At 38.9% G+C, this 144,179-nt stretch overlaps 4 protein-coding genes across 4 annotated transcripts; 2 read left to right on the top strand and 2 right to left on the bottom strand.

The window, feature by feature from the left end:
• The first annotated feature begins 47,527 nt into the window (after positions 1-47,527).
• On the top strand, positions 47,528-68,448 carry tmc3 (transmembrane channel like 3). Its single transcript, XM_088640741.1, has 22 exons — positions 47,528-47,791; positions 48,550-48,696; positions 51,046-51,121; positions 52,348-52,429; positions 53,072-53,178; positions 53,668-53,766; positions 53,887-54,029; positions 54,678-54,825; positions 55,336-55,379; positions 56,655-56,802; positions 57,378-57,487; positions 58,019-58,097; positions 59,720-59,968; positions 60,698-60,826; positions 60,942-61,009; positions 61,340-61,468; positions 62,996-63,106; positions 64,485-64,610; positions 64,858-64,936; positions 65,715-65,757; positions 65,873-66,134; positions 67,209-68,448. The coding sequence occupies exons 1-22, from the start codon at positions 47,673-47,675 to the stop codon at positions 68,107-68,109; spliced, it is 3,399 nt and encodes a 1,132-aa protein (XP_088496867.1). The 5' UTR covers positions 47,528-47,672; the 3' UTR covers positions 68,110-68,448.
• A 4,265-nt stretch (positions 68,449-72,713) lies between these two features.
• stard5 (StAR related lipid transfer domain containing 5) lies at positions 72,714-79,467 on the top strand. The gene is made up of 7 exons (XM_088640739.1): positions 72,714-72,935; positions 73,070-73,211; positions 73,684-73,733; positions 74,408-74,540; positions 75,720-75,837; positions 76,968-77,061; positions 77,967-79,467. Exons 1-7 carry the CDS (start codon positions 72,925-72,927, stop codon positions 78,115-78,117), a joined length of 699 nt encoding a protein of 232 aa, XP_088496865.1. The 5' UTR covers positions 72,714-72,924; the 3' UTR covers positions 78,118-79,467.
• Positions 79,468-79,939: 472 nt separating this feature from the next.
• On the bottom strand, positions 79,940-114,423 carry il16 (interleukin 16). The gene is made up of 22 exons (XM_088640729.1): positions 114,281-114,423; positions 106,494-106,904; positions 104,626-104,750; positions 102,883-103,015; positions 99,273-99,416; positions 98,047-98,158; positions 97,690-97,847; positions 96,803-96,913; positions 95,945-96,059; positions 95,781-95,854; positions 95,453-95,669; positions 94,446-94,563; positions 94,230-94,362; positions 93,965-94,052; positions 93,081-93,748; positions 91,702-91,840; positions 90,069-91,239; positions 89,221-89,401; positions 87,234-87,335; positions 86,719-86,971; positions 85,965-86,090; positions 79,940-81,729 (listed from the first exon to the last, which is right to left on the bottom strand). Exons 2-22 carry the CDS (start codon positions 106,851-106,853, stop codon positions 81,563-81,565), a joined length of 4,695 nt encoding a protein of 1,564 aa, XP_088496855.1. The 5' UTR covers positions 106,854-106,904; positions 114,281-114,423; the 3' UTR covers positions 79,940-81,562.
• A 10,843-nt stretch (positions 114,424-125,266) lies between these two features.
• On the bottom strand, positions 125,267-129,220 carry cfap161 (cilia and flagella associated protein 161). Its single transcript, XM_088640728.1, has 7 exons — positions 129,061-129,220; positions 128,283-128,372; positions 127,471-127,694; positions 127,295-127,376; positions 126,906-127,064; positions 126,072-126,145; positions 125,267-125,604 (listed from the first exon to the last, which is right to left on the bottom strand). Exons 1-7 carry the CDS (start codon positions 129,127-129,129, stop codon positions 125,412-125,414), a joined length of 891 nt encoding a protein of 296 aa, XP_088496854.1. The 5' UTR covers positions 129,130-129,220; the 3' UTR covers positions 125,267-125,411.
• Between the last annotated feature and the right edge of the window lie 14,959 nt (positions 129,221-144,179).

Below are 144,179 nucleotides of genomic sequence, written 5' to 3'. Positions count from 1 at the left end.
ATGTAGGACATGAACCTCTGAAACATGAATGATAATGTAATGGAGTAAATAAATTATTACAGGATAAAGGCCTGCCCACTAATAAAAAGAATAATCTAATAAACACACTCAGTGTAACATCAGGTCGGCAAAGTAGTTAATATCATAAAGAATTTAACAAAGACAGCAGATTTTGAAAACCCGTACTAAATAACATTTGCACCTTTGAGCACTAGTGTAAAAAAATATTTATCTGGAACATTCTCCAGCCTAGGGAAGCAGGGTGGCTCAGTGGTTAGCATTACTGCCTCGCAGTGCTGGGGCCCTGGTTTCAATGCTGGACCTGGGTGCAATCCACGTGAAGTTTGTAATGTATGTTCTTCCCATGTTTGGGTGGGATTCCTCTGGGGGCACTGGGTTCTTCCCACAGTCCAAGGAAATAATCATTGGTTAACTGGCTTTGGGAAAAATTGGCCCTGGTGTGAATTAATGTGTGCTTATCTGTGTCTGTGCGGGGTGTACACCACTTTTCGCCCAATATCAATACTTTTCGCCAAGATAGACTAGGACTTCCTGCAATCTTGAATTGGATGAAGCAGTTAGAAAATGGATGGATGTATTCCCCAGTCTGCTATTAAAACTTTTAGAAGTGTAAGAAAGTTCTTCTTCTGCTAATTTTCTATGCGATTGATTTTCACTTTACATTGTAAACAAGGCCTCACAATACTCGTACGGCAAAATCTTAGGAGCCCCTCCGAATTCAGTGCTTGGTCCTTGTGAGCCGAAAGGACAGTATGAGTGCATGTTTCTTTGCTATAGACTTTTTTTTAGGAACAATTCCTACCAGATTTACATTTTCATTACATTTATGGTGAGTAGAAGAGAGTAGAGTAGAACAGTGTAGAATATGACTATTTTCCATAGGGTTTCAAGATAGTTTGAGTTCCCTGCTTCATTCCATTTTTCTAACAGGATCGTGTTAGCTTGAGGGTGTGGGTCTGCAGGAATTCCATTGCCTTCCACCAGTTTTCCAGAGGAATGACTTCTGGAGAATATTCTGGCCAGTATTTGTGTCTTGCTTTCCACGCTGTTTGCCACTAAAAGAGTCTATTCATTTGAATGGAAGTTACCAGTATTATGGCCAGTGAATGTAAATCCAAGTATTAAGTGAAAATCAGACAGGGGTTGGTGGAGGAAATATGCCAGTAGCTATCGACTTTTTCATATTTTCTTGTGTTACAATATGGAATCATAATGTGTTTATTTGGGATTTTATGCCACTGATCACCAAAATAAAACAATGTTTAAAGTCAAAGTGGAAACCAAATTTTACAGATCCACCTAAATTAATTAGAAATAAAGAATAGAAAATAATCAATGTCATAATTATTCATCCCCCCTGAATCAATATTTGATTTGTCAACAGCAATATTCAACTCACCAGCCACTCCCTCCAACTTTTTAATGATTTCCAGTTTCAGGACGCAGAATATTACATTTTTACCATGGACATCACATCCTTATACATCGTCATTCCCCACAATGATGGTCTTACACCCCTCAAGCACATGCTGGATAAACGCACAGTGCTTGATCCACCCACCCACACTCTTGTATGTCTTGTGGAATTGGTCCTGACACTGAATGCTTTCTCATTCAATAACCTTTTTCATCAGCAGGTTAGTGGAGTCGCCATGGGCACCAGGATGAGACTCAGCTATGCTAATATTTTTGTCAGCTGGGTAAAAGAATGCTTCTACGCTTCCTGATGCAGTTTTTCTTGGGAGTTGTACTAATCAACTGTGGGACCCCCCAGAGATAGAGTAGTTGTATTTAACCTGAACTCATTTGAAACATCTTAATTGCATACAGGAGGACTCCCTTCAAATGATGTGACTTCAAAGGACAACTGGTTGCACCTGACTAGAGTCTATTTGTGAATACTTATGCAATCAGTTATTTTTATATTTTCTATTTATAATTAGGAGGATCTGTAGAATTTTGTTTTCACTTTGACATTATGTAGTTTTTTGTGTCAATCAATGGCAAACAATCCCAATTAAATACATTACGATTCCATCACAAGAAAATGTGAAAAAGTCCAAAGGGGTGAATAATTTTGATAACCACAGGAATAAGATCCCGGACTGGAATTTTGGATTGTGTAAATCGCAGTCAGATGAGCTGATTGTGCAGAACAGGCTTTTTCTTATGTTTGAGAAGTAGGAGGGTTAAAAAGAACGCGTCTATATTTGAAACAGAAGGAGTAAACCAGATGTATCATGATGAATTTGGTTTTATAGCTTTTAAAGAAGCACAAGGTGTGTTGGGGAGTTACACCATTTCCTTGGAGTATAAATGGGCTGTAAGTGTTTGAAACCAAAGACGGCCTTTGACAATGAGCTTGTAAATCCTCAGTTTGCTTCGGGGGCCTCGGCTGGATAGATATTACTTTCTTCTCTGTCTGCAGTTGAACTGCTCCACATCCTTCCACCTGTTTCTCTCTGTTTGTCAGCAGTGATTGCTGGAGCTGTGGGAGACAGAAGGAAAACCCGATCCTGGTGGGGCCCAGTAAGCCGTGACCTGAGAAGGCCGGTAGTCGAGCTGCAGGAGGCAACTCTCTCTGTTGGCCTCTGCTAGAAAATCCCAGTCAGCCCGAGGGAAAAATTGGAATCTGTGAAGCCTTTGCGTTTTTTTTCTAACACAGATAAAAGAGTTTTTTTTTTCCTGTTTCAGTTTTTCACTTTTAAATGAACTCGCTTTCCGAAGTTCCGAAAGACCTAATATACCTATTTTGACTGTTCCCAGTTTTGTCTTCTTTCCAGTTTTGACTGCTTGACTGAGAAACAGCTTTTGCTGAGGGATTATTTATGAAGTTGCTTGTTACAATTACATATATGACCACTGGCTGTTTTTCTTGGTCCCTCCTTGCTCTGCAGTAAACATCGGACAGAATTCTAATAATATCCGTTGAAATGACGTGCTTTTTAAACTATCTTTCCACTGTAGGATTTAAGTAAAAGTAATCAGAGATTCGGGCTATGACTGCTCAAGCAGTTAATTAAGATTTTCTACCAGCACCATTCTAGATTCCTAGTGTCTAAAAATAAGAGAGTATTAGAGAAATATTATTTAATAATGTGGTACAGGAAAACAGCATCCTAAGCTGCACTACTTCAGAATACAAATTGTCTTGGTCTGCAAATATTTAATAAACTGCAGGCTCAGTAGACAGACCATTATTGATTTTGCCTGAGAATTGCAGGGTTTATGCTGGATAACGATGCAGCTAATGTTGTTACTTACAGGCAGAAAATGACTTGAAAAACCTTGGGCCCTTTGATCTCAGTGCTGTCCAGCAGCTCTCTGTAATGTATTCTATTGATGTTTACTGTCTGATCAGTAAGAGTTTTCAATGTTATATTCAGCTCACTAATTTTCATTTAATGCTTGCCATTAGACCGCAAACCTGTTAGGATCTCAAAAAACCATTCAGTCCGCTACAATTAAGGTCAGAAGAGGAGTTTAAGGGACCTTGTGTTCTAACGGTTTAGAGTGATTTGTTTTCAGGGCTTTAGTGGCATGTCAAATTATAGGCAGCCCTGCCTCTTCTTTCTGAGAGGGCAGTCGTGGTTATAACAACAGTGTTTCTGCAGGACGGAGTCTCAAGAAAAACAATTTGTAAAGCAGAATGATTTGGTCAGATTGGAATCAGAAATGCTTTTACAGTAAATAAGGGGTGTAGATTGAAATTTATGCAGTGGGTGTTTCACTGGAATTTGTCGTTTTTTTATAATCTGGAATATCTATGTAGAAATCACTCCACATGTGTGGGAACTAGGTTTCAGCTTTGCAGTAGTGTGTACAGGGTTCCCTAACTCGTCCTCAATTACTGTACATTCCCATTCTTAGACACATTGCTACATTCAGGATTTTAATTTTTGTATTGCATGTGTGCTTGTCCTACCTGCACTGTGATTTATGACACAAAAAGAAACTACATGACTGTGGTGTTTAGCACCTAAACAGCAGTTCAGGGATATGAAGGGCTCTTGACCTGTAATTGGAAGATCCTGGGTGTGCTACTGCTGTTGGACCCCTGAAAAAGGTACATTTAAAAGAATGCTCAGCGGTATAAATGTGTCCAAATATAAGTCACTCGGGTTAAAGATGAAACAGAAATTCCACATTTGCCCTGAAGTTTACAGTACAGACTAACAACAATTAGAAATTCCAAAGAGGATGAAGAAGACGGAAACAGAGATGTCTGGGCTCCTCTCTAAATTGCATGCAAACCACAAAATGAATGGCAGGTGCTTGGCTTTGTTTCCCATTCACTCCTCTTTCCTTGCTATTGTCTACTGCTAACGAACAGATGGTCCATAGGAAAATAAATTAATATGCAGTCCAATTTCTCAAGCTTCCTTGGAAAACCATTGTGCAAATTTCACTAATGTGTGTTGAACATGTGATGGTGATAATTTTTAGATTTTTTTGTTTCAATTCTTTCAAAACCTTTTGTTGAAAACTTCTATTTTGTAGTATGCTTTGTGTAAATAGCATTCTGAATTGTCCAGTGTCTTCTATGAACATCTGTTTCTGTGAATAAACAATCATTTAGAAAAAAAACGAGCAGGCTCTTTAATTTATACAGTAGAACATCCGTATCTGAATGTTGCCCTGAAATTTCACTATTCTGCTGTTGAGTAAAAGGTCAGTTTGTTCTCAGTGCTCATCAGTGGAGTGCTTAAGACTCCCGCTGTTTACAGGGCAACTTGCTGTCAGCTGAAATGACTTTCATCATGGGTAACATGAGCCACAAGGGCTTGGTGTTATAACCACACACTCGTATGTCCCAGGGCTGTGTTGTACAGTAGTAGTAAAGGTGAAAGAGCTTGTTCCCCTGCTGTCTAATCAGACAGTATACCTGAATTGATTCCAGAAGTCTTTCATTTTCCTTTTTTCTGTGTTTGGCTCCTAGCTACTGTTATTTTATCATTCCTCCATGATCTCATTACAAAAATGTGCTGATCTATTTTCATACACCCATCAAACACTAACTCCTGAACTATACAGTAGTAGCCTAAAAATAAAGCTACATGAATTGGTCTGAAGGTGCCATAGCTGCTTTTAATATAGTTTTCCTACACAAGATGAAGCTTTAGTATAAAGTTAAATATTTAAATACAGAACAAATCATATATTTTGTCATGAAACAACCATTTCTGTCTTAAAGAATGATCCAAAGACACAAATCATAATGGAAAAAAGTATTAGTCAGGTAGTCAGGTTAAAGCAGTAGGAGAGTCCACTTTTTACATAGTAAATGTTAATTTGAATTGCAGTATCTAAAATTACATTAAATTTCAATGCAACCTGGAAGAACAGTCAAATATACTGAAATGAAGGAGTTTCTGTACTACACAACCCCTTTTTGAAACAGACCACCCCATGCTAATAAAGGTGTAGTTTCAGAGAATCTTGAGAGTGGGGAAACAATCTATAACAGCAGACATCCCCAACAATTAGATCATACATTTAGGTAACCCCACAACCAGTCCTCATTTCAGCTCCCGAGATGACTCTGCCCTGATTTAAAGGATACGTTTCTACTGTTGAAATCATAAGAAATAAAACAGAGCATTAAACATTATCCCATTTATTCTGAATCCAGATATTTTGGGATAGATTTGAACTTGTCTGGGAACCCTTGTGTGGATACACAGGACAGCCAAAAACGTACACTCACATACCATGTACACCAACCCCTGTCCTTTCTCCCCAAGTCACAGGAGTTAACAATGTCCCTCATAGTTCCCAATTATCCCATGTTTGCATCTATCTCAGCATGCTCTACTGGTGCTGACATTACAAGCCCAACTGTGTGTCTGCATCACTGCCTGAAGATAGCAATACACTATTCATATTGTTACTACTTTAGGTACTGAGATGTGTACCTAAGACACTTGGCAGAGTACACTTCTAGCTTCAAAGCAGAGAGGATGTTGGTTGTGATAATGGTGTCCCTTGATCAGAAACCATTGTAAAGTTTACCTTGATATAACTACAGTAGGGTGTGGGTTAATGATCGTTAATGAGCAGTACAAAAAATAGGTTAACTTAAAAACATTAGAAGACACCACCTGACAATATAAGATCACATTAAACAGAAGGAAGAAAGAGACAAGAGAGGAGAGAGGAGTTTGCACCAGGCAAGAGCCCCTACTAATAATCATCCAAACAAAACCTGACTGGAGCTAAGTATTTAAACCTGGTTAGAGAGAGCTTGTTTTTTCTGTGTTCTTAGGGAGCTTGTGTTTCCTGGGTAAAAAAGAAATCCCAGTTAGAAATGTCTTTCCTACTTAGGGTGCACTTAGAGAGACAGATTTAACTGCAGATTGTATTGCATTTATTTAGAAGGCAGCTTCTCTCTTATTTGGTCTTTGTAGGCATTAAAGAGTTTTATACATAGTAGAGGTCTGTTGTTTTTTCTGGGTGATTAGAATGTAAGGTTTTTTTGTAAATACTGTACATAGAGTAACTTGTGTGTTGTATATTTTGTTGTGTGTAGTTTGTGTCTCATCATTGTAATAAACATTTGTTTAGCCAAGTGTGCCTAGATTATTACTCCTTTCACCAAAGCTGTGCCAGAGAATAAAGAACTCATGTCCCTCTAATTATAACAACCACTCGGGTATATTCTGGAAAACATACTTACAAGTTGGGGGTTATGAATAATTATTTCACTTATTGACTAAACCACTAGATGAATTCCTGATTTTTACCATTTTCATAACCCAAAAACAATATTTTAAGGCATCCATGCCCTCCAGAAGAAGACTTAGCTCTGAGGAACTACATTTTATTAATAAATGATATTTATTTGTAAGTGGATTTATAGCATAATATATTTTATCTCAGCAGCATTGCATATGAGCCTTAAATAATAAAATGAATAAATAGCATTAAAAGTATAAGTGTATATTTGCAGTTTTAGTACTTTACCAAGGAAAAAGAAAAAGAGAAAAGAGAGCAAAAAAAAAAGGAATTGATAAACCTTCTCAGCTTATCCTGAACAATTTGAAAGGAAATTGTTGTAATCTTTTCAAGCTGAAAATTGGCAGTCCTCTAACTGTGTCCAACCTTGAAAACATTTTTCAAAGGAGATTCCTTGTGCAGCACTCCAACCTTACAGTAGACTCTTTAAATAGCACAAAATGAACTTAAGCTCTGTGCTTATCAAGGCCACACAACCATTCTCATCTCACGACTTCAAGAGGTTGCCTTTCAGAACTCAGTGGTCCCAGTGCACATTGCTATACACAGATGGCCTGACTACCACTCTTTGTTCTTCAACTAGCTCTGATTTTCCTACTTTCCAAAACAGCTTGCAGTTTTATTTTTCCTGGCACTAACCGTCTCCTGTAATGTCCTTCAGTCAGTGGAAAGCACAATACACTCCAGGAGAGAGAGAGCGCTTAATTTGCTGCTTTGGAATCTAATACTAAAGGAATACAGTCTTGCCTGGCTCTGGCTCTGCTCAGGGCAGGATTCTGAGGACATGAGATTCTAATCAGAAACAGATGCCCTCCTCTCTTAAACATAACCATCACCTCCTGCATGGACTGAAAGAGGGCTGGTATGACTTTGGATCTCAACATTTCTTTCTGCCTGCTCCCCCTCATTTTCTTTGTCTATTTTCACTCTGTCTCTATTTCCAGACTTTTTGTCCTTGATATTTGCCCAAGGAAATAAAGTGAACAGGAAAAGTATCTCTTGGCAGTGAGATTCGCACTAGATCACTCTCAGCAGAGTAAAATTAAATACATCTGACACATGGAAGCAAGGCTCATGGATTAATAACTGATACCTTCCAGTAAACGTATGTATCCTATTTACCTTCTTGTTTTGCATTTTCTACAGCATATGAGAACTAGCATAGATTTTACATATTATATGTGGTGCCTTGTAAAAGTATTCAAATCCTTGAATGGGTTGTTGCTTCAAAGCTTGCAGCCTTGACACTTTGAAGTACCAATAAACATTTTTATATACACAACCTACTCCACACATTCAAAGCAAGAAACAAAAAGAAGTTAATAGATAAGTATTAAATAGGTATGCAATGCCTTTGCTGTGGCAAACCTAAACCAAAATACTGGTGCACAACATTTCCTTAACAAGCAACACAATTAACTGGTGAAATTCATTAATTATGCTTGGTCTGACCACAAAATATGGAATTCAGTTCCATACAAGTCCCCTTTTTGGAACAACTGATATTGTCCATAGTCCATTGTCCACTGAACTGTAATTCTTTCAAAGTCACCAATGATCTCTTAGTGACATTGCTAACCAGCTTCCGCCTTGTTTGACTTTTCATAAACACGTTATGTTTTTCACAGCAAATAATGACTTTTCCTTCTTGTTTTCCTATTTGATATCTGCTACTTGGTAATATAACTTGCTTCCTGTACCACAGACACGATACCAGGACACATGCATATTCAATTATGCATGTTTGTGAATACATAGATGAGTCCTGCGATGGACTGGCATCCTACTCTCACTGGTCGCACATCGTGCTCTGTCTGCCAGGTTAGATTCCAGTTAACTATGCAAGGATGGGAAAATGCAAATTAGATACACTGTACACATAAATCCAGCTCTTGATATTTAAGACATCCATTAAGAGTTTCGGGTTCCAATATCCTTCTCAGTGGCCTTTGGTTAAGTATTCTAAGTTATAAAACGGATAGTTCCGGTCCTGAAATCTGATTGGCTGACACGCTTTCGAGGTCGTGTTATTTAGGAATTCTGACTTTTTACTATGTGATAAAGAAATATCAATGTGCTGACCGATAAAGTACGGTCAATCAAATCAATCGCATAGGCTTTAAAGATTACTTCTTAGCGTAGATAAGAAAGCTTGGGCTTGGATTCTCAGATATTTGATACATGTATCTTCTTCTGCTGTGTTTGTTGCGCTGTTGAGGATCCTTGTGATTTTTTATGCTCTCGTTGAATTCTGGTGTCGCGTAGTTTAAATCATTTTCACTCTTAGAAATTATCAAACGCTCGGTTAAAAATAAAAGCAAGGGAGATTATGTCTATTACAGTTATAGCGAGAGTTCGCTACGGCGTTATTGGAAACGCAATTTTAATGACAAAGCGCTGGAGTGATATCCTGGCAGGCACCGAGACCAGCACCAGTAGAAGCTCTCCCGCAGCGAAAAAGAAAATGCCCGACGAACAAGGGACTGGACAGTTTTTCAGTGCTTGTACGATCAATGGAAATGTTCAAATAAATGTACTAAATAAATAAACAAAAAACAAGTCATTTATCCCTTTATCATATTGCATAGCTAATGTCCTCTCTTTGCTAGTAAATGATGCTTATGGCTGTGTTTCTACATTGCATAGCAACGAGGGACTATATTCTCAAACGGAGGAACATAAACGGCTTAATTTTCGTGTTAAATATTTTTAAAATTAAAATTCATTCTATACAGCAGTTGCATATTTGGGGATCATTTTATAAAAGCAATAAGGCACTCGAGGCCTGTGCTATATCGTGAATATAAACACAGTTAAAAGGGTGGCCGGCCCTGCGCTTTGCGTCGGGCCTAACAACGTCTTTTAACTGCAACAATATTCACGATTCACAGTCTCTCGTGCCTTATTGCTTAAGTAACAGGTTGTGTCCTCCTTCCCCGCCGGAACATCGCAAGCACATATTCCAGTCACATGTGTGCACAAGGAGTGTACAGTAGGTGGAAGTTGGGACTGAAGACCATCTAAACCTGAAGTAAATTCCACTGCGTTAAAACAACAGGTGGCAGGGAAGGACTAGACTTTAATCTTTGTTAAAGGTGCATAATGTGCAACTAGAAATTCAAGGTTTTTTTTTTAAATCTGTTTAAAATATTTTTTTCATTCGCCTGTGTGACTGGAGACTCCGCTTCCAGATCACCTGGCACTCGTGAGGTAGCCACATGAACACATACACACACATACGTAAACATTTCACTATCTAAACAAAGGCAATAACGCTGGTTTCCAATGTAAACACACTAGTCTGGAATTACAGGGATGGTTTTGCTTGCTCTGTGGGTGCACACACAGAGTAAAGTAAGCTTGTTCCCGTATTATCAAATGTAATCATTAATTTAAACCAGACACCTGTTTTCCTTTGTTTTAGAAGTGAAATGAACTGAATTGGTAATCAACTCACATATCTCAAATAAATAAGCTGTTTGGATTTCTCACCGGCAAAATGGTTTCTCCCGCAAATCTGTAGGACCCAAACTTTGCCATGGCAACAGGGGCTGGTTTAGTAGTGCCTGTTTCAGGATTGCGCATGCGTAGATTGATTTGTACGAAGATACCATTAAAAGGGGGGTAGTATTTGCCTAGATAACAGTTATGTACATAAAAGGAGTGTGATGTTTTATTGTTGGTAATAATATGTGCATTGTTTAATTGTATAGTCACTGAAGTGAATGTTTATTTTGTCAAATTATTTTTTGTGCTTTATAGTGGAATATTCTAGGGGGAGGAGTTTAAGATGGGGGGGGGTAGATAGGAGAAGGTGGATTGTGGGGGTAGAATTGGAGCTGCCTACAACAATCTAGAATTTTTTTTGTATCATAATTAATGTATATATTTCATACTATAGCTTTGTGTTTTTTTCTGGTTTGTGGTTTTCAATTTGTTTTTTTTGCGTGTGGACTTTGAGAACATAGTTCCTCATAATAAACACCATTGCACATCTTTGCAATTGTGGCTGGGCCATGGTTATTGTTATCTTCTATCTACGCCTCTAAACTATGCAAGGAAGAGACTGACAGCCTGTAACAGTTTTTCTGGCTTTTATCAACAGAGTAAATTACTCATATTTCCAGCTTAGGGGTGTGCATACATTATATCAATAGAGGGGGGATGGGGGGGGGGTGACATTAAAGTCTTGCAAACACACAAAAATGTAATGTTTTTTTAAAAGTTTTCCTGTCCTCATTTTAACATTGAGACAACACTTGCACTTGCATAAACCAAGCTAAAGCAGCTGATCCCTGCGTTCAGTACCATAGGATGATAATCATTTTTTGTTTTGATTCAGAATATATTTTAATCTGTTAAAACTTTCTTTAATATAAGAGTCATCCTGGCTGCTTTTATACAATGAATCACCCACAAGTGCATGAGTACACATGAGGTCAGGTTGGTGCATTGCCCGATTTGATTATTTGCATTTATTTAAATTCTACTCTTTTTACCATGTACTGTAAGTAAACTCCCTTTTGTGCATATTACTTAGTATTATCAATGATGATTTATTGTTAAAAGATGTGCTTAGTCTCTTGATCTCGTTCGGACTGAAAATGTCTAATGAGCTATATTTCAGTCTATTAAACTTATTTTTAATACAGTGCTCTTTACAGCCTGTGCTTTTATCATAAATGAAATGTTGTGACAACACCAGCCCACATACCACAATAATCAGAACACTGCTGGCACGACACCTTAGTTGTTACATTGTAAGCAGTCTTTCTTTCAGACCCCAAACAGGATCCTAGCTGTTTCACGGTGTTCCTGTCATGCTCAACCCTGCTAGAGCAGTGCAGAGCGAGTTAGCATTGACATGGCAGTAAGCCATTCTCTTCCGTCTTCAGTGCCAGTTGCCATGGATATGCACTCAGACAGTCATAGAAAGCTTGATTCACCTGTGTACAATCTCATCTGTCTCAGGTGAACCAGGATATTTTAAGGGCTGCTTTAACAGTGCTCTGGACTCTGAGCCTCTCACAGCTCTAGCTTCTGTGTTTTCGATGACAGTTTGGATACTTGATCTAGATAACCTTGGCCTCATTTGGTGATCACTCCTGTGCTTGTTACTTCCTTTGCTTACCCAGCTTGGACCTAGCTTGTTTATTTCCGACTACTTCGAATTCCCTCTGGGCGTCGCCACAGTGTCTTCTGTAGTTTGAACCCTTGCTACTCCCTGACCACATCTCTCTGTTTGTCCTTGGGCGCTGTACTGTCTACACATTTACAAATAAAAGTTCTGAGCCAATGTCAGGGTCAACTGTTAGCCCGTTTCCCTTGCCTACACTTGTCTGTGTGCAGCTTTCACCACACTGTTTCCCTAGCCAGCTGGCTTTCTACACACACACAAGGGTTCACATCAGAACCCACACACTGCTTCTTCATTCCACCTTAAGCAACCCTTCCCCGCCACATTACATTTCCCCTCTGAGAAGAGAGCACAGTCATTTTCCTTTTCATTTTTGAAAGTGCTGGTTGGTGCTAACTGGTCTCACTTAATCAGTAGGAGAATTCTACTCTAATATTCACAGTATTTCCTAAACTTATTTTTTAACTCAGCCACCTAAGTATAGATTCAGCATTACCCTTAATGTCAAGTTTTTAGTCTTCACTACTCATTATTCACACAATGAGACACTGTAGCTTTGAGTTCAGCTTGATCTCCCCCAAATCCAGTTCTCAACTTTCACTCACTTTTCAAGAACCAGATCTTCATTAGCAGCCACTAATTCCACCCCCCCCCCATTACTAACACTTCTAGCTGATCCTGTTTGGCCAGGGACATAGCTCTTTCATCACTGGTTGGGGCCCCAATACCCTAGCAGTGAATGTTGTCTCATCACACAGACTCTCCCCCAACCCATTTATCCGGTGATATCAAGACAGCATTCAACCTGTGTCATCTAGATCTTTTCACACATGAGAAGGTATGCTGCTAAACTGACAAGTGACGCCAAGCTCAACTCCTAAATGTCTACCTGTAACACTTCAGTACAAAGCTGTATTTTGTTGAGATTCACTATCTCACCAGGTCTCACAGGCCTATAGCCAGCTCAATCTATTAATGTCCCCACAACAACAAAGATCTCATTCACCCTTTCCTAAAAATCTGAAGCCTAGCCATAACTTCAAGCACCTTTCCATCTGGCTGGTTTTATAAGCATCTCAAGTAGCTCAGATAAGTGACTAATTCCACACAGAGCCTATCCCAGCAACTCTTTTCCTCATGTGGAATTTCATTCTCACTGAGTGTGAATTCAATCAGAACAGGTGTTACTCATTCCACTTTTTTTGTGGTGGTGGCCTTTTCTCTAAACCTCTTCTCACTACCTCACAAAATGTACAGTTACGAATCCTCATTTTTGAGAGAATTGGAGCAAATATATTGGTTAATCTTGAAATACATGGGCCCTTGAACAGAACTTTTTTAATGGATATATCAGTACCAGCAGAAAATTAATGTCTGGCCTTTGCTTGTTCTTGTCAGGTATAACAAGTTTACTCTTCTCTACAACAGAGCCATGTTAATCTTCAAAAAAGTTACTTCAGGCTTGTGTGTGTGTTAATTTAACAGAGCAGCATTTTTTAAAAAAACTTTAAAATTGGCGATTACTGAATTTGGCAAATTAATTCAGAAAACATATTAATTATCCTACTGATATTGATTGGTATCTTTCACAATCTTTTATTCTATTAATACTTAGTATTATACACAGACAACTCCTGCAGATGAGAGAGTGCTCTAAATAAGAGTGCAAATGTGGTGATCTACTGTATGTTGCCTTGTAGTTCTCCTTCTAGTGTTGGTTTCAAATACTGTACATAGAGTCTGAGAGTCTTCTCAGTCTTCAACTCAAGAACTGTACTTACCCTGTGATAACTTATTCTACTTACAGTATATGTTATCAGAAAGATGGGAAATAATGTTTGGTTTCTTAACAATCTTAAATGGTACTTTAAGCTCTTGGTTTTTTAAACTTTGTAAAACCTTAGCACACTATCAAACAATAACTAGGCAGCAAACATCTTTGTAATTCTGAACACGTTTTCACAGCCTCTAATATCAGCAACAATAAGGCAAGGTTAAAATGAAGAGCTTGTGTGACAGACAAAATATATTAGATGAATATACAGTAGTTTTGGTTTGCTTGTTTACTGATGGTTTATAACAAAAAAATATTACTTATATGAAAAAGCTGACAATTTCTAAAATAAATAAGCCATTAATAAATGCTAAGTTACAAGAAACAATTGTTGAAAAATGTGGTTATAGATATCACCTTGCTTTGTTCCTTTGCCCTGTATTAAACTGATCATATGATATTATTAATAATACTAATCATATATTGCATTAATTACAACTCTTTTAGCAATTCAACGAACATAACAACACTTTTGGAACACAGTACTTGTAAGAGGCAACCCACTTCATCCACCACTGAAGTGCAGCATTCGCCTGCACCAGCAGCCTGAATACACAGTAGATCAGGTTAGGATGTGGGTGTAATTTCACTGCTCATACCTGACTGAGAACAGAGATATTAGGCAGTGAGGTGAGCCCAAGTGTAGGAAAGACAGGTGGGCAGGCTGATGAAAACCTACAAGCAGACAGAAAGACAGAGTTCGAAGCCGTAGTCAATAATAAAGTGAAGTCCAGAACCAGGAAGACACAAGGCAAAAGCACAAATGGGAGATCCCTAGGCATAGTCATAATAAATAACCCACAATCATAGCTGGGAATAAGCACAAAGAAGAGGCCAGAGCAAGGTCAAGACAAGCAGAATCAAAACACCTGAGAAAACAGATAAAGCACAATAGTGATTCAAATATATGGTCAAAAGCTAATCACAGTAGTAGCCATGAGAAACAAGTAAAGCTCAAGAGGAAACTGAATTCTGAGACTAGAGAATGAACTCTAAGACTAGTAGGGAAGTGATGACAACAGGTTTGATCTTACATATCCTGCAGGTAGAAGTAAATGATGAATAAATAAGGCTCAGGTGGATCTTCTTCCAGATCACGTCATCACAGCAACCAGCTGATTGACAAATTGAGAAGAAACTACCAGTTGCCATGGTATTTCTGGTACAGTACATTGTCCAACATTGTCCTTTGGGACCTTTGTGACAGTGGAAATACTATTTCAGCAGCTGAAATGTTGGGGCAATATTGGTGGGTGAGCCTGGTTACTTGCAAAGCTATGGAATCTATAATTAAAACAAATCTATAAGGTTGTTGTAAGGACAATACCTATTATCTGATTTAGAATGAAGTGTTATTAAAGATTCTTAATAATCTTTGTGTTGCCTTGACCAAGAGGCCAGGTGTTTGTCTGTGTGATGGCACAGGAATGTAGCTACAGTAAAGAGGCCCCTCTGATAAGAGACATCATAGAACTGGATCAGTGCTGTACATTTAATGATATATAGCACAGATGCAACACATTTTTCGCTGGCTGACCATTGACATAAAATCTCTCTCCATCTAAATTGACTTACTGACTTTTAAAACCACATGACTGCAAACAGTCCTAGTCAGAACTTAAACTTTTCTCCAAGACGCCAAGCCAAGACAGTGAAGCACAGAATTCTGCTCAAGATATTTTTCAGGAAATAGAAAATATCTTGTGTTCATGAACCCATGAAATTAGACAGCTGGGCTTTTTCTTTCTGTCAAAATCCAGAATATCCAAACAGATTCTGAACATGGCTATTGCTGGAATGAACTGAGTTCCTAACTTTGTGTACCCTGCAACCAGACTGCATGAAGACTAACTGTGCACAGACTGTTGTAAAGATCCAATTCAGCAAGACACTACTTTGGCAGAGCTGCCTGAAGCCAATGCAAGATGTTAGCTCTTTCTCTCTCTCTTCTGTCGGCATCAGGACTGTCCCAGCACAGAGGACCATGGACCAAACCAGCCCAGTTCTGTCTTACCAGCATGAAGTATAATCTCATCAAAGATGCTTAGCCAATGGGTCTTTTGAGTATAAAACTTATATTCAAAGTTATTTACATTATACTTCACATTATTCACTTGAGAGTTGAACTTGAACTTCAGAGTTGAACAAGTATTCCAAACGCATGTTTGATGTTAAGTTTGAAATTCAATTCAATTTATTTTTATAAAGCGCCTTTCACAACAAGGTTGCCCCAAGGCGCTTAACAAAGGAAGTGACCATATATGTTTTGAATACAGAACAAAAAGACCAGAAGACAATGGAGGAGAGGAACCAAAAACCCCTTAGTAAGGAGAAAAAAAACTCTAGGGGCCCAAGGTCAACTGGCTGCCCAACCCCTAACATCACACAATGAAACAATATCAGTATTGTTGCCTCAAAACAACAGAACTTCATTCTTATCAGAGTTGAGTAACAAAAAGTTTTCACACATCCAAGTCTTTACTATATTAATGCAATTAACTAAAGTGATATAGACGAGTTGTCATTAGGTGTAAACGAAATGTATATTTGAGTGTCATCAGCATATAAATGAAAGTTAATATTATTTTTTTGTAGTATCCTAGCTAGCGGCAGCATACACAGAGAGAACAATATTGGTCCCAACACCGATCCTTGTGGTACCCCAAATTGAACTGGTGACATTGACGAAGGAGTACAATTATTAGATATTTGAAGATAATGAAAATGATTAGATAAACGTGAAGTAAACCACTGAAGGGAGGTTCCACATAAGCCAACCTCAAGCTCAATCCTGTGTAACAAAACAGAGTGGTCAACTGTGTCAAAGGCAGCACTAAGATCTAGAAGCACAAGCACTGTTGCATTCCCCGCATCAGTAGCTAACAGAATATAATTTACAACTCTTGTTAATGCAGTTTCAGTGGTGTGGCCTGGGTGGAAACCCAGATACGAAAGTCCAGATAGGATTGAAGTTGGGCCACAACTATTCTCTCAAGAACTTTAGATAGAAATGGGACATTTGAAACAGGCCTGTAGTTGTTAAGATCAGTATATCCCATATCATCTCAGATTGTTTCACAGATCTACAGTATGTGACATGGCAAACCCATATAAGTTCAGGTGCACAAAAGTACTTTGACACGTCACACACTTACTTGAATGTACAATAATAATGATTCACGTGATTTCAGAATAAATACTTTTGGCTATGTACTGTAACATATGTAACATAATTTAAATATCCAAATTCAAGCAAAGAGTCGACCGTTAAGACAAAGAAGCTTTCAAAACAACACAGGGATGTTGTAGAAGACACAGGAATATAAAAAAAATGTTAAGGACGCTGAATTTCCCTTTGAGTTATGATGATGTCGATAATTAAGAAATGGAAGGTGTATTGTGCCACCTATACACTGCTTAGAGCAGGTTGTCCCTCCTACCTGAGCTGACTGGCAAAGAGGAAACTGGTGAAGGATGCCACTGAGAGGCAAATCATGATTTTGAAAGTGATAAAGAGTTCAATGGATGATCTTGGAGAAAACATCCATGAGTCAATAAATCTCAGTCACTCTACATAACTGGCCTTCATAGCTGAGTGGAAAAAAGGAAGTCATTATAAAAAAAACCACTTCAAATCACACATGAAGTTTACTGTACAACAAAGGATTTAAGTGATCATCCAAACTTGTTACCAAAGGTTTTGTGGTCAGACAAGACAAAACTGGAGCTTTTTGGTCTAAATGCATAACACCACTGTACACCCGATGCATACTGTACGCAAGTCATCACCCAGTCATCGCCATCCCTCCTGATAAGCAGGTGTGGCAGCATTTTGTTACGGGGCTGCTTCTCATTAGTGGGGAAATTTCAGTTCAAAATTGAAAAACGGACAGAGCAAAATACAGGCAAATCTTCGAAGAAAATCTGCTTCAGCCAGCAAAATAACTAAAATTGAGACTAAAGTTTACCTTCAGCATGGCAGAGACTCAAAGCACAAGCTACACCAGATCTGCTCTTGAGAGGACCAGGCAAAGTCCTGAGCTGAATCTGATAAAAATCTGTGGCAAGACTTGAAAACTGCTGTTCATTAATGATCCCCAACTAATGTGACTAATAAATTCATAGAAAAGAGTGGCTGAAAAATATACCACCCTGGTATGTATAGTTGGTAGAGACTTATCCAGAAACACCTGTGGCTAAAATTGCTGCCAAAAGTACTTCCACCAAGTATTAACCCAGGAAGCAAATACTCTAAAATCAACATATTTTAATCTTAGACTTTTCCTTGCAGTGTTTTCTGTAATTTATCTTTTCTCACCCAAAAAGGCATAAAAATAAAAGTGTTCGGTTTGAGCATTCCAGTGTAGAGTAGAAATATTAACTTTAAAAGTTGCTAACATTATCTGTAATCCAACAAATGTGGCATCACTGGAAGGGGGTGAATACTTTTGTAAGGCCCTGTACATGCTGCACATGTGAGAACTTTGAAAGTGCTTTTATTTAATAAAAACTGAACACCTGCTCTTAGCTCTTTGCAAAGGCAATAAAACAGTACTCGGCTACATTCCAGTTTATGTTCTCTCTTCATTTTCTTTAGCATGGTGCTATCAAGCCACAAATGTTCCCTAAGTGCTTGGCAAGGCTGTTGTGCCATCTATTTCTGACAGAATGGGAATGAAACATACCCATCCAGCCCTACCAGCATTATCATCTCCCTGAGCCTCTTGTTCACACATTCTCTCTCATTACAAATTCAAATGGAATGTAAGAATAGAACATTTGCATCAGTGCGAATAAATTTTGTATGAAGACAGACTGTCTATTCTAAAATAATGTACAGCAAGTCAAATTTCAAATACATAAAAAAGCAAAAAAAAATCTGACCTACAGTCTCTTTCATAAGAAAAATAAATCCTATCTTCCCATTTCAGGTAACGCAACCATAATTCCAACCAATTAAATTGAAGAATAACGCCCCAGGCAGCCCATTACCTCACTTCATCTTTCTGAACCTCATTCCAATTAAATGTTTGGTTTCCAGACTGGAAATATATTATGCACATAATCAGTTTCACATTTACATTAGATCTAATAAATCTCAAATTGATCCTAGACTCTATCGGGTACTGATCCTTACATTTTTTCAGAAGTAATAGCATGTATTTTCACTGTGAGTCCCTTAATCTCTGAGATGTTCTGTTTCTGCAAACTATACTCTCTGACTGCAGATGCTGTTGATGAATTCCCCCCAGACATTACAACATCAATCTCGGCGACTGTCTGCAACCTTAATCCTACACCCTCAGTTCTGCCTATTGACAGTCAGTGCAGTAAACGAAAGGCTTACATTGAATAAAAAGTTATTGTTCTTACAATTAAAGAGGTTCTATTGCTGCTTCTTAATGAATGTAGTAACAGTGACTCTCTGTTCAGTTGCAATTACACTTAGAATTATGCAGGAGTATTCAAAATCAAACAAAAAATGTGCACCAATGCACACCAAATCAAAAATACAGAAACCTGCTGTATAACTTGTATTTGTTCTATAAAGTCATGAACAATTGTATGAACAAAACATTACTTTTCTTAATGAAAGCTTTTTCTAAGCATAGCGCTCCTACACTTTTGTTTTTCAGGCCCTTGCTAAATTGCTCACATGTTTACTCAAAGCTTCCCCCTAATTCTAATTCCAACCTTTTCACATCTGAAGGATAATTCATACATTATTTCTGAGAACATCTTGACATGAAACATATTTACGTTCACCAACACTGTGTTTAATAATTAATATACTAAAAGATGCACCGAGAAGAAATTATCTCATTTGTAAATAGATTTAAATTAAGAATAAAGTCTCTGCATTCTCACAGGTCTACCAATCATGTATCTTGTAGAATGAAACGAGTCAAGAAGCCTATTAATACAGTAACAGGCAATAGGTTTCCTCCCACAGTCTAAAGACACACAGGTACTGTAGGTCAACTGGCTTCTGGGAAAACTGGCCCTGGTGTGAATGTGTGCCCTGCGATGGACGGGATGGATGGATGGACATGGTGCTAATTAAAGTCTTATTTCTCTAATGATTGAAAAGAAGAACTTTACAGTACTGTTTATGATGAAACTCATTCAAGTACAGTAATTTAAAACCTAACCAAATATGTTTTTCATTGAATAAAACCTCTGAGTAGTATCATTGTAAAAAATTCATGGAAAGTTTTACTTAGTAGACAATCTGATAAAATCACATTGCAGTGACTGGGACAGAGCGTTCTCCACAAGAAACTATGAATATTCTGGCATCTAAAACTCAGATTTGTGCCATAAATTATGATAGGAAACTGTGAAAAAAGAAAATCTACTCATAATTTCTTAGAGCTGTAGAATGCATCACAATTGAAATTTATCTAAAATTATTTTTCCTTTGAGCATAGTACTAGTATTAAGATCTGTATTAATCCAGTCAGCACTACAAAACCATTAAATCCTGAACAATCGGTAAACACACAGTAAAAACACATCTGTGCAGATAATGAGCAACAATTAACAGCAGTTTTTATGCTAATCTTATCTGACAGTATTACAGGCAACAGATTTGTAGCTTTAAATTAATGACAGGGATATAAATACCCTGTGTGAACCGATTCTTTTTGCACCATTCAAACACCACCATGCGTGAGAATTGTCTCGCTCTCTCCACACAAGTGTGAGGACCATTACAGACACCACCCTCTGAGCCTGCTGCGCTTTCACTCAGAGTGCTGTCTGAAGACCCTAATTTGAAGAGGAACACAGAGTGGGGAGTGGAGTGCAACATTTTTTCTGCCTCTATTTAGAAGTGTAGAGCATCTTGAATTGTATATCCAATGTTTTCTTTAAATTTAGTTTGAAGGAAGCTCTTAAGTTTCTAAGCTGAAAGTCATTGAATCAAATGGTTTATTAGCCTTCTAAAAACAAGATAAAGTTAAACAAAAGTAAACCATCGTGAATGTCAGAACAGTGTTTGTGACACTGCTGTACCAGTCCATTACTGGCATTGTTTCTGCTTTTCCTACTGAGCAGGAGAATGTTCTCACTGTGCCTCATACAGCAGCAGTTACAATAGCTGGAGACAGTATGCTCCTTCCTCACAGAAAATTTCCAAAATGCCAATGGCGAAATGCCAATCACGTTTAAATAACCCTGAAGCATTTTTCTATATGTACAGTAAGCACTTCTTGCCTCACGGGAGTCTATGGGCAGTTTTTATCCGATGTTCATGTGGGTTTCCTCCAGGTGCTCAGTTTTCCTCCTACAGTCCAGACTACTGGCAAGTGGTATCGCACTATTAAAGCGCAGACCACTGGACTTTAGAACAGCTTCTATCCTATTGCAGTGCGCATCCTTAACAGCTAACTGCAATGCCTCAGACTCAATGCACATCTGTGCAATGCACTTTTTTGCTTGGTCTACCATGTTTTTTTCACTATTCCATATTTATTGTCTTCCACAACATATTTATTGTTCTGTTGTTATTATTTATTATGTTTGTAATGTACTGTCTACATTGTGTGCTGTTGTCTGTTGTCTGCTGTACTGTGCCTTCTGTATGGAAGCTCTTCTTGTGGTCCTTTTTGCTTTCACCTTGAACCGCAGTTTCCTTGCATTTTCCAGAGACATGTTGAATTGGTCAGTTGGTGCTCTGTATTATACCTATTATCTGTGTTGTGCCATGTTATGAACTGGTCATCTGTCCATGAACTGGGACCCCTACCAAGAGCAAGTAGGCAGTTTTCTGACAATAGAAGGATCTTTTAGTGATTCTTTTTGTTTTCTTTTTTTTTCTTTTCGTTGTTTCAGATTTTACAATAAGAGAGCTTGAAACTTTTAAAAGAGTTTTAAACACAATGTGACCTTACACAGTTCTAGATCTTCTGCCCTTTTTCAGTAATAAAAAGAGTATTTTTTCCCTAAACTATTCTTCTTTCTACATTTTATTTTACATGGTAAATTATCAGTGAAAGGATTAGTAAAGATATAAAAACTAAAAACTGTTATACTTATACGTTCAGGATAAAAAATACTACATTTTTTCAGCATTGGGTCAATCCCACAGAGATACAGCAAGCAGTAAAATTGTTCTTTGTGAAACTGGAGGCATGATTTGTAAAGCAATACATTTGAAAATGTTTGTTAATCTGGCATTAATCTCCAAAAGAAAAATAACAAAAGGGTTTATTATCCAGACTTAACCAGCTCTAACCAGAGCTTTAACCAGGGCAGAGAGCTAAAAAAGTGGCTGCGTGTTTCAAAACATATACAGGTTTGTTTTAGGGCTGAAAATTTTCAGGTCTTATAAAATCAAGGGATTAACAAGGGAAGGCTTAAACAAGGGGTCAATGGATGAAAAGAAGTTAAGCGCAGTTTCATACTTTATTTCACAAAAAGGCACAGTCCAGAGACCGGTGCACACTGTACACAAGATTGTCCTGTTCTGTTATATATTAGACGTCACCTCCATTCGATTAGAATGTGCACTATGTTTAAAACATTATATGTTTTATAATAGTAAATATATTATATTTACAATTGTTCATAAAATTGATTATGCTTAATTACAGATATGTCAGACATTTAATAGTTCTTATTTTATTTATTGAGACCACAAACAGTAGACACTCTCATGCTCTTGAAACTGAAAGATGTTAAAAGGTCTGATGCTGGATACAAAAGGTAAGCAGACACAAATCTGATCTGTCTCACACAGTAAGCCTACTCATACTTCCCAGGAAAGCGATTGTGAGCTTCCACTTCTTGCTGTAGCTTATCACTTTCTCACAGGAAATAGAAGAGGTTGGCCAATTTAGTGCTGAGCTGTACAATGAAGAACACTTGTCATGAAAGATACAGATGTTGGTGGTGTATTAGTCGGAACAGATCATTTAAACACCATTTCCTTGTACTTAAGCCCATGAAATTCTTAAAGATAAAAGTGTGGGTTTCCAATGTTCTGTGGAGACATTGTTCATAGACAATGTTCTTTTCAATTCTGTTTATTCCTTCACTCCTGAGTTTAACGGAAGAAAATACTGCATGTTGGGAATGCAGAATTAAGGTATGGTTTTAATATATTTTCTATCCTTAGCAGAGTCCACCTAAAAAAAAGTGAGGAGCTTTGCATGTAAGTGCAACCAGCCTAGACTATGTTTTAGGAGGTAAGCTAGAAAGTGCTAAAGTCTTCCAAACTAAGACAAAAGTAACAGTTAATGCAAAACCATTCAAAATATACAGGAGGCTTAAAACATTCATCCCTTTTTAAAATAACCAATGTGTTGAGAAAGATCGGTTCTTTCATCTTGACTTGAGAAAATCTCATCCTTCAACAAAATGTGTAGAAAATTGATAAAATTCACAATTTCTGGTAGGCATCTAATACGATTACCAAATGTTAATCAGTGGTATGATACCATACTTGGGAATCTAATTTGTTAATATAGTCTGTTAAAAGGATGAACTTTCTGCTTGTAGAGATAGATTTGCGTTTCAGGATTGACTTTAAGCTTGTAATGTTTAAACAGTAACTGGCTTTGGTAACTGGCACGGCCTCAGAGTTCCTAATCCGTATTAAAGTCTTCTCAAATTCCCATGGTATCTGGATGTATTTTCTGTGCCATATGATCTGATTTCTCAGAATTATAAGCTGCACATTTCTTTAAAGGGCAGACTCTTGATTTCACATGTTCATGGACAGTTGTCGGGATTTGAGTTGAAAGAACAACTTCAATATATGTAAAGCACTTCATAAAGTCCACAGATTGCACAATAAAGTGCCAGATGACAAAGCATTAGTTCTGAAAGATAGGCTTGAGTTGTTTTGTATAGAGTAGTACTGGTCGATGAACAGACAAGGAAAAAAATGTTGTCCTAAATTTGAGGCAGATGAAAGCTTATAATTGCATAAGTGGAAGGATCTCTGATGAAATACAAACTTGACCAGGGAGTTTCAGTAGGTTATACAGTAAGTGCTGACTGCAATGAAGACAAAGGACAAAAAACGTATTATGAAAAATCACAGATGTCATTTGCTAACATTAAACTTAAATATTATTTTCCATACTGTAGTCTTTACTTCAGTATCCATTACCTTGTTATAGAAAATGATTGATTGCTGCTTAAGCAGCTCAGTAGAAAGGTGGCACACTTGTCAGAATAGCTGTATTACAGAACATAAGAAGCTCTATAATACTGTACATCATAAACTCAGAACACGCTATTTCAGCCCCTAACTTCAGATTACACCCAGTAACCTGGAAGCCATGACTGTAAGTGTCAATACTGGTGTCTGCAGTTTGAGCAAAATAACTCACTGTTTAGTCATGTTGTTGATTTCGAACTCTGAGCTGGTGAAAGACATTACTTTTTCTCCTTTTTTTTTCAGTTTCAATCACAGCAACCCAGCCCACAAAATATGGAGACCATTCACATTAATTATAATACTTAGAAGACCTATTAGTTGTGACATATTGCAGAGCGCAATTATTGCAACTCAAGGAGTTCCTAAATAATGAGGACTGGAGAAGAAAAAATAAATATTGCAGCCAGAATGCTACAGGAGCAATAGTGCTGTTTCTGAGGGCTTTTGTTCTTGGATTTAGCTTCTAAATGAGAATAGGTTCACATAAAGTTCACCAGAGACAAATAAAAAATAAGCTTAAAGCAAAATTAACTGAATAAAACAGTTAATTGCCAATGTGATATTACTCAGTTTATACTTCCAGCAGTAGGGTTTTTTGTCATGGTAGATCAATTATTTTTATTTCAATGTATTCATTTAAGTTGACCAACGACACATGGCAGGTATCGTATACCCTGTAAGAGAATTCACATACTGATGAACTCATACTCAGTATGAAGAATGAACTCATACTTCACAATCATTAATGCGCCAGGCGTTTTGACCACTTACCGCGCGTTTCTGACTCCAGTCAAATCACAGTCGTTGCAATACTACAATCTGACTATCCAGTACCATAGTGTATAACACATCGCGATAACCTAAAATTTATAGTATTTTTATAAATAATGATTGTCACAGAATATGCATATAAAGCAAAGAAACTTGTTTCAAGGTACCTATAAGCAATTTTGTACCGAATTGTATGTTATGCCGTGTAGCTTTGGCTATATTTTTCATCTGTTACCTACCCTGCTACTGTATTTAACAACTATAACAGTAACCTGGTTACTAACTTACCTAAAGTGGAGTATTGGATTGTAATTTTAGATTGTTTATGTTTATAATGTATTTATTGACAGCAACAGTTTTATTACCTGAAATATCATGCACAGAACAACGCTGCCATTAATTTACAACGGTTTTACATGCAACTTCGAAAATGTTTTATATAATACTAACCAAGCCAGTGCTTCTGGAAGCATAACTTAAAAGGTCGCCCTGAATCATCACAAACATAACGGCTTCTCTGTTTCCCGTTCATTACTTTGCTAAGGAAAGCTACTTCCATTCACTGCGTTTTTGTGAGGGAATACTGATATGAGGCACGTGAAATGCTGTTTCTTTGGTCACTCAGTGCTCTTATGTGAATTTGTCTGCAAACTGCTCCATCAGTATTAGGAAGAGCACTGATAGGATAAACGGTAAGACGTCATGTTGAAGTCTCCAAGTTTCCTGTAGAAGTTGTACTTGTGTCAACTGGACATAGTTTGTAACTTTTGCTACCGATCTTATGCTCTTTTGACTGATGAAACACTGAGTTAATCATGACTGTACTGCTTAACAAAAGCATGTCTTCCTTTAACCTGTGATTCAGACACTCAACAGAGCAAACTCACAAAGAAAAAGATAAATTATTTCAAGTGTTGCAAGATACCATGGTATCTTGTCAAAGTGTGACCTCATACTGTTGGGAATACCCAGTTCCCTGATGCTCATGTGTTTATGGAATATTGGTTTGGAAATTCTGGCTCTGAAGGAAGAGCACCTCCAAATCCACTCCCAAAAGCAAATTCATTTCTGGAGGTCTCCTAGCTTGGGATAGACCAGGCCCAACTAGCACTCTCCCTTTATTGCAGAAATCTTGACATAAAATATGATAAGTTTCATTTGCATTACGATCATTATTACTCAGATTTCTGCACAGATCAAGTTCTTTTACAAAACTCTTCCATATGAAGCTCTCTGCTGCCACCTTGTGCCATCTTCTAGAACTTACACTGTAACCTCAGTTCTCCATTCATAAACACTATGCATTATCATAAAACCACAAACTCCTGGTAGGTATTGCTCCAGCCTAGAGCCTATCTCAAAATCATAGAACATTAGGCAGGACTCCATCATGGAAGGAATGCCAGTCAACTGCAGGGCACATTAACACACAGACTAGTTAGACTAGTAAGAAACTTCAGTTAAACTTGCTAGGAATGAAAACCAGAACCAAAGAGCTGTGAGGCAGTTGCACTAATAAACAGTTCACCGTTCTTCCTTCACAATTGCCACCTTAAATAAAATGCAAGAATATGATAACTTTATTCAAAATTTTTTTTGCATTGTTAGGGAAGGTGTGTATGTGTATGGTGTGTATGGGATTGGTGTGTATGAATCAGAAAGCAAGTTTCAGAAAACATAAAGCACCGCTCTGCTACATAATAGTTTGCAAGGACCGTGTTCTTATTCTTAACTGGACACATTTCTTTTCTTTGCTGTAAGATCTACCATGATGTACAGTCCGCTGTTCAAAAACAAGCCTGAATGAATGAACAAATGAAAACTATAAGGAAGACGAATCAAGGAGTTATCTGCAAAATTAATATAATGAAAGGGCTTGTTTTTCTATTGACAGTACACATACACTAGAGTTTCTATTATTGATTTTAAAATAAATCAATAAAAAAATGAAAGAGACCTTTTAGCATAGATCCTTTAATGGCTTTTGAAAATTAGATTTGAATTACACTACTACTATAGTCTCCTTGCCTTATGTCATGGTACATTATATTTTTTTAAAGGTACTGTGTAGATTGTTTAAGAGATCAGCTGACAGGAGCTGAAATACAAATCTTGCCTGAACATCTTTCAAGATGTGGAGAGCTTGACTCTAAAGTGTTAGGCAGCCTAACTCAGACAGAGACAGGGACTGAGCAACCCAAGTCTGTTTGGGTGCATATTCTGTTTTTCATTTTTTCTAAAACCATCTGAGCCACTTAGCTAATTCCAAGTTCAGAGCCAATTTAGCTGGCTTTCCGTTTAACCCTCATATAGACCTGTTCTATGCAGTTCTATGAGGACTAATGTTTCTGCAGATGAGAGACGTACATGTACATACAGTAGGTGTGGGTGTCAGTTGTAATTGGGAGTATGAATCTGTGTGTTGTTCTGTGTATTCACTTCATGGATGTGTACAGAGGAAGGAAGGAAACAGAAACCAGCACAAAACACATTTGGAACATATGGATGATGATATAAACTATAGCAAAAACACTGGTTTATTTACCCTGTGCACAGGCAGCCTCAAGGTATGTGCAGTATGCAGTTGCAGACATACAGGAAGTACTGTGTATGTATCACCTGCCCAAACCTCAGTTTATACATATGAATCTGTCCTGCTAGTTGTAAGTATGGATCAGTGTGAAATAAACTTTGGAAAGATTGTTCATTATTAAAGGTAGTAGATTAAATCAAATTGGTTTATGACAAAAACTGTTTCATCTGTAAGGTTTCAATAGTGTTGGTCATCACTGTTGTATATTATGGTAACTTGCATCAGATAGTAGGAAATTCAGCCCCCCATGTGTAGGATATACTGTAATGTCAATCAGATGACCGTTAGAGGGACACCCAGGCATAAAAGTGGAGACCTGGATTTAATTCCTTACATTATTATAGCACCTTTTGTTTTTGGCACATTACATAAGTGTCCCCCCAATAAGTGGGGGCCACTTCTTCCACCACTAAAATGTAGCACCTACCTTGATGACATATAGTTGCTGGTATGCAACGACAGCTCTAATGCAGTTGCTAAAGGCAGGGAAGTAAGAAATTCCTTCACCAATTGAATTAAGAGAAACATTTAAGGTAAGGCAGACTAGACTGCAAGTTAACCAGGACACAAGTGGTAACACCATACTCTTTTAACAAATGCCATGGGATCTTTAATTGCCAAATAATCAGGAATTGCATTAATGTCTCACCATTACCCATAAACAGAGTTCCTGGTAACCCACGGTATAATAAAGCTTGAAAAGCTCGGGAATGACAAGATCAAGCTACAAGGTGGTAACATTGCAGTCAGTTTGAGAAATGCCTGGAGCACTGATTAGCTCAGTTCAATGTCAGCAGACACACTGGAATGCACATCTGAAGGGGCTCACTAAGGTTCCTATTAGTTTGTAATGAGCAAAAAGGCAGGGAAAATGCCAAACCCTTTAAAAGATCAGAGGTCTTGTGAGTCTCTGCACTCATTGTCAGTAGCTTTGATTGGTAAAGCAAACGTAGTTTAATGTTAAATAACATCAAAATACTGGGGTAAACAGGGTTCATATTGTGTTTGTCAGGTTTAATACAAAGATAGTGAGGTTCTAGAATCGATGATATAGAAAGAAACACTAGAGTGCTAGGTTTAACAGGACTTTAACAGGTATTTAGACAGAAATAATAATAATAATAATAATAATAATTGCTTACACTTATATAGCACTTTTCTGGACACTCCACTCAAAGTGCTTTACAGGTAATGGGGACTCCCCTTCACCACCACCAATGTGTAGCTCCACATTGATGATAATGATAATAAAAGTGTTTTTGCATTGACCGCCTCCTTGGGAAGACTGCATAGTTCTTTTTTCTTCTGCTGTTCTCCCCTTGGCTCATGTTCTTCACACATACCCATGAGAATGAGTAGATCTTCTCACTAACCCCATGCTTTCTGTCTTAATTAATCAACAGGCACTGGAATATTCCAATGAATTAAATATGTGTCACCCAATTCTCAATCTTCACATTAACATAAACCCTTACTTACTTTACTTTCACTCTTCACCAAGCAACAGATTTTCACTAATAATCATAATGTTTCTCTTTTCTATCATCAACACCTGTACCCCTGACGTGGCAGCAGACAGGTTTGCTGTTTCTTCTCCATTTTCGCTATCTGAGACTGGAGTACAGCACTGGAGACTCAGGCTGTGCCATCGACACTCCTCTCTCAGCTCTGGGGAGAAGATATGTTGCTGCCTTGCCAAGCCGCACTCCTCCAGGCGCCAACACCTCCAGTCAGCTGGCCAGTCTTGTTCTTCTGCAGCACACTTCAAACTTCATCGAGTCTGGCAAATGAATGACCACATCGCCTGCCTGCCAGCACCTGTGACAGCCTTCTGTAAATCCTCAGCTATATTTTCTCAAGTCTTACTAGTTCACTGATTCCTAGAGGTCTGTAAGCCAGCCCAGTCCATTATTGACATTCTCCCTCATTCTAGGCTGAAGCCTAAGACCTAGGCTGAAACTCTTTACTTCCCAACTGGTATCATTGGTATCATAAGACTCTTAATTTGCACAGAGAAGTGGCTAATTCCATAGAGAGCCTATGCTAACAGCTCCTTTTTCCTTGTATGTAATCTCACACCCTTTGAGTATCAATCACTCATTTTCAGACCAGCTGTGCTTCCTTCTTCAGGTTTTCCTAATTAACAGGCGGCCATCTTGGCTCAAGGCCACACCACTTGAGGAAGTGTAGAGATAGAGAAACTGCTGTAGTTTGCTGTAGATAGACCTGGTGGTTGTGCTAACCCAGCCATTGGTGTACAGTTCCACTTGTAGAGCTCATGGATAAAGCCAGTCTTGAAGAAGAAGAAACTTGGCATGACATATGTTAGCACAGCTCAGTCTTGGTACCATTGGCAACACCTCTGATATGGAAGTAGAAATAATTGTGAAAGAAAATGCATTCAGGGTTAGAATCAGTTCAGGGTGCAAGATGGAAAAGGCTGCACTGCATGTCTGTTGGGTTTGAAAGCTGTGTGACCGTTGTGAAAACAATGGGATACAGGCAATGATGGTGTACAGAGATATGATGTTGAGGATGAAGCTTTCAGGGCCCTGAAAGTGAAAGCTGTCAAACAGCTGGAGAGTCTGGTTAGTGTGATTTTTTTTATTAAGCAAGATCATTAACAAGCAGACCCATTAAGCATTCAGACTTCTTCAAGTTTTCATTGAGCAGCTCGGCAGTTACAAGCTGACATGACTGAGAGTGCTGAGTTGCCATGTTTGTAGATCTTGGGAAGGAGATGCGAGATGCCTATGAACATAAGAATGTAAGAAAGGTTAAAAGTGAAATGAAGACATTTGGTCCATCTAGCCTGTTTGTTTACTCATAGGTAACTGATCCAAAGATCTTATCCAGACATTTCAGGAAAGAAACCAGAGTATTAGCTTTAACAGATTGGCTGGGAAGCTTGTTCCATAGTCCTACAAACCTTTGTTTGTTCTTCTGTTCGTGATGTTAAATGCAATTCCATATAGTTTCCACTAGTGTCTCTTGGGTGATGTTTCACAGTTGATCTGAAGGATCATTTTATGTTCTGCATCGACTTTAACAGTGCCTTTTGGGATTTTGGTTCTGGTCACCTTGGCATCTTCTCTGTTCAGAACAAAACGTCTAGCTCTTTTACCTTGTGTGCATAGGACATTATTTTAATAAAGGAATGGGTGTTCAATATTAAGGCAGTTGGTCTCATTGTGGATGTGGCATCATGCCTTTGTAGTCACAGCTGTCCCGGCTTCTAGGAGATGAGCCACAGCTGTGCAGTTCCTATAAAGGCACACTGGACACCCCCCGAAAGGACAAGCAGCGGCCACCCCTGGAAGGAGGGGGTTTTTACACTGACACCCCTGGAGGGGATTGCACCCTCGTAAGGCGTTCTTTTTCTTTTTGCCTGTCCCATCACATATCTTCACCGGGGCAGGCACACCTTTTTCACACATTAAGTTTTTGTTTTGTTTTTGGCCTTACGCACCCTGCTCTACCAGACTGGACCCTGTTAAACAGGGTAAGCCCAGCATGGAGGTCACGATGCACAGTGGTACACCTTTCTTTTTGTTTTTCCTGCTAACCTCACAGCTGTGTTTCCATCCCTTAGTTAGGGGCATTGACTTTTTACCGATGCTCACCGTGGCTCCTCCCACAGTGGCTCCTGTGAAAGGTGATTATAAGCATTGAGTGGCAGTTCCTTTGCCACACAGTAACAGCACCATGTTTCACTGCAGTATTGGAAAGAATTAGTTTCTCGGGTTGGAGTGTTATGCTGTTATGGAACCATAATGTTGAATTTTAGACAGAATTATTTTGCGATGATGTTGTGGCTACAATAACAATAGAGGAAGATCTAGTAAAAAAGTTTAGTCTTGCAGCAAAGAGCTGTGAATTAGCAATAGAACCTGAATTCATAGTGACACAATCTGGAGAAAGCTATAGCAGAAATCATCTTAATCACAGCAAAGGTCTTCTGAAGATGCTGGAGTCAGGAGCTGTGTTAGTGTGTTGTGTTACCTTCAATGGAATAAACAGATGTTAATTTCACGCTAAATAGTGTAAAGAAAGAGTAAAAATCCCAACACTTCAGCTGTGGAATTTTTAGCAGTGTACAACAGATATGGAGCAGGGATATGAGAAAAAGACAAACAAAAAAAAGAAGAGGTGAGAAAGTGTTGGGGTTGAGGGAGGAAATAATTGGGGAGATCAGATTACAAGATAATCCATAAGAATTAGTTTGTCAGGGTGCTGTAAACAATTTTTACCACTAGATGGCACTACAACTATTTCGAAACGGAAGCAATGCTTAAAAGAAAAGTCTGCAATCTCTCTAGTGGCTGTAATGTTGCATTTGAGCTGCATTTGAGCTGTCCCATGGACCCTGTAGAATATGCTCTCCAAGGCTGTCATTTATACAGTATAGACTCTACATATGGACCTTGTTTGATTTCAAAATGTACTCTATCATCTTCCAGTAATAATCCTATCATAGTTACACTATATTCAGAGTGTGGCTCTATATGCTATTACATTTTACAAGTTTAATGTTTTAAGATAAGATAAGATTTTACTGATCCCGAAGGGCAATTGAGGCGTTACAGCAGACAAGCAAGACAGACATCGGAACAGACTTTAATTAAAATAACTACAGTATTAGAGTAATTAAAAAGTGCATAGAATACAAAAATACAATAGAGTTAGGAAAAAATGGGTGTGTGCAAGATATGCTAATAGTCACTGTAAAAACAATAAAATATGTGCAAAATGTGCATAGGTATATACAGATTGAAAATAACACAGTAAAAACAATATATTAATGCAGTGTCCAGAAACTACATGAGTTCAACATGCTGTCCATAGATGAGCAGATAAAGGGCCTAGCCTTAATGTTTATTTCCCAGTTAAATTTACAGGCATCTAAATACAGTCATCTTTACAATGCAAAATACTTAATAAAATACAGAAAGGTCGGTTGCAAATGATTTAAAGCCATATGATGTAGTACAGCTGACATGAAAATGAGATGCTGAGTTTTGGGTCTTCATTCCAGTGAGCCACAATTTCAAAGAAAATAAGTTTGTTGGGAAGAAGTTGCAGTAGTGTTTTACATGACCATTACCATTTTGTCTGGCCTTTACCAGACTGAAATGGTTATACTCCTGAGGAGTACCCTTGAACCTATGACACTTTTCCCTTTGAATTGTGAAGAGCACCTTGTGCAAGTTGTCACAGCTCACTGACCTAGTCAGAAATATCATTGATCAGGAAAAAGAGAGCTTTCTTCCTCTATTTATGGAAGTGTCTGCTGCAAATGGCAATTACTGTTTGCTTCATTTCTGCTGTAAATTATGTGAAAGCACACAGGACTGTGGGCTGCTGCAGAAGACAGAAGCAGTGAACTGGTGATAAAGCGATAACATGACTCAGGAACTTTCAAGGGCATTTAGCTCTGAAACTAGCTTTTTATATCAAGGATTTGGAAGCCTCCTGTAAATTATTCACTTACACATAATGAAGATTGATTTCAATGTAATGGCTTTATTTTTTGTATAATGGAAAATCATTATTTCCAAGTGACCCACTGTGTAATGCTCTTTGGATTGTGTAAAACATGTAGGAAAATAACAAAACATTTTCAGCCCGCACATAGCCTATTTAGACGTGATGGAAACATTGATGTTCTTTCCATTATGTCGGATTTTTACATTTGTAGCAGGTTATTTGCCATTTTTGTCTGTGTTAGCTTCTGTTATGATAAGTGGCAGTGTTTCAATTTATTGGATTATTTCAGTTAATCTCTCTGGCTACAGGCAGACATTTCTACTTGAAAATCTTAGAAATCTGTCCAGTCCTGAGGCCAATGTCAATATGGTTTGTAATGTAAATGATCACATCAATTATGCACAATAAGGATTCATCATTTAATCACAAACATCAAATTTATATGACAATCCAGTAAAAAGTTGTTACATTTGCACAGCTACTTATAATTAATTTGTAATTCACACATTTGTAGTAATCAGAGTGATGCTTGCTCTTATGATTTACTGAATGTACTGTACTTGAAGGGGATGCTGTGATGCCATGAGTGGCAGAATCCTTAAGGGGTGGTACGTCCCTGAAGTATCATTCCTCTTACAGATGCTTTTCTCCCTGCCCAGGGTGAAGACTAACAATTACTGAAACCAGGAACAACTATGCTCCTGTCACAGGTGTCGGAAAGGACGAAATGACAGGAGAGCGAAAATAGACCCTATGCGTAGCGGCGAGACGGGGGCTAGCCCGGGCTCAGCTGTTAAGGAAATGCCGTATAGAAACCCATGCCCTCAGGCCATGGACAGGAGTGACCTGGTTCTAGGCGGGTCTCAGGACATCCGAACCTCAATGCTGAGCGAGGAGCAGAGCAGAAGCAGGAAGTAAATAGGCTATACAACACGACACACCAGAAAGACATGAATAATCACAGTTAACTAGGAACAGGAGAAAAGTAGAGCGCCCTCTAGGTGTACTGGGCGTGACATCTCCAATCTAGATAAATAGATCACAGAACAAGTAAAAAGGAGAGAAATGACAAGGGCGAAGGAGGAGCCCAATGCTGTGCTGAAGAGAGACAGAAATAACAGTAAGGTCACCCCAATTCCAGTCTCAGGGCTGAAGACTGAAGCTGCTCGCCTATAAAATAAGCCTTTGGGCTGATGATAAGATGTGCTACTGCACCAGCCAGAGAGGACTGTGAGGACTGAGCATGTGAGTGTCTTGAAGGCTGGATTCTCACAACACTGTGAAGACTGAGCCTGGATGCCAGATGTCTGTGAAGACGGCATCCCTTAGGAGGAAGTCTGGTAGTGAGTGACCACCATAATTACTGACAGATCAAAGAAGTCTCAAAGAAGACTATAGTTTTTTTTATTTATTTTGTGGTGGCTTTTGTGGTCACATAGGTAAATAAAAGGCACAATTTGCATTTCAGACGTGTCTCAGGGTGCGACTGTGGTATGGGACCCCTCTAGAACTTGTGCACCTGCTCTGAGCCAGCCCACATAGCATCACAATCCCTTTGTAAGAAGCATACTGGTTTTCCATTACAAATTGTAATAACACTGATGGCAACATCAGAAGTTTTACCAAAGGCACATTACATTTGATAATAGGGTGGTTAAATGTAACGTACCTGCATAAAATAACATTAAATGCTGCATAAAACATGGCAAGGTGTTATTGAGTACATCAAAAAAATGTGAAAACACTACTGCAGACATGCAACACACTGAGATTATCTTACAATGCAGCCTTTTTGGAACCTGTCATATGACATTCACTGAATTACAATAGATTCCAGTTTTACAATAAGTATATTCAGTGTATATTCTTGTTAATAATATGCTGATTTTGCACACATACTTCATTTTAAACTACACGTTCAAACTTATTTTGTCACTACACTAAACTGAGGGAGATGTTCTTGTCCCTTTTACAGTCACAGTTAAATTATTATCAGCTTTAATTAAGGCCTTGCAGTCATTAATGATCTTTTTTAAAGACCCAATCATCTGAGTTACAGTTTATTTTAATGGTATCAGCTGGATCCTTCCTGTGTCGAGAAAACATTAATTCCACCTGATTCTGAAGCATGATCCTCCAGCTCTTTCTCAGCAGCAACACTGAAGCTGGAAAAACAAATTCACCACATGCAAAGATTTCAAATGTTTCTTAAATGATTCAAAAAAGTTAACTAATTGTTGTAATAAATTAACTATTAAAATCTCAAATGTACATAGAAATCTGATTCCAGCTCCCTAAGATGAGTTACTTGTGTGACTTTCATGTCAAAATAAATGAACTTTTTTTTCTAAATAAATATATATGCAGTGATGTTTGGGATCTTTTACATGTTCTCTGTCAGCGCAGAGAACTGGTACAAATCTAGTGCTTCATCAGTAATACTCAGTGGGGACTCAGTGGGGATTTCCTCTGGAGGATTCTGCTCTTTTTGTGTTCCACTGGTGGAAAAATCAGGCACTTGTAACAGATCTCAACATTGTGTCATCCGAAGTAATTACTCTCTCCTCCCACTTTAGCAGTTTTGCATGGTGCCCACTGAACCCGGCCCACTCAGTGTCATCCTAGCACTTATGTCTGCTCTTCAGCCCTGAAAACTGACTCTCCTACTGTATTTACATGATCTCAACAATAAAATGTCATTAATGAAATATGCAGGATTTATCGTGCTTTTCCATTATTCTTAGCACAGAATGACGTTGTTTATGGGATGCAAAATTGACAAGACACCCAACTCACACAGCTGTTTTCTGGGTGATCTCACAGACAAGAATTCTGGGATTCTGGGATTCATTCCGTTAGCATTGGTTTCAGTTCTGGACCTGGGATGCTATCTGTATATCTTTACACAGTCCCAACACATATTAGTAGATTAATTAGCGTCTTGGAAAAATGGCTTTGGTTTGAGTGTGTGCGTGTTTGTGTGTTTGTGTCTGTGTCTGCCTGAACACTGGGGTCCCCCAGGGGTGTGTGCTTAGTCCATTACTCTGGTCCCTCTACACCCACAACTCTAAGGCCAAACACAACACCAACCCCATCATCAAGTTTGCCGATGACACCACAGTTGTAGGTCTGATCACAGACAATGATGAGAGGGCCTACAGGAAGGAGGTCAATCTCCTCACAACATGGTGTGAAGACAACAACCTCACCCTCAATGTCAGCAAAACCAAGGAGCTGATCGTTGATTTCAGGAAACTGCAAAACAGACATGCCCCTATCCACATCAACGGGACTGAAGTGGAAAGGGTCAGTAACTTCAAATTCCTTGGCGTCCATATCACTGAGGACCTCACATGGTCTCTCAACGCCACCTGTCTGATCAAGAAAGCTCAACTGTCACGACTATAGTCCCCCCTCCTTAAGGGTGCTCCGCGGACGGCACCCTGGCAGCCTGGATTCCATCGGTTTTTTTTTTTCTCCCTTTTTTTTTCTTAGGGCTTCGGAGCCGCCCTGAAAAGGAGGGGCGTACTGTCACGACTATAGTCCCCCCTCCTTAAGGGTGCTCCAGCACTTTCACTAAAGACTTCATTCTCTGCACCTGTTTCCCATTCCCTGCCCACCTTAAAAGCCAGGCGCTGACGCTCATCCGGGCTCTGCAGCTGATTTCCGTATCTTGCGAGTCCGGGACCTGGAAGCGCCTGGTCCCGTTAAGGTTTTAACCTCTGTTCCCGTTCCCTGTCCGCCGGTTCCGACCCGGTCTTCGTGGTTTTAACTTCGTGTTTGATGGATCTCCTGGTTTTGGACTTTCTCGTGTGTTTTTGGATTTTCCCTAAGGACTACTCTCGGATTGTTCGCCTCGGACACACCTCCCCGTGCACCAGCGCACCTTGGACATGCCCCCCTGTCTTCAGCCCCATATTCCTGCATGACGTTTCCCCAGTGTTTCCCCACTCCGTCGGACTGTGTCGTCCGCATAGGGTCCGGAAAGAACTGTTCGTTACAGTTCTTTGCGCCTGTACTTCCTAAGACAGTTGAAGAACGCTAAGATATGTCCCCAGATCCTCACCAACTTTTACAGATGCACTACCGAAAGCACACTGACAGGTTGCATCACAGTGTGGTATGGCAACTGCAGTATTGCTGACCGCAAAGCCCTACAGCAGTGGTGAAAACTGCCCAGTCCATCACTGGGGTTGCCCTCCCATCTATACAGGACATTTATGACTGACGGTGCTTGAGGAAAGCTCTAAGCATCATCAAAGACCCCACACACCCCAGCTACAGACTGTATTCGGGCCCAGACTTCTAGATTCAGAGACAGTTTTTACCCCCGCACTATCAAACTATTAAACTCCCAGCCTCTCTCACTCTCACCTCACCTCTCACCTATGATCTGAACCTCACAGTGCCTTCCTTCTTACCAAAAACTCAAACACACATTGAAATCTACCTCTACCATACGTGTCAAAAAGCTCACTCCCCATAATTTCTATCCTTTTATTTCATTCTGTTGATGCATGTTTTTGCACATCTGATGTTGTTTTGCACATTACCTGTTACCTTGTTGTCGTTTTGCACATTGCCTGTTGTTGTTTTGCACATTGCCTGTTGTTGTTTTTGCACACTGCCTGCTGTTGTTTTTGCACACTGCCTGTTATCTCTGTCTTTCTTTTATTATACAATTGTATTGTTGTTGTTTTTTGTACTACTTATCGTCTGAGAGCTAGCTAAATAGCATTTCGTTATACAATAACCTTGAACTTGACTTGACTTGACTTATGGACTGGCATCTTGTCCAGGGTGTATTCTGCCTTGTGCCTATGGCTTGCCACGATATGCTGCGGCTTCCCTGCAATCCTGAATTGAAAGAAGCACTTAGAAAATGGATGGATGCATAATTGTTTCATCCTTTTTTCTTAATTTTTAAAAAACCTTGTTACTTTAAACATCCTCTTCTTTTTAAGACCTTAGATCCTTCGGCTTTGGAAAAAAGAAACATATCAATTAAGAAGACATAATTCCACCCTCCTTCTCATAATAATCATAATGGATGTGTAGAAATATAATGCAGAGTTACAAATGTTTTAAACAAAAGGTTTATAAAAAGGTTGAGAGGGATAGCCTCACAGAAAAAGTCAGGAAACTGTTGTAAAAAATCCCATAAATGTGCTTAGGGAAAGAAGAACAAATAGTTTAACAAAAATTGCTTCAGAAAAAATGTAAATATTCCCAGAATTTTAAATGTAAAAAGTCTTCTAAAAATCCAAAAGATCTGTGACACTTTTGTACAAAGATTTATTAAAAAAATTATTAGAAAAATTAGTTTAAAAATGCCAATAGGCAATTCACAATTCACAGTACATAGTAACTTTGCAACTCACTGCTTTCCTGGTTTAACACTTCGGCAGTTAGGGAATTTGAGTCAAATTCAAGTTTAACCTATCTCCTTCATACCATTCCCCCAAATAATTGGAATTATAATGTACAAATCCTCCTTTCCCTGTGTGGATGATACTTATGTACACCACTCGGTGGGGCTGAAGTACTATAGTACAATACAGTAACTTTCCTAAAGAGAGATGAGTATGCTTTTCAACCATGGTATGACATACCTCAAAAGAGTGTCATGCGAATACAATTTATACAAATGTACACATTATCCAGCCTTCAGAATATGCTAAGAAGGTTAATGAGTATTTTCCCTTTAATTCAAGAAATGGTTTGGGGAGATACCATATAAGAAACCATAGCCAGGTGCGCACGAGGTGTCAAAAAAATCCTAACTATGGCTTGAACTTTAGGTAATGCCACACCACAGGGTAAAATTACAATTCTTAAAATATAGTTTAAAAATATCTGGGGACACATAAAATAAATGAAAGTCTTAATACCAGGTGTAAAAGGTGTAGAAACGTCTGGGAAAGCTTTTAATTTCAGTTTGCAGATGCTGCAGACCTTTTTCTAAAAAGGATACTAGAAATTCCTCTTGTTATTATTGGACTTTTTTATATATACAGCAGAATCAGTACAGGGAATTGCTGTAAATAGCTAAATTTGTATATATTCAAGTCAATCCTATACCACTGCACAATGTACTACAGTATATAGTATGAATGGCTAAAAGACATAAGTAACTCTCCCTTATATGACAATCATTGGCTTAAAATTAATTAAATAACACAGATCAACTAAAACAAACAAAAGTTATCACAAACTTATAGTAATCAGCTACACTATACAACATGTGACCCTACCCTGCTTCCAGCAGATGTACCTTGTCTATCTTCCCAGCTATTTTCCTGTTCCTTTAATTGGCATGCCGCATGTAATGAAAAGGCTGAAAAAACTGACAGTGAGCCTGTAAAGTCATCTCCTATCTTTCCTTCCCCATGCCACCAACTCAGAACTGGGTGTGTTCATTACAATGCAAAAACAAGACCATATTGTTACGTGGATGCTAGGGAGTGGGTACTTGGGCAGGGGGCAGGAAGAGACCCAATCATTAGCTAAATTCATCTCAAGATTCTAGTCGGGTGCATAGATAATTAGAAAGAAGCAGCAATTACCGACTCTTACCACTCCTATGGGTTTCCTGGTTTGTGTACCTGAAGCACCACAGCAACTATTCAAACTGTTAATGCCTTGATAACACAATCTGACAGAAAATCAGTTCCACCTGTGCATAATCAATCCATCACTTACTGTAACCAGCAGGATATTTATAACCAGCTCTCTCCACTCAGACCTTCCTCTTTAGTCATAGAGTTGTGCCTCTTATCTCAGAGTTTAGTTTCCACTCATGCTTTGCTTGTTTCTCCCAGCAATGTTTCATCCTTGTGTTTATGACTACAGCTCTGGATTACATTTACACGTTACTCTGGGGCTCTCTCCTGTGCTACAAACGTGACTTGCTTCACTTACACTTCCCTTTGTGCTGTTGCCTTGTGTCTTCATGTCATGGAACCCTTCTTTGTTTTGAACTAGTTCCATACTGCGTTTCTCTAACCTCTCTCTTTGCTGATCTGCCTGTTTGCTCACATCGGTCTGCTCGCTTGCTCCCACCACTGCAGACCTTTGCAGGTTTGTGCAGCTTAATTCCATACACTTAGCAGCCTTCAGCTTGGTTTCATCCCACTCAGCTCTTCTCTCATCTAAGACCCCTTTAGATAGTCCTAACAGTGAAAAACTGAATTTGCAAATGTTAAATGTGCAAGATTTTAAGATTTTGATTAAGATTGCATATTAATTATACATTTGAGTATGTTAAACTATTGTTCAGTCACTGGACAGACTGATGTATCTGACAGGTGTCCCCAGTCCAATGGTTCCTCTCTACATTTTAAGTTGTACAAAATCATTTTCACAGCTTATATTGGGGATCTGAACTGGAAATTGAAATTGCAAACGTTCTCACTCTGATAATCACATTAATAAGGTAGTTCGCTTTACTAATAATGATCATTCTCCCTCTTTACATTTTAAGATTTTATCAGATCATCATTACTGTCACTTTGATCTAAATCATTGTATTTATAGACAGAACAACCAAAGTATGTACTGTATAATTAAATGTCTGAACTGAAAAAACAAAAAAGTCAAAACATAAAAAAACGATGTAGCAAGATACAGTATGGGCAGGCAAAGCACATTTAAGAATTCCAATACAAGTCTAAACAGCAGTACTAAGCGTACATTTATTTGTCAAGTTATTATTTCAAAATGTCAAGTTTTTGAATAAGATGTTTTTTAATGTAACTTTACATTCAACAGGCTGTTTAGTAAATTCTAAATGATCTAAGGATTTCATTCAGCTGTTTATTGAAAGAAATTGGTGATCAGCTCTGAAAATCTGGCTGAGTAGTTAGAGTCCCACAAGTTCAAAACTCCCACAACCTTTTCAATAAAGAAATACTTAATGTTCTTGGTATAAAATGTACTTTCAAATACAGTAGTTCCTGAAATATGGGTTCGAGCCCATGTGGTGAAGGGCGAACTGGGGCAGGAGCAGCAAGGGAACAAGCCCAAGAATCTGAAGTTAGTACAATGTTATTAATAATACATTCCGTATTGCCTTTACATTTTAGGGCAGTGCAGTGGGACTGTGGCTAAGAATCTGTGCCTGTGACTGGAAGATTGCTGGTTCAAATCCCATGACCGGCAGAGGAATCCTACACTGTTGGGCCCTTAACCCCAGCTGCTCCTGTGTGCCATATACTGTAAATGGCTGGCACTGAGCTCTGACTCCAGCTTCTCTTTCCCCGTGTGTGTGCACCTGTGTGTCTCATGGAGAGCAAGCTGGGGTATGTGAAAAGACAAATCCCTAATACAAGAAATTGTATATGGCTAATAAAGTGATCCTACAGTATCTTAAGTAGCCTGCTCCACCTGAGATGGAATTGCCCTCAGGTGAAACAGGCTTCCTGTCTAATTGTGTAATCATTGCAGCTAGCATTGACTGACAGGTGAGTGGAGTGACTAACTCACTCCACTGCACTCCAAAGGGGATAGTTGGTGACAGTTTTCACTTGTATATTTTGCTTTGTGTTTCACTGTTTATTTTGAAGTCCACTACATGAATTTTGAATAAAATCCCATCACATCCCATCAGTGTAACGAACAGTTCTTTCCGGACCCTATGCGGACGACACAATCCGAAGAAGTGGGGAAACACTAGGAAAACGTCATGCAGGAATACGGGGCTGAAAACAGGGGGGCGTGTCCAAAGTGCACTGGTACACGGGGGAGGTGTGGCCGAGGCAAACGATCCAAAAGTAATCCATAGAGGGAATCCAAAAACACAAGAATAAGTCCATAGCCAGGTGGTCCATCCAAACAAGGAATTAAAACCATGAACCGGGTCGGAACCGGCGGACAGGGAACGGGAACAGAGATTAAAACCTTAACGGGACCAGGCGCTTCCAGGTCCCGGACTCGCACGGGATGAGCATCAGCGCCTGGCTTTTAAGGTGGGCTGGGAAAAGGGATCAGGTGCACAGAATTAAGTCTAAAGTGAAAGGGCTGGAGCACCCTTAAGGAGGGGGGACTATTATCGTGACAATCAGGTCCCATCATATTCTTTTCTGTTCAAGACTAAAAAGATCATGCTCCTTCAGTACCACAATCCTTTCACAATGTGAATGCATCTTATTAGTTGGATTGATTCAGAACAGCAATATCTTTCTCAAAAGTAATTTCAATAACTATTTAAATTATACGCTTTTAACTATATATCCTAATATTCTCTTTTCAATTTTTTAGTGCTTTTTAACATTGTTCATAAGATAAAAATGATGTGATTACAAAATCACCTAAGTCTTTTTCATAAGGAGCCTCTTTAGGTGACACTTTGACCCGTGAGCTAGTAACTACCAGTAGTCAAACTGTCTGGCTTGTACGCATAACCAGCATTAAAACCTTGACACACAATTTTAGTTTTGCTATTTGGAAACAGTTAAATTACTGATTAGAAATAAATGCTATCTGAAATATAATGAATAACCCAACTTCCTGGTAAATATTACTGGTACGTTGTTAATACATTTCGAAAAAAAAAAGATAATGTTGCAGTTAGAATGTGTTCTTATTGACCTTTCTACTGCAGCTATTCTGTGTGCAAACCCTTATTATTAGCAGGTAAGAGATGATGACATTACAGTGTATCTGCTTTATTGCAGAGAAGATAACACCTTCTATTGAATTTACTGAGGGGAATGTAATCAGTCAGGAGCCTGGTGGGGATTTTATCACAGCTTTGCTCTTCAATTTGGTTGTGCTTGATTGTGTTTTAGAGTTATTGCTTCTACAAAACTCTTGACCCAGGAATCTGACTTCTCTATACAGAGAATAATAATGTTTTTTTATTGCACTGATCCTCCAAAGCCTGCATTTTAACGCAGAGGTAAGGAAGGAGAGAAGCAGCTCTGGAAGCAATGTTTTTAATCATTAAGATGTAAGAAAGCATGCAGAGTATTTAAAGACAAGGCTTGTTGTCTTTGTCATGGAGCTGCACTGTTTTTTTTGCCACATTTAAATTTTTGTGCAAATCTTTAAGCTTTGACCTTGTGCTTAGTTGCATTCTAAATCCTACAGGAAATAAGTTTTTTTTTGCCCAACCTTTTTTAGTTTACCTACTCTGCTAGAATCTAGATAATTGATGTGAACTTGAAATCAATTGTACAGATGTTTACTACTCCATTAATTAATAAGACTCCACTATTTTTCAAGAATGGTCACCTTTTGTTTCTTGTGCTGCAAACGCCTTGGATGTTGCTACCATTTATTACAAAGGTTTTTCATTTACCATAACTTTGTTCACTTATACATTTCTTCATAGATATTTAACATATTAAATGCATTGGTGAAATACACTTGCTTCAATACTTAACCTGCTGTGCAGTGAGGCTGCTGGTACAGAATGCCTGATAATCACACAAAGTTCACACTGCTAATCACACATACTGTATAGTTTGGGATAAGGGGGGTATTTTATATGTAAAAATCTTTGGGATCTTATAGGATGAAACACCCTCCACAAATGCAAGGAATAATTGGCATTTTTTCCTCTAATGCCATTGTTGTTTTATATCTGCGTTAGGTTCTATAGTATGAGCCTCATATCTGACACAGCTTATTCTGAGAGAGAGGGGAGTTTAGAATTCAAAATTGATTTTTTTCTGATAATCTTATTCTCACCTTTTCCATTTTCATTCACTAATGTATTTTTCTATTCTGTTATGCCTATTTGAAACAAATTACCACACTAAAAGGAACAACAAAAAAGGGACTGGATGAAAATGCTGCCACTAATTTGCTTATCCCAAAATCTGATACTATAAAAGCGACATTTGCTGTTATATTTCCGACCATTGTCAACACCCTGTGAAACCTTGTGTCTTTTTGGTTTGCAAAATAGAATAGAAATCGACTTAAATGCATTAAAACACCATTATTACAGGAACTCTGAAGGAATGCCTGTCATTCTTATGTGCAATCCTATATCCCAGGAGGCATGTCTACTCAAAAGTTGTTGCTGCATAGGACCACGTTTTCATTTTAACAACAGTGTTAAAATGATGTATCCTGATTGTATCTCATATACAAGATTCTTTGCAATTCGGGTATTTTCTGAAATTTACTTGAAGCACAGACAGCAACATATGGCTGTAATCTGTTCAGTTCATCGTAGGGTGCACACCCGCACACAAGCGCGCAGACCAATTAGAGATTTTAATTAAGCCCACCTGTCTTTGGAAGGTAGGAGGAAACCAGGGCACCCTGAGAAAATCAGATCAGATATGAAAATCCCACACAGAAGGCACCCCAGTACAACTGATATACAAAGCATCTGGAAAACAATGCGCTTGATCATCCTAACTGGATCATCTTAATCCATTGTCTAATCACTTCATCCCATTCAGGGTTGTAGGGGAGCCAGAGCCTATCCCAGCAAGCAACAGGTGCAAGGCAGGGCACAGCCTAGAAGGGATGTCAGTCCATCACAGGGGACACATACTGTAGACAGGCATACATACTGTACCCACTCACACCAATTTTCCCAGAAGCTAATTAACCTACCAGTATCTTGTAGGACTACCAGGACTATGGGAGGAAAATTGAGCGCTAGGTAGAAATCCACAAGGACACAGGGAGAAGATACAAAATCCACACAGATAGCACCCCTGGACCCCAGCACTGTGAGACAGTTGTGCTAACCACTGTGCTACCAAGCCTTCTGGACTGCATCATTACTTTTAATATAAATTCAAATATAAATATAGATTTTTAATGGTTCTGAAATGTTTCCTAATGAAAAGCATTTGAAAAAAACACAGGGGGCAGGATCCCTTCTTTTTGAAGCAGAATGTATTTATTATTGCGGTATGCTCATTTGTCACGCTTTATGCCAGTTTTGTGTCTGTGCATGTGTACTGTATGTGTTTCTATTTGCTTTAGTTCTGCCTGGTACCCATCTTCAAAAACATCCATTAGCCTTGTTCTGGTGTGGATATATACTGTATGTATATATACAGTAAGTATACTGTAAGTATATCCACACTTACCTCACCTAGTCTCTCAACTGTCCCACTGAGCAAGCCCATAAAAAGGGTTTGCTTACTGTTGTAAAGGTGAGGTTGTTTGTAAAGCCGTAATAATGAGCGGTCTGTCCTGTTTTATACTGTCATTAAAGTTGGCTTCTAAATAAACGTTTATATAAAATATTTGCCTTCCTTATTTTGAAACAATCAATAATTTATCTGGAAATTATAAATGTTAGGTGATTTACAGAAAGTTATAATAGTAAAAGAAGAATATTTTCTCAGATGTATAGCTTAGAAAATTTATTTCTCTAAGGGGGTAGTAAATCTGTTTATAAAGTCAACATTTTTGATGTCTGAGGGTACAATTTAGTTTGATACCATATGAAGGCTAGGAATGACAACAACAGATCAATGTTAGCTCTGTAATGTTCTGTATTAATATGCTATAACAAAAAACAAAATGTTTGCATGTATTCCGTATGTTGAAACACCTATACTTTTTGGGTTTTCTAGTGTTCTGCAGCAACTGTAAATTTGTTCCAAACTCGTACAGTAACTCTCTCATAAAGTAATACAAGCATTAAACCACCCTCCTTGCTTGCAATTACGTTTTTCCACATTAATTTTCCATGCAATATTGAAAATTTCACATGCGTTTCTTTCTCATGGCCTATTGTTGGTTACTGAATTGCTGACGTTTTAATGCTTTGGATTTGGTAGTCATCTGAGCGCTGGGAGAGTATGGTTTTGTGATCCATGACAAATGAAATTATTCTAGGCTTTACTGTGTAAGTACAAGGTTTAACAATGCATTTTAATTAGATTTGCCTTAATAAATCATAGCATGAGTGTGCTGGATAAGATTATAAATGTTATGAACGTGCAAAGCTGCACATTTTGTTGAGAGTGAATCAACGTATTATTCTAGGTACCTTAATGTTGCTCTTTTTTCATGGTCTAACTTTGTTTCACAGTATGTGAAATTATTTTTGTCAGAAAAATAGGAAATGGCCACTTATTCCAAATACTCCACTATCCTCATGCTGAATAATTACAATTATCACTTATTTAATTATTTATGACCACTTACAGTATTCACAGGCTTATTGCCTTTGGGGGTGACTTCCACTGATGGGGCTACAAGCAATCTTAAAGTCAAATTCCACTCATGGAAGTAGCAGTACTCTTATTTTCTTTTAAAAAAATGCACCAACACATTCTGCCTCGCAGAGCTTGGGTTCTCCTGGGCTGCTCTGCGTGGAGTTTGTATGTTCTTCCCATGTTAACGTGGGTTTCCTCTGGATGCTCCAGTTTTCTGCCACAGTTCAAAGACATACTGGCAGGTTAATTTGCTTCTGTAAAAGCTGGTCCTGTTGTGAATGTGTGTGTTAGTGTCTATGTTGAGAAATAGACAGGCATCCTGTCCAGCGTGTATCCCATCTTGCACCTTATGCTTTCTAGGATAGGCTCTGGGCTACCTTAACCCTATATTGGATAAGTATTTATTGAAAGTGATGGGCTGTGACATTCTTTTGAAAATTCATACTGTATGCAGTTTATATGATTAATCACCTATAGAAAATACAAATGCTTTGGGATTTTGAGACTATAACACTGTACATTTGATATTGATTCTGATATTATTCTGATATATTTTGTCCTGGAAAAATTTGGCACCTTCCTCAGTACAAGCAGATTTGCAATTACAACTGAATTTCCCTTTTATCCCACAGTGAGGAGGAGTTTTAGAATATTGCACCTTGGAGAACATTAAGAGATCGTTTTAATTCAACATTTTGAGTCTATAAAATTCTTTAAGGCCTAGTTTAAAATGGGCATACCTTCTGTTATACTTTAAACTAAAGCAAAGTGAAGCCAAAAGCCAAATGAACATATGGCATATTATCATATATTGTTATCTTATTTGAATATGCTTTTCCAAGAGGAGGCATTTTCTAACTATGCAGTAACTTATTTGGCCATACACCCTAATAGTCTTCCCAATGACACTAAATGATGCAAAACACTGGGAAAAAGTGAACTAGTGCTTTTGCATAAAATGCACTGCATGCCAGCAAATTTAAAATACCACTAACCACGTCTAAATACTGGACATCATTACGAATAATTGTTTTTCCTTACCAAATCAAAAGGTTTATAGCTTCATCTACATAATATGATAACTGTCTTTAGTATGTTGTCATCTTCCAGCTGAGTTAAGCAAAAACCATCAAACAGATCTAAGAAAGGTTTATTTGAGCCCTAAAGACAGTATGCAGCTTTGTAGGGAAGTGATTTTAAAACAGAGGAGGCTTCTTCACACAGTGGTTGATGGTAGTATGAACCAATCTATACTATCTTTCAGGAAAGGGTTGGTTTGGGTGAGAATCCTACAAGTAGTCTTGCAGTTAATAATAATAATAATAATAATAATAATAATAATAATAATAATAATAATTTATGGTAATAATAAAGTACACAAGCCAAAAATTAACTCCAGTCTTTTGTAACCTATTAGAAAGATAATTCTAATGTCCTTATGATGCCGTGACATTACCTCACTATTCCAAATCAGTAAATTAAGTTATGTTTGTTGCTGAAGTTCCAATAGAAATCAGCTCAATTCAGGTGTACTGTCACTTTAAGAGGTGGTCAATAAGGCTGTGATTGGAGTAATTGTGTTATCTTAAATTCTCCCCACTGGGGGTCCCTGTCACTCTGAAGTGAGGGATAATGTCAGTAGGTAGTGCAGCCACTCTTCCTACCACCAGTCAGCGAGATCATTGTTGGGGGGTAGACGGATTACAGACAAGAAGCTTTTCATTGCTGAAGAGCTGAGAGTTTGAACACTCATACAGAGACAGAAAACACAAAATACAAAAAAAATGACAACAGTCAGCGAGCCAGTAGCAATTAGCAGACCCGTGCGATCTTCTAGAAGATACAAAAGTGTGAGAAAAAACTCCAGAAGAATCTATTCACCCTACCAAGATCAGCAACCCAGGTAAAAGCCTGTTACTTGTGTTTCTTATTGCATTACTGATTGTTTCATTTCTCATATGATAGGTTTTTGTGTGGCGAAAGATTCTGTTTATCATTTTTCATCAAGAAAGTTGATGAATGTTGATGAAGTGTTCAGGGTTGATTGAAATATGTTTGAAATTAGATTAATTAACAAAGCGTGCATTTTTCAAAACAACCTTTGTGCTTGAACCAAGGTAATGCTGGTAGTCTTGCGCATGCAGTCTGAAACACTTACCTTTTTGTATATAACACTAATGTGTTACATTACTCCCACACTGTAATCAAAATTGCTTTTTAAATATATCTGTACTAACATTACGTATAATTCTTTTATGAGTTACAAAGCTTATTAAAACTGCTTTTTTGTGAAAAAACACTTTCATGTGGTTTCTTAAATCTATTAAACTAAAAATATATGTGTAAATGTAAATGGACATCAGTTTGGTACATGTACATATAGTTATATACAGTATATATTTGCCACATTAACCTGCACAGTCTGTTGCATAAACAAAATATGCTACATATTTTTATCAGACATGAAACACCATACTGTACATACAAATGAGAGGAAGCCTAGCTAGCTAATTTGGGACAGAAGTAGATCATAAAACATAAGTTTATGATCGCAAAACTTTAAAAAACTAAGGAATGGGAATCTCATTTAAGTAAAATTAATGCTTTCTGGTAGAAGGATCCTTAACCTTTTTATGTACCTCTTTTTTTTTTAAATCTCAGTAATTCGGATGATGATGACAAAATTGAAGAGAGGATTGAGAGCAGCGATCCTGAGGAAATGTTCCAGAACATTCAGATTCAGAAGGAGATCATCGCCAACATTCGCACTCGACCTTGGCCCATGCGGCACAAACTTAAAGCCCTCAAGTAAGAAAGCCTTAACACTATAAATAGTACTGTCGTAATAGAGAGGTAAACATGGAGTAAAACTCCCTTGAATTAAAACTACACTGTGACACCAACATGCTGGCTGCCTCTAGTAGGATGGCAATAAAGCCTTCTCCAGCCAGAAAGCAATGTGATTCATGGCAAGAATGCATTGAGATTGTATACAACCAGCTGTAATGTAGTGCTGTGTTTAGGCATTAATTGTGTTAGTCAGAGCATACATCTGACTGGCATGGCAGTGCTGCTTTATGATGTATGCATAAAAATACATTTGGATGGTTTATGTGAACTAAAGCCTGGCCTGCTTTAATATTTTCAGTGGACTCACGATGAAAATTCTGAATCCTGTCTCCAGAAAGGTTTATTCCCTTTTATTGTGGCAGAATGGCCTAAATGCAGTAAAAATATAAACAAATATTTAATTTATAATTATGTTTCTAAAGTGCTTTCCACACAAAAGAATCGCAAAACACTTTAAGTTTTGGAGGGGACCTGTCCACCAGTGAAACGCACCCCCACCTTCATGTCCAAACAATCCCAACACACAGCAGGTGAAGAGGCAGAAGTGCAAAACTGCGTCTACTATTGCAAACCACGATTAAAGCTCACTTTAATGTGTCATTCAAAGAATAGTACCTATATCATGGTGTGTCCCAGTCACCAAACTGGGATGTTGGTTTTTGAAAATTGTATTCCACAGAAAAAATCACCACCTTCTGGTCCAACAACTCCACATACAGTACAGTATACACTGCAGCAGCAACTGTTCTCATTAAAACAGTGACACTGGTCCTGAGGGACCCTGGTGTTTGTTCAAGCCAAGTTTGACCACGGAATAATTAATTTCAAATTTTTGCTTCAGGCATGTTGTTCATATTGGTTTTCAGCTCCTAAAGGTTTCTGTGTTTCAGAATTTCCCTTAATCAGATGTATCAGCTGCAATGGTTTCCTTTACAGAAATATTTTTTTTTTTATTGTGGGAGTGTATGATATAAGGGCATCCCCATCTGTGTCTGTTCATTAGAGAATGATTACCTATTTAATAGGAGAGAAAACTCTTAACCAACAAGTTGAGAAGAGATTTGAGAAAGTCTGTGTGCTGACATTGTTGGAACGATACATTTGAAGAAGAGTATTCGTGAAACCAAGGACTGAGTGGAGAAAACAATGTCCTAATAGCCAAACATATTAGTAATGCCATTACTCGTCACCAGCGATTATCAGCACAGTAAGAATGAAACCAGAGCTGAGAAGCACTGGCTGCGGCCCCCTTTTCTGCTGGAGACCAGGACCAGCCCTGAGCAGCTTCAAGATTCACTCTACAAGATGATAATGATGTCGTCAACACTGCTGTATACATGTTCATCATACAAATGTACATTGAATAACCGAGTGTCACATGCAGGATAACTGGCTGTGAAGATTTTGGCCTTACTGCTGAAAAGAAGTGGAGCCATAAAATAAGAATCGTTCTGTTGGTCTCAATTCAGAGAGTCTGCAAACTGTGGCTGAAATCATTTCAGTTAATCAAACGAAAAAAACTGCTGGTCTGCAGTAGTTTACTGCTTTTTTCTAGAATGGGAATGCAAACCCAGTGCTAAAGAAGAGAATGGACCCAGTGGGACAAAAGTGTTTATAATCTAGAAGTTAAAAACATAAAACAAGCACTTGTTGCAATGCATTAAAAGAAAGTGGAGCCAGATGGCTTGTCTTAAAAATACTATTAATGATTTAAGTAGGGTAAATAAAAAAATAATGCAAAGTATCTTAGAGATATAATATAATATTAAATAACAGGCTTGTTGGCCACTTTTAAAATAACCATTTTAATGTGTAGTGAAAATTTAGGAAACCTCTTTCAGTTAAAAAGTACTTTATTTTAACTGAATAACTATTTAAAGAATATGTATTCCTTTGTATGTGTGCCAATCATCTCTTTTCTTCATCAATATAATTATTCAGAATAGAAAACTCCTTGACATCCACAATAGCCATCATATCTGTAGGTACATTTATTTTCCAATGCGTACATTCAGTAGGAAAAATCTTGTCTATACAGATAATGCATAATTCCTAAAGATATTCTACTGTATATATTGTGCTTGAAAATTGCTTGAAAAGGGGTAATAGACAAATGCGCATATTGGTGTATTTTGTATAGTACCAATGGTTTCTTATAGAGAGTTGCCTCATACCTGGTCTCTGCAGGAAACCTGTGCCTTGTTGTTTTCCTTTGATTCCTATTGAAGAAACTTGAAATTGCAGAAAATGGATTGGAGCAGGAAGGGCTCCGATTACAGGTCTTAATGATGCTGTCTATCTTCTCAGGCAAGCCAGGGAGATTGTTTTGAAGTACGAAGGCAGGCTGACCAGGACAAGGGGGTATCAAGCTGCAGGAGCTGACGTAGGTTTTTCATTTAATAATGAAAACTCAAACACAGCAACAATCAATCTGAAGTACGGTGTGCTCCTCCAAACACCATAAGTGCGTCTCATATCTTCACAACTCTGAAACAACTGCTCAGGCTGCTTGAATTCAAATGCTGGTCAGAATGACCACCATTGCATCTGTCAGTAATGGATCTGTTGGTCAGTCACAACTCATACTTCTTGGTCCTTCTTCGGTTCCTCTTTATCAGGTGTCTTGATTTTACCATGTTTATCTCACAATCCAAGACAAAGCCCTTTCATCAGAGATTCTTCAAATTATGTTATTCTGACAAGAGCAATGCTTAGCTGTAATGTATTGTAATGAACACTTGTATCAATTAAATTGCAGTAAAGAGCTTCCATAGCCAACTAATGAACTAATGGGTATAGTAATATGTTCTATATAGGTAATTGGTATAGCTGTTTTCCTAGAAAATATTTTAAATCATTTCTAATCCTATATAAAAGTAATGTATTGCATTAGTCTATTTAAGGACTTCACATTTTACAATATTTCATTTTTGTGCATTAGTTGCAGGCTGATAGTCTGTGTGATTTTTCCCTTTTCTTGTCTCTGTTTATGATCCATGCAGGTTACAGTGGGGAATTTTCAGGCTGTTTCCTGTGTTCACTTACAGACACACTGCTCAAATTTATAGCCAGTTGTTATTGCCCAGTTTAATTAAAATGTTTCAAAGGTATTCAATAAAGCTTCCAAAGCTCCATTAAAATTAATTGATTTTTGCCATGTAGATTGATGATGGTTTATTAATTAAAAAGATTGCTTTTGTTGCTTGGGCATCTGGAAGATTAGAAGTCAGACTTATTTATTTAATTTTAATTATTTATAGTGTGTTCAATGATTTAGGTTCACCGCCAACTGATGGCTCACTGCAATTGTTCTGTTTTTTTAGGTTTCCTGTATGCTCTAAAAAAAGAAAACAATTTATTAACTGTGACCTTTGGAACCTATGAAGTGATTGCAGTAAAATTCAATACTAAAATAAACTGTGATAAGTATTCAATATTCATGAACCCTGGACTGCCACAGATTCAGCACCATGCCGTAGCTTCAACAGGGTTGGGTATTCTAAGAAATGGGATTTGGGAAATATCTCAGCAAACTTGGATGTTTGTCTTTTCACTGTAAATTTCTCAAAAAATCATTACTTTGTGCTTTGCTCTTGTTGTTGTTTCTAGTTGCTGAAAAAACTGTCACGTTTGGCATATAACATAGTCGTCCTTTTCATTCCATGGGAAATGAGGATTAAGAAGATTGAGAGTAAGTAGTGATTCTTATCAGTCATTTAGAACACTCGCTCTACAATATGTCCATCCATTACTTTGCAGACAGGGAGTGACAGAAGGAAACAGAATTAATACGAAATAGAAACAGATGCTCATTATTCAGAATTCAGATCTTTGTTTATAGAAAACTGTCCCTTGTGAAATTCAAGACTGTGGTAACTCAAAGGATATCACTATGTGCTCAATCTGCCTACACTTTTAGTATTTGGTTGTAGGATTTTTCCCTTGTTGGTGAGACCTTCCTCTGTAACGGTGTATAAAGATTGCCTCTTTACTTCATACAAGCTCAATGGACAGCTGCTTGTCTTTCATATACTAGACACAAAATGATACATCTACTGTGAGAAAGTACAACAGAAAGTTATGCCTGCCGAGTCAGCTAATAAGAGCCGTTTGAGAAATGTATTTCACAGCACAAGTATAGAAAACAAATGTGGGGATTATGTACAAAGACTTCTGCTCAGAGCTTATGTTGGAAGCTGTACCCTTGCTTTCATGAAAACACCTTGCACAGGGTTGAAATGTCTAATTTAAATTATGACTCTGCCCTGAATTGCACCTGTGTCTGTAATGACTGTTTCATTCCCTTCATGTTTCTTTCCTGTCTCTTTCAAAGGTCACTTTGGATCTGGCGTTGCTTCTTACTTCATCTTTCTGAGATGGCTGTTTGGTATTAACATTGTCTTAACCATCATGACAGGAGCATTTGTGATACTGCCTGAAGTGAGTTAACCTACAGGTAGCTCTTGTTCAAGGAGATAAGACGTATCTAGTACAGAGCTTAAACTTAAACCAGTAATATATTCAAATAAATATCTATTAATAATGGCGACAAATGTCACATGTAAGTATAAGCCTCTAGATCCCTAATGTCATTAATATGAATTGCTTATTTGCTGCTATCTTTGAAGGCTTTAGGGAGAGAAATTTTAATCTGTATTCAGAAACTGAAGATGTGAGTGCCATTACAAAGCGTTAATGAATGGTGCTTCAGAACTACAGGACAGTTCGTCTTTCAGGAACGCGTGACCATAAAACTGCTGACAGAAATGAAAGAAAAAGAGACTAGCCTCTGTAAGTTGAGTCAGAGGTTGCTGCGTGGACTAGCACGATTTATGCTCAATTTCTTTTGTGCCCCTGGATGCAATTTCCTGGGGTCTCGGCAAAACTGCATCAGTCACGGAAGGTCCCGTCTGTGTTTTTCCCCATTAGCTTCTGGCAGGAGCGCCTTTTGGAACCACGAGAAGCAAGACCATTCCAAAGGATCACCTCGCCTCAGCACAGGACCTCGACACCATCTGGTCACTGGGGGCAAGGCTATGAAAATGCTTTATTGCTTTGTCAATATTACACCCTGCTGAGTTGCGCAGGCATTTAATTAATTCAATGGCTCCCTCTCTGACATGCAATCTGTCCTTTACAATTCTACAGGGCTACCTCCAGTATTCTGTCCTGTTTTATGGATATTACGGCCGAGTTAGGAAGATTGGGAGCGCTGGATACCGCCTGCCCTTGGCTTACTTCCTGGTTGGGATGACTGTCTATGCCTACAGCTTCATTATCCTGTTAAGAAAGTAATCGATAGACATTCGCGTTTCTCTGTATCAGTTTTTGTAATGGTGGCAACTCTTTTACTTCTTTTTATTTCACTTATTGAGAAGGAATTCTTTGTTATGAATTGAATTACCCTCATTTTATTTGTTTGGAATGGCAATTAATGTTAATTAGCTCTTCATCAAATGTGACGAGAAAGTGTAAAACCCGTCATATAAGACTAGGCTTTGCTATCCCTGCATACATAAGATTTAATTGATCAAGTAACAAGGATAATCTACAGCTCTTTCCTTTTTATCTGTATGCACTATTATATTATGACAAGGAAAATACACATTGACAGATGAATTAGCTCAGCAATCAGTAACGTAATAATGCTCTGACAGTATTATGTACCCACACCATCCTATTATCTCAAAGAATCGCATTCTAGCAGTGTGATAGTGTTTTTATATTCAACTCCACCTGTAGCTGGTAAAGGATTTCTACAATATTAAATGTTTTGAATTAAAAATTAACCCCGAAGAACTTCAAGGTAATTGGGAAGATCAGTCAGTGTGGAGCAGGAGAAGCTTTTTAATGAAAACTAGCTACTGCATTCTCTGTTTGCGGTGAAAAATGAGAAAAGGCCAGCTAATTTCAAATACACCTTCATTGTTTTTAAACAGAATGGCAAAAAACTCCCGGCTTAGTTTAGCCAGCGCCTCAGATGAGAACTACACATTTTGCTGGCGTGTCTTTTGTGCCTGGGACTACCTGATTGGAAACCCCGAGGCAGCAGAGAGCAAAGCAGCAGCGATTGTCAACAACATCAGGGTGAGTGTCTGGGCTGCACAACAAGATAGACTCTCCCTGATCTGATTGGCAATGATTGCTCAGCTTTAATTCAGTACCCAGAGTAGATTAGCTGCTGCTGCTATTCATGATTTCCCATAGGGCAAAGCTATCAATTAAAGCTCATCTGAAATCTGTGCAGTCCTCAGTAGTGAGAAGGCTGTTCAGAGATGTCCTGCAGGTGTTAATGAGTTAAGTGTTGCCTTCCAGTTCTATAAAACACTACTGGACTTAGACTATATATTGCAAGTGACTGAGACAATTATGAATATACACAGGTGTAAGGAGTATTAAAGTATACTTGAGAGGAACAGTCAGGTGAGAGGGTGTTTATTTCAAAGGATATTTTTAATACTATGACTATTCCAGGACCCACAATAAAACCAAAACATGCAGGATACATAGAACATGAGACAAAAATATTTGTCCTGTTTGATTAGGTAATGTGAATGTATTGATTGATTTTGTACTGTAATTTTCATCCTTTTTAAGGAAGCAATTCTAGAAGAACAGGAGAAGAAGAAGGACAAAAGCCTGTGGGTATCTGCACTGCTACATGTGGGCTTCCATCCTTTCTGCAGAACTATTAAATGTACTGAATGCAAGGGAACTACTGAAACTCCTTTTTGAAATCACTGTCTTGACCATGTCTCTGTCTCTCACATTGGGAGGCCATAGGGCAGGATAAGAACAGCTTTGAACACCACTTTTCTTATTGTTTTCTTTTGCTTTCTAGAGCTCCAATAGAGTAAACTGCACCTCCACATTCTGATATAGAATGTGTCCTGGAAATAATATATATTTTTTGTGAATTAAAATGAGGAAGTAAAAAGAGATTATGAAGTTCATCTCATTTTTATAAATTTACAATCACCTATCATTTTTGTTATACAGTAGTTACCACCCAATCGAGAATAGCCAGATTGTGTCCCTTGTCTCATGACAACAAACCCTGCGACCACACACAGGGGAGAGTGAGAAAGTGGGCAGGTCCGAAGACTCCTCTGATCTACCCACCTTTAAAATATTAATCTCTTAATGTGTCACAGGCAACGCAACCCCATACTGGAGGCTCAGCACTGATTGGAGGAGAGTCCAGTTCCTCACTGACATGGAATTGAGAGGTCCCTGACCACCTTAATCCCACTCTACCCACAGTGACACTAAGCCAGTAGTTAGCTACAGCTTGGGGAAACCAGTCACAGTCTGCTAGTGATCTGGCCTAGTCTCAAACCAGTGATTATAGAGCCCAGTGTCCACTCAGAAAACATGCTTACTCGTTTGAGTCTGTTGAGAGGCCAGTAAAATGATCTATTTGATTATGTTAGTTTAGCAGAGTATCATGCATTAATGTGGCTTCTTTCATTAATTGTCTCAGTTTGCGGCACTGGAAATGCTGCATTGACCTCAGGTGATTTATCAGCCTTTCTCTGCTGGTTCATCACAATCACAGCAGCATCGTGCCTGCAAAAGACACCCCACTGTATTTCAGACAAACTGCTTCTTCAAGTGCAGGATGACTGCAGCTATATCAACGTCTCTCATCTGTAAATCAATATTCACTAGTGCTAGTAATACCCCAGGCGCTGCTCATATAAAAAATGTAAAGGAATCTAACAGATTGTGTCCTGATATACTTAATGTTACATTATATTCAATATGGTTAAAACTGTGTTGTAAACTGTGATCTTGTAATTTTTTCTTTCAGCATTTTTTTTTTCTGTTTGTCTAGCAATAACCAACAGTGTTTTATTCAAACAAAGCTATGTAAGCATCACAGAAATCTTTGTTTATTCCTGTTCCTTTTGCAGGGCTGTAATGATTAGTCTGAGAATCCTGGCCAACATTCTTGTTCTGCTGTCACTCGCCGGGAGTATTTACATCATCTACTTTGTCGTTGATCGCTCTCAGAAACTTGAGCAAGAGAAGCCAGAATTAACCTTGTGGGAGAAGAATGAGGTCTGGGAGGCGCCATTAATATGTCTTTGATATGCATTAGAAGGAAAACATTTACTCTAGTTTTGATTTCCCTATAAAACATACTATGTAATGATTTATTCTAGACATGAAAATAATGTTGCATGCATGTTCAGTTCAGGAGAAGCACTGTAAACTGCAATTTAATTACAGTATAATTCTGATCCACATTTTGAAGGATTCTCATATCTAACTAGCAATGAGATCTAATTCACACGGTATCATTCTTGGTCACAACACTGTTAGTTGTTTAAACCATCCTCACACTTCTGTGCAATCTGAACATAAACACCACTGTACTAAGGATTTAATAATAAGAAGAAATATTTGTGTTTATGTGGTGCTTTTTCATCCTGAAGAATCCCAAAGTGCTTCATATACAGTATTTCATCCACCACTGCAATGCACCACCCACCTGGGTGACAGCCATTATTCACCAGAAGCCCAGTAGACGGCATGGAGAAGGGAGAAAGTGCTCCACCAAACTGATTGTTTATGCAAATGTTCATTTTGAAAAGTAATGGGAATGAGTCTTGCTTCGTCTCCCATGTGCCCAGGTCAGTGTGGTTGTGTCTCTTATCACCATGATTGCTCCCTCTGCTTTTGAGCTGGTGGCCCAGCTGGAGATGTACCATCCCAGAACAACACTGAGATTTCAGCTTGCCAGGTAGGAGCTCCGGCACAGATTTTAGTATTATGGTATTCTGAATATTTCTCCCTGTTTAGTGTTTATTTAGACATATAACCTAATTGGGTTTGATAATAATTTTCTCTATTCCATGTCTACCAATTTGAAACACCAGATTAATAGTGTACACTGTAGTACAGTAGTATACGGCTTTTTCTCCCAGGCCATGGCAGATGTGGAAAAGGACTTGTGTGTCACCAAGCCGTAACTCATCTAACAGGAGCCCAGGCAGTGGGACTTTGGTGTCAGTCGGGGAATTTATATAGCTCATCCTCTCACACTCAAAGACAATGGATGAATATTTTCTCCAACAAAATGTTTAAATTTATTGACTCGAATCCATAATTGTAACGTGTTGTGCCTCAGAAAAACACTAAACATTTCTGAGATTTCCCTTAAATCTGTAGTGCTCCATTTGCCTTAATTATAGGTGCCATTAAGAGTGAATGGCACAGCACTGACAGCTAGTGGAACTTTCAGTTTCTAAGAACTTGTGATTGTTTTTTTCAGGGTTCTTGTCTTGTACCTGGGAAACCTCTACAGCTTGATCATTGCTCTTCTGGACAAGGTGAACAGCATGAGTTCAACCGTAAGTAATGTACTTTAATTTACTTAAAAATATTTATTTTAGAACTGCAGTTTTATTCCTGCCTTTTGAGCAGCATTTGACTTCAAGATTGACTTTCAACATTTGAGCATCATCATGTTCATCCATCCGTTTTCCATTTTCTAATTGCTTTATCCAGTTCAGGGATGGAGTTAAGCCTATTGCAGTCCATCACGGGGCATACAAAGACACACACATTCACACCAGGGTCAGTTTTCCCAGACGTGAATTAACCTACCAGTATGAATTTGGACTGTGGGAAGAAATAAAAAAATACCTGGAGGAACCTCACACAGATAGCACCTCATGGCCAGAATTGAACAAAGGGCACTGGTCCTATGAGGCAGCAATGCTGACCACTGTGCCACCACACCACCTTCATCATGTCTGAACGTCTATTAATACAAATATTTAAAAGAAACTCACACATCTGTTCAAAAATATCCTTAACCTGCAGCAGATATGTATTATAAACTATTGCAAAGAGCAGTAATATCTACTCAGTCCACTAGATGTCATGTTTGTTCATTCAATGCCATAATTGTACTAATGCCTGGAATAACACATACATTTGTAGCCAGGTCTCACTTTTTACAAGAGCTTTTGTTAAAGGAATTAAGCGTTTCGTCTTCCCCCTCTATCACTTATCTCTTGTTTGTGTGACATCGTTTGTGTGGTTGGCATTAAATCACCTGAAGCTAAATAGTCACAATTTCACTGGTCGGTGGCAAATGTCACTTTGACAGAAGCTTGACAGCTTCACTGTACTGGTGGATGGCTCCCCATTCACGTATCAGCCACAGACAGGAATCTGTGAGCCACTCCTTCTCTTCTGTGTTTTGCGCCTCATGTGACATCTTTTTGTCATCTTAGAAATATTACCTTCATTAGATTCATGCATTGATAACATCAAGGCTTGATTTCTCCAACTCTGTACTCCCTAACTCTCTGCTCAACAAGTTGCAATATGTCCAAAATTCTGCCACTAGACCTCTAACTCACACCAGATGTTAGCAGCATATCACTCCTACACTTACAGTAAGTCTCTTTATTGGTTGCCTATAAAGGCACATATTCAATATAAGTTCTTGTTACTGACTTTCAAGGCTCTGAACAAGGTACTGAACATCAAGATAAAAAACCTGGCTCCATCATACATCTCTGAGCTCCTCCATGTTTACACTCTTTATCTATACATGTACAATCCTGTATGCTCCTGTTTGTTTTTTCTTTAACTTTTTATCATACTTTTTTGTCTTTTTTATCACTATGTACATTATCCTTGGGTTTGAAAGGGTGCATCATACAGTATAAAGAAATATATTATATCTGTGCTGTGTTAAGTAGGCTTTATATCTATGATTTGTATTGTTACAAATCCCTAGAAATTAATTTAAGGTGATAACGTGCACCAAAAGCTATTTCTGTTATTCTCTCATCGATATAACAAAGAATAAAAATGCATACTGTATTTATATTTAATCAAAATGGGAAAACAACCTACAAAACTATTGGCATGCAATACGTTCTTGAAGGTGTTGAATTAAACAGTTCACAAACCACAGACTAAAAAGGAGAAAACAACAATAGTGTGTGTTTTCTAGGAGGTTTCTGTTGGTTCCAGCAACTGGTCAGACTCCACAGCTTTTCTGGCCACTATTGCTCTTCCAGAAGAGGAAAACCTTTCAACTATTGTGCCTGAAATCACTGAGAGAAGGAACAGCACTCTGAGCTTAGGCCTGGTGGAGAACACACCCAGAACCATCATTCCTGTAGCCCTTAATAAAACAGCATCATATGAGTACAACATGAAGTCGCAACAAGACCAGTGCTGGGAAACCTACGTTGGACAGGTACGAGATATTGCAATAAGTTTTAATTTAGATTTGTATGTATACTTTTTCCAGCAAAAGTAGACCTTGCACAACATCAAAGTACTTAAGGTACTCAACCTGAAGAAGGCTCCACGGCCGAAACGTTGTGTTCTCTTCTTTTTTTCAGCATGGAATAAACCTATTACTTGTTCCTAAGGTATTCAATGCCAAGGTACGCAGACAGATATCTCGGGGACTAGTTCAGCTGTGTCTGTCTAGACTGTTGCCTGAACGGGGCTTCAAATTGCTTTACTCTTTGATTTTTACACTGTTTTTAGAATGTTTAAACAGCTTTCTTTAAGAGCTCAGCAAGATTTCAGTACAAATTCACAATACCTGCTTGTATCGTTTATTCCTTTGTCAATGTCTTCAATGAAAATCTGTTTTCCTCCCTTTAGATTGCCCTTGTTAAATATTTTTAAAAGCACAGTGTTGGCAAGCAGAATGAAAATATATTACCTTGTTACAGTCGTTTTCCTTGTAATGCAGCACTCGTGTATTGTTTATTGATTAAAATGTGCAGGATGATGTTTCCTTAACGATGCCTCGGAGATGGCACTTGTATCGATTTTCAGAAAATCCTAAACAACTAGTAATTTTTCCCCATTTAACCATTACTCACAAGAGCATTAAATGGGAGTAATTGTTTAAAAAATAACAATATGAAAAACGAAACCAAGTAAAAAATGTAATCTCTTTTTGTTCCAGGAAATGCTGAAACTTTCAATTATAGACATGATTTTTACCGTGGCCAGTATCTTATTGATTGATTTCTTTCGTGGCCTTTTTGTTCGATACCTGAGTGATTGCTGGTGCTGGGATCTGGAGAGCAGGTTTGTAAGTAGCCCTCTGTGTTCTCCTGTAGCATTCTGTACTGCTTCAATTGTGTGAACAGGAGTGAACAGCATCTCCTTTTCTCACTACTTTTTGTCTGCATGTGTTTCCTTCATAGCCTGAATACGGTGAATTTAAAATAGCTGAAAATGTCCTGCATCTGATTTACAACCAAGGAATGATATGGTATGTAAAGAATTGTTTCACAGAAATAAAGGCTCCAAGTCTCATTGGAAAAGTAGTGTTAATGTTAATGTAATGAAGCACAAGGCCTTTTAAGCCCTCAAAGGGAATTGAAAAAAAGAACAGAAAAACATGTTTTAAGCTCAAAGGGAAACGTTAAAAAGTTGACTAAAACCAGATTGAGGCAAGAATGAATTAATAATAGAGTTACTTTGCAGGGAGAGATGATTGTTTAGAGTTAGTAGGTTCTGCCAGATTACTCTTGCCCAGAGTAGAAAATCATCTTCAGAAGGTTTGTTCATGTTGAAACCCCTACTGTCCATTTCCTTCCAGGATGGGTGCCTTCTTCTCTCCCTGCCTCCCAGCATTCAATGTTCTCAAGCTGATCGGGCTGATGTACCTCAGGAGCTGGGCAGTGCTCACATGTAATGTTCCACATCAGCAGGTCTTCAGAGCCTCCAGGTTGGTGAGGGCTCACTAAGTCGGAACAGTGCTGTAGTGCCCTTTTTTCCTGAAAAAAATAACTTGGTTTGCGGAAAAAGGCTCAAAGTGTGAGACCAGAAAAAAATGCCAAGAAAACACAATGAAAATCTTGAGTGGCTCAGCACCTTGCCTAGCTGTCTCCTAGTGACCCTTTGGCTTGTTGTCCAGTCTCTTTCAAAGCTTCCGTGTTAGATCCTCGGCTCCCAGGTTCAGTGGCTTTGACCCTTGTCTTGTTTGAATGCTTTCTCTAGAGCTCCCTGGTGCTCTGTAACCTGCCTCACACACCTGCTACCAGGGAACAGGTTTAAAGAGGGAAGAGCCCAGCTGTCAGGTGTCATGATTGACAACAGGCTTCTTTCAACAGGCCTGTCATTCTGTACAAACTAAGAGTAAATATTCAGTATGTAAACTATGGGGCATTCCATGTACAGAATCTAGGCACAGTTTAAAAGAAATGACCCACAAAACTGTTATCCTGCTGACATCCCTCTTCACAAGTGGAAACTGCAGCTGGAGTTCTGTGAGCATGTCTTCTACAAGGTGCTTTCTGTGCTTCACTCTGCTCCTTTCCAGAGCTTTGACAAATGCAGTTCTGAATGTCTGCTCCACCCTAGCATGCCACCGCAGTCCTGAGTGCTCAGTCTGATTTATTTAATGGCCCTTACTCCGGCTCTTTCAGGGCTTATCGCTCACTCTCAGGTGTGAAAAAAAACACCATTGAAACGCTATCCATTTCACTTGCTGTTAATCTTAAGAGACACAAAAGACCTTGAGATGAGCAGGCGAGCCCTCTTAATAAACTGAGAAAAAGGCACCATTACACAACCACACATCATTAGACAGTGAAGACAGCCATTGAGCACATAATAATTTTATGTTGTTTCTTTCCTCTTATTTTTACAAACTTAGCAATATTTGCATGACAAAATAGGATGGCGTGCAATATTTTAAAGCCAAATTTTCTAAAAATGTTATCATTATACATACTTTAAAAAGCCATGTTAATTTAACTGTAAATCAAAAAAAAAATTCAATATGTAAGACTCAGTCATACATAATTTGCTTTAACAGTATACCTTTCAATGTACTGTAAATGTTTTCTTAATCAGTACCACAAAGAGTATTAAAAGGTGCTTCCTCTCTGATCAAGAGAGACTGTAGTCCCAATGCCAAATTATGAAAAGGTGAAGGCTCTGTAGTCACTATCTGTAAGATAAAAATGTTTTGTGTTTCTTACAGAAAAAGACTATTACTGAAAAAAGGAAGCTAAGATACAAGAAACAGTCAGCAGTAAGCTTGTCTTTTGGTGCTTTTAGAATTGTGCTAGTGAACGAGGTTTACACCAGTTTTTCATGTAGCTGAAATTCAGTTTCTGGTACATCCACTTTCAATGGTTTGATGCTCTTTACAAATTTGCAGTTGTGTCACATTTACAATGCCTTGGTATTGAATGCATTATTTTCTAAAGCTTTTAAGTGACAATTAATCACTGAATTTCTGTTCCAGATCCAACAATTTCTACCTTGCCATGCTGTTATTTATGCTGTTCCTCTGCATGCTCCCCACAATCTTTGCAATAGTCAGGTATAGACCATCTCAAACCTGCGGGCCTTTCAGGTAAATTCCCTTATAGTGGTCTCCATCTGCACTCCTACAGCTCACTGATGTTTTACACTGCTTTGTTTCCTCATCTTTAAGGTTGCCCATTCATAACAGCCAATGGGGGTTATTCATAAATGTATTCTCTGACCACCCTGTTAAAACACACTGATGGTCTTTTCTCCCTATTCATGAAGCCATCGTCAGGTTAAATGAAGTACTGGTACATTTTAGCTGTTGGTAAAATACTGGCAATTTTTCCACAGCTAGTAAATTACATTATGGTCCAGTTATGATGAGAGTAAAGTTCATGCTCTAGTAATGGCTGGTGGAATTCAACATAAAATAAAATACAAAAGAGGAAGACAAATGTCTCCAGGATCATATTACTCAATGAGAGGAGATGGTGGAAATTATTAAATTAATAATTTCATAAGAAAACTGTATCTGTAATAGAAGAAAAACTCACCAGACTCAGTTACGTTATAATAAATGCAGGATTGGTCACACCTTACCATTGTCACACAAATATGAGAGAAACATATTTGTTTTCAAATTAAGGATCCTTAATTTTGTTTTAATCGCTGCAGTGACATAAAGAAAGTTATAGCCCACGGCACATGTTGTCTGTGGCACACAATCAAGTATGTTTGTGGAAATGTTCCCATTAGTGGAGTGCAGTGGTCTATCCAGGGCCTCATTGTCACATTTTACAGCCATTTGTTAAGTTACATTAGTGTTTCATTTTCTGAAAAAAAATGTAACTGGAGTAGGTTTAGACCACAGAATTAAACAGGTAATTTATTACACAAACTGCAGTGTGTTTTATGTGCTAAAAACAATGTGCATTTCAAAAATATAACATTTAAAAGTTAATTGGAAAGGTAGCACAGCAAAATATGGTTGTTCTTACTCATGACTGAAGTTTGCATGTTCTCCACATGCTTCGTGTGGGTTTTGGTCAGGTTCTCTGGTTCCAGTATGTTTGTTAATAAATAACTGCTGGATGGACTACAATAGCAACTACTGTCACTGAAAACAACTGAAACATAAACTGGCAGTTTTACAAGCAGATTTGCACAGTTCAGTGCAGATTTGCCTTTTATTTCTGTGTAAACCTCCTAATAAAGATTTATCGTCAAAGCTGGTGTTTATCTTATGTCATGTAAAGAAACAGTAAAACAATAATTTTGTAGTTTAAAACTATGGAGGCAAAATATTAAATCCAATCAAATCAATTTTCTCTTGAACTTGCACCTAACACCTTAATTATCTGCAACTGCAATTGAACTATTTTTGTACCCCCGTCCAGTTAGGCATCAAAAGATTTGTAAATAACCTCCAGTTTCAAGGAAAAACCTTAAGTATATTGAATTTATCCTTTTCTGTTTTTTAGTGGTCAAGAGAAGATATACGACATAATTTCTGAAACTATTGCTACTGATTTCCCCTTGTGGTTCAGCAAAGTCATGAACTACGTCACAAGCCCTGTGGTTGTCCTTCCAGCCCTATTGCTGCTTTTGTAAGTCCCGTCTGATTGTCTTGGCACAGCTTATGTGTTCTTAAGTCCTCAATCATGACTAAAGACACTTGCAGAAGGTAAGCTATGTAACAGTGCACCTGGAGACCAAACACACGGTCATTTGCATTCAAGTAATCCTACTCATCAACCGGTCAATGCTCATACATGTAGTTTAATCACATGCGCTCAAAACAGAAGTCTTCTTTGGTTCTTACAGGTTTTCTATCATCTTTTTTTCTCATTCCAGTATGTTAATCTACTATCTTCAGTCAATTGCGAGATCATTAAAGTTCACTAACAATCAGCTGAGAATGCAGCTTCAAACAGTGAGTAACACGCTGGCTGACTGTCCTGAGAATAGAAGTGACTGAAACTGTTTCCAGACTCCACTCTGATGGAACCCTGCATATGGTGAAAATAAACCAGAAACACATTTTGGGCACTTTTAAATTTAGAAGAAGATACAATTTGGGTTAGAATTTTTTTTCCATTGTAAGGACATTTCCACATAATCTGTTTGTTGGGAGTTTCACTCTTTGTAAGAAAAGGTTCTCAGTTTGTGTCCACATATTGATATTAATATATAAATGCTCATTCACAGTGGAATGGCATAGGGTAGTGGGTGAGCTTTTGTGTGCATTAACAATAGGTCATGGGTTCAAGTCTGTGCAGCAGACACTGCTGTTGTACCTTGAGTAAGGCTCCCCAGTTTCTCCAGTCCTCCAGCTGTTAAGTGGCTACCAGTGCTGTGGGGAGAAATCCCTCCCAGTGTCACTTGCAGAGTGAGGGAGTCCCACTCTCTCAGCCTCCTTGATGCTACAGAACCCAGGATGAGCTGTGGCCTGATGTTCTGGTGTGGATTTAATTTTTTTTTACATAAAGAGAAAAATAGAAGCAGACAATTCTGTTATCTTCCTCCTTTTATGGCTAAAGGGTTGAGGGTAACAGCCGTTTAGATTAATATAGATTCTGTAATTTAAATTTAGTTTTTGCTTAAAATTACAATCCTTTTTCGTCATGAATATCCTAGCCTTTATGATGTTGTTTTCCATTTTCATATTTTATTTTCTAAGGTTATTCATGACTACTGTATGTTTATTCTAGGAGAGAACAGAAGATAAGAAAAAAGTTTTCCAGATGGCTGCAGGTAAACACTTTTTGAGTCCTTGATTTTCATATCAGATACATACCTTCAACATTTTGGGAAGTCTCTGGCTTAAGCAAGCCTGAATTTTTGCCTGGACTGTCTCTTTGTCTCATAGCTAGAATGCAAAGCCAGGAAGGGAGTGACAAGAAGCCAGAGCAGGAGAGCGATCTTACGAGCCAGGAGTCCTCCATTCGCTCCTCTTCCCCCAGGCGCAATGGCAGTGTTGCCAACTTTGAGTCTCCGGTCAGCAGGGGCAACAGCATTCGCACCATAACACAGTCTGCGTCCCGCACGGATGTCAACAGGGCAGCAACCACGTCACAAAGTCCTTCCATCCCCATATTACAAAAACAAAGAAAGGAACAGATCCCAAACAGGCAGGAGCACTTTGATTTTGTCTTTTCTTAGAACATGACTTTCATGTTTCATTTAGAGCAGGAGTGACCAGCTCTGGTCTTCAAGAGTTTATAATAATAATAATTCTTAACACTTATATAGTGCTTTTCTGGACACTCCACTCAAAGCGCTTTACAGGTAATGAGGACTCCCCTCCACCACCAATGTGCAGCATCTACCTGGATGATGTGACGGCAGCCATAATTGTACACTCCCCACACATCAGCTATCAGTGGGGAGGAGAACAGAGTGATGAAGCCAATTCATAGATGGGGATTATTAGGAGGCCATGATGGGGAAAGGCCAATAGGACATTTGACCAGGACGCCGGGGTAACACCCCTACTCTTTTCGAGAAATTTGGGAATTTTAATGACCACAGAGAGTCAGGACCTCAGTTTTACATCTCATCTAAAGGACGGCACCTTTTTACAGTATAGTATCCCCATCACTATACTGGGGCATTAGGACCTACACCGACCACAGGGTGAGCACCCCCTACTGGTCCCACTAACACCTCTTCCAGCAGCAACCTTAGTTTTTCCCAGGAAGTCTCACATCCAGGTTATGGCCAAACTCACAACTGCTTAGCTTCAGGGGGTTGCCAGTTGTGAGTTGCAGGGTGATATGGATGCTTTTAGGTTTCTTCAGGTCTAAAGCTATGCACCCCAAATAAGAGCAAAACACACTGCACCAGTTTAGTTTCTTATTTTGATTTGACTCCGGAACTCTTAAAATGACGTAGGTAGTTACAAGAAGAATACTTGGTGGCAAAAAAAGACCACTCCTAAAAGATATAAATTTGTATTCCTTTACTGAAGCCTTCTGTGCTTGACATTCAGAAAAATGCTCAGAAACAAGGGCGGAACTACCAGTCAGATTCAAACTGACTTAGTGGGAGGAAACAGACTAAATGCACTGCTGTAGATAACTTAGCCATTCTTTCAGCAATGATCCTGAGATGAATCTCCCTCTCAATGAATATCTTCTCCAATGAAAAAACAGTTTTTCTGCCAATTAAATGTCACTCTTTCCTTGTTTTCCCACAATTTCAAGGCATCCAGGATTTTTACATGGAGGCGCGAGTGGCTCCTGTAAATCAAAGTCCTACCACCATGTGGCATACAACCCCTCCAGCAGGTACACGGAGAATGTCCATTCAGATCCCTTGTTCAGAAAGAGCATCCGGCCCATGCACCCAGAGGCCCTCGGAGGAGGAGGAGGAGGAGGAGGAGGGGCGCAGGGCTTCTCCAGCCGCAGAGCTCACACCACGCGCTATGTGATTGTCAACGAGCACGAGGCCCGGAAGAAACTGCTGAGGTCTTCCACCAGGATACCGCGGCACTACAGGGTAGACGAGCCAGGGGGCATAGTGGAGCTGTATCCCAGGCACATCAAACGATACAGCATTCAGACTCCTCAGAGGTCACGCCAGCCACACCTCAGCGAAGAGGAAGAGGAGGAGGAAGAGGTAAAGAAAGTCCGTCGGGGCTCCTTCATCCAGACGCACCGGCCCCGATCTCTGTCTGATCTGCACCAGCCGGCTCGCTTCTACATCGGGGAAAAAGTGGAGAGCCACCATTCCCTGGTCAAAGACCTGATGAAGAGCTGTTACGGGTTTTATGAAGATGGCTGCGAAGTGGAGTGGGAGGATGCAGCCTCTCGCCCTCGCTCCCGGACAAACGTCAGAGCCGCAGATCCCCTGGAGCAGCATCCCGAGCCGCCAGTCAAGCCCAAGCTGAAACACAAAGCAGATCCGTGCCTCACAGAATCGGACTCGGCATCCATCGCATCCAGCAGCGATCAGCAAAACAGCAGCACCGACCAGTACATCCAGGTCATCCACAGCAAGGAGAAATACCTGAAGCCCACGGGCAAGCTGGCTAAAAAGAAGTCTAAGGCCAATATTGATTTTAATGTTTCTGGATCGAATGAACTGATCTGCTCCAATGTGTAGAGGAATTGTTCTGAATTCCATCTGTCCTTTCAACTTGCTTTGCATTCTTAGCTTTGCTGCTATGTACTACAGCTTAGTAGCTAGTAGTTCACCATGAAGCTTAATGTTTCATACACATGACACACAATCAGGTTATTTCTCAAAATAGTTAAAAAAATAATTATTTCTGATCACCACATCTAGTTTCAGTGACACTAAGTACAGTGTTGTCTGTGCGCATGTTTGCAAACCTTTCACTCCAATCATGTGAGTGGCCTATTGAATTTAATGTATACTTAATAAGCACATTTATTTGTTTTTGCAATAACTACAATGAATAAAGCACACAAGTTAGTTTCAATCAGATTCCTTTCCAGCTGTTTTTTTCAGGTTCCCCCCATATTTCCAACTCCAAGCTATGTAACAGTGCACCTGGAGACCAAACACACGGTCATTTGCATTCAAGTAATCCTACTCATCAACCGGTCAATGCTCATACATGTAGTTTAATCACATGCGCTCAAAACAGAAGTCTTCTTTGGTTCTTACAGGTTTTCTATCATCTTTTTTTCTCATTCCAGTATGTTAATCTACTATCTTCAGTCAATTGCGAGATCATTAAAGTTCACTAACAATCAGCTGAGAATGCAGCTTCAAACAGTGAGTAACACGCTGGCTGACTGTCCTGAGAATAGAAGTGACTGAAAATGTTTCCAGACTCCACTCTGATGGAATCCTGCATATGGTGAAAATAAACCAGAAACACATTTTGGGCACTTTTAAATTTAGAAGAATATACAACATATTTCCAACTCACACTCAAGGCAAAATAATTTTAAATTATCCTTTTATAATCAATTATGTTAAACAACAGTGCATTAAATTACGAAGTACACATATCAGATTGCATATTTAAGAAACAAAAGTTATTGAATGCTTTTCAATTGCTCATCCTCTACCACACACAACACATTTCCCACCTCCACAAATTCTGAAATGCATTCAGCTGATGAACCAATTTATAATAAGTACATTCAAAAGAGATCCATGAAGATACCAACACTTTCAAAATGGCAACGTCATCTCCTGTAAGAATCCCTTTTACTCCATTCTTTCTGCTTTTTAAAATGGCTAACTTGGCTTGACCCTAAAGGTAATTTGCAATCTATACTCTTTCTCCTTTGTTCTCATAATGTAAAACCCCTGAGATAAACAAAGTACCACTGAACAAAATGCCAAACCCAGAGAAAAGGTCTTTCAAAACAGAAGAGAGGTTGCAATCTTAGACAGTACAAGAAACAATGACAGTCTTTTTACCCTATCTGTGCAGATGTGCATCTATCAAACCATGCTGAATAATGCACAAAAAGGAGTTTGTTGCCAGAACACCATGAAGCACCCTCCACTGTAGATCACCCATTGTCTTCTGCAGTGGTGGTTTATAAAGACAGTTTCTCCCTGCAGAAGTTACAGAGAGTTCAGCACAAAAATGTTCTTGCCCGTGTTTGTCAGACAAATGGTTAAGACTATCATAATACCTAACACAAATTGTACAGAACTCCTTCTTAACTATGCTAAACATTTTCCCAGGGATGTACAGTAGCTGTTATGTGTTGCAGTTGGTGTGACCTGCAACTCCAACAATGGGGGTTCTGATCAGGACTTGCAGCCCCTGTACAAAAATCTCCTAATAGGAACAATTCGTCTCCTGAAAAAGTAGTGTGTCTCTTCATATGAAACTCACTAATGAACTTGACAGATATTTTGTTGAGGAGCCAAGCATTTACATGTTCTACAATCTCTCTTATTCATGTCTATCAGGTGAACATTTTCAGGAATCTCTTTGGACATTAAAATACTTATAAAACTATCACAACCTAAAATTTGACAAGAAAGGGCAGGAATGTACACCAAATTCAGTTCTAACAACTGACACAGGCCTACAGAATTAAAATCACAATGGACTTAAAAAAAACTAAAAGGTCTAAAAGACTTAAGGTTAAAAGCCTTTAAACCTCATGAAAGAAACATCCACATCAAACAAATTAAGATTGTCTGTACTTATTAATTACAGATTTCTGTCACATTGTACGTTTCTACAAAGAAAACAAAAATCTATATTCCTCAAGAGAAGTGTTTTAGCATATAGAAGCCTCTACAAAGTCTGAAGCCTGTCATCGTGACACCAGCACAATTAAGTGATGCCAAAACACAGTGATAAAGTTAGTAATAACCAGAACCCACCTACTAAAAGACATTTTGGTGAGCAGCCACTGCTACAGTAGCTCTTCAGCCTGCCTTGGATGTTTTCAAACACGCCCTCCCCATTCTTCTCTGCCACTCCATCTCCTCCTAAATTCACCCCTAAAAGTTCACTCTTAGATACCTGAATACCTGTCTGGTCCACTGCCACTGCAAAAGTTCACTATTTTCCCACTTTACAATTACAAACACATTGCTTTTAGCCAAATTACCTAAGCTTGTTGATTATATGCTCTCAAAGCCTCCTGATGGGTAGTACCTGATTTTAGTTTTGAACTCAGATCAGAACATGATTTTACAGTAGTTTGAACCTTCATTATTAACAATCACTGCCATATCATTTGCATAAGCCACCACCTGGACTGGTCTTTTAAGGACATTTGGAATAGACAGGCCAGTGGTAGTGTAAAAGTATTCACACCCTATGGTATGCCATTATGTTAAATTACAAAGTGCTGCATAAACAGTTGCCTCCTTGCCTGTTGCTGGGTTAGGAGGGGCAGCCTGATCTAGGTTGTGTCTTGTTGCCTTCTGCTTCTTAAGGATCAAAATCACCACGCTCAAAGAGATACAGTATTAAGGGTCTTTAAACATTTTTATGCTCTTCTTCTGATCTGTACTGTTATACAACTTTGTCCTTGAGTTGTTTAGAAAGCTTCTTGGTATTTATAATTGAATCTTTGCTTGAAATCCACTACCTGACTTATGGACCTTGCAGAGACAGGTGTATAAAGCACAGAGGCCATTCAACTAATTTTGTGTCTCATTAGGGTAATTTGGTGCACTTGATTCATTCAAGTTTGTTAAAGCAAAGGGTTAGAATACTTACTGGAAACAATCATCACTTTTTTTGCATTTTTTACCTATTATTTATTTACTTCTTTTTGTTTTCTGCTTTAAATGTGTGAAGTAGGTTTTCTATATAACAAATACCAGTTGCTGCTTCAAAGTGTCATGACTGCAAGCTTTAAACAACAGAATGTGTGAGGGACTGGCATCACAAACAGGATGTATCCTGCCTGTTGCACCAGTTGCTCTGGCTCCCCCATGTATTAAATTAAGTGATTAGATAATGTACAGATATTTAAATTCACTAAATGCACTACTTAAGCCTCATTTAGAATATTGCATATCATTTTGGTCACAATAATAATTTCTGGGGTCAATCCAGAGAAGAGCAACCAGATGCATTCTGGGACTTAGAATAGAGAAGATTCCAAGAGACCGGATACAAGTACTGTGCTTCAGAATGACCTGTGAACCCCATGGACACAAGTGAAAACCTTGTGGAAGTGCACTTGAATCTGAGAATAGGAGGAGGTGGTAGGAGTGCGGAACAAGCTACTCAGCTATGAGGCTGAAGCCAGTAACCTGGCATACTGTACAAGCACCTGAATGACAGCCTTGGATCAATAAGCTGCTAACCACTAAATGGGCCAGACGGCCACATGGCCTCTCCTTGTTTGTAACCTAATGTTATAGATTCCTATAGAACTGGCATAACATAGGTTTCATAGGTTTATTCCATGCTGAAAAAAAGAAGAAGGAAAACACAATGTTTCGGCCATGGAGCCATTGGGACTTATTTTTAGAATAAAAAAGATAGGCTTTGTAAATATCCAACATTAGAAATATATTTGTTTACATTTTATTTTATTTTTAGAGCACAAAAGGGCGTGTGACCTACAGTAGCCTGTGACTGTAGCCTACGTGCTACCAATACTGCTTGCAAAATGTGACTTTAGTCACAGATACTTCTCCCAGATGATATAAGATATTGATCCTGTTGTGCAACGTATATTATTACGCATCTCAAAACAATATTTCCGGGAAAAGATCAAAATTCATCTATATGTCATTCAGCCTATAGAGCAGGAATTGTCAACCCCAATCCTCGAAGTCTGCATTCCTACACCTGCTACAAGAAATTTCAGTTCGCATCTAATTAAGAGTTAAAACACAAGTGATTATCCAAATGGTTAATACAATAACCTAAATATCAGAAGTGCAGAGAAAATCAAAAAACCCCACGTCCATGCAATAGAGATTACACTGTGCTGTAAAGCCTGAATTGTGTGTACTGTCATTTAATTGGAGTACGAAGAGTGATGTGCGCTGTCCTTATCAATGTTTCTGCCAGACTCCCATTCTCGTGGCTAACAGCGCATCGGCGACAACAATATTGGATTTAAGGCTTCGTTACATCAGAAAGGGTAGATTGCGTAACGCACAATATATATATATATTAAAATGAATCCCCAAGATTTCACTACCTGGTTTCATTTAGCTGCATGTGCGCTGGGAGGTGTAGTTACAGATGCATGTGAACACTTGGAATCACTCAGCGTGCAGCTGAGAAGGACTGCAAATCCCAGAATTCAGTTTTCTTGCGGACGAAACTGTTAGCAGTGGCAAGGCAGCGCTCTTCCTTTATGAACGTTTTACCGGCAAATAAAAACAGCAGAATTTGTTATTTTCGTGTGACAGTTAAACACTTCATAGTTTAACTCATTTACATTTCTTCAAGAAATTGTTGATACATATACAGTACAGTACGAATGTGAAAAGATATCGATGACCGTTGGGTATGGGTTTAAACGGTTAATTCAATTTGATATTTCTGTTTCCAGATGCGGTATTTGTGGTATTGTTTGAACATAACAGTTTGAAGGTTGTGCTTTGACTGTGGTGCTATAGCTCCGGACTGGACTTTTGACAGGTGGAGCCGAGCTGACAGGCACCTGCGCTCACCGCGGCGCTCTGTTCCTGCCATGGATTACAAGCACATTGCGAGCACAGTGGCTGACAACCTCCTCAGCTGCAGCAAAGACCAGACAGGGTGGAAAGTGTGCAAGAAAACGGTAAGCCCATGAGCAATAAGAAGCGAACGTGACAAATATGCCTCAGTTTGTACCAGATAACTCAGTTTTATGTTAACTATCACAGCCAGTGTCAGAAACGATCTGCCCAGGGGTTTGAATGACGTTCGCTCGTGGTACTGCGCCGTAATTGTTCGTCTTCTCCTGGACAACAACACAATCTTTTCCATTTCAGCTCCTCTGTATAATGATTATGTACAGACGAAATCGTTCAACTGACGACTTGATGAAAATAGATATATTTTAAATGTCCCGGTTTTACAATTTACTGTATAACTCACCTAACAGTTTAAACCAACTAGCTACTTTACTGTACATAATTCATTGTTTTTTGGATTTATGTGTAAATAGCACTTCCTTTAGTAGTGTCTGGGAAATGCTAACATCCTCTAATAGCAGCAGAATATAATGTCGACACTTTACTCACATTTTTCTTTTTCAATTCTGCATTTAGAATGAAGTAACAGTTCACTGGAGGCCTTCAACCGAGTTTCCAGGAAATTTGTAAGTCAATTTGTGTAACCAAATAAATCACTTTATGTTATTATTATCATCAATAATAATATCATCATCAGCCAAGTTGCATTGCAATACAGACAATTTACATTAATTGCAAGTACAATGAACAATACATTCGGGTGCAATAGGGTGAAATACATTGAATTAATGGAATTACAATAGGACTAGAATAGCCGGGGTGAGCCAACAGATGTGATAATAAGATTTAAACTAGTTTACAGGTACCATCAAGACAAATCATGTAGATATGTATACCTTGTTTGCAGTTAGTGCAATTAAATTAAATTAGTAGCTTCAGCCTCCAAAGCAACGCTGTATAAATGTTAGTGAAGTGTACCTTCAGACAAGATACATTACCCAAACTGCTTTAACATACAGTACCACTGTGGATTAACTGGTACCAATGCGTCATTTTTACTGATACTAAATATAAAAGACTTTAAATATTTATATTTAAATAAGGAAGCAGTTGTTTCTTAACCTCCATAGGTTGCTTTGTAGAAAAGCAGCAGCTAAATGAAAAACAGAGATACAGTAGTAGCGGTGTTAGCAGCATGTCACCCACCAGTGGTTAGTGAGGCCCTGGAGTAACAGGTAGTGTGTGGGGCCTTGCTCTGCTGCTACATCACTGTTTACGGGGTTCACTTTCACCCTCCCAGATACAAAGGAGTGGGCGCTGTCAATGGGAGCCCAGAAAAGGTGTGGGGGTGCCTGGAACCAGTGCCAGATGGGCTCAGAGTCAAGTGGGACAACAATGTCAAGAGGTTTGAGCTCATAGAAAAGATCGATGACGTAAGTTTCCTCGAACGCTGTCGTGTTGTATAAAATCAGACCCGTTACCGTGCTTCAGCCTTTGCTTTCCTACTGCCGCACTGTTTGTCATTCGTTCTGATTGGGTTTGTGTATTTATGGCAGCAAAACGTAAGCTATACATGCAAAATGTGGTGCTTGAAAAGTCTACTTATAAGAGAGACTCTTATTTGTTTTGTATGTGTTTTGTGTGACACGTCATTTGCAATTTCTGTAGTGTGTTGAGATGTTGTGTTAAAATTGAACATTGTACTAGTACGACCTCGTTTAATATTGGTCACCACGTAGCGAAAGGCTTTGCTGCGCTGGAATCAGTCCAGACAAGAGCATCCGGATTCCAGAAATTAAGGGAATGTCCTAAACATTCCTTGTCTTGAACAGAGACATCTACAAGGAGACCTGATATTAGTATTCAGAAGACTCAAAGACTTTGACCAAGTCAACTCAGGAGATTTCTTCAGAATCAACAGTGAATCATAAAATAGAGGACACAAGTAGAACTACGTTGCGGTACATTTAAAACGAAGAACAAGACACACTTGTTCCCCAAAGAAATGGGGGTTCTGGAACAGACTTCCACGGCATGCTGTTGAAGTTCATGCCCTGGCTAGTTCCATGAAATGGCTAGATGAAGTCTTTGATTTAATTAACTGCTAACTACCAAATGCTTTTGTAGTCGATGTGCCTGCTGTCTTTTGTAACTGTTCCTGCTGTATGTTCATATGACATCCTGAGTGCTCTCATTAGGGATTGACTAGAGTTACATCTTTCGTCTGATCCAAAAATTATTTTTCTAATGTGAAGCAGTAATCTAGGTGCAGTTCCAGTGAACTGAGATCACTATTATTTGCATCTTAGTAAATTAACCCGGCCTCTGCTGGTTATGCCTTTTTGTCAATTATTACAGCACATACCACTTCCTGAGATGAATGAGTATTTCATTAGAAGCTTAGAAGAAGCTTCATGAACAGGTATTGTTTAATGGGGTAATATTGGTTATACTTAGTAAACTAGTCAATAACCTTGTTTCAGAAACAGGATGTCCATACTGTATATTTGCTGCTGTACTGTATACAGTATGTATAAAAATGGTGAAATATGTCCATGGTGCTGATGAGTTATGTGGAGCACATTGTCCTTGCCTCATTTTCTATCCTGCAGAATGTGTCTGTGTGCAGAACGGTCACTCCCTCTGCTGCAATGGGCCTTATATCGCCTCGAGACTTTGTGGATGTTGTTTTAGTTAAGCAATATGAAGATGGCACCATTACTTCAAATGGTGAGTAGTGGATTTTTTTCAGTGCTGAAACTGAAGATGAAGTTGTGTGCCTTTCAATCATTAGTCTTCAGTTTGGCGCTAGCTCACATTGGCAAACACTTAAAAAAGAAGTATATTCCATCTCCATTCTATTTTGAAATATGTGTTGACTTAAAGGATAATATGGTTAGCCCTTAAGTCATGGTAATAAACATCAGACTGTGAGGTACAAACCAATAGAATGTAGTAGTACATTTTAATTAGCTCTAAAACAGAGAAGTCATGCAATTGTTTCCATTTTTCATGTTTCTGGTACATGTAATTATCCATGAAGCAAATAAACATGGTTTTGATTTTGTTGTAATGTGATTTTGTCATAGAAATGATATTTATAAATTTCTTTAAGTATCTAATTTAATTTGTAGATTAAGCAAAGAAATATGACCGCATCTTATCCAAAGAATTTGTGAATGCATTTGATTTTCACGGTTTGTGAAAGACACTTTGTTTGAAAAAAAAATAACTTACAAGATTTGGAGCAGTGCCATTACTTGTGTTCAGAACCTATAGAGTGCCATGCAACAGTACTCACCCCTTCCAAATATGTCCTGTGTTGAATTGTTTTAAAAAAACAAGCTCTTTAAATTACTAAAGATGCTTACAGGTTTTCTTTAAAAGTGCGTTATTTTTAATCAGAACTTCAATGCTCAAACTGAACATGTTTATGGACCAAAGAAGTTAAATGTCAGCAAAAAATGCAAAGAAAAAATCAAAAAAATCTAAATTTTTTTGATTGCATTCATCTTGCATTGCATCACAGATATTCACTCCTCTGAATCAAGCTCAACTTTTTGAAAATTCCTCTGGCAGTTAGATATAGTTCTACCAACATTGCGCACCAGGATGAGGCAGTTTTCACTTGTATTAACTAATATTATTGTGTTGCAAGAACACGGGGTTGCACACTATCATCGGTGTGACAAGTAAAATATTGGCCCAGAGGCATGGTTAATGATTTTTCCAGTGAAAATCACTGAAAATCGAGTGCATTCGCAGTTCAAAGAAAGTATGGCTTTAAGGCTTGGTGTGAGTACTCAGATTTAGTGCATTGCTTTTAAATACCGCCTTATGAGAACTCTGTCATTCTTTAGCAACCAATGTGGAACATCCTGACTGCCCACCCAAACCAGGCTATGTCCGAGGGTACAATCACTCCTGTGGGTGTTTCTGTGTTCCCATTCCAGGGTAGGTTATACTTGAATGCTTTCCACAAACTGAGCCGAACAGATTAGACTAATAAGGGGAGGGAAGGTGGTGGCAGAGGAAGTGGGGCTAGTTCTTCAATACTAATGACTTTCTTAAGCTATTAATTAATTAATTAATAGAATTTTAATGTATTATTTAATTTATTAATTGATCATTATTAATTAAAGGAATTAGTTAAATGAATTAGTCAAGCTGTCCTGCAGGCACAAGATCTTTAAACTTTCCTAGAAAAGTTCAAATAGGGAGGTGTATGGTTTCTGTTTTCTGTATTCTCATTATCACCTTAATTAATAATAATATTTACTATCTAAATGTAGATAGTATTTTTATGTGCATTTTATTTTAAGCATGGGTATATCCATGGTGTTCTTTGAAAAGCATTGTAAGAGTGGCCTATGTAATAATACTGCACAGGCAATAATTTGGATTGCAGTTATTATAAAAGGTCAGATGAGGGCAGCAGAGATTACTGACGGGTTACTTCTTGTGAAACGCAGTATGTTTACGTACGCTATTAGCGTTGGAATTTTTTTGTTAAAGTAAAAATAATCTTTCTTTTAAATATCTTATTTCCAAAATGTAACAATTTTAGAAGACGCCCAAGGAATGGAAGTTCACACAATGTAAAAAAAGGGAAAGAGGGACAAGCCTCTCACCAGAAGCAAAGTGTATCCCATTAATACTTTCCATATAAACAGAAGGTGACATTCACCAACTGTAAATGTTGCATCTGTATTCAACGATTGCACCACCGAACCCATGCTGAGTAGTATCTGGAGAAATAAGTACAGGCCCTGCGCATGGCGTGAGATGCAGCTTATGCACAGTCACTATTGGAATAGTTTCTTCTCATTCCATTCTTTCCATGTCCCCTTGTTTTCCAGAGAGCCAAACAAGACACAGCTGTTAAGCTTTTTTCAGACCGACCTGGGAGGCTTTCTCCCACGATCTGTGGTGGATTCCTTCTTCCCCTCCAGTATGGCCGAGTTTTACAGCAACCTGGCAAAAGCAGTGAAAACACTCAAAGACAATTGACAGTCCTTATTAGAAATTTAAAAAAACAATCACATCAAACTGAAACTTTGTTTATTCCAGTTACTGGAAAACTGTACCTTTATTCCTGACTGTATATACAGCGGTATCACAGATGCTGCCAAATGCCCTTTAATGTCACAGAAAAAAGTACTTGAATATCAGTATATAATAGTATATCAGTATATAATAATATAAGTATATAATATATCAGTATGAAGTATAAAGTACTGAATATCAAACAGTATTACTACTATAGATCAAATTTAATTGAAAATACAAATATTATATTTGTATAATGAAATATGCTTTTTGTAGATGGTCTTTTATTTCTGTCTTGTGACTCTACTAATCGCTTAGTTGTTTTGTCAAATTTTCACTGACATTCCATTTTTTTAAAATGGTTATTTAGGCTAACAGGCTAGGTACAGGGTGTATACCATTTCTGTGAAGAGTGATTGGGTGAGACTGATTTTTTTTACATCTACCACAGAAGCATACTGCAAGGTAATTTATTTTGTAAAGAAGATAAGACTGTACTGTGTTGTTGGTGTATACTGGTGTATACTAAAAGCTAGGCATGTTTTAAAGGTTTGCCAATAGTCATTAGCTGTAACAGAGCTAGTAGTAAAACTGCGGTCCATTAGGTAAAACAGAGAGCCAGCATGAATAATGTACAACTTCTTAATGTTCCTCTTGAGTCATGAATTTCTCTGTAAACTGTTGATTAAGTGTACAGATACCAGCTGTGTTGGTCCACTGTTCCCTGTCTTCTTCACACTGAAAAACACTTTTTTAATTATTTGAGTTGTTACTTAAGTACATTCAGACATAATTGTGAGTTTGCTTATTTGGTATTGGCTAATATGCATGGTCTCATTTTTTAGATTTTTAATTTCTGAAATTATATTGAAGATTTTCATTCATTCTGTGTCATGCATACTAAGGGTATGTCTACGTTTATACATTGTCCGCCCTGGAAAACTTTATTTAGCAGTAATATAAAGATCAGTTTTAATATTGATGAGTAGACTATACAGTATATACAGTACCAATGCTATGCTATATGTTTCTGTCACTTACAATTATTGTGTTTTAGCATTTGTGTGTATTGGTCTTGAATTAAGAGATGACATTTGGTCATGTACACTGTACAAGTTGATTATATTTTAGATTATTTGATCATTTATTTTTAGAACACTTTTGTAATAGATATCCTAATGAATGAGATATGGACATACCTTAATATGTGAATCAATTAATATGTGAATCAATTGCTGCTATTAGAAAACAATCACCTTAATGTACTTGGCATTATAATATTTAATAAAATTAGATAACTGCAACACTGAGGTTGGCAGTGTGTACGAGTGATATATTTTGTGCATTTACTGTGTTTTGTATCTAAATTTTAGACATATGCAGGTATTTCAGATTTATATTTTGACTTATTTCACAGAGTGAAAGTACCAGTGTTGTTGCATCAGAAATGGTGAACAGTGTTCAAATGACATTATCATGGGATTGAAGTAGAAACTCCAGTCTTCTTTAATTAGAATGTCCTGAAGAGACCATTCAATGAAATGGCAGAGCTGGTTGGATTTAGCTTGAATGGTCCATTTCATAGTTTTCATTAATGGAAGAGGGAAATGACTGTTAAAGAGCAAGATTTATTAGATTAGGTATGAAACCCATGCACTGCTGAAGGAGTGGACAACATTTGTCCTTTTATTTTCCTTTCTTAAAACCGTGACTATGGAAGGTTGCTATTGAAATGTACAGAATAAAAGTTATTACGTTCCACAGAAGAGACACATCAAACACATTTGAAAAAAGTTTAGATGTTTATTCGTGAATACCCAATGCTGGGAGTTAAAAGAAATAATTAACTTAATGCAAAATCTTCTCTTTTTAGCCATATAAAATCTTTTTTTCATATACTTCATAAACTTTATTTATCTTTACAACAGAATAATTCTGTTTGTTTGTTTTTTTGCCAGAAGTGCCTGTTTCATATGTATGTATTGATATATGTGTAAGTATTGATACAGTTCTGCAAGTATTGTTTCTCGTACCATCAATCAGGATATACAGTCAAAAGGTCACAGAGACAGTCAATACTTCATTTCCAAACCAGACCTTCAAAAGCATTTAAAAGCTGAGCTAAACATTGAGCACCATTTAGATATGTAGCTATAAATGAGCTAGCAGTTTTACACTGTTCATTAAGAAACTTGTAAGTGTTGGACGAGCTGTTCTGTACACTGTTGTACTATCTTGACCTGTGACAATCTGGCTTTATTTATTTCTGGCTTTATCTCATTTTCTATGTATGAAAAATGCAGCATCAACTTGCAATCACATAACTTCTTTTACATTCTGCTCCATCCCCTATTCTATGTAAACACTATTGTTTAAATTTTTTAATTCAAAGTACAGTACCTGCTCAAAAGTCCAACAGCGTTGGGAGTGATAAAGTATTTATATTTGGTTTTTAAGACAATCATCTGCGCTCAGGTTAAGCTCTGTGACTTCGGGTTCAAGCCTGAGTCGTGTTACCAGTTGACTGTGACCATGATTCCCCAAGCTGCAGCACACAATTGGCTTAGCATGGAAGTAGCTGGCCAGGTTATTGATTCTTAGCAGCTTGAAGTGCTGTCAAATGACAAACGTTCCTCTCTTCCCGTCAGTGCCTAACCTTCATCACAAGGCTTTGGTGACTGTGACGTGTGATGACTGGCTCGCTACAAGGCTGTGGTGACTGTGATGTGTGATGACTGGCTCGCTACAAGGCTGTGGTGACTGACATGTGACAAGGAGTCTGTCCCCAAGCCCGCCACAGTGTGCGGTCAGAGGTGAAAACTGGCAATTCCAAAACTGGGTGAGATTAACAAAAATAATTGGCAATTCAAAATTTGTAAAAAATGTGTTTTGTACTTGCTGAGAGATAACATTTTCCCCACACAGAAAGTACATTGTTTTTGTGTTGATTTTTATCACATACTGTAGTTGGAAAATTAAAATAATGTTTTTTTTTTCACTTTTCTTATGGGCTACATTTATTATGACTGTATAGTATATTTATTCTGAGCAAATCTGAAAACTACTGTTTTTGAGCTTTTTGAAATATAGAGTTCTTTGTTGTTTCCCTGAATGAGAATATCTGTGTATGAAGCAGATATTGTATATAGCAGATAAACAGATCAAGTGCAATGAAAAGAACTGCAGGCTGACCTCTCACACTATAAAACATTACTAGTCCTTCCTATTGGAGCTCCCTGTTTTGGTTTGCATTTAAAGAAGCTAAGGAGACTTTTTTCTCTATCATCTGATATGGATTCTTGTTACATTTTATGTTCTGGTATTGAAATATTTCTGTGCAATTGTGAAAAGGCGGAATTATAGTAGCTGTTCTTAAAGGGCTGATTTGTGGAGGAACATCCTTGATTTATTCAGTATCTGCCTTCTTTCTTTTGATAACAACTTTAATAGGGCCCTCTGGCAGACCCTTAATGATAGTCCAGGCCTCAAACCGTGTGAGCCCTTGTAGGCTATTTTCTTGCACTTGCAGTAACTCATCACCTTGATGGATCTCACCCTGTTCAGCTACCCCGCCTGCAGAGAGGAAAAGGGATCACGGGTTAATGTGAAACTAAAGAGGTTAAATACTCAAAAACATCCAGGGCTGAAGTGATGTGGTCTTTCAATTTTTGTAACATCACAATATTTAAGAAACCTGCCCCTTCTTGTTCAAATGAGCAAACTCTCAATGGTGCTTTCTAAATATTGGCTGCAGCTGGATGCTATAAAAATTTGCTGGTACGATGGCCAAGCAAATATATAGCCTTCAGAACACAGTATAAGAAGCTCAGCACAACAAAGTTAAAAATTAAAACTTTTATCAGAGCAAACTTTACTGATCAGAAGGATCAAGCAGGAAATGAAAAAGTTTAAGAACTAAAAATAGTGCACTTCTTAGTGTCTTATGTATGTTGAAAAACTTCGAAATGGTAAAATGAGTTTTAATTTTGCAAGAACAAATATCAGATTGAACTTGAAAGTTAAGAAATCACATCTTGGTGAATTTTAATTGCACTAGTATGGATCATGCTACCCATCTATGTTGTTATGATGTTGCATGATGTTATGTTGCTCTGTTGGCTATACAATTTTGTCATTAAGATCGGCATTGGAACACAACAGTTTAAGGAAGGGCTGTAGTTAAGATGAGCTGCCACTAGAGACCACTAGATGGCGTCTAATCTTTGTAAATACACTAGCTATATATGTAGGTGTTATTTTGGTAATTTGAGACTATACTGATTAAGGGTAGAATCTGTCACAAAACTCAGAAGTACTCTGGTTTCAAAATATACAAAGCTTCTAACCCAGATATTTTTTCCTTTTTTCTTTTTTTTTGTAAACTGCACTGTGCCCTTATACTAGTGCTATGGAGAATTGATTTGGGAAGCCCTGAGCCCTTTCCACAAATATGGAAAGCTTCAGATAGAAAAAAATTGTGATGGGACGCAATGCTCTGGGACAGGCATGATATCAATTATCAAGAGGGACTTGCAGTGGCTCTCACTATAGAGCGGACTTCAGCTGGACACTTGGGGATTGTGTGATTGGTGTGGTGATTCCACTCACCACTAGGGGGTGCTCTTCCTGAACCTAGACTTGTGTGGTGGTAGCTGTGAGGGGTCTGCTGATGAACCCTGCTATGCATGCCTTACTGCTCAAGGAAGTAAGGGGGGAAGGACCACAGGTAACCCACAGCCTTCTCAGGAGTCTCAGATCAGAAGTACAGTCATCTAGGGACTTGAAGGAAATACAGAAAGGGCCCAAATCTCTGTGTGTCCTAGGAAACAGCTCAGCATAACTGTTCCATGAAACCAGAAACAAAAGAGAACAGGAATGGGAAAATTCCAGAGCCTGCGACTATTTGAGAAGTTGAGCAGAAGGAGGTGTTGAACATCCACGACCAGGAGTTCAAGGATCCATAGATCCACATGTGCTCCAGCTGCTGGGGCCAAATAACTGAATTCCAGCAGCTGGCCTAGGGCTCAGGAATAACTGAAACTGTGTCACAAGTGCACAAAACTCTCCTCAGAGCTGAAGAAGCAGAGTGACGCCCTGAAGGCTAAAGAACCTGGAGTCCAAAATGGCAACCTGTTATACAGATCAGATAGCTGCAGTCGTGCCAGGTTGAACACAAACAGAACTTAAAGAAGATCTGGAAAAGTTGGACAATGAGCTGGAAAAGTCTCAGAGTTGCAGCAACAGCCTCTAGGTTCAGCTGGAAAAGGGCCAGAAAGAGCCAGAAAGAGATGGCCACTGGCTGACCAGTGCAGAGACAGAAGTGAAATAGGGGAAATGTTTTGAAAAGAGAATCCTTTTTACAGTATCCTTGCTAGAAACCCAGACGTAGGAAAAGAGCAACCGGAGGAAGAAAGAGATGAAGCTGCCCTGGCCTTTTCCTGGCCTGAATTCCCAGAAGAGGCGGGGGACAACTGTCTACTGTTTCCATTATAGCTTGTAGGCCTTGAAGAGGTACTGTAGGAGTAATAGCTGGCCCTAAGTCTGCCAAAAGGATAAAAGAGTGCGTCCATGACCTTTCCGTAAATACCAGAGGATACAGAGGGTGATGCCTGGGCAACAATGCTGCTATCACTGCAGCAGCCTCCATCCAAGGGGAAGGTTGTCACTGGGAAGTGCATTCCAATCCACACAGCCTCCAGGAAACAACAAAGGAAAATTGCTGGGCAGGGGACTTGTAGTCTCCATACATTTAACCTCATGGCGGAGGTTGCTTAACTCATGGGGGCATGTGCGAGAACTGTTCCCCCCCAGCCTGCCTGTTGGCAGCAGGTTGACTGACTCTCTCTTCATTGGTTGTGGCAGACCAGCGAAGGGAAGGGCTGAAGTTGCAGCTGACCTCCAATAGAGGGTGCTACACAACCTCTAATCTTGGTAAAGAGCTACACAGTGGATGTTAAATTACTGTAGGTAATTGATTAGAGTTGTGTTGAAGGCTGTTCATGCCCTCACACATGCATTAAGTTTGTATTCAATATTTAAAGGTGTAATAGTGGCGGTTATAGTTTTTTTGTTTGTTTTCACCTGCAAAAGCAAAAAATAAAAGCCTCATATACTGACCAGTAGCTGGGACTATGGGTTTTTGTGTGTGCAGACTCTTATTACCATCCAAGTTAAAGGAAGGGTCTGTCACAGTCATTTTACTTTAAGGCAAGATGTGCCTGAAGACTGGAGGTCAGAAATTCATCACACAGGACAGACCCCACACACAAATTGTGCTCGAACAGGATGACCATCTTTACCTGTCACATTTCAAAATGTGTCGATTAAGCAAGTTACATCCTATAAATATTTAGGAGTATGCACACTCACTTGTTCTACATGAAGAATATCGGCTCATGCCTTCAGACATTTTAATATAGACTAAAGAAAATCAGAAATTCTTTTATCCCAGTCAATCCAATTACTCAGTAAATGAATTCACAATAAAAGAATAATGGTTTATAGGCAAGTGCAATCAGTGGATTGTGTGCAAAAGTGGAGGTAATGTGTCATTATATGCACTTACTGTAAGTGTGCGGGAAGTGAATTTACAGGGTTGTGGTGAAGTTGTGTGGGTTCCTGTTGGAGTGGTGTTAGATGAATGAATGGGTGATGTCTGTTATATATTGGTAATGTAATGTACAATGTTTGCCTTTAGTTGTTGTATGTTTTGCAAGGTGTAAAACATAGCTGTTTTGATGCAAGACACATTCCTGAGAAATGAGACAATAAAGTATTATCACATTGTAGCAGCATAGGTTCAGATGTCTGGAGTCTGCTTGGCTGTGGTGCCTTCCTTCATTGTGGCATTCTAAAAGTGGCACAAGGTACTTAGCCAAAGCTATGCCAATAGTTATTCTCTTGCATTACATGACAATAATAATTATTACTAGTAATGATAGAAATAGAAACGTAAGTAAGAAAAGCTTAACCTGCACAATAGTCCAGTGGATCCCAGCCCTAGTCCTAGAGGGATAATGCTTTCTGATTTTCATTCCAGCTGAGCTATACATCTCCAGAGCTAATTGCTGACTTAATTGAATTGCTTGCTTGTTTTAACTTTGTTTAGCTTGTTTCTTCAGTCATTAACAAGTGACAAAACACTCCTGCTTCAAGAGTACCATTTCTCACTACTTCAGTTCACAGATATGTATGCAGCTTTACCTCAACTTGCTTGCCATGCTTTCTGACTTTAAAGCTCTTAATAATCGACCACATTATGATGAATATGCACAGATGGGAATGACCCTGTATCAGATACTTTCACTATGAGTCCTTTTTCCTTCTGCAGAGCTCCAGTTGGTGACATTTCAGGAAATGCACACAAATGTGGGCAGTTCTGAACCTCTTAGGGTGGTACATCCCAATCACAATTACAATTGACCTTTTAAAATCAGAAAGCAAATTCAGGAACAGGGTTGGGATCTGCTGCAATGGAATAAAAAATAGACAAACATCATCTCTGCACTGAGATGGTGTGAAGAAACCTGGAATACTTTAGTTAAAAACAAACTACTTGCTGTTTAATCAGCAATGATGTCCGATATGTTCATTAATTACTATAACATGTTATTAGCATTCTGATTCAGATTTAATGTCATCCTATAGCCAGAGAGAGAGAAGGCATTACTGTACAGTATATGCCATAATAGCTTAAATTATGTGGTCCTGTCCTAGGGTACTCTTCTGACATTTAAACATTATTTTTATACATTGACACCATTGTAATTCCAGGTCTTTTTTCAAGAATCATTACTTAAACAGTTTACCTTTAAAAATCCTGTTGATGACGAGCGGTTTGTCTCCATGAATGGAGCCTTTTCCTCCCTCCAGACTGAAGCCCACCCCTGCCGCGTTTTTCTCCAGTGTTACAGTCAGAATTTCCCCAGGCTCGTCTGCCAATGACAGCAGAAAAGGAATGATTGAATTATCTTTTTTTAGGTTTGAGCTTTGACTATTTTAGATGATGCTTGGCCAAACCTGGAGGGTTTTGATTCCAAAAACAAATGTGTGCAATACTCACACTTCCTCTGCTTTATTTAAAACTTTTTTTGCCTTGGTTAGTTTAGTAGTGGATTCTGTGCATGTCAAGAAAGAATTTCCTTCATAGACATAAAGCACCAGGACTATGTTTTTTCAAAACTGTATTGGAATTAAGCCATGTTCGTTGCTGCACCGTTATGACTTTTTAGAGACTAAGACTTCTAAGTTACTAGAAAGTACTATGACATGCAACATTTAAAACATCAGAAAAAATCTGCAGTTTTAATGATTGTTTGACTGGCAGATTGTTTGGCTGAATTTCTCTACCTCTCAGTGTTTGAGGGATATTGATTGGGTCACAATGTACTTAAACCTCCACCTTATTGGGGCATTCCACTATGAAATCAGTGGCCTAGGAAAAAGGACTTTTAGATCTTGCAGTTTTGTCTTTTGCTCATTTTCTCCCTTTACATGGAGCTTGTGTTAGCAATGTGTGGTCAAATTCAAGACATGACAGTGCTTCTCCCTAGAAAAAAGTACCCGTCTCGTTCTGACGCTCTGCACCGCTGGCAGCTGCACTGCAGTCACTGGTCTCAGAGGCACTTTTCTCGTTTTCCTTTGATTTGCAAACCACAACGACTGCCTGCTTCATCATCCTGGCCTGGCGGAGGACAGCTGTTGCGTCGCTGTGTGTCACGTCTTTAAGGGTCTGCCCGTTTATGGAGAGCACCTCGTCTCCTTTCTGAATGGTTCCTTCTTGTGCTGCCAGCCCATTGGGAAACACTCTGTGCACCTAGTGTAACACAAGGACGAAGAGGCATTGATATTCATTTTAAATAATGTCCTCGTTTCTATTTACTCAAATTCATTTCATAACAGAAACCAAGCTGCAACCATAAATGACCCTAATCACAGTAATTGCTAACTGTAATTACTAATTGCAGTAAGTGTAATTAACATGTTTTCTTTGACATTTCACAGGAAACAGTGTTTCAAATTGCAGTAATATTCCAAAACCCTGAGAGGAAGTAGAAACCGGAGCAGAAGTTACTCACTGTGGTCATTTTGTTTTCAAGGTCTATTCCTCCTGCAATGCTGAACCCCAGGCCAGCTCCTTCTTCTTTGTGTAATATTACAACATGGATATCTTCAAATTGCTAAAAAAAAAGCAAAATTGTTCAAGGTTTGCATTTCACTTTTAGAACTATGAAGTCCGTGGTTCATTCATACATCATTAGAAGAGTCTCATTACAGGCATGTTGTCAGAAAAGACTCAAACTATTCAGGTTTAAGACTAAATTGAGTTTTACATGCATCATCTTACATTAGATGATAAAAAAGTATTACATTTTACATACTTCAAAACATTACACCCTTGACGGCTACCATCATAACTTCAAAAAAGCTTAAAGTATACTGTAGTTTTGGATGAAAGCATCAGGAAAGTGAATAAATCACTGAAAACACACACTACTCTATCATGAAGAAGGCTCAGCAGCGCCTTTATTTCTTAAGGTGCCTCAAGCGATGGGGGATGCCAATACATGTGTTGGTGAACTTCTACCGCTGCACTATCGAGAGCGTCCTCACCAACGGGATCACCGTGTGGTATGGCAACACCTCTTCGCGAGAAAGAAAGGCACTGCAGAGAATGGTCAATATGGCCCAGAAGATCATTGGCTGCGGTCTCACCGAGATTAAACAGCTCTACGAGGACCGCTGCCGTGGTAGAATTCTGGCCATCACAGAGGACAGTCACCACCCCGGGCATGAGCTCTTCACCCCACTGCCCTCAGGCAAGAGATATAAGAGCATACGGACACTTACCACTAGATTCTTCAATAGCTTCTATCCACAAGCAGTGAGACTGGCGAACACATTTAGCCATCCCCCTCGGACCACACCCACACCATCACCATCTACCTCATTGTAATTTATTTATTGTACGTCTCCAGTCATTGTTTACATGTCTGTATTGTTTACATTCAAACTGCCTGCATGTTTACTTGCACATTGTCTATTGTTTGCACATTGTCTTGATGCACTGTTTGCACTTTGTTTTGTTTTTACACTTGTTTTACAATCGAGAGACTTTCTGTAAGTAAGAATTCCATTGTACCAGTACCGGTTACATATGGCAATAAAGTTCAAGTTCAAGTTCAAGTTCAAGTTACTGTGTTACAGAAATGTTCTGGTGTCATTGAATGAATGCACTACCGATTTTATCTAAATAATCTTCAGCTGTATAATTGGATGAATCTTGCACCAGGTTTACACAGCAAGTTTGTTACACCAGTGTTTTTATCTTTCTGTCATCGTTACAACACAATTTGGTTTAGATCTTCTTTACATAAAGAGTTGTGGGAGAATGAAACAAGCCACGTTGTTGAGACTGATACCTGGGCTTCTCCCAAGAAAAGGATGCATAAGATTCTTGGATCATTTAGCTCACTAACTTCCGAATGGGCTAGATGAATAGTTTTCTCTTATTTGTAACTTTTTTTATCTTCTTAATATGCAGCAGCTGTTACTTTTACCAATTCCAGATGCCTCTTTATCTGTGTTAAATAACAAAGATTTAAATCCTTCTTTTTTGTTTTGGAAACATGGACATAAAGAAGAGAAGGTATTTGTCAATTCTGCATGGAAGGTGGGTGGATTTTTATTAGATCAGGAAAGGTTGGGGCATTCTCTTGGCAAGGGCAGAGAAAGGTAGAGAAGCCGGCCACAGGAGAGTGTCACAAATCTACAAATAATTTCTAATGGAAGAGGATCTATAATAAAACCTAACATAATATAATGTAAAAGCATAAGATTTTATATTGAAATACCTGAGAGCTTTTCACACAACCTTGTTTTATGGTTTACCTGCTCACTCACATATCTATGTTATTGTAGCTATGGCAACTATGTAGTTAATAATCCTAAATACTTAAGTTAATGATTGTAAATACTTCTACCAGCGAAACAGACATAAATAAAGTCAGATTCAGGGTTAGGGACAAACAGACAGCATGAGCATTGGTGCTCCATCATGCTTACTTTCAAGGTTTCTTCATCCAGAGCTTTCACTTCCTCAATCATCTTTTCTATCTCCTCAGGTGGGATGATGGAGATGACTGACTGGGCAGAGGCAGAGGAGGTCATAGATGAGGACAGCTCTCTCTTCCCTTCCTCCTTCTCCTCCACTATTCCAATTGTGCATTCTCTCAGCTCAGCCAGGCTGACAAGCAGAAGAACCTTTATTCAAACTTAGTCTGAGCAATGGAAATACTTCACTCTCATTTTTCACAAAAAGGCCATGCTCGCATTTAAAAATAAATCACTTCCTGATTCATTTGTGAATGTCTTGGCATCTAGACTTTCTCTTTAAAAATCTCTTACCTAAATAGTAAGTAGGTTTTGTTGCACATCTTTTCAAAACATTTATTACTGTATCTGTTTTGATGTATATACAGCATCCACCTTTAATGTAACTGGAAATGTTTTAGTCTTTCAGTAACAGCAACTGTTTTCGGTCTGTTTCCTCTTTCAAAACAGGAACTAGATTCATCTTACTGCTTATCGTGTGAAATCTAAAGGGGTTAGGTTTCAGTGGATTTCACAAAGATCTTTCCTCCATTTTCTGTACAGTGATTGTCAGGTATGCTTCTGTTTTTATTTTTACCATTTGGTTGCATTAATTCCTGTTAATCATCTCTTAGTTTACAACAACTCCAATCACAAACCTCAAATCCAGTACCTGATAGAAAAGTTTTGTTCATGACTTCTTACTGTTGTCAAATGGAAAACCCACCATTTGCAGCTTCTAATTGGCAGGTGGGATGGGTTTTATTTTATTCTGTTCTAATCAGTGGCATAGGTTTTTTTTTGTAAAGGAGTCCACCCACCTGACAGAAAATCCCTTTTCATGATGGCTGTTGTCACCAGTGGTAGACAGGGGGTCCTTGTCTGCCCCCCCATCCTCTTCTGGCCCGGGGTTCCATGGATTGCTGGGCCAGGTGCAGGGGGATTGAGGAAGGGAGCGCATTGACCTCATCAATGCGTTTGACACCTGGTTGCTGAAGGACAGAATTTTACCCAGGCTCTCTCCATCAAACACCTTCAGGACAGAGGGCTCAGGAGGCTGGGATGCAGAGACTGGGAGGCTCCTGGTTCTCAGGCTGGGTGCCTTCTGCAGTTCATTTTCATCTTCCATCTGAGGTGTTTTCTCTGATGTGATTCCCTTTGTACTACTGCATCTTCTGGGGCTTGGAAAGGAATAGGATTCTGAAAGAGAAGATGATACCTCTGGCTCTGCCAGGACCACAGGGGCATCTTCAACTGGTTTGCTGTCTATTGAGATGATTGCGGGTTTATTTATCGTGCATGATTCAGTGATAACAGCTGAAAATGTGATCCCTTCACTGGGGAGCTGCTCAGTCGTGGGCTCAGGAGTCTTGCTGTTATCAGGTGGTTTGGCTTCTGTAGCTTTGCTGCTCATGTGACTATCAGTTTTGATAGAACAAGCTGTGTCATTTCTGCTTGGGGTTTTGTCCATGACAGGCAATGACGAAGATGAGCCCAGCCTCCTTGCCCCCCTCTCTGGCGACTCGGGGCTGGACAAAGTTTCAAATGAATGCAATTTTTCTTTGAAAGACAGGTTTGTCTTAGCTGAGGTAGCTCTTAAACTCACTCCAAAGGTTTTGCCCACATCAGAGCTCTTGTGATCTACAGGTTTGATGGGTTCAGACAATCTCCCACTCTTCATGCCTCTCAGGCTCTGCCGAGCCCACACTGGCTTTGGGGCCACTGGAGGCCCTTTCTTCAAATTTGGAGATTCTTCTAACTTGGTCGTGTTTAAGGCTGGAGCTGTGCTGCCAGCTTCCGATGCATCTTTCTCTTGTGAAATGGAAGAGCCATTCAGATCGGCCTGTCCATTCTCTTGACTCATGATGACAGAACTTAGTTGGCCCTCAATACTATCTGAAATCCTTACCCAGGGATCCTGTGTTTGATCGAGAAAGAGATCCACATGGGCCTGTCTTCTCAGTGTCGGCCTTTTACCTTGTGCACAGTCCTCTGGGTTAAAAAAGCAAGTTGATAAATTAATTTCCCATACTTTTTTATTCATAAGTGACAATTTATTGATTTTCAAGGTTTTTTTAAAGTACAAAAGAAATTTGTTCTTTGTGTTGTCTGTGAAAATTAAGTCAAACTCATCTGAATATGAATACAATAGATGCACAGTTCTGAAAACAATGCAAAGATAAGAAGTAAATGATACGTAGCTGCAAGCTTTCTAAACTGTTTCAGACATAAAGAAAATAAAAGCATTTTTTAAAAAACATCTGGAATATGAGCAATTATTTTTTAAATGTGTTTTTAATCACAAATACACACATACCATCCTCATACTCTTGATTGTCTGAAATGGCAGCAAAGATGATTAATCGATTAAAATGCAATGTGAGTTGAACGTTGTTGCTGTACTTCAGTACACGTTTCTTTATCGTTTAATTTGTAAAAAAAAAATGTTAGTACCTTGATATTTTCCTGCTTGTCTCGAACAGTATTCTGTCGTGCTGGAGACAGGTCTGCAGTCGCCGGGAGCCGCAGCCGTTGCAGTGACAGTGTCGGTCTGAACCACTGTAGTTCCTTTAGCCAGCTCGCTCCCTGCTTCCTGTGACACAAACAGGAAATAAGTTCTTTTGCAGCTCTTTTACAGAGACCTTGAAAGGTATAGTAATGCATTCGTTTTCAATCTGGCATGCAATACTGATGCAGAACAAAAATCATATTGGTTTCCTTATGATTTAAATTCTTGCAGGCATAAGTAAATATCATGCCAAGCATGCAATGACTTAAGACAGTATGAAGAACATACACATTTTCTATACACGAATTACCATTGACCAATTCTGTGACTTGCATTATAACAAGCAGACTGAAGGGTTGAAAGATCTCAGTATTTCCGGGGGTATCACTGAGACTGCATTTCAATGGAGGAAATTTTTTAATCAATCATGCTATTGCTACTTCATTTGTATGAAACTTTAGAATGTCGATATATTGTTTTAAAGTCATAGTTTGGCACTTTGGATTGTGAAAAAAAGTATTTGGTTAAAATATGGTTAATAAGAGTAAAATTATAGATATTAATATACAGGAGGTCTGAAATGTTATAATAAAATTTTCAGTTACGAATTATGTTCCAGTCCAGTGTTGCCCCCAAGGCCCAGGTGCACACATTAACCCAAGAGTAAGAAGCCAACGTACATTTTTAAACAGTAAATCAGGAATCTTTTTCAAAGCCATGTATAAACTGCAAAACAACTAAAAGCACATACAGAAATATTACACATGATTTAAAGCTTTTGAGACAAACTTTACTATTTATTGTGCCTTTTTATGGTATATTTCAGTTAGGTTTTGTAAGAACAGCACATTCTTTTGAAAGGAGTTTGTATTGCGTGGCTGTTGTCAAACTCATGGTTTTACTTCTGCTCTAACCACAGCAGAAACCACCCACAGACATGCTGTGACAGGATTTGACTGTGGTTTCCAGGGGTGCTGAGGAAATAACTTTTTCAGCACCCATGCAGAGAAGTGCAAATAAGCCAAATTCATTACTATAAAGAGAAAGAAAAGCACTCTACTGGCACTTTCAGCAGGTCTCTAAGAAAACGTCCATTATCAGTGGTAAGCAGTCATATTTGAGATGGTGATGTGACCTGTCAAAATATAATCTCATGTCTACTTTAGTTTTGCCTGATATGATACAGAAAATATAGGTAAGTTATTAACTTACAAACTTACAAACTTATGCAAATTCTAGTTAAATACTTTTGAAAAGGGTGTCATTTCTACCCAGAAAAGTTAAGCAGATGGTCATGTGTGCCCGTAAATGTGGCGAGTCCTACCTGACAGTTGATATAAGAAGGGTGCCAGCCATCATCTTTGACAGGCGAGTCTTTGCTGTCTCCTGCAGGGCCATAGAAATGCTCTTCATGTGAAATATCTGATTGTTTAAAGTACCTTCTGGGTGGGGGAGGTGGTTTGGGTTTGGAGACTTTCGTGTGTTTGGTGCTGAGGTCTGCAGCTTGTTGGCTACAGCCTTTAGCGTCACACCTGTTAGGAACATTGTCTTTATCTTTGTGATGTGGAGGTGACATTCTCTCTGGCCAGGCCACAGAACCAGGAGCAGCCTCATGGGATGTTCCAGTGGGAATGTCCAAACTGTGGACATCAGAGGTTGCCATGCTAACATCCAGACTGTGCACCCGAGAGGTCGGCATGGGAACGTCCACACTGTGCCCCCTAGAGGTTGGCATGGGAACGTCCACACTGTGCCCCCTAGAGGTTGGCATGGGAACGTCCACACTGTGCACCCGAGACTTCAGGTCGGCGTGTTGATGTGTGTGGGAGGAGCTGCCACTGCTGCAGAAGGAGCAGTGGTTGTAACTGCTGTCGCTGCAGGACCGAGTCATCACCTTCTGGACTCGCCTGTTATTTAAATGACTGAAGCTTCTCTCAAGGCATTTGTCACATTTCTGCTTTCCGTGATAGCAGGGATCCATTTTCTTTAATCCTAGGTAAGCATGAAACATGTGAAAAAGAAAATATAGGTCTGATATGTAAAATCTCTATATTTTAAATTTTATATTAGATTTTGTCTAATCTGACAGGCTAAAACTGGTGAATCTTATTACTCTTGAACAGAGAAGACAAGATTGAAGTCGTCAAAATCCTCAAAAGCTTTGATAAAGTCAGCTCACTGGACTTCTTTGGAACAGTGAAACTCTACCTTCCATGCTCCACTGACTTCGGTCTTTTTTCAGCTTGCTGTTCTCCACAGCCTGTGCAATGGCATCCTTGAGCTGCTGCTCAGAAACCTAGAGAGTGCAGAGGGATCATCTGGTCATTTTATCATGATTTTTACCAAGTTATCAAATGTGTTATGGTGGGAATTGAGCTCTAGTGCAGTTTATAATGCAATAGTCTTAGCTTCCTGTCGCAGTTACTTAGAAGCAGAAAGGAAAGTGTGCTGACATCAGATTTGTCCTGCGCACCTTAGGGTCAGGGTGTCGGCTGATGATGACCTGGACTGGTCCAGGACTGCACTGACTCAACACTGTGTACACTTCGTTCAGGGTCATGTTGTACACCACCGTCTCATTGATCTCTATGATTTCATCACCACATCTGTCAAAAGAGCACAGGGTCAGAGATGCAGACAGTTAAGAGACAGGAGGTGCCCAAGAAAAGGCAGTCGTGAACACCCTTACCTCAGTCGGCTGTCCATGTGCGCCACCGAGCCAGGAGACAGCGTGTGGATGTAAATGCCTGGACAGCCTTCACTGGAGGGCACACAGCACAGTCCGATCCCCAGGCCCACTCCCACCTCTACAGGCAGCACAAAGAGCAGCAGAGACAGGGCAGGACATCCACCTTTGAGCTGCGTTCTGTTCTACGTTAACTCTTTTCTGTCTTCTTCAACAAGCTTATTGAAGCCTCATACTAATGTTCATAAGCCATGAATTATACATTTGAACAGTGTGTTCACTGAAAGTTAACAGTTAATTTACATATAGCCAAACATAATTGTTACAAATCCAATGAAACTCACGGTTGTAAGAATCGTTTTTTGCAGATGTTCATCCATACCTATCAGTGTTATAACAGCGGTTTTTAATAATTCCCTGCATTTGTCATTTGTAACATTAATCCTGAAGGATCTGAAAGCACTTCCCATATAGAAGTGGTCTCTTCAACCACCACAGAAGCGCAGCCCTGCCTGGGTGACACAGGGCAGCCATTCAGCACCAGCAGCCTCACTGCACAGCAGAGAGAAACTGCCTCACCAGCTGAATCAAGGGGGAGGTTTAAGGTAGCCAAACTGTGGAAGCCCAGAGTGGAATGTTAGCCAGGACAGGGTTTAACACCTCTACCGTTACAAACAGTGGCATGGGTTTTGTAATGGCATTAAGAAGTCAGGACCTTCGCTTAATGTCTTATCCGAAGGCCAGCACAGTGTCCCCAGTCACCATCCGCAAGTTTCGTGATTTCACTGTGCCTTTCTACAGTTTTCTGAGCTTTTGCCATTGTATACAGCATTTAATTTCAATAAGGGTGACTTAGAGCACAACTAGATACCAAATTTGCGGGCTGTAAATGTACTAGTTAATGGCTCTCTTGGTTTGAGTTGGCATTAAGATTCTGTTCAGGCTGTTTCACATCCAGGCTTAGGTTTGAAGAATAAGGTCCAAGTCCAAGCAACAGTATTGTGTCTCACCTTTGTGCAAAGTGATCTCCATCATGATTCTGTCCTTGGGTTTGACCGGGTGGGCAAGGAAGCTGTAGTCTGTGATGTCTGTGCTTCCTCTGCTGATACAGGCACTGGAGCTGAGGGACCTTGAGCGACACAGGTGGGGCACCACCCCAGAGCTGGGCACTGCCCCCACCCGCAGGCTGGTCCGCACCACCAGTGTAAGCAGGCCCTTCCTGATTTGCTTTAGATGGGGACAAATAAGACTCATGATAGGAACACAACCTGAGATGGAACTATAAAAAATACACAAACGTAAGAGTTTGGGGCTTTAGATTATTTCACAGAAACTCACTTTAAATTTCAGTAGTGCATCTTCATGAGTCAAACCGTGCAGGGACTCTCCATTTAGCTCCAATATTTCATCGCCTGTGAGACACCATACACTAGGGGTTATAAATGCTTGTCAGAAACTACAGCACTGCTGTGGGAACAATAGTATCAAACTGGAATGTCTACCTTCTCGTAGTCTCCCATCAGCTGCTGCTGCTCCACCAGGAAAAATAGTCTTGACATAGATTCCCATAGGCCCATACATGCTGTCCTTTCCGCCAACAATACTGAAACCTAAACCCTGAGATGTTAGAGAGAGTAGTTAGTCCATAGTGACACTCGATGTAAAACACTAATACTGGCTGTACTTAAAGGAATGTGTAACCTCAAAGCGGTTAATAATTAGGCTTGGCTAGGGTAAAGCAAAGCTTTCATTTTAATTTCAGAATTGAAATTATTCTTTGCCCTTTAAATTCTATGTAGAATTGTTCTTTCACAGCATATCGATTAACAATAAAAGTAAAGAACTAGCTTTTTTGTTTTGGGATGTACACCAAGAAATATGTGATCATATCTAGTTGTTGTACACTACAATTATGCTGCATAAAGGATGAATTACTAAGAAATTAAGTAGTGTAGCATGCTAAAGTATTACAATTTTCACTTCACATCATTTAAAATAATCGCTTATCCAGTTCAGAATCATGTAGGGTACAAGGCGAGATTCACCCGGGATGGGATGCCAATCTGTCACAGGGCACACACAGACACATTCACACCAGGGCCAGTTTTTACAGAAGCCAATTAACCTATCAGGATATCTTTGGACTGTGGGAGGAAACCTGGGGATACAGAGGAAACTTATGTGAACATGAGGAGAATGCACTAACTCCACACAGATAATATCCCAGGAATTGACCTCAGGGCTCCAGCATAGCAAGACAGCAATGCTAAACACTGTACCACTGCACTTCCCCAGTTACAAACTTGTATAATGTTAAGTGTGTTGATTGAGAAACTCTTGTTTTTACAGACAAAAGATACCTTGCCCTGCCCCTTCATCAGCACAATATTGCAGATAACAAAGGCTTGTGTGGAGCTGGTTGAGTTCACCAAGTGTGCCGAACTTAGTGAGCGAGATGGCCTGGGAACAACCTGCAGGGTAAATAATTTTAAAAAGAATAAATCTTTTCCATAGAAACACATAATAATATACATCAGAAACATGTTTTTCTCACATTTCAGCTGACTGACCTGAAATTAAAATTAAGCTGTACAGAACTGTCTGACCTGCTGTACCAATGTACACAATTAAGGTATTCATTTGTGCTCTTACGTTTGGGACGTCTTAATATTTGGGTGTCACCATAGAAGAAGATAATACTTCTTTTAATTCTCAATAATACATTTCTTGGTTATTTTGTATTTCTTCAGAACTGTGTTTCCAGTGATAAAATATTAATTGTCATATAAGGTCATTTCACAAGGCACACAGCTTTATGACAACCTATGAAGACAAAAGGTTATAGATGATATCAACATCTGTACTTATGCAAAAAGTACACCTTGCAAATATTTACATATAAAAAGTACAAGGAATAAGTCTGTTAGTAATCAAACCGTAACTTTCAGCAGCACTGTAAACCTGCAAAGGCAAAGGAATGTCGAAGACGATGAGGAACACCTGTTTCTCCCATTTTAGTCACATTATTAAATCTAGATTATTAACTTGGACATTTTGGACAGAAATAAAAGGTGCCACGCCTTAGGCTCGACGGTCAAAATGTTGTGTTTCTTTTCCTCTCTTTTCTGCATGGAATAAACCTTTACTTGTTACTTTGCAGCCTACGCACGCTGATGCAGCTCCATACTCGAACCTATTCTAAGCGTCTACATTTTGGTTGGTTCCTAAAGGATATATAGGTGCTTACCTGTGCTATTCCATTCGTAAACTCCAGCTGTTGGGAGAGAGACTTCCTGTTTCCATAGAAACCTGGATTTCCATCAGTTTGGTTATTATTGGTTTGGTACACCTCAGGAGTTTTAATAATGAGAGCATCCAAATCCCCAATCCAGTATGGATTGACACCTAGAATTATCGAGTATCAAGTCAATGATGGGCCATTGTTCCACGACATTCACCAGCACATTTCTTTAGCTTTAATTTGCATCAGTGAAGGAAAAGACAGTTTGTGATCTCCTGTTCGGGACCACAGAGCAGCAATTAAAGCAGCCCACCCTCTCACCAAACAAAATCTGCCCAGTTTTCCTTTCTTCTGTTAACTTACTTGTGGAATTGCTCCGAGTCCTTATACAGGACATCTTGCTATGAGAAACTTGGTCTGTCTTGTCTCCCTCCCAGGTGCCTGTTCCATCTCCCGTCATCTCTAGGATGGGCTCCTGTCAAGCAGAATGCATAGAACCAGGCCACAGCAGTCGGTTTGTCATTTCTGGGAGGACTATAACTAAAACAGCACTAAGTGTGCATTTCATAGAATACAAGCATGGCCTGCCTGAATCCTAACAAAGGTCTATTATTATCTGCCCTCCTTCTTTAATAATAATTATTATAATAATTGCTTACACTTATATAGCGCTTTTCTGGACATTCCACTTAAAGCACTTTACAGGTAATGGGGACTCCCCTCCACCACCAATGTGCAGCATCCACCTGGATGATGCAATGGGAGCCATATTGCACCAGAACGCTCACCACACATCAGCTATTAGTGGGAAGGAGAACAGAGTAATGAAGCCAATTCATAGATGAGGATTATTAGGAGGCCATATTTGGTAAGGTCCAATGGGAAATTTGGCCAGGACACCGGGGTAACACCTCTACTCTTTTCGAGAAACACCCCGGGGTTTTTAATGACCACATAGAGTCAGGACCTCAGTTTTACATCTCATCCGAAGGACAGTGCCTTTTTACAATATAGTGTCCCCGTCACTATACTGTTGCATTAGGACCCACAGTGACTGCAGGGTGAGTGCCCCCTACTGGTCCCACTTACACCTCTTCCAGCAGCAACCTTGTTAATTCATGCTGTGAATGTCTGTCCCCCAAGTTCTGGTATTTGTATATTGAGACAAAACCGTTTTTCATGACCTTACCCAAGTCATATCTTGAAAATTGCAGCTATTTACTATAAGTATAGAAATTTGATTTTTTTTTATTTAGGTATTTTGTAATTTTCTGGAAAGTCCTGCTTCGTCCTTCCACAATAGATAATATAGATGGTATTTAATAGATGATACATATTAGATGATATTTAAGACTCAATAAGGTCGCTGCCTCTTTCTTTTTCAATCACCTTATGTTATATTTTTGATTGCACTCTGATTTGATTCAAAACTTGCACGTTTTCCATTTTTTATTTCCTTTCCTGTCTTGTCCTCCAATGTGAACCTCAGCTCAATATAAACATTTAATCTTGCTGCTACAAAACGAGTGTAGCTCTTGGCAAGTCTCCTTCCTGTTTCTCATCAGCACTGTGAAGGGAGCAGCAGTCACCTGCGAGCAGCCGTTTTTGCCTGTGTGTGTCTTGGTAAGGTGGTAACTCAGTGGTTGGAGGTTGTCTCTGTCAGCAGCAGGCAATGCCAGGGTGGGCGAGCAGTGACTTTGTGCTGGGCTTTTCTTTGAACCTGTAAGGGAATCCTGCAAATACAAACGGCTGAGTGAATCCAGTTACATCTGGCAATCTTTCCAGTGAAACAACACAAAATTATGATTTGTTGGTTCTTAAACTTGATTAATTGATCAAAATATACATTTAGATCCTAAAATATGAACTCATATATAGATGAATTGAAGTTTAAACAAAATAAGTTACACCTCTAAGGTATAGAAGAAAAACTGAAAGTGTCTGTGTTTCTACTGAAAAACAATCTCAAATGTAGAGATATAGCAGTATGTTTTTTACAGATTAGTTTAAATAAAACCAAATGAATCAACATACAGTGCCCTCCAAAAGTATTGGGACAGCAAGGTCAACATTTTTATTTTGTACTTCACAATAAAGGGATTTGCTTTGTTATTCATGAATATTCTTGAAGGATCATGTTATTCTGATCATGATTTGAGATACTTTATGAAGGTCTTTGCTGTAGCCACTTTGACATATCTTGGCTATTCTTGGGTGTTCTGTTTTCTTTTTTCTACAGCTCAGCTGGATTGAAATCTGGAGACTGACTTGGCCAGACTAAGATCTCCTGATGAACCCCTCTGTTTCATTGGCAGTATGTTTTGTGTCATTTTCATGCTGCTAGGTGAAAAGCCATCCAATAAATATGGAAACATTTTCCTCTACATAAGCAGACAAAATATTTCAGTAAACATCAGTATTCATTCTTCTCCTGCCATCATTAGTTAAATCTTTAATAAAGATGAGTGAGTCAGTTCCAGGGGAGGTTCCGCATGCCCAAGCCATGACACTACCTCTACCATGTTTAAAACATTTTCTTGTGTCGCAAAAACTTACAATCTGCTGGTACTCTTGCAGACTAAGGCACCTATCACATTTAAAAGGAATTAGGACTCTTCTAACCACACACACTGTCAAAATTTTCAGAGCCCCCAGTGCAACCACAAATCAGCATAAGCCAGGTATTGCGTAATTGCCATTTGTATTCCTTCAGCGACTGCAATAAAGTAATTATCCCCGTAATCACTACTTATAAAAGGAACCAAACATAAAAATCACACAAAAGTCCTAAGAAACCAGAAGAAAATCCCAAGGAGTGTTATTTGCAGTGTTGCACAGTCCTCTCTGTTCCTTGCAATGTTCCAAAAAAAGTCATCCTCTAATCGAAAGCACAAAAACCCCTGTGCCAGGATTCTCTCCCATGCTGACAACTCTATATTCTCCATGAGCACTCACTCATGTCAATCTCAGGCCTAGGCCACCACAGACCAGCACAATACGCCTAGCACAAGTAGGTCCCATAATTGAGTTGTAATTCCACGTGCCTCTGCTGACTGGGTTCTTTATATCCTCTTTCTGAGCAGAACCTTAGAATAGAATGAGGGGCAGGAGTGGCGTGTTGATCATGAGGGGTAGGAATGTATCAACAGCGGAGGGTTACTTGAGGAACCGACGACACGCAGATTGCCTGGTGTCCCAGTGCAATAACCCTCCTTCCTTTGTAATATGCCTTTCCTTTCCTTTCCATCCTTCTGTTCCAGGCCCAGCCTCAGCTTGTTCAGCACCTCAGCACATCGAACATATCTCCTCCAACTGTGTGGTAACTGACAGGTGTCTAGGCAAACAGCATGTCCTACAATCTGTGACAACTGTAACCTGCTGTACTGTTTGCACTAGGTAGCAGCAAGAAATTAAAAGGAGAGGGAAGCAAACACAAAAGAGAAAAAATACACAGCAAAAGCATTAGCCCCTATGAGCATAACTCACATAAACAAAGTCCCCAGGCCACTGCCCTGCTCGCTCATCTGTCACTACATAACATGAGTACAAAGATGAGCCAGAGTCTTACAATGAAGACTTTTACCAACTTGGACACCATCGCATGTGAAGCATAGTGGAGCATAGTGGAGGGAATGTCACGGCTTGAGCAAGTTGTCTCACTTGTCTTTACTGAGGATGACCCCATGGTCATTAAAAATTATTGGGTTGAATATAAAGTATGTCTCTGTTCTGCTATGATCAAATGTGTGCATAGAAATACTTAAAAATGAAACTCATATGGTACTTACTTTAATCTATACTCACAAATGCAAATTCCTTGAGCTACTTAAAAAATAAAAAATGTAAATTTTACATTAAATTTTGGACTTTGGTATCCTAATATTTTTGCAGGTACTGTATTTAGGAATTGTACATGTGTAATAACGTACATACTACCTCCCCAGCTTTTTCATAGATAAGAACACTGTCACTTTCCACATTGTCACCAACTCCTGATTTACTCCATAGTTTTAGTCTGGAAAAACCATTAAAGAGTCCAAAAGTGAAATAAACATGTGAGGAATTTAATCAGAAGCTGGTCGTAAATTCCAAGAGTTTTCTATTTTAAATTTAGCACCTTTAGTATTCATTCTCTTTTCACAAGCTTTTGTTTTTCAAAAAGTAAACAAAATGCATAGTGTCAGGGTAATTGTGGAATGAATGTAGATTCCTTCTGTTCAAAAGCATTAAGATTAAATAATTCTTCGGTATGTTCAAAACAACACTGCTAAAGTCATTTAATATACAGTTTAAAAAAACAGTAGGAGAAGAAAAGTCCATCCAGATGAGTCACATGTCTGGACATTCTTTCCTACATGTCTATAGTTTCCTTCCTCTCTGAGCACCTTGCCTATCCATTCCTTGGCTGAGAAGGATTATGATGTCACTTAGGGAAGGGTTCCATGAGAATGGAATGCAGAATATGGATTCCAGCACCACAGATTTCAGTCTATACAGTATATTAGAGCTGACAATGTCCTGATATCGTTTGACACTTTTTTGGGGTTCAGAGGGGTGGGGAGTGAACCCATGATAAATTCACATTTAAAACATGCCTTGATGTTGATGGCCAAATACACATTTTTAATAAAAACTTTAACTGTCTCCTATTTCATTGCCACAGCCTGACTGATTTCCCAGATCTTCCAAAAACAGACAGGATTGCAACACGGTTTTGCCAAATAGCTTACTGGTGGAAATGTAGAATATTGGTCTACCATTTTAAGATTAATGATTTTCTTTTTCTGCTTTTAACAAAAAAGCCTAAAACTGATCTCCGTTGGAAGAAATCTGCCTACCATTTAGATGTACACCTCTCACTCTATTTTATCACATGGTTCTATTATATCCCTATAAGTATACCTTTATAAAAACATTTTTGACATGCTGACATGTATTTGAATATACATGGCCTGCCAACTACTGTATTCAATAAAAAATCCAGAAGAGTTAAATTATTAAGATACCACTTATTATACTAACAAAATATGATTTTAAAGGCACGTGGATCGTAAAAACTCTTTACCAATTTGAAGTACAGGATTTTAAAACTTCTTTTTTATTTACGTGAAATTTGTTTTGTGGCTCAGTTAAGTTTTGTTCAATATGGAGAGTGCTTGCAGGGTGGCAGAGTTCTAATAATACAAATAAAAATCTTACATTATTGGAAACAATCAAGTCCACCGGCCCTCCTGTAGACAGGACTATGGTCTCAGTATCCATTTCTGATAGATTTTTCATTGACTGTCCATTAACTAAGCGAAGTTCATCTCCTGGCTGAAGACAGCCATCCCTAGAAAAAACATATATATATGTACAGTATATATGACATATACACACCACTAAGCTTTAGGGGAAAAATACCAGTTATTCATTGTGCATGTACAGTATGTGTTTTGAAAAATAAATTATGGGGATTTTGGATACTGATTGATTTTTTTGTCTTATTTTAATTAATTGCATGACTGACACTGATGCACTCTGATGACCTTGATTGATGGAGATGTACTAAATTACCCCAGAATTTAGTCTTGATGGTCAACGCAGGTGATGAAGTCATTTTAACCTTTTGAATGTAAAGCCTGGTGAAAATAAAGAAAGAAACATACAGATAGAAACTAATATGTCCCACTTATCAAAAGAACAGCTCTTGATATAAGTGCCGTATGTTGAAGGCTGGGCAAAGTCACCTTAGCTTGTCTGCCAGCTACTAGTCCGCTCTAGTGATAAATTTTGTGTAGATCAGCCTGATGGATGTCAGTGAGTGTAATGCTGATATGAGTAAAATTTGGAGGTCCAAGTGTGGTTGTGTGTGCAGGAGTGTCTAGAGCTTGACTTGTAGTGACTTGATAGCAGCATGACTGCATGGCTCTTCATTGATCAAGTCCTGGGCACTCATTTGCTGCACTTCCTGAGAGTTCATTGAAACAGCATTCCTGCAGGATAAATCATGACCTCATACTGGTCATGTAACAGGAACTATCTTATGAGATCAGAATGTGACAGTTATGCTGTGTCTTATGTCTTATGACTTGCACTTGTTCTTATTTGCCAGACTTGTACTCCATTGAATATGTGTAACAGGAGTGGGACAATGTGCAACATCTAGAGCTCAGACCCAATGAAGAGGCACATGTTTATCCATGCTGACAAAGAGAATGGATTACAATACTGCATCTGCAACCTGATGTACAGCTTTTACTGCTTTCAGTGATGGCTTAACTCTCTAGCAGCCTGTGACTGTCACAGTAGACCCACTGTTGATCAGCTCTGTTGGTGATAAATGTAAAACAGCTGAATGATTAGCTTATGTTCTTTAAAATATCAGTGCACTTGGTATTAAATGGATTTTGTCATTTTCCTGGTAGTATGTATGAAAAAGTGCTGTTGTTTTAATGATGCTTGATATATCTATCCATCCATTTTCTAACCACTTATCCAGTTCAGGATCATGAAGCAGCCACAGCCTAGCCCAGCAAGCAAAAAGTCCAAGTCAATATATATTCTTGATGGGACATCAGTCTATTGGAGGGCACACACAGATATTGACATGCACATACAAACAACAGGGCCAATTCTCCCAGAAGCCTAGCCTATCACAATGTCTCTGAACTGTGGGAGGAAACTGGAGCACATAGAGGAAACACAGGGAGAACACACAAAATCCATGCTGTTAGCAACCTAAGTCCAGAATTGAACCCAGGACTCCATTGTTGCAAGACAGCAATGCTAACCACTGTGCCACCAAGCCACCTTATGCTTCATACAGTACATGTCAATTGCCAAACTGATTTATTAATATAATTGAAAATCCAAGCAGTAGCTACTTTATGTTTCTAGAAGTGGTTAATTTGAGTACATTTAGAGCACAGTACTACAGTAACATGCTGTTTCAGGCTCTACCTGTAGGCCTCTGATCCACTGTTCATGCAGTTGTTTGGAGGGGCTTCAGCATCATCATCATCACACATTCGATTTCTAAGGCCTTCTTCACCAGTGGCCACACACAGCCTCCAGATGCTGCTTTCCTGTTTTATAATAAAGATGGCAGAGATGTGAATACAAGCAGCTTTTCTTCAGAGGTGAAACAAGACATTCATGTACAGTAAGAACAGAAATAAAACTTGTTATTTTATATTGGGGGAACATGCGCCATTAATAAGAAAATATAGTACAGTGGCCTGGGGGAAAAATCTATTCTGTTTGAAATGAGCAAATCAAAAGTAGATTTGTATTGCTATGCTCTTGTGAAAGATTGTAACAAAGATTAGAAAGTACAGTAGGTTTTCAGCAGGATTAGTGACAACTAAAAATTGAGCAGTAGATCTTGTTAGTGCTTTTGTTTTACTAGTGTTACTGTGCATTAATTGAAATGTTTGGGGTTTTTTTTGCTTTCATTGGTAAAAATGGCCCATTTTAGGGGGGTACACATTGTGAACTTCATATCTGACTACACAGTGTTGTTGTTTAGGAGAGCCATGCGACCATGACATCACTGGAATTTCTTATGAGACCTGCGTAAAGATTTTATGGACAAGTTAATTTTCCCTTGAGGCTGCAACAAAGTAGCTTTTGTGTGAATCAAGCTGGCAAAGCGATTTGCTGGAGCAGACTATAATGCAAATGTTTTTTTATTATTATTTGGTTATAATGGAGAGCACATTGCCAAGCTCAAAATGAAGAAAAATTTAAATGTCTTAATTTTTTTGGAATTATTATTGCAATTTATCAGCATTTCAGATTAATAGACTGAAATTAATATTTAATTCTGGTTCTGTCATAGTTTCGGAAAGGTGTGAGGAAATAGTCATTCCTTTGTCTTCAGACATATGATTTATAGATGAAATATTAGATGCCACTTACATCATGAAAATGTTAACATTTATGTCTTATCACAGAGTGGCAGAACCCTGATGAACCACTAGACTTTACGCACTACTTACAAAGCTGGCATACCGCATCACAATTTCTCTTTAAATGTATACTTATATTAATGAATATTGAATTTTTAATGCTCTAGGATTGTCAACAAATTCATTGAAGCACAATATTTTAAAGATGTTTTCTTCTATAAAAGATCATTAAGATCTTAGTTATTCCTTGAATGGTTCAGCTGTAAAATCAAAGGTGTGTAATTGCTCCCCTGTTGTCCATAAAAATGTTTTATGTTTATATTTAAAAAAGCAATGTTTTTCCATTAAGTCGCGTAAGGTGAATATCAGTATTGAATTGTTATACAGTTGGAACTAAGATACTTTTAAGTAATCAGGAAACAAGAAGCTGGATTAATATATTTTTCAGAATATCTCCATGAAGTATATTGAATTGCATATGAGATGCCGTAAATTAATCAAACGTTATTTATGAACTGGCCGTGAGCTGTAGTATAAAACACATTTTACAACTGTTATTTTAGGAGTTTCCAATTCACATTCATTTCATTTCATTTTTTCATGAATTGAAATACAAAGGTGCGTCGACGGGGGTAAAAATAACTACACTTCGTATCTTTTTTTTCTCTAAAGCTGTAATTCTCCTTGACTAAACACTGACAAACCTCTTACAGGCTGCCTTGCAGTGTAGATCATCTGGCAGTTTGTTTTAATTGTATTCACTTTCAGTGGATGCTGAATTGTCCCAGCAAAGAAACAGCCTCTGTATAACCGTGCAGACTGTACCGTATCACAGTGTAAACACCGGCTTCGCTAGCCTCTGAAGTCTTAAGTCAGAGGGATGCACAGAGAAGCAGATTCATGGCAGTCCAGAAATACCTTGATGGAAAAGGTCCTCCTGATGCCTCTCCTGTCATCCCCTGGGGCCCTCAGCTGGTGACAAGCTGGGGGCTCTGGTGCAGTTGTCTGTTCCACAGAGTCCGCGGCGGAGAGGGCCCCTGGCCTAAGGTTCCTCTTGGATTTCTCTCTGCCACTCTCCTCCATTTCTGTGGAATCAGGGTATTTTTCCTCAGGGCTGGAGCCATCGTCGCTGGTTTTGGAATTGCACAATATGAACGACCTGGAAATGACCCCCAGCCTTTTCGACCGCTGGCTGGTTTTGCCCGTTGCAGTGCGCCTCTCCATCCTCCGGACTGGACCATCAGCCTTCTTCTTGTGTCTGGTGCAGCTGTGTGGCATAGCGGCTGATGCACTTCCTCTGGCTTTGTCCAGCTAATGGAAAGGGATGTTCTGCGAAGCAATTAGAAAATTCAGTTAGGAATCCTGTTTCATAAGTGTTCTGAGAGACTGCTGAGACAGGCTAGATAAAAGCTCTTTTCTTCCTCGCTTAAAAAGCACATGTTGCCTCATGACTTCCGTTCAATGCCTCCCTTGGACATTTGTGCTTATAGGATTCTTCACCTTCATTACCTCTGAGAAGCAGGACTGTTTCAGCTCAGAAGGCTAATGAAGACATTTTCTCTTGATTATTGAACTGCTGAAACATTATAGTACATGTCTGTACAGCATGACATTTGTTTTGGGTAGCACATTGTTGTCTCCTTTCACTTTATGAGAAGCATATTGGGCTATATTCTCAAAATGTATAACTCTATTACTGACTCTTCTTAAAAACAATTTAATTTGCGTGAAATTTAATGTGCAGTATGTCACATAGCATGCAGTTGTGTTTATGGATGCTGTGAATTAATATTTCATTCTTCATTAACTTTACGGCTTAGGTTAAAAATTATAGCCTCCAGAAAAAAAAACACTGATGCTGAAGTTGAATGAAATGCTTTGTGAATACAGGGTATTTTTTCAGCCTTAAATGAAGAATAGTGTCTTAGATTGTGGATTGTTGAGATAAATAACCATCCAAAATCAATGCAGTACAAACAGTGATGTTATGCTGTTTGTCTCACACTTGCTTTAGTGCCATAGTTCATCTGAGATGCCTGCTGCTGAGTTTTCTGTGTGCTTTAGGATGGGCTCTCTGAGTGGGGGCGGTGATAACAGGTGACCCCTGCTGGCTGTTGTGGTACATAGCTTCTGTATTCATATACAAGTGCTGACAAGCATTTCCCTTAAATGCATATTGTGTGTGTGACTGCCTCTAGGGCAAATCTTTTAATTTAAGCTTTTCTTTAAACACTGGAGAGAAAAATAACAGGCTGAAGGTCTAGAAATCATTGCAAATGGTCACCAATCCTGATGTGAGTGTCTCACTCAATCATCCCCAATCCCCCCTACAAAGCAGAAAAAAGGAGGAATACAGATTGCTGAAAAGTTGCATAACCCATCATTACTGGCTACTCTCTGTTTGAGCCACTATATTTAAGAAACATCCATTAGTATTCACTTGAATAATTTACGATATTGCTAGTGCTAATGTGGAAAATATAGTCAGTGGCTGTCAGGCCCTATTTTGTTATATTGTAGGAAACTTCTACAAATTAAAACTGATAGATGGTGTCTTCTGTCCCTGCACTATAAAACTCTCTTTAACAGTAGCTGTTACAAACATCGAAATATTAACTGAGCAGAAAAAAGTATTTCTTCTTAATGGAAATTTAGCTCAACATTCAATCATGTTATAAAGCAGTTTACAAGAAAGATTTCATATCACAGTTCAAATGTTATGTCTTTTCTAGAGAAATCTCAGAGAATGACATACCAATAGGACAGTACTTTTCAGATTTGGACAAAGTGTTGTCCCCAGTGCTCTGAGTCTATACTTATTTTAACCAAGAAGATTAACTCTAATCTGAATTTTATAGATTAGTTGGTTGATTTGAAATGATTTCCTTTTTTCAGAAAATTGCCAAGTTTTGATGTGGAGTATATCTCTATTCTTGATTACTAGAACAGAGTGAATTTCTATATCAACATGCTGTGGGACTAGACCAATTACTATTGCTATATTTAAACACCTGCTTCAAAGAAAAGATGCCCTTCCGAGCTTATAAAAATTTGAATTTGAAAAACTGAATTTCTTTAAAAAATCATATTTGCAGATATTTATCTCCCACAACCAATATATGGTTGACCAAAGGAAGAAAGAATAGTAGAATTCAGCCCTTAAATTTTATTTTTAATGCATTTGCTCCTTTGAACCATTTTTGGGAAAATGCATCTTGAATAAATTCAACTGGAGGAATTAAGATATTCTGGTTTCCTTGCCTAGATAAAATATTTTGACCTGAAAATGATGTTTTTCAGAATGACAGAATGCAGATGTCCTGATCCTACCCTGTCAATTAACATTTTATTAATATTTCAGTAAGTACAGTTGCTTTTGAGAAACAAAATGGTTATAAGTGCAGAAAGCATCAAAACAAAAGGCTAGGCAGAGCAATTTGCTTATGTGAAACTGTGCCAGTCGTGTTTAAAGAATAGTATTTCATAATAGGCTAATAGTTTTGATTCACCTCTGACCTGACCTCTTGTTTCTTCTGTGTGACTGAAGAAAACAGACTAAGAAACAGAGTTGAGCAAATCTAGTTCTCTTGCAACTGTGTATAGTGCTGCAAAAATATATTTTGGCACTCTCTATCTTTGTCACCACAACATCTGAACTGCCACCCTCTAGAAACAATGCCATTTTGTACTTACTTTTTATGTTTACAAGTGTAGCTAATAGCCAACAATTATGAGTTTATTATTAGTATTTAATACATATACTTACAGTATGTTTGCAACTTTACATGAATAGAACAGCAAGTTCAGGTCCATTTCATAAATAAAATGTTTTTTTACTTCTTTACAATCTGGAAATATATTGATTGCAAAATGTGCTTTTTCAATTCAGTGTTACTAAACCTTGTATATGTACACCAGACAGGCTGCGTTGGTCTGATTTGCTGATTTTTTTTTCCAAAATCTTCTCTGGCTCCCTCAACCAACATACAGAGATACGCAAGTCTAAAGAAAGAGAAAACAGTATAATTCAACCTGCTTACCTTTAAATAAAATAATAGGTTCAGACTTTTTCTTTCTCAGGCCGAATGCTCTTTTCTGTGCTTAAAATGCACGACTCTGAGAGTTAACGGTGTTTGACAAACACAAAAGGAATATTATGTAAACTCCAACCCATGCCACACTTTGCAAGCAGCACTTTGCTTTCCCCCACACACTGTCATACCAATGGCCCTTTCTGTTTGGACTGGCAGGGAACCACGCTAACTGACTTCAAGTGCTTCCAGGCCAGTAAAACACTGTGCCGTGATGTAAATTATGAGTCCCGTGGGAGCTCGGTATCTGAGTACATTCACCAGCAGCATATTAGGAAAGTATAGCCAGCAGACAGACAGATATGTTGAAACCCATATTCTAGACTTTCTTTAGGTGAGATGCGGCTTTTTTCTTTCTTTCACAGCAAACGATTTATAGCATGTAGGGGTGTGGTTGTTATTTCAGCTGAAATGCATTCTAGCAGAAAGGGCTGATACCAGTGGTATTTTTTTTTTACTATTTTTGTTACACAGCCCTACACAACCCGGCACTTTCAAATACGTGTCATAACCAAAATTCGATAAATGTCTAAGTACTTCCAAACTTATTGACAACTTTTTTTTAACTTGATGGTTCTTTTTTCCTGCAGAGAACTTCAGCTTTGCTTCATCTGGTTCAAATTCTTTAGCATTTTGCATCCTGTCACTTCTGCCAGCACGCTAGATCAAAAACAGCCCAACGCAGATGCATGGACTTAATCAGCTGGATATTGCTAGGTGACTGCTTTTCCTACAGGATAACAACATGCAATACTGAAAGCAAATGCTTGCACTTCTTTGAAAGCATTTTCTTTTTCGTCTTCGCTTGTTTTGGTTTGCATGATTTGTGTCACGCTGTTTGTCTGTCATTCAGATAGAAACATATCAAAATACAATACTGTATATAATGAGATAAATCAGAGTTTCTCAGACATGGCCAGATGAACTCACAACTAACTGAACCGAGTAAGCCTGCAGGAGGGAGATAGACAAGAACAGAAAACATTTGTGCAAGACTTTTGAGATGCTGTCATCGAACGGTGAAACAAGGAACATGTTTGCCATTATACACGTGGCAGTGCATTTGAGCGTGTTATGATGTTCAATAATGTATTCTGAATATGTCAGCTATTACTGATATTGTGTTGGCTTTTCAGCACCCTGATTTAATCTACCTATGCTGAGCCCTGTTGTGAAGAACTGGGACTGCACCTGGATGGGTTGGGGTAATGGGATAGCTTAAGATAAAGAAAAGAGTTGGGGGTATGGGATAGGTTCAGGTTAAAATAAAAGAATGGATTGGGGTAATGGGATAAGTTAAGGTAAAGGAAAAGGAATGGGTTAGGGTAATGGGATTGGTTAGACAGCAGAGGAAAAGTATGAATCCTTGCCTGGTATGCAAGTAAGAAATTTTGCGACTGGGATCTGAACCTTAGTGCAATTGGGAAATGGTAGATACCCCATTTATACACTTCACCTAAAATTGCCAGGATATTTAAGAATAAGACAAAATTGACAGATATGAGAAATGCCATACTTTATAAAGTGAAAGCCTCTCCAGTATTACTTCTTGATTCTAACTATTCTTGATTACTTGCATTATCAGTTTTCAAGTTAATATCAGACAAATGTAAAAATGTCGTCTTTGACCTGTGATCCTCACTTCTGCTCATGTAAAATCACAACCTTTCAAGCTTTATGGGGACATCAGACACCTCAATGGCTGAAGGCTTCAAACAATATGTAATTAAGATTAATTAAATCAGTCATCTACTCATGTTAACTGCTGAGGTTGAATTACAATCAGAAGTTCATATTCATATTGGGCAGGAGTGACGATCACTGATATATACAGTACCATATTTCCATATGCAGTAGTGTTGTGAGATGTAGTGTAATTACTAGGTCCTGCAGGAAGTGTTCCCTGCTTCCCTTTATCTCATGTTTCCACACAAGCTGCCTGGCACACCAAACCCTTATACTATACAGGCCCATCTCCTTTCAAGCAAAGGAAACTACACTGGTGTTATTTATAATTCTACTTATGCTTTTGCTTATAGTTATCCATCATTCTGTAAATGGAGTTTGCTTCACTGTTGACTTCTCAAAATAAAAAAGCATGCACATTAATTCCTGTAATTACTGCAGTGTGACTCCGACTTTCCTTTGAAATTTGCTACTCATATGTTGATGTAATGGCACAGAGCAGTAATATTGTGTCTTTTCAAACCTTAGCCAAGACTTGGAAGGAAAGAACACAGAAAACACATTTTTCGCCGTTAGCAGCACTGAGGAGCTGGCAATCAAGAGTCAAGTAAAACTTAGTTTATAAGGAGAACTGGATCTTAAAATTGGAAGCAAGAGCAGTGCTGCAAAAATTTAAAGACCCAGTGATTTATTTTCAGTTTCTATAAGGAGTTGATTTTTTAATTTTATGTATGTTTTAATGGATGGGGTGGTGGAGAGTGACAGCTGTGTAGGAGCTCTGTGGTTGCCCCTCTGATCTGGAGCCTATTCTTTAATCCAATATTCCTGCCACAGACAGAGGGCAAGATTGATTTAACTCTGTATCAAAAATGCAAAAGGATTACCAAACGAAAACTGACGGAATGACTTAGACAATTGATTTTGTTGTTTTTTGAAACGTTGAAAAGAAAAAAATTCTCGGAGTCAAATTGTTTGACGGGAATGTACATTTCCTACTCTGCAGGTTCAGGACCTGGTTTGTAAACACTCCTCTGAAGTCAAAAAGCCGCTCCAGTAATGCACATTTGCAGTAGAGACTCACATTTTGCAGTAATGTGAATATCTGGGTAGAGACAATTTGGAGCTACAGTATGTGATTTTATATTTCAATAGGCTAGGTATAATACTGTATGTCACTGCTCTCTAAATAATCATTACTTAAAAGTTATTTGTGCTTAAGAAGAAGAAGCAATTCTCTGTAATCTCAGAACATTTCCCTATTGTACATAATATACAGGGTTAGTCAAAATGTTGTCGACAAGTATAAATGCCAATATATTACTAAAGTTTTGTTTTCTCCTCCACAGATGTAAGGTAACTGTTAGAAACCTTGATTTGTATGCTTTCATTTGAAACCTTTTTTGTCACAGTAACCCATGTAATTAATTTGTAATAAACTGTCAAAGTTGTCGACATCATTTTGACTAACCCTGTATATAGTTCTGAAATACTCGAGTGTGTTAACATATCAAATACATGTTAATCATTTCTAGCACATCTTGATAGCCACAGACCTAAATACCATTATAAATAACACTCCCTGGATTTTAGTGCATGCGTGTTTGTTTAATTATGCATAAGATATAAAATAGTGCAAAAAAGGCATTTAAAAATCTCCGTACCAGTTTTTTAGGAAAAACCTTTAATAATTCAGTTCAGTTTATATGTTATACTGTATGCTTATTTGTGTGCTCCAATACGAAGACATTAAGGGAATCACCAAAAACATATCACAGAACAGCAGCAGCAGCAACAAGTTAAATAACATACAACTTAAAAATATATCAGTGTGAGCCAGAGGTAGGGGTAGAGTTCATTAATCTGACAGTTTGTGGGAAGAAACTGTCTCTGAATCTGAAGAACTCTGAAGGAATCTGAAATACTCTGAATAAAACTGACAGTGGTAATGATTTTACTCACTGACTGTAGTGTGAAGTGATCACCACTGGACTTCACTCACTCATGAAAGATACTGGCTGTCCTTGAGCAGGAGCCCTGGCTGAGAGCTGAGAGCTGGTTGAGAGCAACCAAACAACTGTGTCCAGAGATTTTGCATTCTCTTCTTTAATATATGCCACTAACACGAAGCAGCTTCACAGGTATTTCCGTTTTTATTCATTTTACTTTAAAACAAAACCTTAAATAAATGTATACATAAAGCCTGTAATTTGTATGTGCAGCTTAACGTTTAAACCTGTGAGTTTAAAACACTTAAAACAATTTTAAAACATTTTGTTTCTTTAAATGATCAAACCTCATTTCGGCGAGTTCACCTTTAAGATTGAAACTGTACTGTTACATGGTTCTTACATTTTTAAAAACTATTATTAAACAGCACCTTATGGATTTATTTTTAAATAGGTAATACATTTCATATATTATTACAAACACAAATGATCTTGCTTTATACTGCTAATCTGAATTGAAGGAATTTATTTTTGGAATTTCTATTTGCATTTATTTTTTCTACTTCCCTTACCAAAATAAATACAATGTGTTTGAGGCAGTGACTGTTCTGGGTTTTAAATTATTGGCATAAAGCCTGATTTCATCCATACAGATGTTTGCATCTGAAATCTACTGCAAAGCTGAGGCCCACAACTGGTCTCTTGAAGAACGTGCACAAAAAAGTAATAAATAAAAGTATGGTGCATTATGCCAGAGGTCTTTGTCTCCATCTGGGATTGTGCATTAATTGTATAATTTCCAGCAAGTTATTTTTTTAAGTAGGTCTCTACTAAGCACCTCTGTCTATATGGTTGATTCTGGTGTTTAAAGTGCCATTTACATTTCAGTTCACCATAAGAAACTGTTTCTAAATGACCCTAAAAAAAGGCAGTATCATTTTTATGTAATCTGCAACATATTAAAAAAAGATCTGTTACTTACCAAATCTGGTCATCTTTTTTCATAATTCTGATTCACCTTACGTCTTCAGGGAGAAAAGAGTTTTGATCTGTTTCAGTTCCGAATCATTCCCAAAAAGGAAATTCATATACACTAGTTCTGGGTTTAGGTGCTGAAATACTATGTGTTAGAGCTCAACAAACCAGCTTTGCTGCTCAGCACAGTTTTTCTGAACTCTTTGCCAGAAACTTTCAATGATTTAGATTGGGTACTCCTGGCTACCGCCCTCCCTCTCATTTCAGCAGCTGGGAGCAGAAAAGATGATATTTTGTAGCATTAGCCACCAAATTTTAGCCCTTTCCTGTCTTACAAATTAGTAAAAAAAAACACATAGCTTTTCTAGGACTCACTGTGACTCATGTCTGCCTAATGAGTTTCAGAGTTCCACAGCAGTTCCAACGTGTTTTGCTCATAATGCAATTGTCACTATTTGTAACATATCTGAAAAAGAATGCGTGGAAGAAGGAATGAATTTGCCATGCTGGACCGTATTTGTAAGCACAAGAATATTTTTATGCATGCCCACTGCAAAGGAAATAAGTAGTATCATTGGTATGGATTTGTAGTTTTAGTTTTGGATGCTTTCTTCATTGTCATGCACTGCAAGGTTTAAAACTGAGAAGTTTTGTTTTCAACTCCATTGACACTGGAATCTTGCAAGTGAAAAACAAACTGTATGTTACATTGATTTTACATGGAAAACTATTTCGGAGGCCATACATTAGCTCATGGAGTCTGATATGACAGTGCTGATATAAAAAGAATTAGTTTCAAATAGGCTTTATAATAGACAGATCTCTGCAACTTCTGTCACTGTGAATAACCCTTATCGTTCTACTGACCTTAAACCTAAAAATATTTAGGTTTTAGATGTAAGGGTTAAAATGCAACATTGTTCAAAAATAATTTAAAATGACTTTCAGGGCTGAGCTTCAGCAAGGAGACAGAAACATAGAGTGAAGTTTGATGTCACGCTAGCATCACTAAAATGCCTTAAATCTGTTCCAGTTAATCCATGAACAGGCCTAGTGTTACAGCTGAGTCTGCCTCTGTTTATTTATCCTGCAGGAGTAGATGCAGGCCTCCTGACACACGGGTTGGGATTCAAGAGAATTCACAGGGGATTTTTCCCGTTAACAGAGAGCTCTGATTAACCCAGGCAAGCACACTTTGCATAAGGCTCCTTAGTGCTGATAAAAACAGAAGCTGTGAATGCAGCTAGTGTGGTGTGGGGTGCTCTATGAATCACAGTGCAGACAGGAATCCCAAAGCAAACAAGGGCAAGGACAGAGGCTGAATTGAGACTGCAGAGCACTGCCACACTGAAGAAGTTATAATATATGCCTTCTGCAAGGCAGGGCAGCCAGAGTTTAAGGTGGAGTCTGAATTCGTAATTATTTATTACAGTTCCATGCTAGACATTGTTAAGCAAAAAAGTTTTTTTTTTTGGTAATACATTCTGTATTCAGAGATTTTTGCACCCTTGTCACAACCTCCTGTTGCCTGTACCCCCATTAAAATAAGGCGTGTTTTTGAAATAAGCTTGATTTTCCATTTAAACAATTGATATTTATCATGTTGATTAATTGATATTAACATAGGCAGAATAACCTATATTTATAAAATATAATATATTGTGCACAGTATATATTAATCAGCTTTTCATTCAATCAGATCCCTACAGGAGAGGCTCACAACTTTTCATCCTCCCTTTTCGCCAAAGGAAAATTGACGTTAGCAGCCATGGACAGCTATTTCCATGCTACAGCTTACTTTCAACAGAAAGAACAGTACCAAAATATCACATCCTCACCAGTGGTCTAGACACTACAGTCTAATTACTCTATATTATGGAGACTAAAAGTAATATTCTATGTTTTAACTGCTTGTAATAACACATACAGTACGAGAAACATTATCATCCACCTACTAGTATAGTCTTTCAAATTAAGAATAGGCCCCCAAGAATGCTGTGTCTGAGGTGATGTATGTCTTTAAATGTCCTATGCAGCATGTTGGTAAATCTAAAAGACAATTAAAAATCAGTGTAGTGAAAACATAGGATGGTGAGCACAAAAGTACTATTCAAGAAAAGATCCTGAGTTTACACATTCTGTGTCTGTTAAAATTCATCGGTACTGAGTGAACAAATTCCGCTGAGGAATGGTGATATTGATCCAACATGACGAGAAAGAGATGCTTATTGGATTTGTCGATTACACATTGTGTTTCTATAGGATTTAACAAACTTATTCTCTCCCTCTTCTTTCTCTCTAATTATGTGTAGAATATATTAATAATAGAAAATTCTTAAACATTATTCATCGTTAATCCTACATGTAGCTGTAATGCCAAATGTGGTGATTTGTCAGAACCCAAGCACAAGTGACCGAGAGTGGCGGAACACCCAGAGAGACCCCACTGATTGTGGGGTCGAGTGCTCCGGGACAGAGGAAAAGAGAAAATGAACTGGGAACAAAAAAGGTGATAATAGAATAATTGATTACTGGCTGGCAGGGCTTAATCAGCCCAGGCCGGTCAGTAATGGAAAAAGACAGCAGAAAACTCTAAGACAGAACTGGCCGGCAGAGCAAGGATAGCCACAGCTGGTCAGCAACTAAAGAAAGCTCTTGTGGGGCAAAAGTGCCAGTTCTCTGCATTACTGGTGACTAAAAAGATGGGCTGGCACAACAAAGCGCCAGCCACAAGTTTAACCGCTCAGCCCACTGACCAGGATCTGGTACCCTCGGCTCTGGGACATAACCAACCGCCGAGCCCTCGAATGGAAGGGTTCTCAGTTTTGTGAAACAGCCCTCTAAGTAGCCAGGGATGCAGCCTGGCAAGCCCACAGGTCAACACACGTCAACACAAGTCTCCAACAGGGAAAACAAAGGGAGTCGCCTCAGAACATAGCTGTGCTTTGGTCTGTAGGCTTTATTGAGAGGAGGGGTCTCACCAAAACCAGTGAGGCAGGACACCCCCAATCAGTGGTCCAGTCAAAGAGCCCAAGAGCTGGTAAATCATGGCCCATGCCCTTATGGAGGGCCTCCTCCGAGACCAGGCCAGGTGTGCACCGTCAGCTCTGTCTCCCGGGTTCAACTCTCTGACAGAGGCACCCGGGTGCAAACAGGATTGGATACCCAGGTCCCCTCTGGACCAACTGGGAGAGACATTTGTGAGGGAAGGGACACTACCTCATTCTTCTCTCAACTCTCAGAGCCTCAGGTCAGCACAGCAGCGGGGAGTTGTCCCAGTCAGAGCCTGAGAACTAAGAATCCTCATGGAGCTCTGGCTAACAGAGTGATGCTCTGCAGGCACCAGAGAGAATCAGGATGCCTGGCTCCCTACAAAAGATCAAAAGGCTCTGCTGGGGCACTAGAAGGAAACTGGAAAAAGAAAAAAATTACCCAGACAGCCCGAGAGAAAAAGGTGAAGAACAGAAAAGGAAGGATAAAAACTGAAGTGCTAGGGCATGACTCGAGAGAACTAGAATGGTTCTGCCAGGCAAAGGGAAAAGGGGCTTCAGGGAATAGCCCTGGGGTCCTGGGTGATGGACGCTGCCTCCTGGAAGTGGGCCAGAACCACAGGAGAAGAAGGCCAGGGAAAAGGAGCCCAGGGTTCCAGGGCAGAGGCCAGGAGCTGACATTCAGGCAGGTACAAGATCTGTGGTGCAGATTGGAGTGAAGTCCTGGACTGGAGTAAGAACAGACTAGAATGGACCACTGCAGTGCAGGGTGACCTGAAATCCTGGCCTAGAGTCACAGAAGACTGCTGCAGCACCGAGAAACGAGGGTGGTTGGCGTCGAGCCCCAGAGATCTCAAGTCTGACGAATCAGGCCATCACCAGGAATTGGGCATCCGCAGTTTAGGACTGGTGTCCTGTGCCAAGCTCCCAGAAAAAAGGAAGACGCTGGGTTATCTTGGTCTTGGAGTGGAATCCTGTTGCCGAGCCCCGAGAGAGAATGGGAATTTGACTTCGGAGAGGAATCCTGGTGTCGAGATGCTGAGGCATCTGTCCGATGTACAGGAGTTTGGGAAACTATAGCGCAGACAGGACTGGGTGAAAGGAATAATGATAAAGCACCATTGAAGCGGCACCTTGGCATTAAATTGAGAAAGAGAAATTTAATAATGAATTGGATCAATGTTAATTAAGGCAGATCACTAGAAAGAGATTCGGTAGTACAAACAAGCCCTGGAAAACCGTGAGCCCCTGTAAGAATATGACAGTTTCCCAGGGTTACTGCTAGCCGAGAGACGCCGCAGGAGTACAGTCATAACAGGAGCTTTCTAAAATATATACTAAGCATCATAAACATATTACAATGCAATATTCTTCGATTGCAACAAATTCACAAGTTGCTGTATCTGGAAAATGATTGTCAGGATAGCCAATTGTTCTTTGGAAGAATCTGTTGAATGAGACAGCTGCTGTAAATGAATTAGTACTCATTACATTCTACAGGAGGGAAAGGAGCTTGTGATAGGCTGTGTGTGATTGATCAGCCCCCTAGGCTGATTAAGAGGTTTATAAGAACAGCATTGAGAAAAGGTGTAGACTCCAGCCTGGCTGGAGGGGGTCAAAGAGTTTTCATTAGGAATACCTGTACATAAAGTTGATTTACAGGTCTGTGGGATTAGGTATGGAATACATACTTAAGAGACTAAACCTAAGGTCTGTACTGAGGGGTGTTACAGGTGCTGGCAATGTGCCCATTGGATTGTCAGGCTCAATGGGGTAGGAGACTTCTGCAGAGGAACAGGGCAGGCTAGCAGAACCAGAGCTGGTTTGAAGTTTTAGGAGCTGGTGGATTTGAGCATTACTTGGTAGGGCACTCAACTTGTAAATTAGAGACGAGTCTAGATGCCAAGTTGGATCTTGATTATTCAACACTGGCAGATAGATGGGCAGACTTGGTATAATTAGAGTGAGAAAGTTGATTAATCTGACTGTTGTTGTGTCATTGGTGCAAATTATTTAAGAGCTGCGTCCCTGGCCAAATAGGATCGTCTGGAAAAATGATGGGAGGGGGAATTAGAGAATGCTCATAAAGATATCGTGCTTCATGAAGAGTGAAAGTTGTTGTAGTGCTTGTTAATGTAACTATGGAGAACTGCTCTTAATTAAGTAATGTTCAATGTTCCGATGCCTTGTTGTGTAAATTGATTTGTGATTCAGTGAAGATGAAAAAAACTGGGCATTAAGGGTAAGCCAGGTTCGACCTAGTAGATCTAGGGTCCCGGAGGGAGTCTGACAGAAAAGGATAGACTAGTTAAACGTGAAAAACAAGTGACATGCAGTTATGATTATGTGCCTGTGTCAGTGATGTCACAATTATGAACTTTTTTTTGTAATGGACGCACTGACATTTTTGTTGAATAGATGTGAAATTAGGTACATTTATTCTGCATATAGCTTAACTAACAAGTAGTATACTGAAAATTTCACAGGCTAGCAGGTTCTGTGGTCGTAGCAGGAAGCTGTACAACAGCTTTGAACCAGGTACTGATATTCTGTCCAGTTCCTCACATAGAGCCTGGATAAGTGTGTGTTCATCTCAGTCCTAAATGCCTTTTCCAGCTCATCCCCCAGATGGTTGATGTGGCTCAACTCTAATGATGAGGTCTTCTACTCCATATCTGTCACATTCTAAAACTACATGAAAGCTCTTGTTTCATACAGTTCCCTGCAAAAGTATTCACATCATTCCTATGGTTTCTCATTATGTGAAGTTACAAAATGATACATAAGTCACTCCTCCACACACACACCAAAATGGTGGACAACCTGACCACACTCCATTTTGGTTACATTGGTATCCTTATCCCCAGCTATGCAGGTGACCCTCACTATCTACCTGCCTGTATTTCTCTAATTCACAGAACCTACACCTCCCTCAGTCTCTTGAAGTCTACTAGATCCTGCCAGCAGCAACATATGAAAGCACATCTGAGCTTGCAGCCATCAGAGCCTCAGAACCCGTCTACAATACTACAAGTCTCCAAAACAAATGCCATCTGCCTTAATGTACACAGAGCTTTCCCAGGCAGTATGCCTTGGCAGTATCATGGGGCCCACAAAGCTTTTTTGTCCACACACCTCCCTTGCAGCCCATGGGAGTTTCCTGGGCAGTATGCCTTCAAAGTATCGTAAGCCCCGTAAAACACAAAACAGAAGCCTAAACTCTTTGAGCTCAGACTAACTTCCTTAGTCCCACTCCATAACATAGCTGTGCAGCTAGTCTGCTCACCAGCTCCTCTCTTTGAGACCAGAGTTTTTCACAAGACCCGCTTAAAAAAACTCTTTCCCCTTGTGTCTGGGTTCAGCCACTCACTATAAATTACTCCATTCTCTTCTCTCCCTCTGAGGCCCACACTATCCCCAATGACCTTGGCCACATCACACTTAGAGTGGTTATGACTCCTGCTCTACATCTTCCATCCTCTTCTTTTCAACCCTCTTCTGATCTATGACTGCAACTGGTGATTATCGGCCAACTACGCCATAATTATATGGGTGTCATGAATATATAGTTACCCAAACACGTAGGAAATTTGTAGATGACTACATCACTTTTTCTGCCTAAACAGGTTGTTTGTATCTCCCAGAATCACAAGTGCAAACAGTCATACTACTGTAATAATGGCCCTTTTTATTACTCTTAGTGTAATAAACCTAGCACACAGAACACACATAAAAACAAGAATTCAATTCATACTCCCCAGTAAACCATCCCAAAAGTCCCAAAAGAAAGGAAATAAAGAGTCCCAAGGCAATACCTTCCTGAAATAGCTCTGTCCTGTATTCTAGCATGCTTTCTTCCACCATAGCAAAGAAAAGCACAAAACGCCATCTAGTCCTTTGGTTCTGCCGAAGCGATCTCTCCAGTAATGGCATTCCTGAATAATGTGGTCCATTATGCTCCCAACAACCTGTTTCTGTGATTCCAGCACATGGCTGGGGGAAGTAGATGATTCCTATTCCATCCTCTGCTGCTCTCTGTAGAGTCCCCCTCAGATGTCCGAGTCCTCTCCTGTGTCCAGTATATTAATCTATGTTCCCCCACATTCTCCATTTTCATGTCCTTCTGACTGAAGCTCATAAAGCCGCTTCCTGGCCAGAGCTCAGGACTCGAAATGAAGGGTGGAAGTGTTCTGGTGATGTCTTGGGTGTAGGCAGAGCTATCAGCCGGGGCTACTTAAAGAACTGAGTGTATGTAGATTTCCAGGTGTAACATACATTGCCTACTCTTTCCTGCTCTGGAGTCCCCTCCCAGTCTCAGGCTTAGTTTAGTCTGTCCTGCAGTCCCACATGTCACCTCTGAACTCTGTGGTAATTGATGGACATGTACTCACACAGTGTGTCAGTCAATCTTTCTTAATCAGCGCCTGCCCCATTGTTTGCACCCGGAAGGCAAGAAGACCTTGATGCTGCCCCCCAGTCCTTGCTGATGTGAACTATAACAGAATGCTGCCCCCACAGAGTTTGACAGTAGGAGTGGTGATAAGTGATGCACCATTTTAGGTTTGCATCAGCTTTGTAGTTTGGCAAAAACATTGCAAGTTTGTCTTGTTTGACCAAAAAAACTTGTTCCACATGTTAATTGTATCACTTGTGTTTTGTTACAAACCCCATGCTGGATTTAAACTGGGTTTTTTTTCAGTTACATACAAGTTCCCTTTGTGAAGTGACGGGGATATAATTGACCTCTGAATGTTTTCTCTCATTGCAACTAGTTAACTCAGAAACAGAAACCAGAAACATTTCAATTTTGTTGTTTCTTACCACAAAACCTCTTGCCACATGTTTGCAGTATCACTTAAATGCTTTGTAACAAACTCCATGTGGAATTTGAGAATAAATTATTTTCAATAAATAAAAGTCAGCTTTATAGAATGGCCGGGATATTGTTGATTCATGGGTGTTTTCTCTCTTCTCAGCCACCGAGCTCTGTAATTCTCTGCAACTCAAAGTCACCATTACAGTAGCTTCACAATGCTCACATCCCTAAGCTGTTATCTCCTTGCTCAGCCACTCAGTTTGGAGGGAGAGTCTGATCTAGGCAGTGTCTCAAAGTGCCTTTCACTTCTATATAGTTGTCTTTTTTAAAGAGATATTAGAGGTTTTTGAAGTGCTTTGATACCCTTCTCCTAATCTGCACCCTTATACGACATTATCCCTTAAGTATTTAGTAACTCCATGGTTTTCATGGTTAAATAGTTAAGTCTTTGATTGAAATTCATTACTTAACTAACTGACCATACAGAGACAGGTGTATTCATTCAGAATTCAAGGGAACCACTATTATTGCACACAGATAGAAGCTGCTCAGCTAATGTAATGGTTTCTTATGGTAATTTTGTGCACCAAACTGAAATGGTATTTCTTAATTGATGTTTGAGAGGGATCCAAACAAGCCAATTGACAAGCAAGCCAATTTTACCCAGTTGTTCCTCATCATAACCACTCCATCTTTAGCTGTATATACTGTACTTCACACAAAACACCTTTTTTTAATTCTGTTTCATGTATTCCACCTCATTTCTACTCCAACTCCATCTTTACTACTACAGCTTGGTTAATATCTCTCTCTGAACAAATGCCTTTGCAATCATGATATTTATGTCTTCCTTTTGTATTAATTAAGTTTTCTCTTCTTCGCATTTTATCTGTAGATAAGGTTGTGAATGTAGCAAATATGAATTGCTACTTCAAAATGTCATGAGACTGCAAGCTTTAAACCAGCAAAATGTATAAAGTGTGCAAGGGTCTTAGTACTTTCGCAAGGCACTGTGAGTAGCATGAAAATGTGTGTAATGAGTGGTCAATGTACCGCCACACAGTCAGATTGGCATCAGTCACTAAGTGGTGGTCTCTTTATATTTATGGCCCTATTGTAAAAAGAACATGTTTACCTGCAATGTCTTACCGGATTTTTCACCAACCTTGACATTCAACAGGTTAATTCACCTCCTCAATGAACTCTAATCAACTCTGTCATTAAAGAGGTGACGTAGTGCTTCTGCACAGGTCAGTCTCTCAGGTGAATAAAAAAATATTCAAAATAATGCCAAAAATAAGTTATTTTTTTAAATGTACTTTTATATAAAATAAAAAATACTTGCATTAATAAAGTTTTGTGTTTTTATGCTCTGTATGTTTATTTTCTCAACAGTTACCAATGTGTTTACTGGTATGTGTTGGATAAGCTACTCTTGATAAATAGACTTTGTTATGAAATATCATATTTTTCTTGGGCACCTGTCAAATAAATTGTTAATTCATGAAAACTAATTAAACTGGGCAGCACAGTGGCATGGCAGTTAGTGCTGCTGCCTAACCACACTTTGGTTCTGGGTTTGATTCCAGGCAGGAGCCCTGTCCGTGTGGAGTTTGCATGTTTGCATACCCCCCTTGTGTTGGTGTCTTTAACCTCCACACCTCTGTGGGTGTCTCCTGCAATGGACTGGCATCCTGTTAATTGTGTGGTCCCTTCTTGCACCATCGGCCTCTGAGACAGGATTGCCTCAACCATCAAGGTACATAAGCAGATTTTTGTTTTGAAGGCATCTGTTTTTTTCTATTGATGCTTTCTCCCTATGCTTCAGCAAAAAGGATTCTCAGTCAATATTATCTTGTAATATTAAAATAGAGGAATTTTATTCTTCTCTTTCCCATAAAAAAACTGAGTACATTATATATATATACTGTGTAATCATAAATAGTTTTCATGGATTAAAAAAATATATAAATTATGTATTACATCCTGTAATAAATAGATGCTTTGTTCAAATTCTACAATAACATGTGATGATATGTCATTCTCTCCACAGTTTATAGACAGCGCCAAGTCTGTTTGTGAAAGAGCTCCCTTTATTACTCTACCCTACTGTGTGGACGTGCATGCATCCATTGGGTAATTTTCAGTGATCTCTAGATAACACTGCAAAAGACTGCAGGGCAGTCCACTGAAGTCAAATGTATAAAGAAAACATTTTCCTGTATTTTGAATAATAAACTGCCATTTCACAGAAGAACGTAAATGTGTAGACATTTACCAGAGAAATGGTACAATTGATTTATTACAGTTTGTTCCTTCAAAAATACATCAGACCCCAAAAAAGCTTAGTCTTGCCTTCACAAAGTCAATGGGAATTCTAGATTTCTATCCAGTAAATGATCTTCTGCAGTTTGTGAAGCATGTTATTTTGATCTCCCAAGGCTGGTCATGGTGAAGTTAAAATTGAGCAGTAGTCTCCCTCTAGCGGCAGCAGTTTTCAATTCCTGAGTGTCATGCATGTCATTTTCCGTTTATGTAATTAACAGATAATCCTGGTTTGCTTACAAATGTTGTCTGGCGCACTGTACTTTTGCACCAAGATAACCAATTTTCCATAATGTTTCTCATGGAATTGTGCTTCACTGTAATTAGAACGCAATTTCCCATACCTTTGTATTTTATACTTTTTTACAAACAACGATGGAAAATGTCAAGTAATCACAAAAAACTTAGGAAGTGAGGGTGATGCATTGGTGGGCCAGACACCCAGAAATTCCTGTTTGGTATCCTCAATAACCAAACTTTTATCCCAGAGACTGAAGAACATGCACCCTTCAGATGAAAAAATGAGGACGCCTAAAACACCACAGCCCTGAATTGAAAGCTTTACAGAGTTATGTTTGGTCCCATAAAATAATGTACTGGCCACCCCAACATCAAATTCTAAAACTTAATCACTTTTAATACAGACTACAATAAATGAGTCTAAAGCAGACAAAATTGATCTGGTAAAGCTTTTAATTCTATGTCCTGTTGTGAATATTTCTTGAGGTGAAACAACATTTTAAATTTTCATGTTCTGCAGAGAAGGACCATAAAGTCTGCCTTATCATTGTTTCATCCTTTATTTTAAACTGCCTTTAGAAAACTGCTAGACTGTACCAAATGAAGAGTCTGTAAACTGTAATAAGCATCCCATTGAATTTATTTTCATCCATGTTTTATTTCTTCTCACCTTCAATAGATCTAGTTTCCTTACAGTTAACGTTAGGTTAATCGAGTTAGAATTAACTAAACGATTTAGGATATTCCCATTTTATATTTTTGTTAACTCAGGTTTTGTGCTGGGGCTCTGTGTTCTCTGTAGGGGTCATATTTGCCATCGCCCCGGGTCTGTCAGGAATCGTCCGCCCTTCGTTGCTAGGGTTTGCTGTAACGAAGCTCCAGTGGTTAACCTCGCGCTCGGCCTTGTGGGAATCCAGAAAGGTCTGAGCTGTGACTTCATATTCTTTTCCGTAAGGTGTCCTGTGAAAAAGGGGTACTCCTGTTTTATGTTGTGTCAAGAGTTCTGGTCATCAGCCAACCCAACAGGGGTTCATTTTGATCAGAGGACTAATCCCTCCCCCTTTCCAGATAAAAATAAACCGAGCTTGATGGGAGGACAAGCACCCCCTTTAAACTCAGCACTGTTATTGACATTGTGATTTAATGTATGAATGAAAGGGTCATATAAATTACCGTAGTAAATAGCCCCCCCAAAGATTTGCCTAGGAGAGTGCTGCTGTTATTTGGACATAACAATGGACTTTATAGAGTTTCTTCTACAGCCTGAGCTAATAAAGTTTAACCACAAACAGATATCAGTGTCCTTCAGTGTGACTATAAGACAGAACCTAGACATTTTTTCTAAACACCCGTATATGATACATTCTTCTTTTTTGCATTTTTGAAAATAAATTACCTATATGAATCATTTGCTTGTTTCAGCTTACCATATGATATAATTTCCGAGGGCGGCTAAACATTGATTTGTCTTGCAATGACTGATAAGCACTTTTGAATTCGCCTGTGAAGAACAAAAAGAAAAAAAACATACGTTTTGACAGAAACTCATATATTACTCCAAATAATAATAAACTTTATTTTATATAGAGCCTAGGAGCAGACATAACACTGGTTAAGTTAAAGCCATGTTGAAGGGCATTAGGCTTATCTTAAGGCCTTCCTATTGTGCAAATAAGCCAATACATCTTGTATCACCTCAGTACAATGGGATGATCTCTTATATGCATAAGCGTGTAATTTGTATTATTTGATAGTTTTTACATACTTGCGAGTTTGCATTTGAAAGCTGTGGAGGACAGCCACTGACTTCAAGAGCTAGCAATCAGTGAACAGGAAATGGACACAGATATGCTACTGTATTTGCTGGCATGTTGGCTGAAGAGGACACTACCAGCACACAGCAATTACAAGACTTTTTGAGTGTTGCCAACAGACAGGAAGACCTGGAGCCCAATTTTCTCCCCTCAGCCCAGAGGTACGATGGTTGACATGTGATGTGTTGTCACAGTGACATGGCTTCAGCTGAGGCTGGAAAAGCATCTGCTCTCACAGAATCTGACCCCCAGGAATTGTTAACCAGTACTATTACTTAGGTACTGAAGTTCATAGCTTTTTAATCAGAGTCAAACTGTTCCCTGATCAGTAATTAAATAAAGCGGAGATAATCTGAAGCATTAAAATAAGAGTAATGTGATTTATATGCCCTTGAATGAAGACAACAAGATCAAGTTGAATAGGTAAATAACACAACAAAGCCTTACTGGCACAGGGAATCCTTCATATTCAATGCGCTCTTGAGGGTCGTAGTATACTGCCTGCCACCACGTCAGGAATGAGGGCTCATCGGTCAGGATCACCTCTTGTAGTCTGGATTTCTTTGCACATTTTTGGAATGTTTTATGATCACTTGCTAAATATAACTGCCAAAGTAGGAACAGAGAGAGAGGAGGAAATTGATATACAGTTTGACAGGTATGGTGAGTAATCAGACTTGTTTACTCACCTTCAATCAATATGCAGTTAATGTCATTCTGGAACTGTATATACGCCATACTGATTTTCTTAAAATAAAGCTTGCACTTCAACCATGAACATAATGTAAAGTAAGCAGTTGTTTTTATTAAATAGCTGAGAATACAATGAAACTCACTTCTCCTGCAAAGCCTTTTGTGGTTTGAAGAGAAAAGCTCTGATTGTATCTCAGGGGCTCTCCTACGGGACTCCCGTCCACACTGGTCAAGTGAGAAAAAAATAAGCAGAATGAATTAGGTCAATTGTCTTTCATGCATGGCTTTGTTTTCCACGCACTCGTGACTGGGCTCTCACCTCGTGATCACAAACGCGTTCCTCACGCAAGGTGCCAGGCTCCTGCTGGCGCTGACTTCGCAGGGCGCGCAGACGGAGGAGGCCGTGCGGAGCTCGCTCGCGTCCGTGTTCATGCCGAGTGCTGCTGGTTCGCGAGGGGAGTCCGGGCTGGCGGAGTCCGGGTTCACCAGCATTATCACATCCCCAAAGTGAACCAGCCCGTCGTTCGTCACTGACAAGTCGATCTGCAAGGGGACAGAGGACTTGGCTGTTCTCGCAGTCTAGGAAAAACATCGCTTGGACAGTTAAACAATAACACTTAGCCCCTTAGCCTCACTTATCAATCAAACTTATAATGAAATGACAGGTAGCAGGCGTTTCTCAGATTATAAATGATCTACAAGATTATTAAAATTGGCACCATTTACAATAATCAGCCAAGCCCCCATAATAGTGTGATACAATCAGACAATCAGTTTTGTTGTTACTGAACTGTTCAATGCACAGTTGTAGATACTCCCTTCATAGCGAAGGTCTGGTAGCAGTGTGCTGTACTGCGATCCCTAGACGTTCGTCAAGGGCAACAGGTTTAAGCAGAAGTTCCCTGTCTGTTCCCACATTTTTGTGTCCTGTTCCTGATGGATTTAGCAAGAATGTGATCAGATTCACGATGCGGACAGGTGGGAACCCTCCGACTCCCAGGAAAAGAAGCTGAAACTTCAGGATTGGCATTAACACATCACTAAGCATCCTCACATCCCTATCATCTTCATCATCATCATCAATAATAATTAATAATAATGGTGTTAAAGAGAAACACAACCTGACAGCACCTTCTTCAGAATATTCTGCCTCAGAAACCCTGTTCTCTGGACAATCAGTTCTCCTTTTTCCTTCTTGTCTAAGAAATCCTTCAGCGTGTCCTATGAAACAACAATTTTGAGACAGTTATATTAAATACAAGTCCAATGTTATTACAGACACAAATAGGTGAAGACAATCTTAGGAAAATAAGGGACCACTTGCAGATGATTGGGACAGCTGTATAGACACCTTTACATTATTTCCCTTAGGGCACAAAAATAAATTAGCAGGCGTTCATACCCCACATTTAAGTATGAAATTAATTTTCCTCTTTCAGATTTTAATCTGATGACTTGATGAAATGATTATTTAAAGCCTGTACGATCTTACGTTCACCTGTCCAGTGATTGTAATTTTTCTTTAGTGATTTGAGCAAACTGGTTGATACAGCCAAGGCGACAGACATACGGAAGTCCTTCGTGTCCGAGTATTAACGGGGTCGCGGATATTCGACACCAATGGGTGCCAGACCTGTTCCTAGATAAACCCTGTCTCTCCTGGGTTGTACTGCAGCCGGTTTCTTATTCACACGTTGACATCGATTTTATACTCGTAGCATGTACGTTTTTTTTTAAATCAGTTCAATTCTGTACATTTTGAATGAAACTTGCAATTGGTACCGTATCACCCCTCTGCCAATTCTAAACTGCTGCTGAGCTTTACTCAGCCCGGGTTAACCGAGGACCTGGAAAGTTGCACACCGCAGAGCTCGGTCTTCTCCGCTGACAGGTTTGAATGCAGCCTTACCTCTTCAAGGGTCACATCTTCACTCCAGTTCCCGACCCGAACCCTGGCGCTGTACGTTCTCACGCTCATGGCGGAGGTGAAACCAGGTGCAGACGCGAGCTGTGTCCGTGTCTCCGTAGCGCCCTGTAGCCTCTGGAGGCTCAGCTTTGTTTACACGCTTCCATGGTTACGGCTGTGACGTACCTGCAGCGCGACAATACTGTAGTACCTTATGAAACTTCTGTCGACAAGGAAAGTCACTTATATTTCTATGAATATGAAGTCAGTTTTATATCACAAAACCCGATTTATTACCATATTTGACTAGTGTGGGAGTACAGTATAATAAATGGCACGTGTATTTATCCTACTAATTTATTAAATTTCATTACGTCATTCATTGGCCTACTAATAATCCCCATCTATAAATTTGCCCTCATCACCCTGTTCTCCTCCCCACTCATAACTGATGTGAGTTACTAGCGCACTATGACTGTCGTCGCATCATCCAGGTGGGTGCTGCACATCGGTGTTGGAGGGGAGTCCCCATTACCTGTAAAGTGTTTTGATTTGAGTGTCCTTTAAGTGAAAGGAATTATTTCCTCGCCATTAGCTAGCTGAACAGGAACTGTTGCATTGAAACTACTGAGCACAAGTACCTAACCTGTTGCTGTGGAGAGAAAGATAAATTTACACTTCGGCGATGTGCACAGCTTACACAGTGTGACCGTAAAATTAACAAGTCTGGTTAAAATCTCTACAACAAAATATAGGCGAGTAACTAACTTTCGAAAACACCGATACCGTTTTAGGAAATCCGTCGGTAGCTTTAGAATTATTTTTACAGCTTCTTCCTTGACAATGCAAATATCTGCAAATAAAATCGTATCTCTGTCCCTCTGAAAACAAACCCCAAACACACACAGACATATTAATATCTGCAAATTTTAGTTTTCAGTCCTAAACCATTTTTTTTGTAAATCAATCAAGAATTTGACGAGCAAATTAAAGAATTCTCTAGAGTGTGCTGCCCTCTGCTGTGACTAAAGCAGAACTACATGGGGTGAAACAAGTCTACCTATCTATTACAGAATATTTGAAAAACTGAATATAATTTATATACAGCAGTTCATGTGGGTAGCTGCGTCACCATACGTAGGCTGCAAAGGAACAGTCGAAGAAGGCTCCACAGACGAAACGCTGTGTTTTCTTTCTTCTCTTTTCAGCATGGAATAAACCTATTGCTTGTTCATTTACATACAGCTATGATTTTAAACATATTTACCAATAATCGGTATTTTAAGGGTTTTATTTCTGGTTAAAAAAAATCAACAAAAAAACTTTTACAGTCTTTTTTATCTCAGTTTACACACATATGTATATAAATTGAGAAAAGAAAGAGAAATTTAAAAACTTTTGTGGTCCTTACTCTATAGGTGCTTTGACCAATTATCTACAACTGTCTTCATATGTGCAAAACCCTTAATACAATGAACCACACTACTCAAACCAAGAGTAAAATTCTATAACTAGCACAAAATCTAAAATCTAAAATCTAATCAAAATCTAAATGTACTGAATTCAGCCAACTTCATTATTTATACTGTAAATGTAAGTAACTGTATTAAAACAGTAAATACTGTGCATTTTCCTTTTTGATGATTCAATCAAATAAAAAACAAGTTATGTTAAATAAGTTTTCGATAAAATCATAAGCTGGCCCTGGTGTGTGTGTGTGTGTTGGTGTTTGTGTTTGCCCTGCAATGGACTGGCGTCCTGTCCTGGGTGTATCCTAACTTGTGCCTGTTGATTGCCGAGATAGGCTCTGGTTTACGACCCTGAATAGGACGCCATCTCAGTATTGTGCTGTCTTGATGATTGATTTTGTGACCCAGTAGTGTCACATGGAAATGAGTACGTGTGTAAACAATCTTTAGTGTGATTGAATGATGCATGGCAGGCATTTTTGAGTGTGTTCTAAACGTGGTCCAGACATCTTTAAGAAACTGACTAGATGATTAAATGTTTTACATTTGGTAATTAAACATGGTGAACTGCGTCTACAGCCTTGAACTCTGCAACTCAGTTTGGTTCATTGTATTAAGAGTTTTCCAGTGGGCGTCCCATCCAGTGTGTATCCTGCCTTTCACCCATTGCTTACTGGGACAGGCCCTAGCTCCACCACGATCCTGAATTAAATGAAGCAGTTAGAAAATGAATGAATGAATGGATGGAAGGATGGTTTGAGGTCTGGAAATTGTGATATCCAATCAGGAGCCTTATTTTCAGTTTCCTTAACTATTTGGCAGTTGGTTTGGAGGTGTGCTTTGAAGTGTTATATCCTGCTAGAAAGTGCATTTGCAAGCAAGTTTGAGCTTTTTAGAATACAATACCAGGCCTTTAGATAGTATTATATCCTAAATATACGTATGATATGTGGAATGGGGCTCAGTCTCTCTTTTGCATTTATGAATCTGTCCATCTCTCTATTCTAGCTAGGCCACCAGGACCAGAGGGAACACAACAGTCCCATGTCCATATTTCATAGGGGGATGACATTCTTTTTCAACATGAACTTTATCTTTCTGTGTAATTCATATAGCTAGTAGCTGCCATTCGGTGTAGGTTATGCTCTCGAACTAGTCTTCTGAACTCATATTTTAATAACATTTTATTATGTCATCTGCCTGATGTCATTGTACTGATCCCATGACCTTGAGCCTGTGGGTGATTGACATCACAATTTTAAATGGTTTGTTTTATGGATTATCTACCTATATTTACACCTGCTGGAGTTTCTTAGATTGATAATCTATACCTTAGATCTTTAGACAAGATGACATTCCCAATAATGATGTGTTTTGCTTCTGATTTGATCCTCCTTATTTATGCAGTGGAAATCAAAGTGTTTCCTGGGATATGTAAAATTAGTAGACAACCAAAAAAAACTTAAGTATTACATATTTGGCGCTTGTTTTCAACAGATGTATAGGGTATAAGGAAATGTTCTGTATTTAAATATATTTAGAAAAAGTGTCCAGTTATTTTTGACACATATTTTTGTGACATCCATTATAATTTTTCATGTTTACATCAATTTATGTGACACATACTGAATGTACACTTGCTTTGCTGTTTGTTTTTTTTGCAAAATCAGGATTGTTACATTCATTACTAATGAATGAATAAATATAGAGCTAACTGCAAATACATATGAACATGAGGTGTCAGCTTGGAGTGGAGATGGACTGGTAAGGTTTTCCTGTAAAGCTGACCTGAAGCGCAGCTGTGCAGGGGGAGTTTTTTGACCTGTTACCCAGTATAGGAAGGTGGAGGCTGTCCCTGCTCTGCCACTCTGGCATCTTGACAGCTGCGAGCATGCTCAGATGCAGCAGGATGCTGGGTAGACTGCTGCTACTGCTGCGTCTGTGAAGGAAATGAGCCGCACCTCTGTGAAAACAGGCACAACATCCTTGGTAAACAGGCAGCTGAGGGGGCAGAGCTGCTCAGCACCACGGCTGCTGCCCTGTCCAGCTCGAGGATGTGATCAAGTGTATCGAGACACGCCCACTTCCACTGCCGTTTACGTGCTGGGATTATTTTTAAACAATAGCATGCTCTAGTAACACTCCCACCCGTGCACGTGAGGGAATTCAGCTGTGTTTTCTGCTCTCAGTCCCACCTCACAGGGCTCTCAGTTTCACACGGTCAAAATAGGTGTCTCTCTTTTGCATTTACAGATTACCAGTCACTTATTTTAAAAGCTCAGTTTCTTTTAAGTTATTCAGTATATAGTTTGTGTGAATGTGAGAAAAACATATTTTTTCAATCTGGATGGCCGAAAGCTATGCTAAGCAAGAAATAGCCGGGCTAACAATTGTATCAGAGAAGCCCAGTCAAGCCCCTGAAGCTGTCAGAAACTGTCATGCTGTTCAAAGACCTGGTGCAGGATCTCTGGTCCTGAGGAAACAATTTTATGATATCAATATTTTTATCTTCTCTTTCTGTTTTTTCCAATATCTTAGACAATGAGCAAAAAAATTAGATGATTATAATTATTAAATGTATCACCACTGTTTCAGCAAAACTTTAGACTGAAATCAGAGGTTGTTGACTGGGGAATTGATAGGTTTCTACATGCCTAAGTAATTGTGTACAAAGCCTGTCCTGGAATTCACAAACCATAATCTGTTTTGAGGACAGTGCGGGAAAATGTTCACAATTTGCATATTTTAATTCAGCATGTTGTCTGGGCTGAAATCCTAGCAGTGTTTCACCCTGTTACTTGCTGTGTATATTATATATGCTGCATGAAAAAGGCCTCCAGCTGAACTGGAAAGGATGACATCATGTAAACGTTCCCAGGAGAGAGTGAGTTACTGGTGGTTCATATTATCCTTCAAAGAAACAGTCGAGTATGTAGTATATAGAATGCAAACAGCACTTTCAGCACCAATTTTTTAGATTAAGTGCCCCTGAGAACTGGACTAGGATTCAAACCTTGTGACTTCTGTAACATACAGGTATTTATAGATACAGTAGTGCATTAATAAATAAAGTTTGACATGTGACAATTTCAAGTGATAATCACTTCCTTGACGTTTGACTACAGAAAATAAAAATATCCAGGAGCTATTACTGTGCATTCTGCATTAACAATGCAAACAGTAAAAATTACATAATTTTATGTCAAAGAACAGATGTATCATTATGCAAGACTTTGACTAGGAAATAGAAAACAGTTCACCCTTAAATTTTTATTGATCCTTTGAGATTGTATATACAGTACAGTCTATAAGTAATGGAAATGGCATTTTATTTACATTGGTTGTAGTTTAAAAAAAGATTGTGTTTTTAAATGTGCTCATTCAGCATTGAAATACTTGGCACATTCATTTAACTCTTAGTTAAATTTAAGAATTAGTTATTGGCTGCGTGGCATCGGGCCAGTGCATTGAACCTGCTATCAGCTGTGGAGCACCGCTAAAAGCATGGCTCTGATCAATAAAAAGGTTACTGTGCTGAGGTGGCTGAAAACTTCAAAAGATTTGTTCCCTTTCTTTGGTGAGCTCCTTCTGTGTTCCAATACAGTGGTACTGTCATATTCCACCTAATACCTGAACAACCAGAGGACAAAAGTGTGTGTGGAAGTGCAGTTAAATGAACAGAAGGCACATCTTTCTGAAAGTTACAAGTGTTGAGTAAAATTAACAAGTATTAATCAATGGCATCTTCAGTGCTAATCTGACATGTTTTCTTGAGTTGTTAGGATAATTAAAGAAGTATAAAGCCAAACCTTTTCTGATGGGAACTAAGTCCAATGTGACACAGGAAAGCTTAACCAAAAGCAATCCTTGGTGTTATCCTGCACAGTCCGATATTGTAGTTTATTTTTTCTCAAATGAAAATGGTCTGGAGCAGCAGAGTTAGTGCTACCGCATCACAATTCTTGGATCCTGAGTGCACATCTGTCCTGGTGTACCTTCTGAGCATCAGTTTCTTCCTACCAACCAAAGACATGGTGAGGTTAATTGGTGTCTCTAACATTGTCCCTGTGTGTTTGTCCTGCAGTGGACAGGCAACCCAACTAGGGTGCAGTCCTTCCTTGTGGCTGATGATTCTGGGATAGAAACATCATCCCTTATAATTCTCAACCTCTTGTGTTTGTCCCTACAACACCGATAGGAATTTGTAACTACAAATGGTCTCCTCACTGTGAGGTATGGCAGTTACTAATGCTGAAATAAGCTGACATCAGAGTCCAGAAGAGTTGTGCTCTCTGAAGAGGTGCAGTGCATGAGCTCAACAGGGCTGTCCCTCCTGCAGCCTCATCCTGATGGGACAACATTCCAATGGGACAATGCATGCACTTATGCTAGTGACTTCCTGGGAAGTGTTGAAAATCTGACCGGAATTTATTATGCTGTGGATATGCTACTGCAGACTGAGCCCCATTGCACATCTGTAAGATGAACTGGGGTGAAGTGGCACCAGGGAACACGCACATGCTTGTTCAGCCTCTATGAAAGGAATGAGACAGAGCTGCATTAGATGTCATCTGCGACCTTGTGCCATGCACCATAGATAATAATAATAATAATTGGTTACGCTTTTCTGGACACTCCACTCAAAGTGCTTTACAGGTAATGGGGACTCCCCTCCACCACCACCAATGTGCAGCCCCACCTGGATGATGCGACGGCAGCCATAGTGCACCAGAACACTCACCACACATCAGCTATCAGTGGGGAGGAGAGCAGAGTAATGAAGCCAATTCATAGAGGGGGATTGTTAGGAGGCCATGATTGAAATTTGGCCAGGACGCTGGGGTACACCCCTACTCTTTTCGAGAGACGCCCTGGGATTTTTAATGACCACAGAGAGTCAGGACCTTGGTTTTACGCCTCATCCGAAGGACAGCGCCTGTTTACAGTATAGGTGTCCCCATCACTACACTGGGGCATTAGGACCCACATGAGCCGCAGGGTGAGTGCCCCCTGCTGGCCCCACTAACACCTCTTCCAACAGCAACCTTAGTTTTTCCCAGGAGGTCTCCCATCCAGGTACTGACCAGGCTCACACCTGCTTAGCTTCAGTGGGTTGCCAGTTGTGAGTTGCAGGGTGATATGGCTGCTGGCCACACACAATATTACCATAGTACACCCCCAGAAGTTCAACCCTGCTCATGACAAATGTTAATGCTACCTATGTGACGTGTGTTCAATAAAATATCAGTGACAGAATCAATGACAGAATCTTCGTAGAAAATAGATTCTGTCATTGTCCTGATAACGGTATGAATCTGTTGTATCACTTACAAATACATTTCTTTTAATATTTTAATGTTACAGGAAGAGCAGGCAATGGAGTGGATTAGGAAGGGCTGCCTGTCAAGTTGCCCTGCTTCCGACAGGAGAGTCTCTGTACAAGATAGCACCGATCGTGAGAAACACTTAGTTTTCATGGTTAGATGATGATATCATTTTTACTGCAATACTGGGAATTTTTTTTTATTGTAAGTTCACAGGTGGTGGCCATTAAAACGTGAATATATTGTTTGTTTAAAACAATAGGTCAAAGTGTGAAGAAAATATAGCAAATGGCCCACCTTATGAGAGCTCTAATTAGGCCTGGTTACAATAAAAGACAAGGTGGGGCTTCTGCGAGTGTGGAAGATCCAGACTGTGGGACAGGGGGAAGGGCGGGAGAGGGCTCTGCCCTGCAGTTCCTCTGGGGATTCTGTCAAAACACACAGACACCGGTGATTGTGACTTGCAGGGTTGGTCCGCCAGAGGGTGGGGTGTGAATGTTACAAAGACACTACTGTCCTGCATGAGCAAGCATGCTCTTACAGAACGAAATACCCCAGGACACAAGACATGGTCAAAGTCAGAAAAGGGCACAATGTGTCAAGGATCCCAAAAGTCAACATCAGCCAAGAGGAAAAGGGAAAAACTGAAAATAAATGTTCCTGAGCAAACATCTGCTTTCCATGAATCTCTGTTGTGGAGTTCCAGTGCACGTAATTTTAAATTAACAATATAAAGCATATAAAGTTAATTTAAATTAACAATATAAAGGCCTATCAACAACAGCAATAAGGCAATGAAGTACTGATAAAAATTGCATGATCCCAGGACAGATCAATTAAATTTGATGTCCCATGCAAATGATGCATGTCCAGTTTTTCAAGAGATTGTTTTCAATCGAAATGTGAATGCTCAAACTGAATTTTTAATGGGTGAAAGCAGTTGCATGTCAGCCAAAGCTGCAAAGGAAAATTAAAAATTAAAATGTTAATTGCATAAGTGTTGGCTAGTTATACAAGTAGTTGAATAGCTTCTGTGTACAATAACAGTGGTGGTCTATCATTATAATATAATAATAGTCACAATGACACTGAATATCCCTTTGAACAAAGCCAATCCTTAAGAAGTGGATCAATACCACCTAAACATATCATTGATCTAACTGTTCCTGCAAACTGAGCTTTGAGCATGGAGTAAAGCACCTTGATTTATTTGATCAATTGTTTTAGTTTTAAAAGCGGAACACCAATTAAATACAATACATCGTTTTATTGTTCTGGCTGTTTAAGAAAACACATTTTAAACCAAATTGGGTCTAGCTATTTGTTTGTTGATGAGCTGAAATCCTAGTGCCAGTGTTTTCCTGCTTAACTGTGCAGTGCAAGGCACAGTGCCAGGACAGCATCTACAGTATGATTCCCTATCTAGGAGATGTTAGCATCTTGAATCACCGCTGTTCCAATCACACTGAAAACAGCCAGAACCATAGGATCATATTGTGCCTTACAACCCTGCAGCTTGATTAGAAAATGTAGCCCATTGTTTGCCATTCAGAATATCAGCATTCTGATGTGAATTATCAGTTCATAGGAGCCATACAATAACACTGAAGAATGTGCCTGCAATGTAAATGTGACAAATGCAACCAGCCATTATTTCTGTTCTATTTCTTCTTCAATCTTTGCCCTGAGTTGCAAAGTTTTAGGATTCCCTTGTGTGTCTAGTCAGCCATGAGATGATATAACTCTTAAGAATGTCAGTCTTTGCATTCAAAGAATTAGGAGAGTATATTATTAGCACAGAAACAAATTTCACTGCCACAGAGTATCAAGTCTCACAAGACAGACATTCATCTTTGCAGAATCCATACTAGGACAGCTCGGTTTTGGGCTGCATAGTGAACAGCTGCTGTATTACCATATCAATCATGTTTTTTTAATCAAAGGCCTTCCAAGACACACTTGGAAATGAATCACAGAGAATCTCTACTGTTACAAAAGAAATTTAAAGCTCATTGCAAATTTTCAGCTTGTCAAATTAAATCTTTAGCAGGAGGGTGTGCACCAAATACAAGGGGCTGCTCTTTTCTATATTTAGATTTACTGCTGCATTTTGTGTTCATCTTTGAGGATCAGCCCTTTTTCCAATGTACAGATAGAAATAGCACACAGCAAATGGTACATCCTGAATGACTCCCTGGAATGCACAGGTGACCACGACTTGAGCCCTCTGAATTTAATCAGATGTGCCACTGAAATACAGCCTGTCCATACTCATTTTGTTATGCTTTAAAAAAAATATATTGACAGCAGTGCTTGATATACAGTATAATGTTCTTCTAGCATATTTTAAATAGATATGCATAATATCTTAGGTTGGAAACACATCTCATTAAAGACGACAGCAGGTTCCTTCCCTCTTTTTTACTGAACATTGACTGCTGAAAAAGAAATGAACTTACCGTAATTCTGTACATACAAAAGGTAATTGGATACAGTCATAATTAGCACGTAGACACTCTCACATATCTGGTACAGAGTTATAAGTAATGCAGGCTTCTCACAAGCTAACTACTAGCATGAATTACCTTCTTGGAAATCTAAGTAATTTGATCACATATTTATAAATAATAGATCATGAAGATGTGTTGTAACTTGGTTATTGTTCCAGTGCCCTTTTACATTCAGCAACTGCAAAGATTGTAGAAATGACTGCAAACTTTTCAGGTCTAATGTACACTTTTACATTATGTAATGTAAAATATGTAAAATTGCATGATTTGAAGATCTTTTGGCTGAATTATTGTAAGTTATATTTGTTTCTGGATTTCTAGTTCAATGTCCAGCAGCTTCAATGCCCTAGAGAAGTGGCTCTCAGTCCAGGTTCTTGAGTACCCCTGTGTTTGCTTGTTTTTGTTCCAATTGTGCCCTGAATCATCAATACTGTTTGCTGCCTATACGCAAAATACTTGCTGTTCAGACTTTTTCTGCACTCAGTCGTGGGTTTCAAAGGAACTCTAGTTAATGTGAATAAGTTCCAAAAGCTTTAGCACACAGAACTTCACGCAGTCTCTCCTCAACATGCAAATCAGGTCTTGCTTTCTGTCTAAACAGTTTTTAATTAGTGATCAATTTATGATGCACATAGAAAGATGGAAATGAAATTGCATCAGACAACTCCCACAGCGGATCAGTGTCTTTCCTTTTGCTTAAGACCAATTGGTGTTATTTCAGCCAGCACACCTACAGAGGGCAATCCAGAAATGTACTAATAAGCTCTGGGTTAAACCCTATTAGAGTAGTGGCTTTTGAACCATATGAAAAGTGAAATAGTCTGTCATTAAGATCTCGCCTGAAGCAAAAGCCAGCAGACTTATGAGTCCCCTAGGACTAGGACTGAGAGTCACTGTCCTGGAAGACTACTGTAAATCTCTTGTAAAGTCAGGTTAGTGTTTAAGCCTGAGAGGTCATTTACAATGGAAAGTACAGTAGAACATTAATCAATAATCAATTAATAACCATCAATCAATTTGGGACCAGAGCAATAAGAACAAATCTTATTGCGAGAGTCACCTTCTCCTCCTGTTGAGGTTTTGCAGTACGCGAAAACATCTCAACTAAATTTTCCCACTTGATCTCAAGCCGTCATTGGCTGCTTTTGTTCAAGATGCGGAAGTGACACTTGTTTACAGTAACAGCTCCCCAACAGAACAGGGTATTGGTCTAAATGCTGTTTGGGGAAAAGAGGATTTTCTCCCTAAAAGAGAAAACATGACATCACAGCAGGGATGGGAACTAGTAACTCCAAGGGACTGGGATAGGCAAATTTTCCTCCTTTAGCAGGAAATGGGCGAAACCTTACTACAAATCATTACTCAGACATTTTGTGCTCCGAAGGAAATGTCTTCTGATAGCGCGAGCTATTGGTTTCCTGTTGTTCCTGTCCAGTTTTGACATTACCAGGAATGGTGAGGAAGGGCAGATGAACCAGTGTTACTCATAGATCCTTGTTTAAACCAAAAGTTCAGTTTAAGTACAGCTTTGCGGACGTTTGTTATTTCTACATCTGAGGTGATTCTGATATCAGAATACACAATTAAGAGAGAGACGTAAGAACTAATACTTTTCCAATAACTCATTGTGGTTTATGGATCTGGATTATTTAAAAGCACCACTGGGAGAACAATAAACCATATGCTGCTCCTCTACACTAAGTGGTCGGTTAGGGCTGTGAACACCATGAAGCCAACACAGTTTGTTCTAATTGAGTTTTATCAACATTATATTGTTCTGAAAACAGACTTATTTCTAATTTTATCAAATGCTAGGCCTTGAAGGTAAATGGTGAGTTAATGCCCAATCTCTTTGATAACTGTAATAGAAATCATTTTCAAAGCCACACACTCATACACAGGCATATTTTAATTAACAGGCCTGATTCAGATACACCAACTTTATCACCTAGCCCACAGCAAATATTACATGAATCGAGTGCAGTAAATTTTTATTTCCTTTATTCTATGAATCCTGTAATTCTAAGTAATTAATTTGGCCTCCCTTGTTTTTCATAAAAACACCAAACACCACCAAAAATAGTTTCCAACTAAGATTAGAATATTAAGAGGGAAGTGTCTGACATAAGCATTTAGTGTTACACAATACTGGAAACTGGAAAATCCATTCAATAGACGAAAACACCTTTTGTGTAACACGGATATTCACCTTCTCCCCAAAGAACTCCCTCTCACACATTTTAAGGAGGTCTCAAATAACTACCTGAACAGGAACAGCAACAGCGAATCTCTTTAATCATGTGACAGAAAATCCAGCAAGCAGGGCTTACTGAAAAAACGTTAAACGTTCACCTTGCACTGCCTTAATCCAGAAAAAAGATCATTCCAGTCTACACTGAAATGTAAAATATACACCTAGAATTTAAGCGGACGGTTTTAGATTGGACACACCACATTCACCAGTTTTTAGATATTCCGTTTGCATCTGCAACCATCTAAAAATGTGGGAAAATAGAGCTACAAGCATAGAAAAAAAGTTTATGCTTAAGTACAGCTCTGGAAACATTACAATTTTTAGGAAGCGGAAGCTCACATTGCTGTTTAGCATTCTGTATGTTGGTGGCTACTGATGTAATTACCAATTTCTCTGAATTTATTAAACTTTGTTATTGTCCAAACCCAAACACAGGTTAGATGTTCTGCTAACAGTGTTGTATGTTGTGCATTATATTTTATGTTGTATTCAATTAATTATGTGCGAGTGACAGATATGCTATAACATCAGAAAATTTATAACCTGGAAACCTCAAAACATGAATTCATAATAACATTTCATTTAAAAAGGATTAGCTGAGTTTCGCTCTGGCTGGAGTCCAGCAGACAGCAGTATTGTTTTAATAGAATGTGTCGGATGGTCTGCTGGCCCCATTAATGTTGGCAAGATACATTTCCAACTGAAGAGTTGTACTGAAGAGAGAGCCTGCAGACTTCAAACGGGAACTGGGCGGACTGGGAAGTTCCGAAGAGCTTATCTAAGCCGGAGATAGCAAATGGAACAGATTAGGGTCTAGTCAGGATGGGTAGCAGCTTTGAGCTTTCTTCAAAGGCAGCATTTGACCATAATAAAATTGGCTTAGTTTAGGTACTCAGAGTATACAGTGTGTCAACAGTTGACATTAAGGTGCAGCATGGAAAAACCTATTTCCTTTCCAAGAAAATTTGAATTTATTTTGGTGAACACAATTTTGATGTGTCCATGAACCCATGCTTACCTTGAAAGATGTTTTATTTTATTGTCTTTTATGCTAATCCTACACATTCAGAGTATAAAGTAAAATCAAGCAGCAGTTCCACAAGCATTATCAGCTATTTAAAACGCTCCCATAGTACCTGTGCCCTTCTAATTTAACACTTGGGTTTTCATCAATGTTACAAGATTGCGATAAACCCATATATTGCAAACACATCTTGTTATTAAATGTCAAACTCATGTGTAAATTAGAAAACCTGTGTGTTTTAAATTATTATTGATACAGTAGGATTCTACTGCCAAGACACAGATTATAGAAGAAACTGCATATATCAGAGTACTATTTAGAGATGCATCAGATGCAGCATTTTTCCTCATCACAAGTTTAATCAGGGATACTGTATAATTGGCCTTTCTGCAAGCATCACTATGCTCTAATATCTCCACAAAAATTAACTGTTCTTTAAATTGTTTTTTGTTTTCCATTTTCAAAATTCAATGGACCTGAATCTTTACAGTTTTCAAGTAAAGAGGTAAAAAGGACATGTAAATGCATTGGCATTCATGAAAAAAAACAAGAACAAAGCTGGTCCTTTAATTTCTTAAACTGTTTAGCTACTCCCTATCCTCTCTCACAATATTGCAATTCAAAATATCTTTCATCTGCTGTTTTTATAGAATGTAACCGTATATACAGAACTATAAATAAATTACAATAGAAAGCTTCAGACACTGAAGTTTAGGGTGTGGGATTGCACTAACGTACTCCTATTTCACTCAAGAGGTTCATGGCATTATTTTAAGACTGCTTTACCTACTCAAGGCAGAATGCTAACTAGAAACCATATCACGTTCTGAAAAAAATATCAGGAGATTTTTCAAACGGGTGACATATCAGAATACACATGAGATATTTCAAATACACAGAGAAAACATGGTTACGTATATACAGTAGTATACCAGTAAATGACTTAAAGAACACAACATGAATAGGATAAAGCAATGCTTAAACTGCTTCTGAACAAGTAGTTAAAAAAAGTGATGTTCACAGATTCCCATACAAACAACAACCCCACTTTATTTAATATTACTGTATTTATAAAATATGACTTTTATAAAAAGAAAACAATCAAAATCATGAATTGTGTCAGTGTGGCAGAGGTTCAGAGTAGGTAGCCAACATGAAGACAACACAGGAAACCCTTTAATGTCCCTTGCCCTCACAACAGATTCAAGCCAAAGACCCACTGCACAGAGCTGCATAATGTAACTTTTGCCTAGGAGCAGCTGTTGGCCATAAAACACACTCTAATTAAATAAAACTACTGATACGTGCAATAAGGAAAATCACTCTGACTGCTACTATTTGAAGGGAAGAGGAGATAAAGAACTGTAATGAAAAAGCAGATTTATGTCCACACTAGTCTTGAGGTACAGAGCGCCTCTACCTTGATCTACTTCATAGAATCACTGCCGAGCTCACTGCTCCTCTATTGCTCGTCTTACTACCCAGGAACACAGCTGTGCTTGTCATATGCTGCTCAGTATAGAAAAACATCTTAAATTTGATTCAATTATATATGACTGTCACATTCTAATTCAATTCTCCCTACAATAGTATCCTGTGGAATCATATAACAAAAACGGAGTAGTGCTTTAAATGTAAGTTTATCATGTATGAAATGTAATGTATTATGCATTCTTCAAGAAACACTTTCAAGGCTACAATATCAGTGTATCCAAAAAATCAAAAATCAAATTTTTGGACAACTGCACTGTTCTTGTGACTTCTTTGCCACGTACTTTGTGTGTGAAATCTTTTAAACATTTCCTAGAGAGAACAGTTGACATAGCTTCGAAATGATGCAGTTGTGATTCAGACCATCTGCACAGGGCTCAAATTCTTTTGTTACGAAAAGGTTTGCACAGCAAGCCTTGTTTTGTCCCCTTAGGCCCTTCCACCTCATTCAGATGTGAAAAAACAGTAACAATACTCTAACAGCTTTGTCGCTGTTATTAATCCACACTGTGGGAGACCAAACATTTTTAAGTTAGCTTTTGTTTTGGTCACATAACTTCCAAATCCACCCTACCAACTCCAACATATTTTTTGAAGACGCTTTACTACCCTTGTCAAATACCATCCAAGGCATATAGTCTTACTGGCACTTACACGACACACAAACATACTGTATGCAGAAAGAGGCACAATGGGATATCAAATCAAATAAGGAAACTACCCTCTTATATAAGTAATGATACTGATGTCTACAATCCCTCTCTAACAGACTCTCTGCTTCTCAAATTAATCTTGAATTGCAATTCAACAAAAGTACATTATAAGGCATTTTTATTACATGATTTAGCATGATATTTTTATGCAACCATTTCAGTAAATTCTGTGTAAAAAATGCAATGACTTTCCAATCTTCTTATCCAGTAAATAAGACAATTATTTAATTGAAATCAGACCTTAATTTCTGTACTGCCATTTTAAAAACAATCTGCAGCAGCTTTTTCCTGAATAACAGCAACAACACCTGCATCAAGATTCTTTACTTGTTTGAAA

Source organism: Lepisosteus platostomus, chromosome 7 (genome assembly GCF_059453375.1).
Source record: "Lepisosteus platostomus isolate fLepPlt1 chromosome 7, fLepPlt1.hap1, whole genome shotgun sequence".
In the NCBI taxonomy this organism is placed as follows: Eukaryota; Metazoa; Chordata; class Actinopteri; order Semionotiformes; family Lepisosteidae; genus Lepisosteus; species Lepisosteus platostomus.
This window is presented reverse-complemented; position numbering and strand designations above follow the sequence as displayed.

What these genes read in the sequence shown, in the direction of transcription:
- tmc3 (XM_088640741.1), top strand. Translation starts at nt 47,673, where the DNA reads ATGACAACAGTCAGCGAGCCAGTAGCAATTAGCAGACCCGTGCGATCT. An exon ending in TTCATTATCCTGTTAAGAAA is followed by an intron (nt 54,030 to 54,677) that starts GTAATCGATAGA and finishes GTTTTTAAACAG; the next exon opens with AATGGCAAAAAACTCCCGGC. An exon ending in TGAGAATGCAGCTTCAAACA is followed by an intron (nt 64,937 to 65,714) that starts GTGAGTAACACG and finishes TGTTTATTCTAG; the next exon opens with GAGAGAACAGAAGATAAGAA.
- stard5 (XM_088640739.1), top strand. An exon ending in GGAAAGTGTGCAAGAAAACG is followed by an intron (nt 73,212 to 73,683) that starts GTAAGCCCATGA and finishes TTCTGCATTTAG; the next exon opens with AATGAAGTAACAGTTCACTG. An exon ending in TCATAGAAAAGATCGATGAC is followed by an intron (nt 74,541 to 75,719) that starts GTAAGTTTCCTC and finishes TCTATCCTGCAG; the next exon opens with AATGTGTCTGTGTGCAGAAC.
- il16 (XM_088640729.1), bottom strand. Translation starts at nt 106,853, where the DNA reads ATGCCACACAGCTGCACCAGACACAAGAAGAAGGCTGATGGTCCAGTC. An exon ending in TTGAAAACAAAATGACCACA is followed by an intron (nt 86,972 to 87,233) that starts GTGAGTAACTTC and finishes GTGTTACACTAG; the next exon opens with GTGCACAGAGTGTTTCCCAA. An exon ending in AGAGCGTCAGAACGAGACGG is followed by an intron (nt 86,091 to 86,718) that starts GTACTTTTTTCT and finishes TGTCATTGGCAG; the next exon opens with ACGAGCCTGGGGAAATTCTG.
- cfap161 (XM_088640728.1), bottom strand. Translation starts at nt 129,129, where the DNA reads ATGAGCGTGAGAACGTACAGCGCCAGGGTTCGGGTCGGGAACTGGAGT. An exon ending in CAAAAGGCTTTGCAGGAGAA is followed by an intron (nt 127,065 to 127,294) that starts GTGAGTTTCATT and finishes CTACTTTGGCAG; the next exon opens with TTATATTTAGCAAGTGATCA. An exon ending in CTCGGAAATTATATCATATG is followed by an intron (nt 125,605 to 126,071) that starts GTAAGCTGAAAC and finishes CCTTTTTCACAG; the next exon opens with GACACCTTACGGAAAAGAAT.